This window comes from Macrotis lagotis, chromosome 3 (genome assembly GCF_037893015.1).
Source record: "Macrotis lagotis isolate mMagLag1 chromosome 3, bilby.v1.9.chrom.fasta, whole genome shotgun sequence".
NCBI lineage: Eukaryota > Metazoa > Chordata > Mammalia > Peramelemorphia > Peramelidae > Macrotis > Macrotis lagotis.
In genome coordinates this window covers 204,681,989-204,826,167 of record NC_133660.1, presented here as the reverse complement: position 1 = coordinate 204,826,167, position 144,179 = coordinate 204,681,989, and the positions used below count along the sequence as shown (strand labels likewise).

The 144,179-nt window shown below is 36.9% G+C and overlaps 1 protein-coding gene and 1 pseudogene across 1 annotated transcript; one reads left to right on the top strand and one right to left on the bottom strand.

Annotated features, from left to right (window-relative positions):
* The first annotated feature begins 25,706 nt into the window (after positions 1-25,706).
* On the top strand, positions 25,707-119,982 carry CD38 (CD38 molecule). Its single transcript, XM_074229754.1, has 8 exons — positions 25,707-26,171; positions 92,019-92,145; positions 94,527-94,662; positions 98,890-98,972; positions 110,397-110,470; positions 111,974-112,066; positions 112,258-112,344; positions 117,219-119,982. The coding sequence occupies exons 1-8, from the start codon at positions 25,942-25,944 to the stop codon at positions 117,301-117,303; spliced, it is 915 nt and encodes a 304-aa protein (XP_074085855.1). The 5' UTR covers positions 25,707-25,941; the 3' UTR covers positions 117,304-119,982.
* Positions 103,524-105,414, bottom strand: LOC141517156 (methylosome subunit pICln pseudogene; annotated as a pseudogene).
* Positions 119,983-144,179: the final 24,197 nt, after the last annotated feature.

Here is a 144,179-nt window from a genome sequence, read left to right as displayed (position 1 = left end):
AGTTAGAGTCCTTAGTTTATGAGTTTTTATCAGAGAGCTCCTAAGACTTGATCCCTTCATGTCACCATCTTGGCTCTGCCCCCGAATTGTATCAATCTTGACATTCTCAATAGAAATGAATCCCAAAGACAAAAGGAATTTGCATTTAAGTAGAAGGATGGCTTACAAGTTCTCCTTGGAGTAACTAGAGTATTTTTTTTATTTATTCATATATTCAACTCCAGTATCTGGTTTCAGACTCTGGGACAAGCAGGTACCATCTCCTTTCTCACTATTGGGTAATCAGGCATCATTTGGTCCCTGTCTTACTTGGATACTTAAGAAAAAAGTACATAAACCAATATACAACTAAAATCAATAATTTCCTCTTTTTGGTTTTTTTAAAGGGATGTCTGCTTTATTTGGAGTTATAAACAGATCATCTGTAGAAACAGGCAACTTAAAGATGATTTTTTTTTTAATTTAAGGCAATGGGGTTAAGTGGCTTGCCCACGGTCACAGAGCTAGGCAATTATTAAGTGTCTGAGGTCAGATTTGAACTCAGGTACTCCTGACTCCAGGGCTGGTGCTCTATCCACTATCAGCTTCCCCTTAAAGATGCTAATTAAAGAACAATCCACTTTTCTTCTGCTCTATGCCTTGTATTGGGTTCAAGGAGAAGAGTAGAGTTGCTGACTCTTGTTGCTGATCATTGGGCTTTCTCACAGATTCACAAGTTTCTCATTGAGAGCAATCTGTGACTGGGTCAGGTTGGCCAGATAGGTCACCATTGACAAGTCAGTGATGTCATTGTTCAGCATGGTCTCGAAGTCCTTAGGGGCGATTTTAGGAGCTTTGTTAACCAGGACCATCAGAAAACAATCCACAGAACTGTCAACTGTTATTTTTTCAGACAGCATTATATATCAACTCCTAAATCATTAGAGAAAAACCTAATAAAGTGGCAAGATTTAATGTTCATAGATAATTTAAAAATTTTTGATTTTTAAATTATCTTTTCCCCCCTTTTCAACATAGTCATTGTGAACTGCAAAGGGGACTATTCATTTTGAATTTTGAACAGTTTTTTGAGTCTCCTTGGCCAAAGACTTTGTCACCTAATAACCAGACTTGTGGTATTTTTCTCCATACTGGTTCTTTGGACAGCAGATATGTCTCTGGGAACATAACCAAAGCCCTTCTTCCTTGGTAGAACTAATATCAGTACTCCCATTTTACAAACCAAAAACATTGAGGCACCCAGAAGTTGACTTTCCCTTGGTCATTTAATTAGTAAATGTCAGTAGAGGGATTTGAACGTTTCTGAGTCTAGTATTCTTTTTGCCACACCACTCTGTCTTTCACTTTCCAGTATATCATGTAACCAAGAGGGAAAAATCAAGAAGACTTTCAGATTTTGAACCTTATTGACTTGGAGAATTGTGGACATCTACAGACATAAGGAAGCAGAGTTCAGGGTACAGATTTCAGCATAACTGAACATATATCCATTCCTCATCTCCCATCTATTCAAGTATGGCAGTGGTTACAGTTTTAATTTTTTTTTGGCATTCAATTTTTACTTATTCTCAATTATATGTAAACAATTTTTTATTTACTTAAAAAAATTTTGAGTTCTTAATTCTCTCCTTCCCTCCCCTATTTACTCCTTGAGAAGTCAAGCAGTTTGATACATATTACACATGAGCAATCATGCACAGCATTTCCACATTAACCATGTTGTCAAAAATCGCCCCTCCCCCAAATAATAGTGTTCTAAAGAAAAATATGTTTTAATCTGTTTTCAGACATCAGCAGTTCTTTCTCTGGAGGTGGAGAGTATTTTTTATTTTTATTTCTTATAAGAGGTTTTGCTTGTTTTTCCAGAAATATGCATTTTTTTTGGCAAGGCTTTGAATTTTACATTTTCCTCCCTCTCTCCCTTTCTTCCCTCTCTTCCTGACAGAAAGCAATCTAATATAGGCTCTACCTGTGTAATTATAGTAAACATAGGTGGTTAGTGTTTTTCTTCAGAAATCCTTTGGAATTGTTTTGGATCGTTGTGTTGTTGAGAATAGCCAAGTCACTCATAGCTGATCATTATACAGTATTACTATTACTGTGTATAATTTTCTTTTGGTTCCGTTCATTTCACTTTGCCTCAGTTCATGTAAACCTCCTCAGATTTTTCTAAAAGTATTCTGCTCATCGTTTCTTATAGTACAATAGTATTCTATTACAGTAATACTTCAACTTGTTCAGTTATTCCTTAATTGCTGGGCATCTCTCCAATTCTTTGACAGAAATGATTCAATTTTAAAAAGAAATGAAGATTTTTATTTGAATGTTCTCCAGTTTTCCATTTCTAGTTCATTTCAATTCACCTCTATGGGTACTTTAGCATCCATATGCAAGTGGGAAAGCAGCAAGGATCCGCCTTTTAATGGGATTAGTTTATTTGCTAGTGTCCTACTTCCTTATGATTTTATTGCAGATGCATTCAGAAAACCTGACCCCGAGGACCTAGAGGGAACATTCAAGGGGTGGTGTACACTCATGAACTAACAACTCTAAATACAGCCAGAGATGGAATATGTCCAATAGATACTTCATTGCACAGTTGGCTTTCCTATTAAAAACGGAAACTGGAAGTCCCTTAGCATTCTGTATTTTTCCAGATGTTTTAGCTTGGACTCTCATATGTTGGCTCATGCTGGTGTTGTTTAGTCAATCCAGTCATGCTGCAACCTCATTTGTGTTTTTCACAACAAGAATACTGCCATTTCCTTCCCTGTTCATTTTACAGAAGAGGGAACCAAGGCAAGCAGGATTAAGTGACTTGCCCAGGGTCACCCAGTTAATAAGTGTCTGGGGCCAGCTTTGAATTCAGGAAGATGAGTCTTCCTGATTCCAGAACCAATATTCTATTCACTATAATATCTAGCTGCCTCCATGTTTGCCTATGGCAATGAGATGGTTTATAAACAGACAACAATTATATACGTAGCTCAGATTTCCAAAGCATTATTCTCCAACATCCCCAAGTGGAAAGAAAGGCAGGATTAATATCACCATTTTTGTAAGTGGGAAGACTAAGGATCAGTGGGAGAAGGGTGTAGCAATTTGCTACATAGGATCCTCAGTGGTGATTGAGTACAACCTCCTCATTTAAAAAATGTTTTTATTTATTTGTTTTTCCAACAACTTGCAACAATACTTTCCACCAAGTTTTTTTTTTTTGACAAGGTTTTGAGTTTTACATTTTCTCCTTCATTTCCTTCCCTTCCTTCATCCCCCTGACAGAAAGTAATCTAATAGGGTCTCTACATGTGTAATTATACTAAACTTAGATTCATATTTATTTTATGAAAGAAGAATCAAATCCAAATGGAAGAAAAAATTAGAGAGAAAAACAACATAATACACAAGATAGCTTTTCTGAAATTTGGGAGGTTATATGAATTATTATAGGTAACAAAAGTAGGAAGCATCAGAGAGAAAATTTGACTCTAGATCCATTAATTCCAGATCTAGAGCTTCTTCCTAGGCTCTAGGTTCAGAGCTGAATGTCCAAGTATCTTTTTGACATTCTTAGTACTCTTTTAAATAATCCAGATTGTAAGGGAATGGTGAAGAGAAGGAAAAGAAAGATCAGTGAAGAGAATTGGGTAGTTCAATTCAATAAGGGAATAAGACCCAGATTCCTTTTCAGGTGCAAATAAAGATTCATAAAATTGTTTTTAGGGTGTTTAAATGACTAAGTTTAGAGCCTTGTAGGTAAAGGAGCTGAAATGATAGCAGCTCTAGCTGCTTTATTTTGGCCTAAGCATCTGATCTACAGTTTGTCTCACACTTAAAAACCCTGATGACGGTAGGGAAAGTAAGAAGAAATCTCTGCAGAGTTCAATAAGGTTTTATAATAAATTCCATCAATGTTTTTTGGAAAATAATCCATTAATTATAATTCTCACAGCATATTTATGAACTTTCTTAGTTTGAAGATCAAAGTGGCACACAAATTCCAATAAGCTTTTCTATTGTCTTTTTAAATAGTCCTCTGTCATCTTTTCCTCTAGGAAGATAAAGGCCAATGAATAAAACAAAGGATGTTGCTTCTGTGTTTAGTTCTTTTTATTTTATTTTATTTTTAGTTATAACATCATCTTGCAAGTTTTAAAAATAGGCTCAGATTGGTTGAACGTGATTTGAAAAATCATTAAAGATGTATCAGGGTTCCAGAAAGAAAGTTGTTATACAGCCTGCCCCCTCCTTCGGCTACTCTCCTGGGATTTATAAAGAGGAGAAACAGAGCTAGCCGGCAAGCACTGTTTCTAGGAGTCAACATCCTTGGGATGCTTGAGTTTGAGGCTGCTCTGTCCTATGTTTGGGATTAGTGTGGTATAATGGAGAGAGCTAGGGAGTCAGACCAACAACACAAATTTGTATTTCAGTTCTACTCTTTATTATGAGCAGTTTGGTGGTAGAGAATAGAGGGCCAAACCTGGAGTCAGGAAGACTCATTTCTAAAGTTCAAATCTAGCCTCAGACAATTTCTAACTGTGTATGAACCTAGGAAAGTCACTTCACCCTGTTTGCTTCAGTTTCCTCATCTGTAAAATGAACTGGAGAACAAAATGACAAACCATTCTAGTAACTTTGCCAGGAAAAACCTCAACTGGGATCATGAAGAGCTGGACATGACTGAAAAGGATTGAATAGCAAAGATCTGCCATTTATTATCTGTGTGAGTTAGGGCAATTCACTCAACCTTTCTAGGTCTCATATTCTTTATCTGAAGGGTTTTGGATTACTTACTCTTTGAGATCTTTCAGCTCGAGATCTATGATTCAATGGATATAAATACAAACATGAAGTCTTTCTGCTATATAAATGAATGAATGAAAAGATATGTAAAGAAAATATTTATTAAGTACTTAACTATTTCCTAGGTACTATACTAGAGATACAAATACAAAAAAAAAAGAGAATTTTTGTCTTCAAGGAACTTACATTCTTATGGGAGGGAGGAGCAAACTACATATATGGGGTGATATAGTCTATATCTGAAAAGTCATAAAGATAGTGTTAGTGGTATTGTGCTGTTAGGATTGTTATTGTTTAGCTGTTTTCAGTCTTGTTTTGATCCCACTGGGGTTTTCCTGGCAAAGATGATGGAGTAGTTTTCCATTCTTTCTCCAGTTCATTTTACAGATGATGAAATTAAGGCAAGCCAGATTAAGTAAATTTCCTAGCTTCACCCAGTTAACAAGTATCTGAGGCCAGATTTGAACACAGGAAATTTCTGACTCTAGGGCCAGCACTCTATCGACTAAACTAGCTGCTATCACAAAGATGGAGAGCAGGGGAGAAGGAAGAAAATTCATCAGCATGCTTTTATATATATGATAATGGTAGTGGTGATATCATTTTAATTCTCAGAAAAAGAGGTGGGAAAAGGAGTGGATATTGCATACATGTCATGGTCTGGGTGAAGATGGGGTTCCATTGGGACTTAGCTCTTCCCAGGCATAGTTTCTGGCAGTTCTGCTTGGAAGGTTGATCAGTAGCAGAATAGGGACAGGCAAAAAATGATTGAGATGAGATGTGGAGGCATGACCCCAGAGAGAGTGTGATCTTTGATAGCCCATGGAGTGAATGAAAGAATGAGTTGTGCTGAGGAAGATAAAATTACAAATAAACAAAAGAGTTTCTATCCTCAAGAACCTCATATTGAAATGGGAAGACAATATATCAAGGAAAGTTGGAAAGGGAACAAAATATCCTTGAAATGTAGAATATGGAATAACCAGAAGGTGACATGGAGTCCTGGTTCTAAGCAAATAAGCTCATTTACCAAAGCCTAGAGTTCCCCTAGTATTGGCCAGGGAATCCTTGTGGGAAGGGAATGAGAAAAATGAGAATCATGGTTTGTAAATATTCTAACAAGGCCCTTTGGGTTTGGGAATGGGAATATTCCTTCCATCAGAGAATCAAACTCTATTGAAGGTAAAGTTAGTTGAGTTATCAGGCCCTCTGGAACAGAGGACAATTTCACTGTGGGAGAAGTTGGGATGATTATCCCCAAGAATAAGGGAAAGAGGAGTCAGTCGCTAGATGAGAGAGAGTTCTGAGGGTGGTAGTTGAGGGGCTGCCCTCTGAGCTAGAGATAAAAGACTATATTGTCATATGTAGGAATGATAACAGCCCTTTGGAAGAAGCATTCCTTCCCCTTAATCTCTGGAAAGGATGTACCCTACTTATCATGTCTATATCTATGGCAAAATCCCTAGTTTATGGTTTTGCTTTCCATGAGTCCTCAGGAGGACATTCCATAGCATGATTTCATAACTAACATTCTGGGATTCAGAGTTCTGTATTTGCTTTTCCTCTCAGATACTCACAAGAAAATTTCAAGTGGTTGATAATTAGCATTTTAGTCCTACTGTAAAAGAATTTGCTTGCTATTAACTAGGATGTACAAACTCAATGCAGAAATCTGAAGTACTTCCTGTGTATTTGAAAGAATATACCATCCTTTCCCCTTTATTCTAGACTTCTAATGCTCCATCACTTTGGCTGCTGTCCATTTCACCACCCTACCTGGGATTGTTTGTTTACTTACTCTTTTTTAGGGGACAAAAGAAAATATTGCCACTGGTAAAAAGTGGTTTTGGATTAATGTTCAGACAATGAACAGTTATGCACATCATTCCCTTTTCTCCTGCAGCCATGGCCCGAAGTGAGTCCTGTTAGGACTGCAAATAGTAGTTAACACCGTTTAATAGAAAAGGTTCATTTTGTTTCATCTTATGCATTATTCCCACTGGAACTTAAATAGGCCAGAAGCAATCTGGAGGTAAGGAGGGCATAAGAAATGCTCAGATCAAAGAAATAAACATCAGTCTTCATTATTAGCTGTATACAAGTGTCTGTTGGGAGAAGATTATGTTGGATTCAAATTTCTCTGCCTGGCAAAGAAGACCCTCCATAATCTGGCCCTCACCTGCTGTTTTATTACTTCACAACAGCACTATATGGTCCAACCCAAACTAGAATACTATCCTTCACGCATATTGAATTCTCTTCGATGCCCTTGTTCTCAATGCTTGGAATGTTCTTCCTCTTAACCTTCAACTATTATGTTTCTATCCATTCTTTAAATTTCATTTCAAATGCTTCCTCTTCCTGAAGGATCCTCACAACATTCCTTTAAAGTAGATGCTATTATCATCTGATTTTTAGAGATGAGAAAACTGAGACAGACTAATACAAAGTAACCTGCCCAGAATCAAATAGCTAATAAAAAATGTTTGCAGTAGGATTTGGACTGAACTTTTTCATGGCTAGGGTCCTACACTCAATTCGGTATACCACCAAAGTTGCCCATTTTATAATTTACTGATGCTCCTATAAGATATTCTATTTAGGGCAGTTAGGTGGCAAAGTGGATGGAGCACCAGCCTTGGAGTCAGGAGGACCTGAGTTCAAATCAAACATCAGACACTTAATAATTACCTAGCTGTGTGAACTTGGGAAAATCACTTAACCCCATTGCCTTGCAAAAAGCAAGAACAACCTCCCCCCCCCCCCCGAGATATTCTATTTCACCGGTGTCAAATTCAAATAAAAAACTGATGTTTTCAGTTTGCATTTGGACTTAGCTGCAGATTAATATTACTTATACTGTATTTTGATTTCTTTTGTTAAATAACCACCACTGGCAGTCAACTCAGGAATTTGATAGCTCTGTTTTATATGATAGGCACCTATAGTTGTGTCTTTAAAATAATGAGAATTTGATTTTGTATTCTCTATCTTTCAGGCAAGGTTGTAAAGTTAGAGATGTGGTCTCCTGGGGAATATCACCTGAAAAAACTTGACTGTTTTTTTCAAATATCTTCACTGAAGAGATCCTCAATGTCAAAACACATTTTATATAGGTGGGAAAGTAAAAGTATAAGTAAATAATGACTTCTCAGTCACTTTTTAAAGAAAGTTTTTAGTTTTATTAATAAGTTTGAGATTTTTCCAAGGTCTTAGGTATCTTCTTTAGATGCCTTCCCTTCAAGAAATGAGATATTATAATCACAAAAGAATGATTAGTGCCTTTCAAATACATAGTTGGTTCCACCTATTCAATTATAGAGGTTCCTATTCATCATGTGGTTAACACACTGGAACCAATTAGAGAATATCTAACTCTACATGCCTCAAAGTCTCTCTCTAAAACTCTTCCATTTCATAACATCATAATTTTCGAGAGTAGGCTCCCCAGTTTCCTTGACATGGTGCATGAGCATGCCTATGCTCATAAGGCCTGGTCTCATGTACCATTCCCATTACATGTATAAAATACAGTTTAACCAATGCATTATTGATATTAACTGGTTGAGTGTATCCACAGCTGTTACTTTATCACTTACCCATCAATGCAGTACTTTGAAGTAGGTAAAAACAATAAATTTTTTTTGACTTGCACATAAAATGAACTTAAGTGAGGCAGAGTTACACACAGCCTTACTTTCTCTTCCAGAGTCATCCAAGTCCAGTGGAAAGACAAAAGTCAAATATGATGGAATGGCTTAGAATGGAGTGGATGACTTTGGTGTCTCTGATGTCTGATCAAGCTCTAAGCACTCTGCCTCCACAACCCATTGAAACAAGTTGTTTACGTTCTTCCATTCTTCCATGTCTTCACATACTTGGAGTAGACCCCTTAACTCACCAATGGATTTCAGGCCTGTTGGTTACTTCAACCTGGTTTAGCTTGTCTGTCAAAATAGTTTACTAGGGTGTGGCCACTGTACATGCTAAAACCTCTTGGAGTCACAGGTGAGAGTTGGGTGGCAGGTGGACACCAAAGGTCCTGTGAAGGATTCAGTAGCCCTCATACCAGTTACTAATTTTTACTGATACTCATATATCCCATAATTAGAACTTCATCAGAACTCAATTTTAATCAAAGTATTTATTACAAACTTACTATGTGTTGAGCACCATGCTATAATGACATAATTTATAATCCTTCAAATCCAAATTTAATAAATTATGTTATTAAAATATGATGAATAAAAATGGAAAACATAGAATACAGGTTAGAAGAATGACCTTGTTTTGCCAAACCATTTTTCTTATCTATAATAAGGATTCTGATCTCCATTGTCTCCAAACACATAGGGCTGGGATAAGATGTAGACTAGGAAGGAAGTAAGAAATCCTTTGCCCTAAACAGACAAGCCAGGAAAGGTAGGACAGATGTAGGCAGGAATGGATAACTGTAGGAATAACTAAATATTAGAACCCACTTTCTCTTAAGTTAGTTCATCCCATTTTGGAATATTTCTAATAGTTAGGAAGTTTTCACTGACATCAGACCTAATTTTACTCCTTCACCTCTCCCCATCCCCATTGTCAAAGGTCTGCTCTCTGAAGCCCAAGAAAACAAATATAATCTTTTCTACATAACTGCCCTTCAAATACTTGAATACCATCATGTTTCCCCTAAGTCTTCTCTTTCCAAGCTGAACACTTTGGTTTCTAAATTTATAATGGTATGTTCTCCTAAACTCTCAGAATCCTAGTCACCTCTTTTTATCCCCCTGTTCATGCTTACTAGGGCCCTTCTTAAAATGCAGTGCCCAGAACTGAACTAGAATTTCAAATATGGGGGTGGCTAGGTGGCATAGTGGATAAAGCACCGGCCTTGGAGTCAGGAGTACCTGGGTTTAAATCTGGTCTCAGACACTTAATAATTACCTAGCTGTATGGCCTTGGCCACTTAACCCCATTTGCCTTGCACAGAAAAAAACCTAAAAAAAAAGAATTTCAAATATGATTGGACTGAAGCAAAGCAGAGAAGAATTATGACTTTTCTTGTTCTGAACACTGGGTTTCTTAGCACACCCTAGCATCCTAAATGTAATAGATTTTTTTGGTTGTTGCTCTAGTAAAGTGTTGAGTCATATTGAGCTTTCATTCCTCTAAAATTTCCAGAACTTCTTCACAGAGACTATTGTGTAACCATTTCTCCCACATGCTATATTTGTGCAGTTTATTTATTTTCTTTTACTTACATTTAGTCTTTTAGATCTATAGCTATAAAATAGTAAAGCAGGTCTGCAACGTGTTTTGTCTTTGGGGATTTGAGGGGTCCTGAGCAGACAGGGAAAACTGAGCCTTTAGGACATTGAAAATAGGAGTGCAAGTTTAATAAGGTGATAGTCATACAAAAGACCAGAAGACAGGACATGAGTCTGTGCTGTTTTTCAGTGTAGTTCTTTCCCTCTATTCTTATTTATGGGTTTCAATCTGGAGAGAAATCACTTAATATTCCATCTAGGTCTTTCCATATTGATGGTTCTTCATTTTTATTTTGAGAAGATGCAACAAGGGTTAAGAGACTTGCTCAGGGTCACATGGCTATAAGTATCTAAGGTAGGATTTTAATTCAGGTTTTCCTGACTTTAGGACTGGTGCTCTAGCCACTGTGCAAACCAGGTACCCAATCATTTCATTTTTGCACATAACTGGGAGCAGAAATTGAGAGCTTTCCCTGCCTCTCTTTGGAAGATATTTGCTGTGTGTAGCTTTTGATATTGATACCAAGGTTCTGGGTGGTACAGGAAGAATTAGACAGTAGTTGTGAGCTAAGATTGAAACCCTGAAATGTAGATAGGGTTAAGATATTTCAAAATAAACTGGTAACCAGAAGCAGAAATGGAGCAGGATTTGACCAGGAGTTACTGCAAAAACTTAACCAATGATGACCTGGCAGAAGAAAATCTCTACCCCTCGTATTTCCCTCTTCCTTTCTACCCTTTTATCTAATTATCCATAGAGTCAATTCCTGCATTTTGCAAACAATTAATCCCTTCCCTCATTTTCTTCCCAGATTCACCTGTTCAGAGGAAATTGGAGAAAATCATCAGGTGAAACAGTTTCTTTTTAGGTTCACTGTGTATAGAATTGGATGTATATAGATGTGTATAGAGATGACTGGAGGTCCTCTAGATCCTTTCATATCCTATTCCAGTTAGAAATTTTCTTACCACATCCTCACTTCATCTAGTTTTTAGAGGTTTGTTGTTGTGTTTAGCTGGTAGGAAGATTGTCTTCATTAGTAGAGGAAAAAGAAGCAAAATGAGCTTAGTTGCTCTTCTTCCTCTCTATCCTTTATTATTATTATTATTCCATCTACCTTTTTTGATCTTCCGACCCCCCCAAATATGATTCAAAGGACCCTGAGATTTATAACTTTATTATTTTGCTCTTTTGGACTCTTCCTGAATCATATGGTCCTAAAGCACTTTCTAACATATATCCTTTTAAAATTAGCAAACACTGATGAATCTCCATTTTTCTTTAGCTATCTATTTTTTCTTCCTCAATGGATATATATATATATATATTTATATATATAAATATATTTATATATGCAATGGACTCATCAAGCTTTTGTCCTGAAGAACCTCACCTCTTTCTGGAACTTTCACTTCAGAGACTCAGATAAAGGGTTCTCTAAATACTTTGAACTTTCATGCCATTTTAACAAATATTCTCTGGCTTCCTCCCCTACACTTGCCCCTCAGATTTTTTTTCTTTTGGTTTTGAAGTATTGTATCTTGATTTCTCATAAAATCAGAAGCCTCCCTCAGTTCTATTCTACATCTGAAGGATTTGTTTTCCTCAGAGAGCTTTCTTATCTTCTTTTCCATCTGGCCAATTCTGCTTTTTAAAGCATTCTTCTCCTCAATCACTTTTTGAACTGTTTTATCCATTTGACTTATGCTGGTTTTTAACATGCTATTTTCTTTTTCCTTTTTTTTTTTAGTTTTTGCAAGGCAGTGGGGTTAAGTGGCTTGCCCACACAGCTAGGTAAATATTAAGTGTCTGAGACCAGATTTGAACTCAGGGACTCCTGATTCCAGGGCTGGTGCTCTATCCACTGTGCCACCTGGCTGCCCCTAACATGTTATTTTCTTCAGCATTTTTTTTTTTTTGGTTCTCCTTGACTAAGCTGCTGACTTCATTTTCATGTTTTTCCTGCATCTCTCTCATTTCTTTTCCCAATTTTTCTTCTATCTTCCTCACTTGATTTTCAAAGTCTTTTTTTGAGCTCTGTCATAGCCTGAGCCCAATTTCTGTTTTTTTTCCTTGGAGGCTTTAGATGCAGGAGCTTGTACTTCCTCATCTTCAGACTGAGTACTTTGATCCTTTTTGGGATCATAGGCAAAGTATTTCTCAATGGTAGTCCTCTTTTTTCCTGTGCTTACTCATTTCTCCAGCCTGTGCCTGGTTTTGGGGTGCTTCCTGAGCTTTTGAGCATTATTGGGACACCCCCCACAAGGATCTCAGTGTGTGAGGCTCTGTCTTCCCTCCTGGTCTGTGAATGACCACCAGAGCATCCCTCTGCCACGGGGCTGAGGTGGGAAGGCCCTGCTGTTCTATGGGGGGCCTATACTGTGATCAGGATCTGAATGTGGTCAGAGCCTCAGAGTCCTGTTCCAGGGACAGAGGACAGAGCTTGGCAGTCTCTCTCTCTCTCCACTCCCCTCTCTAGACTCAGCACTCATGCCTGGGGACTTCTTCTTACCTGCTTTGTCTGCTTCTGGTTCCTGGATCTGAGCTGCCATGGCCATGCTGCTGGCTGAGTGCCCTGAGGGCTGAGCTTCAGGTGCTTGCTCTGGCAGAGGTTCCCCCACTGATCCCCCAAGTTGTGCCCGGCGCTCCCCAGGTCAGGAAACTAACCTCTGCTGCCTTGAGCCGCAGCTCCCAGACTCCTGGGGCTGTCTCCTTTGCTCTGGTGGGCTGCCTCTCTAACCCCATGGATTCAAGCCTTTCCTTTCTTTTCCAGGTTACCTTGGGCTGGATCCCTCTGTGGATTCTGTCCCTTGAAAATTTAGTTAGTGTCCTTAGTTTATAAGTTTTGAGAGAGAGCACCTAAGAGACAATCCTCTCCTGTTGCCATCTTGGCTCTGCCCCCCTCCCCAGATTTTTTTGATACTGTGAAAGGCTAAGGTGTGTCTTTTCTTTAATACCATTGAATAAAGAGCCCAACTAATTATGTCCTCCCATTATTAAGGGTCAGTGACTACACCTTCAACTCCACTTTGCCACTTAACATCTATTAGCTTTTTACAAATTGATATGTACTTCAAAGATACAAAAAGAACAGAAGAATTGGCAAAGTATACTCTTATACAACCTTGATTTCTACCTCCTGGAGGAAGAAATTCAAATCTTAACTTAGTTCCTATGAAGCATCAGTCCCACTAAGTTCATAACTAAAGGCAGTATCATTGTTGAGTCCTGGTGTCAGAGAATGCTTGGGACAGGGTCCTGAAGTTATTCCTTGCTCCTGGGGCCATCAATACTGTGCTGACCACAAACTTGAACTCTGGAGTGTTGGAATACTCCATTACCGAACAGATCATTTGTACTCACAAACTCATAGGCTCCACTATGTTCTCTGTTTGCTATGACTAAGGGAGCCACTGAGCCCCACCAAGACCACTGTGGCCAAGGGTTTGTGAATACTTCTTTGCCAAGTAAAACAATTTACAGAATGTCCAGGCATGCTTCTTCACATTCTAACCAAATTCCTTCCTTTCTACATCATAGCTCTCCAGGAAATAAGCAATTGACCTCTATGAGCTTCAGGGAACTATGGTGCCATGTCCCATATGACCCTGAATAAGTCATTTAACCTCTGTCTCTGTTTCCTATCTCTAAAATAGAGGTAATAATAACACTATGTTCCAGGGTTGTTGTGGATATAAAATTTGTTAATATTTATTCAGCACTTTGCAAATCTTACAGATTTATATAAATGCTAGTTTACAATTATCATTATTATTACATAATAAGGGGCTTACATGGAAGCAGAACTCAATTGTTTTGTAAAAAGAAAAGACACCCATAGAAATGAAACTATCCTAATTTTCCCTTCTTTTTAACTTTCAGCTCACACTGCAAGATTCAAAGAAGTCTTTGTTTCTTAACAGTCAATGTGAAATAGAAACCATTTGTTCCTGACCTTTATATTAGTTACTGAGGGAAGTAGAACTTTGCAGGTTACTAAATGACAAAAAACAAAACAACATAGACTCATATTAATTGCAATAACCAGCCTTGGTCCCAGGGAACAGATCATAAAACACTTATCTTATCTTTACAATGACAGGACGTGATGGCCGAGATGAAATATTGTATATTCTGTTAGATGTAATCATTGTCTATTGAGGTTGACTAATTTTTGCTTTGTAACAAAGGAGGGTTCAATCATGTGTGTTGTGGGGGTGGGATGAGTCAGGAATTATTATTCAAAAACAATAAAACAAAAAATCTAGTTCTAATGACCAATTAATGAGAGAAGATCAGTAAACTTTTTCAATATTTTCACAGTTCATTAAATGCTTTCTGTATTGCTTCGCATAGTGCAAAAAACTGGAGTTTTTAAAAGTTTCACATGGTTGCCTCCTGAGTTGTGAAGAATCTGTGTTAAATTCCCCAAAAGGTGTTGACCTACATCAAAACAGGAAATTCCTCCCTAGCATCTTCCTTCATCAAAGAAGTCACAGGTCCAGTCCCCATTTCTGTATCAATGCTAGTTATTTTTCTTGCCTAATACTTCAAGGATCTTTGATTTTGTCAAAGCAGATACTTTTCCCATTGCTGTAACCTGTAACCTATTTACAATATAATAGCTTAGTCTTCAAAAGTGACTATGACATGCTAATTTATGTCTCATCGTGTGATGATTCTCTCTGAATTTAGCTAGACTAGTCTTTGAATGACACATTCAAGGCTCTCCAACTTGGTGAGATTTTGCTCCATGTTGGAAACCTCAGGGTCACATTATGGGAAAGCAATAGAGAAGAATGGATTATACAAAGTTTCCAAAACTTGAGAAGAAAATATGTAGAGAGAGTGCAGTGAGGTAAGAGGACAATGTCTTCCTTTTTTCTTTAGTGTTCATGGGAAAAATTCATTCATTCAATACATTTACCTGAAAAGTACCATAGAACGAAGTCTGCACATTTAGCATTGTTGATGTGTACATTGTTACTCAGCATCAGCTCCTGTAAGTCATTGCATGCTTCTCTAGAAGCCAATCGTTTATGGTTTCTTATAGAACAATAATATTCCACAGTATTCATGTATCATAACTTTTTTTTAGTCATTCCTCAATTGATAGCCATCCCCTCAATTTCCAGTTCTTTGCCACTACAAAAAGAGATACTATGAATATTTTGGAACAGGTAGGACTTTTTCCATTTTTTTATGATTTCTTCTGGATATATAGTCCTGGAATTGGAATTGCTGGTCAAAGGGAACTAACATTTTTATTGCATATTACTCTCCAGAATGGTTGGATCTGTTCACAACCCCAACAGCAATGCATCAATGTCCCAATCCTCCCACAACCTCTCCAACATTGATCATTTCCCCTTTTTTTCTCATCTTGGCCAATCTGATAGGTATGAAATGATAACCTCACTGTTGTTTTAATTTGCATTTCTATAATCAATAATGATTTAGAGCATAATTTCTTCATTTGAAAACTGTCTATTCATATCGTTTGACCATTTATCAATTGGGGAATGACATGTAACCTTACAAATTTGATGCAGTTCTCTATATATTTTAGAAATGAGACCTTTATCAGAACTCTTGCTTGTAAAGATTGCTTCCCAGCTTTCTGCTTTCTTTCTAATTTTGGCAGCATTGACTTTATTAGTGCAAAAGCTTATAAAATTAATATAGCCAAAATCATGCATTTTGCAGTTTATAATATACTCAAATTCTTATTTGATCACAAATTTATCCCCTTTCCATAGATCTGACAGAGAGACTATTTCTTGGTCTATTAATTTATCTATGGTATCACTCTTTATGTCTAAATCCCACACCCATTTTGACCTTATTTTGGTATAGGGTGTGAGATGTGGATCTATGCCTAGTTTTTGCCAGATTATTTTTCAGTTTTCCCAACAATTTTTGTCAAATAGTGAGTTTGTACCCTAAAAGCTATGTCTTTGAGTTTGTCAAGTAGTAAATTGCTATAGTCATTTACTGTGGTTTCTATTCAACCTATCCTAATCCACCAATCCATTACTCTGTTTCCTAACCAGTACCCTACAGTTTTGATGACTGTTGCTTTATAGTATAGTCTTAGATCTGATAGAGCTAGACCACCTTCCTTTACATTTTTTTTATCAGTTCCCTTGCTATTCTGCCCTTTTGTTGCTCCAGATGAATTTTGTTACTATTTTTTCTAGCTGGGTAAAATAGTTATTTGATAGTTTGATTGGTAGGGCACTGAATAAGTAATTATTTTGGACAGAATTGTCATTTTGTGTTACATTAGCTCGACTTAACCATGTGCAATTATCATTTTTCCAATTATTTAGATCTGACTTTATTTGGGTGAGAGGTGCTTTATAATTGTGGTCATACAGTTTCTGGGTTTGTCTTGGGAGGTAGATTCTCTCTAGTTACTTTAAATGGAATTTTTCTTTCCATTTTGATCTTGGGTTTTGTTGATATAGAAATGCTGATGATTTATATGGGTTTATTTTATATCCTGTTACATTACTGAATTTGTTAATTGTTTCAAGGAGTTTTTTAGATGATTTATTCTGGTTCTCTAAGTATGCCATCATAACATCTGCAAAGAATTAAAGCTTTGCTTCCTCATTGCAAATTCTGATTTCTTCGATTTCTTTTTCTTCTCTTATTGCTACAGTTAGCATTTTTAATTCTATATTGAATAGTAATGGTGATAATGGACATCCTTGTTTCACCCCTATGGAAATGCTCTTTAATATAAAATTTGTTGATGGTTTTATTTAGATACTATTATTTTTAGGAAAACTCCATTTATTCCTAAATTTTCTAGAGTTTTTAATAGGAATGGATGTTGTATTTTATCAAAAGTTTTTTCAGCATTTCTTGAGATAATCATATGATTTAGTTCTAGAATAAGATATCATCAGAAGGAAGATTATGAAGTTCATAAAGGAGACTTCAAGGGAAATTGTCCTTTGCATTTGTTCACTGAAGGATATTCCACTGTTCATATATATATATATATATATATATATATATATATGTATATATATGTATCTAGAATTTTAGTTATATGGTAGAAAATATGAAGTTCATTCTAGGCTTGTTTTTTAAATTTTTTTGATTTTTTACCTGGCAAATGGGGTAAAGTGGCTTGCCCAAGGCCACACAGCTAGGTAATTATTAAGTGTCTGAGGCCGGATTTGAACTCAGGCACTCCTGACTCCAGAGCCAGTGCTCTATCCACTGTGCCACCTAGCTGCCCCGAAATTGTTATTTCTTACAACACAAAACTATTTCATCACCTTTCAAGATTACCTGTTCCTCAATCAATAAGTCATGCTCTTAGTCTCCTGATGTTTTCTTTCTTTTCCTTTTGTATTTTCATATTCCTTTTGGGATTAGGAAATTCATTTGAATCTTAACTGTTCCCTCCTGGATATTCTTCTCCCTCCTAGCTGTGTCCTCACCTCTACCCTCTATTTCCTTGTTGAATTAGCTTACAGAGGCAGAGAGAGAGAAAGAGATAAAGACAGAGACAGAAAAAGACTAGACAGAGACAAAGAGACAGAGGACAGAAGAGACAGAGACACACAGATAGACACAGATAGAGATAGAGACAGAGACAGAGAGCCAAAGACAGAGAAAGACAGAGAGAGAGAGAGAGACAAAGATAGAGAAAGAGAGAGAGACAGAGAGGGAAGGGGAGAGTGACAGAGCAGAGATAAAGACAGAGAGAGAGAGAGAGAGAGAGAGAGAGAGAGAGAGAGAGAGAGAGAGAGAGAGAGACAAAGACAGAGGCAGACAGTGAAAGAGACAGAAACAGATATATATATATATATATATATATACATACATGTATCTCTCTCTCTCTCTCTCTCTCTCTCTCTCTCTCGCGTGAGAGAGAGAGAGACAGACAGACACAGAGAGACAGAGGGACATGGACAGAGAAAGAGAGATAGAAATAGAAAGTATGTGTCTGGGGATGTGGGGGGACTCACCAGACATAAATTCCCCTCACTCTTCTATTATGTTGGTATATTCTTCCCACTTACCTTAATTATGAGAAATAGTGAGTTCGACCCCTTCTTCCTCCTTCTACCCTCCCTTTTTCTTTCCTTTCTTAAAACCCTTAGAACAGAACCAGTCTATCCCATTCTCACACCCTCTTTTTCTTAACTCTCTTAACATTCAAAGAAGAGTTCCAATTTCTAAAACACTTTCCTCACAATGACTCAGTGAAGTAGGTAGTATAAGTTTTTTATTCTTTTCTTTTTTTTAATCTAGACCTACAATTTTATCAGTATAGTACAGGCTGGGTGGAGAGAAAACTGACCAGACTAACATCCAGACTGACATCCAGATTGACAGTCAGACTGAGAGCAATGTGAAGCAGCATAACCAGCTTAGGGTCACAGAGCTAGCATTGTTTCTAAAGCTGGATTTGAACCCAGGTCTTTCTTACTCCATCATTTCATGTGTCTCTCAGGTATTATTACTCCTATTTACAAAGGAATAAATTAAGTCTTTAGACACTTGCCCAGGGTCATACAGTTGGTAAATTGGAGGAGAGCTGGGATTTGAATTCAAGTTCCTCAATTCCAAGACCAGAGGTCTTTCTGCTAGATCACCCTACCCCTTCAGAAGTAATATATACCTTTCAAGAACTTTAAAACCAAATAGAGGGCAGGAGTTAGGCTACAGTGGAGTCTTAGCTTTATTTTATTTTATTTTATTTAGGGTTTTTTTGGGGAGGGCAAGGCAATGGGGTTAAGTGACTTGCCCAAGGCCACACAGCTAGGAAATTATACTTTATTTTATTTTTGAAGTATGACCCCCTTTGGCATTTTGGTGAAGCCTATTGACCCCCTTCAGAACAATGCTTTTAAAATTACATATATGTTTGTATATATGCACATGTATAAGTATATATGCATACATAAATACAGGCAACTAGGTGGGTCTGGAATCAGGAAGACTCTTATTCCTGAGTTTAAGTATGACCTCAGACATTTACTAACTATGACACCCTGGACAGATCATTTAACCTGTTTGCCTCATTTCTTCATCTGTAAATGAGTTGGAGAAGGAAATGATGAACCACTTCAGTATCTTTGCCAAGAAAACCCAAATGGGGTCACAAAGAGTACTATGCAACCTCACCAAAAATAACAACAATATTCATATATAAACAAACACTATTCCATAACATCATTTTCTAGTCTAGAGGTTATTGACATTGATTCTGTAAACTAATGTTTACATATATACACATACATATATATGTATATGTGTTCTATATATAAAACACAAATACAAATATATATATATATATATATATATATATATATATATATATATATATATATACGTATAAAAACAATTTCATGGACTCTAGGTGAAGGATCTCAAGGCAAGAGTATGATGCTTGCTATAGAATGCTACCAGATAAAGAGTTTCTAATTCTACTGGACTTTGTCTCTAAGGGTATGATAAAGATAATATATTTCAAAGGCTGGAAGAACCGAAGCCCCTGAGTTAGTGACCAAAATGTTTACTTATCATTGACTCAATTCCGTAGCTAAAGTTCAAAACATCCAAACATCTGCCCAAAGAGTGTGTGGGAAATATTCCCAGTCACTGCCAGCAACAATTTACTTCTCATTTCACAATACTGAATAAGTTGCCTGTACATCCTGAGCTCATTTTCTGCAGTCCTTTGTTGTTGTTCAGTCTTATTTTCTCAGCTGTCTCTGATTCTTTGTGACCCCATTTGGGGTTTCCTTGACAAAGATGCTGTAGTGTTTGCCATTTTTTTTTTGTCCAGCTCATTTTTCAGTTGAGGGTAAAGTGATTTGCTCAAATAAGTGTCTGAGACTAGATTTGAATTCATAAAGATAAATCTGATTCCAAGCATCAGTGTTGAAGTTCAATTTCTAGGAGTGTGGTACAGGGACCCCTCTTCTTCCACAAATTGATTAAGATTGTAGGGTTCAATCAGAGTTGGAGATCTTCCATCTTTCACATAGCATAGACACATAAATGGATTTTTTTTGTTTTTCTTTTTGCAAGGCAATGGGATTAAGTGACTTGGCCAAGGCCAAACAGCTAGGTAAGTATTAAGTATATGAGTCCAGATTTGAGCTCAGGTGCTCCTGAGTCCAGGGCTGGTACTATATCAATGCATCACCTAGCTGCTCCTAGCACCACTGAATCTTACTGGTAGAGAAAAGCACAATGAACTTTTTGTCCCCTGGGGAGCCCATCAATGAGCCTTAAAACATGGTTGGTACTTAATAGTCAAGTCAACAAACTTTTGTTGTCTGCCAGACTCTGAGGTAAATGATAGGATGATGGATTCTGGTTAGTGATGTTGCAAGAGATTCTGCCTTAGCATTTTCTATTCAGTATTCAGTAACTGGAGATGCATTAGGAAAGATCCAAGGTTATAAGTTTATAAAAACAATAGATCACATTGACATGGATAAAGTTTTTAGTTTTACAAAGTGCTTTCCCCCCCAATTTCTGAAGTAGATGGTACATTTTATTCTTGTTTTATAAATGTGTTTTGAAAGTCAAAGTAACCTGTTCACTCACCTAATAAATATCAGAGAAAGGATTCTAAGTTGGTTCTTCTGAATTCAGAAAGAGGGCTTTATCCATCATTTTTATCTTTTATCAGTTTCTTCATCAATTCTCTAGCACAATGAACTGAATTCCATCTTCTTGCCTTTTCTCATGCTGTTTACTAGATCATATGTGGAGGGGAGCCAAGTAAAAGCATGTATGAAACTTTGGAGGGAGTTAGTTTAAAATTCAGGGATCAATGATAGCAGGGGGAGGGTGATATGATTAGATCTATGCTTTAGAAATATCACTGATGCTAAGCAGAAGATAACTTGAAATATAGAGAGACTTGAACCAGGCTGACCCGACCATCTTCACCCCAGTAAAACCAGACATCTACCTCCCTTCAAGGCTTAGGTCAAGTGCCACGTATTTCAAAAAGTCTTTCCTAATTCCCCCATGTATTTAAAGTCCCTTCACCCCTATCAGTTTGTAGATAATATGTAGATAATTTTGGATAATCTGTATTTACTTTTTTTTTTTTACCTTTAGACATCAAAAGTAGCAGATAATTTCCTTGAGGACAGGGATTGTTTGTTGTATTTTTTTAATCTATATTCACATCAACCAACTCACATTATGGATAAAACCTGTGCTTTTACTAGCATAGGAAACTCCTTCACAAAGAAATTCCCTCTTTTAAGTCAAAGTGGGTATCTCATCTTCAATTTACAATCTTAGAGTATGTACTTGTCTCTCCCAATAGATTAAAAATTCCTTTTTGAATGGGGATTATTTCATTCTTTGAATTTACAGCTCCAGAGATCTGTACTTATGTACTATGGACAAGTTGACAAACATTCATTAAACACTTACTATGTGCAACAAAGTCTTCAAGCATTCATTAAGCATCTACTATGTACAAGTCATCAAGCTTTCATTAAGCAACAACTAGGTGAAGCAAGTCATCAAGTATTCATTAAGCACCTACTATGTGCAACAAATCACCAAGCCTTCATTTAGCACCAACTATATACATCAAGTTACCAATTTATTCACTAAACTATGTGTTTATTCTGGTTCTGCTAATCATTAGTTCATGAGACCTTGGACATGCCACTTCACATCTCTGGGTCTCATTTTCCTCAACTGAAAAATGAGTGATTAGATCATTGATCACTAAGATCTGTTTCTTCCATATTTAAATCTGTGATTTTATTGCTATAGAATGTTCTTTCCCCAGTTAAATTATAAAGAAATTAGTATATATATATATATATATATATATATATATGTATATGTATATATCCCCTTCTTCCCAATTCTTTCCTCTTCTTTCAAAGGATTGTGACTGGGTCAGCAGTACAGCAGTAGCCTAAACAAGTATTAACCATATCTTCTACATCATAAGCAGATGATGAGTCTCACTCTTCCTCATGCTTTAAAGCACTAGTTTGAAAAACTTCCTTCATAAATGAGCAGAATCAAGAGATATATATATATATATATGTATATATACATATACATGTATATGTTAGTTTTTGCAAGGCAATGAAGTGGCTTGCCCAAGGTCACACAGCTAGGTAATTATTAAGTGTCTGAGACTGGATTTGAACTCAGGTACTCCTGACTCCAAGGCCAGTGCTCTATCCACTGCGCCACCTAGCTGCCCCAAGAGAATATTGTAAACATTACCAGTAACATTGTGCATTGATCAATTATGATAGACTTAACTCGTCTTAGCAATTCAACAATCAAAGCCAATTCTCTTTTTTTTTGTTTCCATGTTGTATATTGATCTCAGTTGAGTATGATGAGAGAGAAATCATATCCTTAAGGAAGTAACAAAAAGTATAAGAGATAGCAAGATCAGACAATAAGATAGCTGTTTTTTTTCTTAAATGAAAGGGAATAGTCCTTGAACTTTGTTCAAACTCCACTGTCCTTTATTTTATTTTATTTATTTTATTTAGTTTTTTGCAAGGCAAATGGGGTTAAGTGGCTTGCCCAAGGCCACACAGCTAGGTAATTATTAAATGTCTGAGACCGGATTTGAACCCAGGTACTCCTGACTCCAAGGCCAGTGCTTTATCCACTACGCCACCTAGCCGCCCCTCCACTGTTCTTTAACTGGATACAGTATTCTCCATTGCAGACAGCCCCAAATTATTCCTGATTGTTGCACTGATGGAATGAGTAAGTCCATCAAGGTTGATCATCACCCCCATGTTGCTGTTATGGTGTACAGTGTTTTTTTTTGGTTCTCCTCATCTCACTCAGCATCAGTTCATGTAAATCCTTCCAGGCTTCCCTGAATTCCCATCCCTTCTGGTTTCTAATAGAACAATAGTGTTCCATGACATACATATACCACAGTTTGCTAAGCCATTCCCCAATTGAAGGACATTTACTTGATTTCTAATTCTTTGCCACCGCAAACAGGGCTGCTATGAATATTTTTGTACAAGTGATGTTTTTACCATTTTTCATCATCTCTTCAGGGTATAGACTGAGCAGTGGTATTACTGGATCAAAGGGTATGCACATTTTTGTTGCCCTTTGGGCGTAGTTCCAAATTGCTCTCCAGAAATGTTGGATGAGTTCACAGCTCCACCAACAAGGTATTAGCTTCCCAGATTTCCCACATCCCTTGCAACAATGATCATTATCCTTTCTGGTCATATTGGCCAGTCTGAGGGGTGTGAGGTGGTACCTCAGAGAAGCTTTAATTTGCATTTCTCTAATAATTAGAGATTTAGAGCAATTTTTCATATGACTATGGATTGCTTTGATCTCCTCATCTGTAAATTGCCTTATCAAAGCCAATTCTTTTTTTTTTTAGGTTTTTGCAAGGCAAAGGGGGTTAAGTGGCTTGCCCAAGGCCACACAGCTAGGTAATTATTAAGTGTCTGAGACCAGATTTGAACCCAGGTACTCCTGACTCCAGGGCCAGCGCTTTATCCACTATACCACCTAGCCACCCCTCAAAGCCAATTCTAAAAGATGTTTTGCTTGTTTTTTTTTGTGGAGAAATAGATCTAAGTGACTTGCCCAAGGTCACACAGTATCAAGTTTCTAAAGTCAAATTTGAACTAGAGGTCCTCCTGAATCCAAAGGAGGTAGTGCATCCATTGTCACCTAACTGCCCTATCAAAAAAAACTTAATGGAAAATGCCATTCACACATCCAGAGAAAAAACTTTGTAGTCTGAATGCAGAACAAAACATACTATTTTCACTTTTTAAAACTTCATGTTTTTTTCTTTTTATCATATTCCTTCCCTTTAGCTCTAATTCTTCTTTCATAATATGATTAATATGGAAATATGTTAAGCATGATTGTCCATGTATAACCTATATCAGATTCCTCACTATCATAGGAAAAGAGAGAGGTAGAAAACTGTGGAACTCAAAAGCTTACAGAAAGGTGAATGTTGAAATTATCTTTACAATTAAGTTTAAAAAGAAAATTAAAAAAAACATTTAAAAAAGAAGTAAGACTTCCTCCTACCACCTCATCACAGTGGTCATAAACTGTAGATTCTCAAAAGTTCTGTCAATGGAATATCAGCTCTGGTAGGTCCACTAAGATGGAATGGCTTGTAGTTAGCTAACCAGATGAAATATAAGTCAAGTTATGTTGAAAAGTTCATAATCAAACTGACCACAGTGGGTGGGTGGAGAAATTCTATGCTACATTGCAACTCTTCAAGACAGCCTACTCAGTCCCAGAGGGGCTGAAAAGTGTTTGGGTAAATGCATCTTCAATGATAAAATCATACTTCAATTCTCAGATGACAATCACGAAAGGTAAGTGGCGAATGTATGAAAATCCAAGTACATGTCTATGCTGGTCCTAATTTGTCCAATTGCACAAGGATCAAATATATATATATATATTTTTTGCTAAGCAATGGGGTTAAGTGACTTGCCCGAGGTAACACAGCTAGGCAATGATTAAGTATCCGAAGTCGCATTTGAACTCAGGTCCTCCTGACTCCAGGGCCGGTGCTCTATCCACTGCGCCACCTAGTGTCCCCGACCACATTTCTTTTTGAACTTTCAATTTGCTTCACTGAAGAGAACTTTCAAATGAATATGATCTAACACTAATTTAAATATTTAATTTGGTCCCATATTGTTTGAATAGCCCTAAGCAATTCAATATAAGACTTTGTTAATGACTTCTCACGTGCAGATTCTTGGCACAGTAACACACAGAATACCCAACAAATACTTATTGAATTAAAATTCGAAGGTGTTGTCTCCAGCAAGTCGAATAGTTATCATGGACCTAGGTGTCTGAAATCAAACATCATTAGTAGGCCCATATTTTTTGAAACTATCTGATAACTAAGTGGTAGTGATGAGAAATGCTACAGTAAAGGAGAAGTTACATGTGAAAAGTGAAAGACTTTAGGAATAGGAACTCAAGAAGGGAGGGAGAAACAGGACCTAGGGGTCTGAAATCAAACATCATTTTCAGAGGTGTATTTTTTGAAACTATCTGATAAGTAAGTGGTAGTGACGAGAAATGCTACAGCAAAGGAGAAGTTACATGTGGAAAATGGAAGACTTTAGGAACAGGAACTCAAAAAGGAAGGGAGAAGCAGGGTTAACTGGATAGGGAACTGAACTGGATCAGCATGAGAATTTCTTGACTTCTAATCTTACTTCTACAACCCTTTGCTTTGCCGCAGCTATAAAATGAAGATAATTTTTGCCAAGTATCCCAAGTTTCTTGGATGCAGGACTTTTTGAGCCAGTTCTCTTTTTTATTCCTGATTTATTTTGTGAGGCAATAAGGTTAAGTGATTTGGCCAAGGTCACACAGCTAGTAAATATCAAGTGTCTGAGTCAAGATTTGAACTCAGATTCTCTTGCCTCCACAGCTGGTGCTCTATCCATTGCTCCATTTAGCTGCCTCTTTCCTCTTCTTCCTAAAAGTGTCATCGGTCTGGCACTGACTGGTTAGTCATCAATATGAACTTAGGATCATTGTGCACTCTGAGTCACTTACACCATTCACTGCTGACCTTCAGTCGTGTTTTAAGAAAGAAAAAAAAGGAGGAGGCTCATTCAGTTTGCTTTTTGGTGGTGGGAATTCTTGACGTCTTATTTGTTTAGTCCAGGATATTTGGCTCAGATGCTAGATTAAAGGAAGGAGGGGAGCAGTTGAAAAGAAGGGAAGAGCAACACAGAAGAGATAAGGAGGAGGCGCAGTTTCACACTGACCAAATTGCTTAACCCTCCCTTCCCCCTTTAGTGCCAGAGCTTTGGAGACAATCAAGTTCCCTTTGCTTCACTGCCCTTTCTTTTCCTCACCATGGATAGGGACAGAAGCTCACAGAGGAACCAGAATTGGAAGTGCCTCTCGCTAGTACTGACAGTCTTCCTAATCCTTGAGACTGTGGTCTTTGTTGCTGTGATCTTTGCCCACTGGATGGATCATCCAGATAAGCAGCCACAGTGGAAGGAAGGAACCACAGAAAACTTGAAAGAATTTGTGCTGGGGAGATGCTTCTCTTACATCAAGCTGGTAAACCCTGAGCTAAAGTAAGTGGGGATACCCTGTCTTTAGACATTAGAGCAAATGGCAGGCAAAATAACTTTGGCAAAGGAACAGTGCAAACTTCTTTAAACAATCAGCTTGCTGTTTGAGATCAACTAGAAAGGAGGAAGGAAGCAGGCAGCTCAAACATTTAAAATTCTGTCCAGGACATTATAAACTCTTGTCAGTTGGCTTGAGGGTAGAGGGAGGGATGTATGCTGATGAAATGAGGCATGCCTATTAAGGGAATGACACTTTAAAAAAATTTTATTCTTGGAAACCACCACTTTAACCACTTGCTATCAACAGAAAACCTGGGTTTAAAACCTAGTTCTGCTACTTACCAACTCTATGAACTTGTGGAAGTCTTTTATCTCTGGGACTCGGTTTCCTCATCTGTAAAATGGAAATGTTGGATAAAATTATTTTAAAGGTCCTTTTTAGTATGAAAGTCAAGATTCTGATTTCTGAATCACTGACTTGGCTGTCACATAGCACCAAGAAACAAGACAAAAATGTGGACTAGGAGTGGAGACAGGAAGGAGAGTAACCGTTCATTTTGGGTTATTGTTTAACATTATGTTTGTGTTCACAGTGTACATGTATGGGTGGAGTTGAAAATAATGAACACATACTTAAGCTTGATCACTTTGTCCCATATTTTGGCAATTGTTGTTCAGTCCTTCAGTTATGTCCAAATCTTCATGACACCATGGACCATAGCATGCCAATGTTGTCCATGTGGGATTTTCTTGTGTGTGTGGTGAGGGAGAGGTTATGTTTATTCTTATTCCTTGATATGTGTGGTTTTGTTGGAAAAGATCCTAGAGTGACTTGCCACTTCTTTCTCTAGTAAATTAAAGCAAAAGTTGTGTCTTGTTTAGAATCATACAACTAGTAAGTGTCTAAAGCTGAATTTGAACTTGAATCTTCCTAATTCCAGACCTGGTGCTCTATCCACTGAGCCACCTAATTGCTGTGTGACTTCTCCAAAAAAAGTTTTTTTCCCAGTTGTGTCCAATCTTTATGACACCATGGACCATCGCATGCTAGTGTTGCCCATGTGGAGTTTGGTTTTTTTGGGGGGGAGGGGGAGGTTATCTTTATTCTTACTCCCTAGATATGTGTGGTTTTTCTTGGAAAAGATATTAGAGTGGCTTGCCATTTCTTTCTGCAGGAGATTAAAGCAAACAAAGGCTATGTGTCCTGTTCAGGCTTATATAACTAGTAAGGGTCTAAAGCTGAATTTGAGCTTGAATCTTCCCAATTCCAGATCTAGTGTTCTATCCACTGAGTCGCCTAGCTACTATGTGACTTCTCCATAAAAAAGTTTTTTCCAGTTGTGTCCAACTCTCTGGTACACTGTGGACCATAGCATGGGGTTATTTTTTGAGGGGGAGGGGTCATATTTACTCTTACAACATGATATGTGTAGTTTTCTTGGAAAAGATACAAAGGTGGTTTTACTATTTCCTTCTCCTTTAAGATTAAAGCAAACAAGGGCTAAGTGTCTTATTCAGGGTCACACAGCTAGGATTCAAAGATGGACTTAAACTTTGGTCTTCCTAACTTGCAGACCAAGTGTTCCATCTCCTGAGTTACTTGTGTGAATTCTCCCCAAATTTTTTTTCTGGCTGTGAACTACATTTGGTATATTCCTAGCAAAGATATTGGAGCAGTTTGTCATTTTCTTCTCCAACTCCTTTTCCAGATGAGGAACCTAGACAAATTAGAGATTAAGTGACTTGTCCAGGGTCAAAGAGTTAGTAAGCATTTGAGGCTAGATTTAAATTGCCATCTTCCTGACTCCAAGCCCAGTAATCTATCCACTGTGCCACTTAGATGCTCATATTTTACACAGTTAAATTGATTTACACAGTTAAAGTGCTTAGGGCATCAAGGGAGTAGAATGAGATTAGCTTGCCTTGCCAAAATGCTTCCAGGAATCAAGAAAAACAGACGTGGAAGTATCTCTAGCCATTAGCCTAAGCAGATGTCAATAATTTTTTTTTAGGATTTTGCAAGGCAAATGGTGTTAAGTGGCTTGCCCAAGGCTACACAGCTAAGTAATTATTGTCTGAGACCGGATTTGAACCCAGGTACTCCTGACTCCAGGGCCGGTGCTTTATTTACTATGCCACCTAGCTGCCCCAATAATTCTTATAGAAAGTAGATTCTTCTTTTTCCTGGTTGACTGGAGACAGGGTGGTGTAGTGGAAAGAACATTGGACTTGGAGGCAGGAAGACCTAAATTCAAACCTCACCTCCCTGAAGGCTCTTATTAACTAGTTTACTCAGAGCAAATCTCTTAATCACTCTGTGACCGAGTTTCCTGATCCATAAATTGAACTCCAAGTTCCATTCCAGCCCTAATGCTGACTGTTTATTCCATATCACTGTGTGTCCACCTCCATCCCCTTTTCTAACTTCCTATTAAGTGTTGTCTTCCTCCATTAGAATGGAAGCTCCTAGAGCAGGGACAGTTTTGCTTCTGTTTCTCCTGTTATTTTTACTGTGCACAAAGTTTAATAAATATTAAAATTAATATAAAAATAAAATAATAAATGATATAAAAAGCTATTCTATAATCCTATATAACATTGGGAAAAATATAATTGTCTGAATAAGTTAGTCCATGGTGTCAGGGCCTTGGGATATGCTCAATTACAAGTCTCCCTGGACACTGAGCCAAGTAAATGAACTGCAGAGATAAGACTGAGGGCACAGGGGAGGTTTTATCAAAACGATCTTCCTATTCTGATGGGACATTTCTTCATAAGACTTTCAAGGGTTGAGATAAACTTTAAATAGCCTATAATTTAAACCTCTCATTTTAAAGTTAAAGAAACTGAGGCCCAGAGGGGTTAAATGACTTATTTGTCTGAAGTTACATGTTGGGTCACTGCCAAAGTTAGGTTTCCTTATTTTAGACTCAGGGTTTTTGTGATCATATAATGCTGTCTCCCTAACTTATAGCAGATCTTGAGTATTTGAAAACATTACAGTGTATTTAGAGTAAATAGCTTCTGGTTTGTAATCTTGCCTGAACTATTACTATCTGGGAGATGGTGGTTAATGATTTAAGATCCAAAGGTTAATGATTTCAGAATCCTAATGATGAACTATACTCCTTAACTCCTAACAGAGAGGTAATGGATTCAAGACACAGAGGGTGACAACATAATTTTTGAAGATGAACGATGTAGAAATTTATTTTTCTTGATGTACATATTTCTTTTTTTATAGGTTAAAGAATCTTTAATTTTTATTAATTTTTTTCCCAACTAGGTGCAAAGGAATTTTTCAACATTCATCCTTTTGTAAACTTTTGAGTTCCACAACTTTTCTATCACCCTCCCCTTCCTTCACTCTTCCCATGGCAGCAAGCAATCTGATATAGGTTATATATGCACAATAATGTTTAGCATATTAGTCCTGATATAAAAGAGAATTAAAATTAAGGGAGAAAAATTATGGGAAATAAAGAAAAAACATAAAAGAAATCTTAAAAAATGAACATAATACACTTTTTAGGTTTTGGGGTTTTTTTTGCAAGGCAAATGGTGTTAAGTGGCTTGCCCAAGGCCACACAAGTAGGTAATTATTAAGTGTCTGAGGTCTGATTTGAACTCAGGTACTCCTGACTCCAGGGCTGGTGCTCTATCCACTGCACAACCTAGCTGCCCCCATAATACACTTTTTGTTCTACCTTCAGACTCCATAGTTTTTCCTCTGGATGTGAATGACATTTTCCATTATAGATTTTTTGGGATTGTCTTTGATAGGCATGCATAGATCTTATAAGGATTTTCCTTTAATTTTTTTTTAATTCAGGAGAGGAGTGAGAGAAAGAGAAAATAAATGTCAATTGAAAAAATTAAATGCAACTTAATTTAAAGAAAGAAAATGCAAGAACTGAATTAGATGGTCTCTAGGGTTCTCCCCTCTTTCATCTCCCAGCCTTAAATTATGAAACTACCCATCTTTGTACTAAATGTTCCCATGCCTAAAATGGTCTCCCTCCTCAGCTCTGCCTCTTAGAAGATCTGACATTGTTAAAATGTCAGTTTCCCATACCACCTTCTGTTGGCCTTTCCTAGTCTCTTTAGTTTCTAGTTCCTTCCTTTCTATCTACCTTATATGTATATTGACTATAACTATTTATGGACATATTATCTCTATAATTAAAATAAAAACCTTTTCACTGAAGCTTACAAAAATGAATGTTGAAAACTATCTTTGCTTATAGTTGAAAAAATAAATTTAAATTAAATTTAAAAAATAATGTAAACTTCTTTAGGTTAGAGTCTATTTTCACTTTTTCTTTGTATTCCCAGGGCTTAATACATTGCCTGACATGAACTTAATAAATACTTCTTTATTGATGGATTCATTGACAAGTCCAGAGATAAGTAGAACAGTTATAATGCTTTGGTGGAACTAGGTACCTCTAGGTCCTACTGGACCACTTTCCATTAGGTAAAGTCAAAACAAAATCTTAGGCGATTTATTTAAAGAGGCAAATCTTATTTGGATAGACCATATTGGTTATCTCTGATCTCGAGCTAGTGCCCACTTTTCTCTGCTTTTTTAGTCCTTATCTGAGGTTTGACTACCAGTGTGCTCCCCCATCCATACTCATTTCTCTCAGAAGGGTTGGTTATACAAAAAGTAATGGTTGTTGCTGACTCCTTACTGAAGGAGGTGAGGAAGTGATAAGATCCTATGGGGGAACAATCAATCAATCTATCAAGAATTTCTTACAGCAGAGCCAGTTTCTTCTTCTTCTTTTTTTTTTTTTAAGGTTTTTGCAAGGCAATGGGGTTAAGTGGCTTGCCCAAGGCCACACAGCTAGGTAATTATTAAGTGTCTGAGACCACATTTGAACTCAGGTCCTCCTGACTCCAGGGCCAGTGCTCTATCCACTGCGCCACCTAGCTGCCACTGAAGAGCCAGTTTAACAAGGTCACAACATTATAAAGAAAGACTTAGAAAACTCCGATTAAGGCAATGATCAGTTATCTCTCCAAGGGCTCAGTGTTGAAGTATGCCCACACATCTCCTGAAAGAGAGGTGATGGATTTGAGGGATATATGTTTTTGGACATGGTTATTGTGTGGATTAATTTTTCTTGACTATGATGATTTGTTAAAAGATTTTTAGTTTCCCTTTCTCTTAGTTTTTAATCGGGGGGAGGAAGAAATCTTGGTGGGAAAATATGGGGTTAGTAATAGTGAAGAAAGCTCAAATTATCAGACATTTTTGAAAGTAATTTATGATATAACTTTTCTATTTTTAAAAATTTATTTATTTATTTTGAATTTTACAAAATTCCCTCAATCTTGCTTCCCTCCTCCCACCCTCACAAAAGGCAGTCTGCTAGTCTTTTTTTTTTAGGTTTTTTTTTTTTTTTGCAAGGCAAATGAGGTTAAGTGGCTTGCCCAAGGCCACACAGCTAGGTAATTATTAAGTATCTGAGACCAGATTTGAACCCAGGTACTCCTGACTCCAGGGTCGGTGCTTTATCCACTATGCCACCTAGCCACCCTTAGTCTGCTAGTCTTTATATTATAGTTTCCATGGTATACATTGATCTAAGTTGAATGTGATGAGAGAGAAATCATTTCCTTAAGGGAAAAAAATAAATTGTAAGAGATAGCAAAATTACATAATAAGATAATGGTTTTTTTTTTTCTAAATTAGAGGTAATTCAAACTCCACAATTCTTTCTCTGGATTCAGATGGTATTCTCCATCACAGATACCCCAAAATTGTGCCTGATTATGGTACTGATGGAATAAGCAAGTCCATTAAGGTTGTTCATCACCCCCATGTTGCTGTTAAGATGTACAATGTTTTTCTGGTTCTGCTCATCTCACTCAGCATCAGTTCATACAAATCCTTCCTGCCTTCCCTGAATTTCCATCCCTCCTGGTTTCTAATAGAACAATAGCGTTCCATATGATATAATTTTTTTAGGTTTTTGCAAAGCAAATGAGGTTAAGTGGCTTGCCTAAGGCCACACAGCTAGGTAATTATTAAATGAGTGAGGCCCAGATTTGAACTCAGATACTCCTGACTCCAGGATCAGTGCTCTATCCACTGCACCATCTAACCACCCCATGACTATACATTTTTAACTTACACCAAGTAACTTGCTTCCTCAATGGGGAGAGGAAGGGAGAGAATTTGGAACTCAAAGTTTTAGAAGTAATGTTGAAATTTGTTTTTGCATGTAGCAGGGAGAAAAATTTTAAAATAAAATAATTTTTTTTTAAAAAGAGCAAAAAAAAATAATTCTATAAATAAGAGGGACCTTTTGCTTTATCTTTAACATCCTTAAGTATATGCTTAGTCATTTCCCCCCAGATATTGCTAGGTCATAGGGTATGGTATATATTTTCCTCATACTATTTCTAGAGTCTCCATTAATACATTTAAAAATTATTTTCTGGAATGGTTCAAATAGTTCATAAACTCACAAATAATACATTACCATGTTCATCTTCTCCCACATAGTTTCTTAACTTGTTATTTTTACTTTTTGTTATTTTTACTTTTCATTATTTTTATCAGTCTGATTGCTATTAAGATGAATTTTCAGAGTTACTTTTAAATTATATTGCTTTTAATAAGTGTGATTTGTAGAATCCTTACTTATTTTTTAAATACTTTGCATTTCTTTTGAATGCTGTCTGTTTATATCTTTTTTACTTTTTGCAGATTTGCTGCTCTTTTCCTCATTTCTTATCTTACTCAATGGGCACTATTTTGTCAATGCAAATAATAGCCCCAACCAAGCAGAGGGATTAGTTTGGCTCAAGAGAGAAATGAAATACATACACACAGATGGGGGTGCTATCAGGACAACTAGCAGAGCTGTTTATTCACAGTATATTCACAGTTCTTTAATAGCAGAAAACCACAAAATTAGCATACAGGATAAAACAATGATGTACCACAAACTTGCACAGGATGTAACCTAGCAGGATGTAACATATGTCAAGAAGTTTGGGTACAGGGCTGTCACACAAGTGAGATCATGGATGACTCAGTTGTGTTATCACAGCAGAGTTCTGTGAAGAGCCTTCAGCTTGAAAGCCACCTAAGTCTGGCCTTTTAGTCATAACTGACCTTTAACCCAAACTCACCCAAGCAGCGCTCAGTACGCAAGAGCTTTTAAAATCTTATTTAATCAAAGTTTTCCATTTTACTTTTTTATGATCTCCCCTATCCTTTGCACAATTAAGAATTTTTGCCCTAACTATAGATAACTCAAGGTACCTACCTACATTCTCTTCTAAACTTTTTTTGATGTGACTTTATATTAAGATCAACTAGCCATTTGGAGATGATTTTTGGTATGTAGTATGGTTAGAGTGGATAGAGCACCAGCCCTGGAGTCAGGAGTACCTGAGTTCAAATCTGGCTTCAGACACTTAATAATTACTTAGCTGTGTGGCCTTGGGCGAGCCACTTAATCCCATTTGCCTTGCAAAAACCTAAAAAAATAAGATATTGATCTTAGCCTAAATTCTGCCAAACTGTTTTTTTTCAATTTCACTTTGATAAAGGAATCCTCATCTCAGTTGTTGATGTTAGGTTTATTGAGCATTAAGATATTATGTTCAGTTGCTTCTGGGTCTTCTGCGTCTTGCTGACATCCTCAATCCCAATGACCATGATGCTGACACTATGTGATCATAAGTAGAAGAGACAGACAGGATGTGAGAGTGACAAAGGCAATGTGTGGTGCAGAGTGCTGGACTGATTACAGACTCATCCTCTCTAAGCTAAATGTTTATTCAACCAAAGTAGAGGCTCTAAGGCAAAATGAAAACTAGAAGAATTAATGTCAAGGGATTAGAGTGTCTCTCTGAGCATGAACAGTTGCTAACTTGGAGGGAGAGCTGAGCCAACACACAGTTGGCAACAGCGGAGCAGAAAAAGAGTGAACATCTTTCAGAGATCTGTTGTATAGCACTATGTTTGCTCAACTGGGCTAGAACACTTGCAAACACCAAGACTTACTTGATGAAAAAGATGGGAAAATACAGAAGCTGCTAAATGAAAAAAACAAGGACTCCACAGGGCTTACCAGCAGGATAGTTTATTCATTTCTAAGAAGACAATATTTAATTCCATCAAAAGTAAAGTATAAGTGAAGTTTAAAGAGATGTAAAACTCTTGGCTCAGGAAGAAGACAGATGAAATTCAGTTTTATGCAGATAGTAGCAATCCAATGTGCTTTTATGATGCCCTGAAGGCTATTGATGGGCCAAAGATCTATGTTGCAACCCATCTACTAATGCTGCTGGAGTCATATTGATAAACAATAGGGACATGATCCTAGAGAGATGGGCTGAACACTTCCATAGTGTTTAAAGCAGATCATTATCAATCAATGCAGAAGTTATTGACTGTTTACCTCAACTCGAAGTCCATCAGTTCCTAGCTGAAGTTCCAACTGAAAAAAAGGTTTTTGAATGCTATCAGGCTCCTTTCAAGTGGCAAAGTACTTAGCGCTGATTCTATTCCAGCTGAGATCTACAAGGTGGGAGGGGGGATCTAATGCTCATTCAAAAACTGACTGGGGAGCGGCTAGGTGGCTCAGTGGATAAAGCACCAGCCCTGGAGTCAGGAATACCTGAGTTCAAATCCAGTCTCAGACACTTAATAATTATCTAGCTGTGTGGCCTTGGGCAAGCCACTTAACCCCATTTGCCTTGCAAAAACCTAAAAAAAACAAAACAAAAACAAAACAAAAAAAAAACTGACTGGAATTTTCCAGGCTATATGGCATGAAGAGGTGATCCCCCAAGAATTCAAGGATGCCGCCATTGTCCATCTCTATAAAGACAAAGGGAATAGATTGTTCTGTGACAATCACAGGGGTATTTCTCTTTCAGTCATTGCTGGTAGGATTCTTTCCCAAGTCCTTCTCAATAGGCTTATCCTTCACCTGGAAGAAGGTCACCTCCCTGAGAGCCAGTGTGGCTTCAGAAAGGGTCAAGGGACATTCAATTTGGTGTTTACTGCTCAATAACTCCAGGAAAAATGTCAGGAACAGAACAGAGGTCTGTATATAATATTTATACATCTGACCAAGACCTTTGATACCTCATAATGCAATCTTAAGTTATATATGGAAAAGTAATTGTTTTCTGAGGGCAGGTAACTGGAATAGTGGAGAGGATCTGAGGTCTGGAGTCAGAGAGAGCAGAGTTCAAATATGGCCTCAGATAATTATCTGCTTTGTGACTCTGAGTAAGTCACTTAACCCTGTTTGCCTCAGTTTTTCATCTATAAAACGAGCTGGAGAAAGGAATGGCAAAGCGCTCTGTATCTTTGGTAACAAAATCTCTAAAAGAGTCACAGAGAGTTGGATATGAATGAAAATGACTAAATGGCAACAAAAAATGGTTTTTAGAATGAAGGCAGAAATACCCTGGTCAGGCCACATCTAGAGTTTTATGTTCAGTTTGGGATAATATGAGATGGATCATATGCAGAGAAGGGCAGTCAAGGTAATGAAAGAAGTATCTATCTATCTATCTCTATCTATCTGTCTATCTGTCTATCTGTCTATCTATCTATCTATCTATCTATCTATCTATCTATCTATCTATCTATATCTATTTAAACTTATTAAAAGACAAACAAGTAGTTAGCAGCAATGTCACATCCAAACCCAGGTCCTCTGCATCCAAATTCAGCTTGCTTCCTTCCTTCTCTCCCTCCCTCCTTCCCTCCTTTCTTCTCTCCCTCCCTCCTTCCCTCCCTCCTTCCCTCCTTTCTTCTCTCCTTCCTTCCTTCCTTCCTTCCTTCCTTCCTTCCTTCCTTCCTTCCTTCCTTCCTTCCTTCCTTCCTTCCTTCCTTCCTTCCTTCCTTCCCTCCTTCATCCCTCTCTCTCTCTATTTCTTTCTTTCTTTTCTTTCTTTTTTAAGGTTTTTGCAAGGCAATGGAGTTAAGTGGCTTGCTCAAGGCCACACAAGCTAGGTAACTATTAAGTGTCTGAAGCCGAATTTGAACTCAGGTACTCCTGACTCCAGGGCCGGTGCTCTATCCACTTTTCCACCTAGTCACCCCCTCTTTCTTTCTTTTTTAAGTTTAATTTTAATAATGTTTTATTTTGGGTGCAGCCAGGTTGCACAGTGGATAGAGCACCGACCCTGGAGCCAGGAGTACCTGAGTTCAAATCCGGCCTCAGACACTTAATAGTTACCTAGCTTGTGTGGCCTTGGACAAGTCACTTAATGCCATTTGCCTTGCAAAAACCTAAAATAATAATAATAACAACAATAATAACAATAGTATTTTATTTTTCCCAAATTGCATGTAAAGACAATTTTTAACAATCATTTAAAAAAGATTTTGAGTTCCAAATTTTCTTCCTCTTTCCCTCCATCTTAAAGGTAAGAATTTTAAATAAATCTTATATGTACAATCATGTAAAACATATTTCCCTATTAATCATTTTGTCAAATAAGAAATTGATCAAAAAGGAAAAAACGCTAAAGTTAAAAATTGTATTTATCAGTCTTTCTATTCTATCACACCACCTTCTTGGGGTCATGGAAACAAAACTTGGTCTAACACAGGGAAAGGTTGCAGTCAATAGAGGACCTTGTCATGGATGTGACATGAATATACTGTGAATATACTCTGATATAAGTGATAATGCATTTGGCAATATGTCAGCAAGGGATGAATTATAACTTTAGAGTTCTACTTTCCAGATCAATCTTTTTTTTTTTTTTTTGGCAAGGCAATGGAGTTAAGTGACTTGCCCAAGGTCTCACAGCAAACTAAATATTAAGTATCTGAAATTGGATTTGAACTCAGGTCCTCCTGATTCCAGGACCAGTGCTCTATCCACTGCACCTTTTGTCCAGTTGCCTCCTCCGATCAATCTCGATAAAACTTGATGTCTGTATCAGACCTACCATGTCATCCTTGATTGAATAATCCTACCTAACTTTTTTTTCCTACCTCACTTCCATCAGTATAAATTATATTCCAAACTTAAGCATATGTTTAATCTGGTAGAACTTTCTTTGAGATCACAATCTTTTTATAATGTGTCCAAATGAATCCTCATCAAAATCATATTATTGTTTGCTGACAAGTTCTTTTAAGTCTTGAAATTTTGCAACACATACTTAGAGCTACAGGACACTGCCAGCAGTTCTGCCTTTTCTTTTCTTTGACAAGGCAATTGGAATTAAGTGACTTGCTTAGAGTCACACAGCTAGGAATCTGAAGTCAAGGGTCTGAGGCTGTTTTTTCTTTAAACTAAGTAGTTTTTTTTCAATTAAAAATATTTTTTCTCTTTTCTCCTTGACTATTAAAAAAAGGAAAAAAAGCCCTTGTAACTAATAAGCATAGTTGAATAAAACAAATTCCCACATTGTCAAACTTTATTGTTCAATCTAGCCTCTACCTGCCATTGAAGAATCATGCCAATGCCTTGCTTCCTTTTAAACTATAACAAAATAATTTACTTTGACCCATCTTAACTTTTATAGATGCTAAATGACTTTTTAGAGTAGAAAGAGATGTGTTGGATATAGCAGGAAGGCAATAATATCCCACATTAAAACCAACCAAATGATATGTACAAACTAACTCTTAGAGAACAGAATAATACCTTATAGGATGACGTTTTAAACCTTGATGATTCAGTGTACCAGAACCTTTGTCACTATGCTGGATAATGGATAACCGCATTTTAGTGCATACTTATACTTTAGTACATACTTATAACTTTTAAAGATCATATTTGTGGGTCACTTCTGAGTTCAAGATCTAGAACATATTAGAACTCCTAGAACTTCTAGGAGACTGAGATTCTTTCCTAGAATCCCAAGTATCAGACTCAATCTGAAGTTATTCAATTCAATTATCATTTACTAGGCCCATAAAAATCTCAGACTTGAAAGGACTTCAGATGTCATTTTGTCCACTTTCATATCAGAGATTTAAACCTTACAGATAAGGAGACTGAAGAATGTTGTTATTTGACCATGGCCACACAGGTAATTAAGCATCAGAGGTGAAATTTGAACCCAGGTTGTTTGATTTTAAGACTAGTCCTTTTCCACTGTATCATAGCACCTTTCTGATATATTCCATGAACCATCGAAAAAGTTTACTCCTATTATTGGAATGAAAATGTAGAAATTATCTGACATGCACTCTAGATTTAGTGGAATTGATTTCAAAAAGTTTAGAGGAAAGATTGGCTGGATTTCATGAACTAAAATTCCAAAGGGGAAGTCACCAGCAAGGGAACAAGGGAGCAAAGGATCAAGGGATGGGAGATACTCAATAAATAAATTCTAAAGATTATCCATCTATCATCTATCTAAAATTATTCTAATGAGGAGTTTATAAGTATAATGGAGATAATTGCAAAATCCTTCCATGGCTTCTCTGGCTACTTTGAGCATTCCATAAATGCTGTGGCCAGCACTGAAGGAGTCAGAAAGATTTTTTAGCTTCCATGATGACAACAAGGGAAATGAGATTAAAACAAAGGATTAGCTACTTGTATAGGAAGAGCCACTCACTCAGTGGACTTTAAAAGGGGAAACATTTTCTGTTCTTGTTCTTTTCCTTCCCATTTACTAAGTATATAGGAATTATTATTTTTTTGTGAGGCAGGTTATAAGGGTTTTTTCTTCCAGTCACCTACAGTGGCTACTTGCACACATTCATTTAACAACCTTGTTGCCAAAGTCTCATTACTATTTCTTTTCCAGAGCATTGATATGTGCTCAGAAATCCTGAGATAGGTCTTTCTAGTTTTAGAGATTACTTGGTGATTTGAAAGATTTGGTGCTCAAGTCCTTTAGTTAAAGTTTATTGGAAACAGCAGGAGTTTTCTACAACTACCCATCGCTTAGAAAAATGACTACCCCCCCCCCACAGAAGGATGGGCCCAAGTCACACATTGGCTCACTAGAAGATTTGTATCTTTTGTGGAATTAGTTGCTCATAAACTATAGAGTCATTATAGATGAATGGTTATTTGACAGTCCCACAAAATGCTTCACATTTTGATGTAATTGCCCACCATCAGGGAAAGTATGAGAGGAGTAATGAGTTAACTATTAACACATGCTTATTCAACTTTCATGTATTATAAACTTTTGTGCAGAAGAAATAAATATCTATATCTGCTCTATATTGAATATATACATTCCTCTTGGGGATATATGTGAGAAATGTAGTTTATAGAGAAATCATCATAATTGGTAATATATTGGATATAGGAAGCAAATAAGAATGTGGAGCTATGAGTCAAAACACTTAATATTAAACTCTTCCTCCCTTCCTATTTTTCTTAACTTTAATCCTAATTCTTACTCTCTTCTACATATCATTTGATCCAGTGACATGGATGTCCTTGTTTTTCCTCATTTCTGTCTCCTAGCTTCTCTTTGGCCTTGCCTTAGCTAAAGTATCTTCTACAAGAAGTCTTTCTCAAGTCTTCTTAATCATAGTGCATTTCCTCTGAGTTTATCTCCAATTTAACCTGTATATATCTTGTCTGTTGTCTTCCTCATTAGATTGTAAGCTCCCTGAGGGCAGGAACTGTTTTTGCCTTTGCATTTCCAGTGTCTGGTACATAGCTGACAAATAATAAAGCTTGTGGACTTGACGGTTTGTGATGTTTGCTCTTGGTTCTCTTTGAAGAAGACTATGACATCAGGGAGGTGATACCATGATGTACACATGAATGAGATTTTGAGTGAGGAGATGCTGTGCTAAGTCACCAACCTCACTTTCTCCTCCAGAGTCATCTAGGTCTGGTAGCCAGATGTGAATTAGGATGATTGGAGATGGCCCTGATGTGAGACAACCAGGGTTAAGTGACTTGCTCAAGGTCACCCAGCTAGTAAATGTCCGAGGTCAAATTTGAACTCAGGTCCTCCAGACTCCAGGACTGGTGCTCTATCCATTACACTCCCTAGCTGCCCAGGTATGGTCATGGAACTTAGTGGAAAGACTAGGGCTGTCTATAGGAGTTGTTGGCATAAAAAATTTTAATTGGCCCAGTGGGAGTCTAATGAGCATTAAGTCACAACCACACTTAGTAGGTATGTTATCTTAGAGGAACAGACACTAGTAACTAGAGGTACTGAGAAAGGCTACCTGGCCTGCCTTCCTATTTCTAAGATATCCTCTTCAGTCTTTTACTCTGCTACTTAAATTATCTGCCTAATATACTGATTAGATTATTCCTCTGTAAAAAATAATTCCAATGGCTCCCTATTACCTGATGAATAAAGTATAATTTCCTTATTCTGACAAAAAAAGCCTTCCCCATTTCTTATCTCCCCAATTCAACTTTTTATTTCACATTACTGATTTCACTTATCTGAAATACCAGACAAACTGTATTAAAGCATGATCTCCACAGAGCTTATTGCCCCCTGTTCTTTTTCACTGTGTATCCTGCTTCTGGAATAGATTTCTTCCCTTTGGCATAAAACTTGGCATAGACTTGACATTACTTGATGCTTTTTTTTAAGAATAAACAATCATTTCATTATAAATAGGTGATCACATCTAACCCCTGGGTTTTTGCTCTCCTATTCCCATGTTTATGCAAGGTCAACCAAAAGACAGAATATGCCTTGCCTGGAATTTCATTATTCAGCTTGTCATCTAAAGCCCTCTAGAATTTGACTGAAGCTGACCTTTCCTGAAATGTTGTACATCATTCTCTTTCATGTCATCTCTCTTCATAGGCTATTTGGTTTCCCCCTAACTGATAACCTCTGTTAGGACTATTTCCTTTCTTTAAATATTAAATATACTTACCTATTTCCTAAAATATCTCTTTAATAGAATGTAAGTTCCTTGAAGGCAAGGATTGTTTTGCTTTGTCTTTGTGTCATTAGAACCTCACAGAGTACCTTCTTGCATATAAGAATATTTAATAAATGCTTGTTGGCTTAAAATGGATTAAGCTTGTATGTTAACCTAAAGGTAGTATGGAACCATTGAAGATCTTTGAGTTGAGAAGTGATATAGTCATACATGTGTTGCTAAGAAAATCATTTTGTGGGGTGGCTAGGTGCTGCAGCAGATAGAGCACGGGCCCTGGAGTCAGGAGTACTTGAGTTCAAATCCAGGCCTCAATCACTTAATAATTACCTAGATGTGTGGCCTTGGGCAAGCCACTTAACCTCATTGCCTTGCAAAAACCTAAAAAAAAAGGAAAATTATTTTGTGCAGATTAAACAATATATTTTTTATTTTTCTGACTTTGTTTTCTTTCACAACATAACTAACATTAAAAAAATGTGTTTAGCATGACTGCAAAAATTATTTTGTATTTGTATAAAGAATTGGAGAGGGGACAGAACATTTAGGAGGGTACACAAGAGGTGGTTATTAATGAGTTGGCACACAAGATAAGTAAGGTATTAATAAAAGGGTATCTAACTCTTTTTTAAAAGGCTTTTGCAAGGCAATGGGGTTAAGTGGCTTGCCCAAGGCTACACAGCTAGGTAATTATTAAGTGTCTGAGGCTGGATTTGAACTCAAGTACTCCTGACTCCAGGGCCCGTGCTCTATCCGCTGCACCACCTAGCCACCCCCATATACCTCTTCTTAATAAATTCATCAAGCCCAGAACTCATAGAAAATAGAATTTATAAAGGAGAGTATGTAAAATAAGTGTGGAAAGATAAGTTAGAGACTCATGATGGATTTGAATACTAAGTCATCTTTGAAAGATCATGGAGAATTGAAGGACTATTGCATCACTGGATAAAATCAAATATCCTTCTGATTTTTTCAGTCTAGAATTTAGGGAACTTGACCTAAATTCCTGAAAGCATTCTATAACACTAATAAAATGACAGTGATTTAGAGGTGTCACCATGGATAGAGTTCAAGACTTGGAGTCACAAAGACCTGGATTCAAATCCAGCCTCAGACACTTACTAGCTGTGTAAATGGGGGTAAGTCACTTAAATATGTTTGACTCAGTTTCCTCATCTGTAAAATGAACTGGAGAAGGAATAACAAATCACTCCAATATCTCTACCGAGAAAACCACAAATGGGGGTTACAGAGCAGGACATGTCTGAAAACAACTAAATAAGTGATTTAGAGAAAGCCATAGCAATCACAGAGATTCAATATGGCAGTTTCTAATCTAATCCAATCCAATCAAATCCCATCCAAACTAATGCAGCAACCCTTTCTCAAAACATCTAATACATACAAAACATTGCATTATATAAGAGACAAAAAAGACAGTTTTTGTCCAAAAGTCATATATTCTGTTGAGAAAATATAGCATGTAATTAGATACATATATACATGATAATCAACAAACATATCTTAGTTTCTTTTTCTCTGGATCAGGGGAATGAATGCTGTCAATGGAGTTTACCTAGAATTTTAGCAAAGCATTTAGAAAAGTTTTGCATATAACTGTGGAGAAAAAATGGAAAATATGGTCTGAACAATAGTACAATTAGGGGTCCAATTGGTTGAATGACTGGACCCAATGAAGTGTTTTTTTTTAAATTAATTCTTTATTTTTAACATTTCTTTTCTTTTTAAAATTTGAACTCCAGATTCTCCTTCTCCCTCCTACTTGTTCCCACATCTACTGAGAAGGCAAGCAATATGATATCAATACTACATGTGAAATCATGCAAAATAAATTTCCATATTGGTCTTATTTCAAAAAAAGTAAGAAAAATAAAGAACATTATACTTCAATTTGTACTCAGAACTCATCAACTACTTTGGAGTTAGATAGCAATTTTTCATCAAGAGTCCTTTGGGATTGTCTTGGGTCATTGTACTGATTAGAGTAGACAAGTCTTTCATAACTGATTACCATTACAACATTGCTATTACTGTACACAATGATCACCAGGTTCATTTCAGTATGCATCAGTTCATGTCTTTTTCTGAAATCATCCCCTCCAACAAATAGTTATTAATAGTTTGTTCAACTTGGCATAAGGTCTCCAATGAAGTGTTACCAGGAATCTGTATGTGATGTGCTTGTTTGATATTTTTATCAATGACTCAGATGAAAGCATAGATGGTATACACAGCCATTGTGAAGGTTATCATAAAGCTAGGAGGGAAAGCTAATGCTCTAACACTAGAATCAAGATTCAAAAAGATCTTGTCAGGCTAGAATATGGGATCGATTTACCAAAATTGAATTTAATGGGAATAACTTTTGGGGGGGGTTAAAAATCAATTTAACATTCCTGTAGTATGGCAATATAGGAACCCATCTTAAAAAGATCTGGGAATTTGAACAGATTGAAAACCCAATAAAAGTGAGAAGGGAAATTTAGCAATCAGGAAAGCTTCTTTGATCTTAGGCTCCAAAAGAGAAGGATATGAATAAGTCAATGTCTTTGCTCTGGTCAGATCACATCCAGAGTATTGTATTCATTTTGGAGCAATACATTTTAAGAAGGACACTGATAAGCTAGAGAGCATCTAGAGGAAGGTAACCATCATGGTGGAGGACCTTAAGATAGTAGTACTCTGAAGCTTATTTGAAGGAACAGATATTTGATTTAGAAGGATTAGGAGACTCAGAGGGGCCATAATAATTATCTTCAAGTATTTGAAAGACTTTCACAAGGGAGTAGGATTAGCCTTTTTGTTGTTATTGTTCTGGAGGACAGATTTAGAGCAATGGGTAGAAATTTTAAAATGTAAATTTATTTATATTGACATAATAATTTGAATTCTTTTACAACAAAAGTGGAATGAGATACTGTGAGAAGTAATGGGTTTCTCACTCTCTGAGTTGTTGGAGGCCTGTCTGGTAGATCAGATTTGATATTCTAATGGAATGAGACCACTTATGGTTCTAATAGTTAATAATAATAAGGTTTTCTAAGCCTTATCACAGAAAGTATTTTCAACAAATATTGATTCAAGTGAATTTTTGTGTTAAACTGTCTTCTGAACAGAGGGATGAGCTTCTAACTCCTCAGGAAACCTTTTGTACTTGGTCCACCAAGTAACTACATCAATGGGCCAAGGTTTAGTCCCCTTAGCTAATCAAGTCTCTCCCCTCCCCCAAGATAAACTGTATCTAGCTTTAATAAAAACACTTTTTTTTTGGGTAAAAATCATGATGATTCAGGTAGGACAAGGGCTGCAGTTCACAAAAGTATATAACTTCCAAATTTCCATTCTTGAATTACCATAGTCATTATAAAACTGAATGAAGAATCTTCATTTTATACTTTATACTTTGGGGAAGTTGAAAATGAGAGTAGACACTTTGACAATGAACATTTGTTGTTTAACAATTTTTTACAAGTATACTTTGACTTTGAGGAAATGAAACAAAAACTGCAGAATTCTTTATTGGAAACATGATCCCCAGTAGAAAAGGGGTAAAAATTGTTCTGGGGAAGTGATCTCATTTGGGGAAGCTATTATTTTTTTAATATTTATTTATTCTCTTTTTGTACAAATAATGTTTTTTATGCATTAATAAAATATTCTTGTTTAAGAGTAAAATGAATACCCCTTCCCCCGCCAAAATATAGACTCTCTTGAGCGATAAAGTAAAGGGGAGAGAAAAAATTAAAATTAAAAAATAATAGTAATAATTGTAGGTATGGCCAGGTAGTGCAATGGACAGAGCCCCAGCCCTGGAGCCAGGAGCACCGGAGCCCACATCTGGCCCCATACACCCAACAATCACCCAGCCGTGGGACATGCAAGCCACCCCAACCCCACTGCCCTGCAAAAACCAAAAAAAGAAAAAAAAGACCCAAAATAAAATAGTAATAATAGTAGGGGTGGCTGGGTGGCAGATAGAGCATTGGCCCTTGAGCCAGGAGCACCTGGGTCCAAATCTGGCCTCAGACACCCAACAATCACCCTGCTATGCGGCTCCAGGCAGGCCACCCAGCCCCATTTGTCCTGCACCCCCCAAATAATAATAATAATAATAATAATAATAATAATAATAATAATAATAATAATAATAATAATAATAAAAATAATAAATGTGCTTCAGTCTTTATTCCAACACCAACAACTCTGTCACGGGTGGATCACATTCTTTATGGTAAGTCCATCACAAAAGTTACTTCCATATTTTTCTACCATTGCCATTGCTGATCGCAACTCCCTCCTTTCGTATTTCTCCACTACCATGTACTATATTTTCTCTCTCCTTTCCCTCTGACTCTGCTGTAGGGTAGCTGAGTGGTGTAGCAGACAGATCCCTGGTCCTGGGGCCAAGAGGCCCTGTGCCCCCTACCACCCCTTAGGCCCAGCATCCATCTGGCCCTATGGTCCCGGACAGGCCTTCCAATCCCAGCCCCTTGCAAGAAGTAAAAAGGAAAATGTGTTATATATGACCACTCTCCCCCCATGGTCCATCCTCTCCTCCATCACTCACATCCCCCCTTCCCCTTGTAAACCCCTCCTTCTTACTCCAGATGTCTATACCCCATTGAGTATATATGCTGTTTCTTCTCCTAGCCACCTCTGATGAGAGCAAAGATTCCCTCATTCCCCCTTGCCTTCCCTCCTTCCATATCATTGCAATAGCTCATTGTAATAAAGAAAAATCTTATTATATGAAATATCTTGGCCTATTCCCCTTTTCTTTTTCTTTCTCCCATTACATTTCCCTTTTTTCTATTTACTCCATTTTTACACCATATTTTATCTTCAAATTCAGCTTTCTCCTGTGCTTCAACTATAAAGCTCCCTCTACCTGCTCTATTAACTGAAAAGGTTCATATGAGTATTATCAGTATCATTTTTCTATGCAGGAATAGATGCAGCTCATCATCATCAAGTCCCTCATATTTTCTCCTTCTCCTCCAATCTCTATGCTTCACCTGAGTCCTGTATCTGAAGATCAAACCTTCTGTTCAGCTCTGGTCATTCCAACAGGAACATTTGAAATTCCGGTGGTTCATTGAAAGTCCATCTTTTTCCCTGGAAGAGGACATTCAGCCTTGCTGGGTAGTGGATTCTCAGTTGCATTCTAAGATCTTTTGCCCTCCAGTATATTATATTCCAAGCCCTACGAACTTCCAATGTAGTTGATGCTAAGTCCTGTGTGATCCTGACTGCAGCTCCACAATATTTGAATTGTGTCCTTTGGGCTGCTTGTAATATTTTCTCTTTGACTTGGGAGTTCTGGAAGTTGGCTATAGTATTCCTGGGGGTTGGTTTTTTGGGATCTCTTTCTTGGGGGGATCGGTGGATTCTCTCCATTTCTATTTTGCCCTCTGCTTCTAGAATATCAGGGCAATTTTCCTGTAGTAATTCTGTGAAAATGATGGCAAGCCTCTTCCTGATCATGACTTTCAGGTATTCCAATAATTTTTAAATTATCTTTTCTAAGTCTGTTTTCCATATCAGTTGTTTTTTCAATGAGATGTTTCACATTTTCTTCTAATTTTTCATTTGTTTTGATTTTGAAGTAATGAATCCTGGTTTCTCATAAATTCATTAATCTCCTTGAGTTTTATTCTTTGTCTGAAGGATTTGTTCTCCTCAGAGAGTTTTCTTATCTCTTTTTCCATCTGGCCAATTCTGCTTTTTAAAGCATTCTTCTCCTCAATAACTTTTTGAACTGTTTTATCCATTTGACCCAAGCTGATTTTTAGCATGCTATTTTCTTCAGCATTTTTTTGGATTTCCTTGACTAGGCTGCTGACTTCATTTTCATGTTTTTCCTGCATCTCTCTCATTTCTTTTCCCAGTTTTTCTTCTAACTCCCTCATTTGATTTTCAAAGTCTTTTTTGAGCTCTGTCATAGCCTGAGCCCAATTTCTGTTTTTCTTGGAGTCTTTAGATGCAGGAGCTTGTGCTTCCTCATCTTCAGACTGAGTATTTTGATCCTTCTTGGGCTCATTTGCAAAATATTTCTCAATGGTGTTCCTCTTGTTTCTCTGCTTGCTCATTTTCCCAGACTGAGCCTGGTTTTGGGGTGCTTCCTGAGCTTTTGGGACACTCCCACAAGGGTCTTAGTATGTGAGGCTCTGTCTTCCCTCCTGGTCTGTGAATGACCATATGCTCCTCCTCTGCCATGGGGCTGAGGGGGGGGGGGCCCTGCTGTTCTATGGGGGGGCCTAGACTGCGATCAGGATCTGAATGTGGTCAGAGCCCCAGAGTCTTGTTCCAGGGGCTGAGGACAGAGCTCAGCAGTCTCTCAGCTCCCCTCCCTAGGTTCAATGGGCTCATGCCCTGGGGCTCCTGTTTACCAGCTCTGCCTGCTTCTGTTTCCTGGATCTGGACTGCTGCAGCCTTGCTGCTTGCTGTGTGCCCTGAGGGCTGGGCTTCATGTGTTCAGTGCTCGCTCTGGTAGAGGTCCCCCGCCGTTCCCCCACTTTGTGCCCGGTGCTCCCTGGGGGGGCATAGCTCAGGAGACTCCCCTGCTGCTGTGAGCCAAGGCTCCCAGCACCCTGGGACTGCCTCCAGGAGGCTGAACTTCTTTCACTCTGGTGGGCCACCCCTCTGGCGGGCCACCCCTCCAACCCTGGTGGGAGCAGAGCCTTTCTGCTCTTTTCCAGGTTACCTTAAGTAGGAGAACTGCCTCACTGGGTCCCTCTGTGGGTTCTGTCTCTTGAAAGTTTAGTTAGAGTCCATAGTTTCCAAGTTTTATGAGAGAGCTTCTTAGAGACGTTCCTCTCTAGTCACCATCTTGGCTCCACCCCTGGGAAGCTATTATTGAAAACCAGATTGTTGGAAAGACAGGGGGAGATGGGGGTCGGAAAAGGGAGAGAGATGGGGCTAGGTCCCCTGGTTTGAAGGAGTAAAGTTGATACTGATGGTAGCCAGGGAAGGAAAATTTCACCTTTTCAAAGTCACCCTTTCTTATCTCCATTGGACTAGCTGGGGGGTATCAGTGTTGACACCAATGCATCTGATATGTACTCTATATGTGTAAATGTCAGGGAACTTTCTCTTTTTATTTAAGAGGTGTCCTCTTAGAACTGAGAGGAAAAGAAATTCTATACATTTCAACCAGATTCTTAACTCTTCCCAAACAATCAAGTATTCAGTGTGCTCATGATGACACTTTAGGAAAAAAGGAAAACAAAATTCTTCATTTTTACAAAACTTGATAGAAAAAAACAATATTTCAAACTGTATAGTCATCATATATACATATATACATATATATATATATATATATAGTTATTAAAAATCCACACGATTCACTTGACATTTGTAGCACCATCAGTTTCCTGTTCTTTGTCTCTTTTGGCATCTTCATTTTCTATACAGTTTTTACAATCTCTGCCTTTTTTCTCTTTAGGCTTCTCCCTTCTTTAGGTTTGGGTTCTGAATTTAGAGGAACAAGCATGAAAAACATCTGGGTCAATATCTTCCATGGTTAATCCCTGGTCTTAGTTTTTATCTCATTTAGCAACATCTTCAGACTTTTTTTTTTACATATGGGGTGGTGATGGAAAAGAAGCGGTGCCAACAATGTTGAAAAAAAAGAATTAGAGTTAAGGGGAAAAGACACAAGAAAGAAAAAACATAAAAAAGAAGTTTTTAAAAGTTACCAGAGTATACTTTGATCTACATTCAGAATTCATATTCTTTTCCCTCTGGATGTGGATTTGCATTGTCCATAACAGGTCTCTCAGGATTCTCCTTGATCACTGAACTGCTGAGAGTAGTTGCATCAATATATGTGTGTATATATATATATATATATATAGATATATAGATATATAGATATATAGATATATAGATATATTTAGGCAAATGGGGTTAAGTGGCTTGCCCAAGGCCACACAGCTAGGTAATTATTAAGTGTCTGAGGATGGATATTTGAACTCAGGTCCTCCTGACTCCAGGGCTGGTGGTCTATCCACTGCGCCACCTAGCCACCCCCATCAATATGTTTTAAAGAAAACTAATCTAGCCTATGTGGTAGATGTTGCTTCTAGGAGAGGGGTCTTTAAACAAAAGATCCATGGTTACCAATTAGTGTAGAAAATGGCATTAAACGAGTTCTGAGGTTGCTTCCAACTATAAAATTCTACGAAGGTTAAGGTAATGATAGTCTCAATTAGGGTGGTAGCTTTTTGAGTGGTGAAAAGGAACTAGATGGGAAAGAAGATGTAGAGGAAGAATTGACAAAACCTGGCCACAGTTGCTTTTGAGGCATGAGGGAGAGTAAAGAATTGAAGTTATCTCCATTGATTAGTGGAAAAATACTAGTGCCCTCAACAGAAATAGAAACATTTGGAGGAGAATCAGGTTTATCAGGAAAGAAACAAGGTCAGTTTTGGACATGTCGACTTTGAGGAAAAATGTATCCAAGAAGAGCTATCCAGTCGCAATTCATGATATGGAATAGGCATTTAGCAGAGAGCTTAGGCTCTCTGAAAAGTCTTTGTCTGAAAGTTTTTGGTGTAGAGATGGTGCATGAAGCCATGACATTGTTGAGTTTATTCAAAGAGGGTGGGTAGAAAATGATGGAAAGTGTGTCCAAGAAGGAGCCTTGGACATCTCCATTAGAAGAGGTGAGGTATGGGTGATGACTTAGCAAAAGAAAGTGAAAAAGGAATTTGGCCAGAGAGAAAAAGGGAGAAAAACAAAGGGGGAAAAAGAGGGTAAGCTAGCATACTTTAATACAAGAGTTTATTGGTGTACCATACATGTTCATGTTCCTCTATAAATTCTCCAAAAAGCATCTTTGAAAAATGATGAAGACCTTCCTTTCATTCTTTTTAACAAATACTAGAGATACCAGAGTTACTTGTATCTCTTATCCTTCACTACCATGATATTTCTTCCCTGTCCTCATTGATAGTTTAATGCCTTTTTTTTCCTGCAAATCATCATTGACTAGGCTGAAACCCACTTACATCCATCATTTTTGTCTTTCCATTGCCCTGTGGGTCATTGTCTTTCCATTGCCCTGATCCTTTAGACTATTTGTTCTGTAATGTTGTCTCAACTCCTACTTCTCCTTCAACTGCAATCTCTCTCCTAACCCCCCAGCACTCTACGAAAACTGCTCTCTCTGAAGTTGCCAACAAAATCTTTCACCATTAAATCTATTGGCTTTTTGCCAATTCTCCTTCTAGAACTCTTGGTACGTTGTGTGCCATTTCAACTGTACCTTATCCTAGATACTTTTTCTTCTACTTTGATCTTTCATGATATTATTCTCTGCTTGTTTCCTTTATCCCTTGGATTTTCTCTCTTCTCTTCCCTTTCTGCCTCCCTCCTTTTTTCCTCCCTCTCTTCCTTTCTCTCTTTCCTTTCCTCTCTTCCTTCCTTTTTTTGTTTTTGAGGAGGGTCATGAAGGGCAAGTATAAAATTGCCTTATTTTATCCTTGGTAAAATAAATAAGATGCTATGGACTCACAGGAATCCATGAACAAAAATAGAGAAATAAAAGTAAAAATGGATGTTTGCTCATTGAAAAAATTAATTTGAAAAAATAATATTATTAAAACAGTCAAAATAAGATAATATTAGCACTATAGGCAGAAAGGGATTTTGACAAAATGCAAGATCCTTTTTGTTAAAAAAAAACACTAGAAAGCATGAACCATAAATGGGTCTTTTCTAATATTTTTCAAAATGCATTGAAACTATATTTCAATTGACCCTCTCTAAATCCTCTTGACTCCCTCTGAATAAATTTACTTTATTTTCTTTCTTGCTATGTTTACTAAAGATCCCTCCACTTTATTGTTTTTTTTATCTTGATTTTCTATAAATCACTTTTGCACATGGATATATCCATTTTTCCTCTTTATTTGGCTTTCCTTCTTCCTTTGACAGACATCTTTAATTCACATTTTAATGGTTCTCACTGCTCCAATATCTTGAAAGGAAACCCAAAGATCTCTCCTTTTGATCTCATCTTTCCTTTCTTACTTTTAAAAACTTTTTCCAATTTTGACAGGAATTTGCTCATGCTTTAAAAGTCTGCCAAATTTCACAGGTTATAAGAAGTCAACTCCCACTCTTTATCTGTGCATAATCACAAAAAGGTGATATCTTTAGTTTATAACATCACAGCTTCTATTCTATATAATAACTGAAAGACACTGAGGTAGAGTATAGAGTGATAGGTTTGGATTCAAGAAGATGTTTCAGACACTTACTAGTTGTATGATCCTAGGCAAGTCACATAAGTTAGAAATAACCTTCCTCAAATTCTTCCTACATTTATAGTTGTTCAGTCATTTTTCAGTCTTATGCAACTCTTTGTGACCCCATTTGAGGATTTTTTTTTGTGTTTTTTTGCAGCAAAAGGCAAATAGGGTTAAGTGGCTTGCCCAAGGCCATACAGCTAGGTAATGAGGATTTCTTGGTAAAGATATTGTGATGGCCATATCCTCTTCTAACTCATTTTACAGATGAGGAAACTGAGGCAAACAGGGTTAAGTGACTTGCCCAGGGTCAAAGAGCTTAAGTGTCTGAGGCCAGGATGGAACTCAGGAAGACAAATCTTCCTGATTTCAGACTATTCAAGCACTCTATCCATTGTGCCACCTAGGTACCCTTTCTGAAATTTATCCTCCCCTTCAAATTTCTTCTAGTACATCACTTCTTCTAGCACCTCTTCTTTTCCTTTAAATTTTAAGATTAACTTTTTTTTATTAAATATTTTTATTTATTTGTTTTTCAACAACATACAATGGTAGTTTTCACCAATCTTTTTCTTTTTTTCTCTTTCTTTCTTTCTTTCTTTCTTTCTTTCTTTCTTTCTTTCTTTCTTTCTTTCTTTCTGTTTTTGCAAGGCAAATGGGGTTAAGTGGCTTTGCCCAAGGCCACACAGCTAATTATTAAGTGTCTGAGGTTGAATTTGAACTCAGGGACTCCTGACTCCAGGGCTGGTGCTCTATCCACTGGCCCCACCTAGACGTCCCCTCCAATCTTTTCCTTTGCAAGGTTTTGAGTTTTCATTTTTCTCTCCTCCCCAATAGAAATCAACCTAATATAGGCCCTGAATTATGCTAAACATAGATTCATATTAATAATTTTGTGAAAAGAAGAATCAAATCCAAAAGGAAGAAAAAACTTTAGGGAAAAAACCACATAATGTATAAGATTATATTTAAAAATTGAAGATCTTAAACTTTGATCTGCCTTTAAACTCCTTAGTTTTCTCTCTGGATATGGGTATTTTCCAAAACAAGTCTTTTAGAATTGCCCAGACCTCTTTTTTATACTGAACTTATTTGATAATTGAACCAATTCTTTGAGTACCCATTCTTCCCTCCATTAGATTGACTCCTTGGCAGGGCTGATAATGAAGGGACTTTGCTCATCAAGGCTAAGGAAGCACCTTCAAAGGAGAGTGAGGGTGGGGGTTTTGTAGGCTGTGTCCGACAAATAATTATTTATCTAACATTGTGCCTTCAAATGTAAACCACCCTCATTAGAAATCTCTACTTGGAAGGGCTAGGTGGTGTAGTGGATAGAGCACCAGCCCTGGAGTCAGGAGTACCTGAGTTCAAATCCAGCCTCAGACACTTAATAATTACCTAGCTGTGTGGCCTTAGGCAAGCCACTTAACCTCATAGCCTTGCAAAAAACCTAAAAAAAAAGAAATCTCTACTCAATGTTTCCACTTCCATCTCAGCTTTTTTTGAATTTTGACTGAGAAGTTCTGTTCTGGCCTGCTCATAGGTTTATATTGTCACTCAGTTACAGATATGAACCTAACCTCTCTTTCTCTAGGAGGGAATCTTTGCTCTCACCCCAAAATTGTCCTAAGCGTCAATCAGTCAATCAATAACAATTATTTTCTACTATGTAGCAGGACTGATGACTCTAAATAACCAAAAAACTAATCAAGGTCCCATTAAAAATGATGAAATATGGGTTCTTCCTTTCTCACAGCAAAAGAGATGGGGGATTGCTACTAAAAATATTGTACACATGACAATGCAGTCACTTTATCAGATGTTTTTGATTAAATTTTTTCCTTTATTACAAAGGAGGATGATTCAAGGATTAAAAAAAAAAGCAGTTCCTGCCCTCAAAGAGCTTAGGTTTTACCAGTAAAACCATACTTTTGGGATTTTCCTCAACCTTCCCGAGGATCATTGTTTAAGGTTAGGTTGCTTTGCAGTAATAGACTGAAGCTGATTTAGGTAGCATACATGTCAGTAGCCATATGTAGACCTCCCTAATAGCTGTCCTGACCTGACATCAGATGTCCAAAGAGAGTTCTAAGACACAGATTCAAGAGAAAAGAGAGTGAGAGTAGGCATTCTAGCTTCTTTTAAAAGCGCCTGAATCAATTTTCTCATTTCAGTGACTCTTTGACAGAATAATTTTCCTTCTGCTGACCTCATAAGGAATTGCTTATGGGACTGGAGAGAATACAGATGTTCATCTCATCTCCACATGTGCTCCTGCCTGTGGTGATCACCATACCTATTACACATATAATATATATATATATATATATATATGTATGTATGTATGTATGTATGTATAGATATATATTTCTATTTTAAAGATATAAAAAGAGTAACTGGCAAACTAGAACTAAACCAAAAGAGAGAGATAAGGGTAATGAAGGATGTGAAAATTATGTCATATGAGGAAATAAAGGAAAATATTTAGTGCAACATTTATAACCTATATTCAATTGCTTGCTATCTCAATCGGGGTTGGGGTCGGATGAAAGGAAGAGGGAGAATTTGGAACTCAAAGGTTTTTTGGGGGCGGTCACACCATAATACTTTTTTATTTATTAAAGATTTTATTTATTTTGAGTTTTACAATTTTTCCCCTAATCTTACTGTCCCTCACTACAGAAGGCAATTTGTCAGTCTTTACATTGTTTCCTTGGTATACATTGATCCAAATTGAATGTGATGAGAGAGAAATCATATCCTTAAGGAAGAAACATAAAGTATAGGAGATAACAAGATCAGACAATAAGATAGTAGGTTTTTTTTTCTAAATTTAAGGTAATAGTCCTTGGTCTTTGTTCAAACTCCACAGTTGTTTCTCTGGATACAGATGGTATTTTCCATTGCAGACAGCCCCAAATTGTCCCTGGTTGTTGTACTGATGGAATGAGTGAGTCCATGAAGGTTGATCATTGCCCCAATGTTGCTGTTAGGGTGTACAGTGTTTTTTTGGCTCTGCTCATCTCACTCAGCATCAGGTCATGCAAATCCCTACAGGCTTCCCTGAATTCCCAACCCTCCTGGTTTCTAATAGAACAATAGTGTTTCATGACATACATATACCACAGTTTGCTAAGCTGTTCCGTTCCCCAGCTGAAGGACATTTATTTAATTTCCAATTCCTTGCCACCACAAATAGGGCTGCTATGAATATTTTTGTACCAGTGATGTTTTTGCCCTTTTTCATCATCTCTTCAAGGTTTAGACCCAGTAGTGGTGTTACTGGATCAAAGGGTATGCACATTTTTGTTGCCCTTGGACGCAGTGGAATTCAAAGTTTTAAAAAGAAATGTTGAAAATTGATTTTACATGTAACATGGGAAAAATAAAATACTTAAGTAAAATTTAAAAAAAAAGAAAATATTTAAGGCAAAAGGGAAGAGATGAGTTTTCTGATGTCTGAAGGCTTGTCATGGGAAAGATGGATTAGACTTGTTTATTTGGCTCCAATGTGTAAGAATTAATAACATCAAATGGAAGTTGTAGGGTAGAAGGTTCTAACTCAGTACAACAACCTCCTCATAATTGAACTATCTTCAAAAAGAGAAAAGTTTATGGGGCAGCTAGGTGGCACAATGGATAAAGCACTGGCCCTGAAGTCAGGAGTCCCTGGGTTCAAATCCAGTCTCAGACACTTAATAATTACCTAGCTGTGTGGCCTTGGTCAAGCCGCTTAACCCCATTTGCCTTTCAAAAACCTTAAAAAAAAAGAGAGAAAAGTTTGAATTTCCCATTGCAGGATGTAAACAGAAGCTGAATGCTATAGAAAAGATTCCTGGCTTAGAAATTAATAAATGAAAAAAAATCTTTTAAAGACTAACTTTGCTAATTGTTGAGGATAGAAATATAAAACAAGATAGCCCCTGACCTCTAGGAGCTTACATTCAAATGGAAGAGCCAACACATGCAGAGTAGTCTCCAGGACAGGATGCTTGGCTCTGAGAAGTCACAGGGTGAATGGAATGATTAGTTTAAATTAAATTATTAGTTTAGGTTATATAAATTATTATTATTATTATTATTATTATTATTATTATTATTATTATTATTATATTAGTTTAAATTAAATTATTCCTTCCCAATCTGAGACTTTATGATTCAGTGGATTTATAATAGTAGTAAGAGGGTTTAGAGATGGATGGAGAAGGAAGGAAGAAGGAAACAGAAGAGTTTTAGCTTTAATAGCTAAATTATTAGAGGAAGGTGGCGCAAACTGATCAAAGATAGGAATGCAGAATTCACTAGTGTCACAGGAAAAACAACAGGTAGTTTCCCCTTTTCATTCTTCTTCCAATTTCATTTAACTATCAAAACAGTTTTCTTGACTATTGGTTGATTAGAGCACCCCCTTCTGTCTCGTTGTAATATATTTTTTTAGGTTTTTGCAAGGCAAATGGGGTTAAGTAGCTTGCCCAGGGCCACACAGCTACGTAATTATTATAAGTGTCTGAGGCCAGATTTAAACTCAGGTACTCCTGACTACAGGGCCAGTGCTCTATCTACTGCGCCACCTAGTCAACCCTGTAATATTATTTTTTAATAACAGTACCAGTCTATTCAAACTGGCCACCCTTTTCTTCATGTTTACTTCAAGTATCACACAGCAACACTTGAAGTATATGCAGTCTTGGGACCCTGGATTGGCCACCTGAGTAGGAGCATGGATCTGTGAGGTCATGGTTATAGATTCAATTCCTGGATAAGTCTAGTAATCTTGTTTGATCTCTTCCATGTTTTCTCTCTCTTTTTTTAGGTTTTTTTCAAGGCAAATGGGGTTAAGTGGCTTGCCCAAGGCCACACAGCTAGGCTATTACTAAGTGTCTGAGACCGGATTTGAACTCAGGTACTCCTGACTCCAGGGCCGGTGCTTTATCCACTGCGCCACCTAGCCGCCATCTTCCATGATCTCTTGACTGATCATCTCATAAATACTGCTATTTTTTTCCAAAGTGAGATCAAGTCAGGAGAATGGGAAGGTCTCTGAGCATTCTTGCTATTGGAAATTTTTTCAAGGCACCTGTCAGAAATAAATTCTAAAGACTGCAAATTGATTTACATATTTTATTTCATTTGATATGTATGTGTGATATAAACTATATGCCTATTGTTATATCCATTTTTCAAATGAAGATTTGAGGTGACCAGGCCATGGTCACATGGCCAATCAGTGTTAGATGTGGGGTTTGAACAGGGACCTTTATAGCACCCTGTCCAGTACTGCTTCCACTGTTGCTTTTCATTCTATTATATTTCTGGCAATGGAAAGAACACTGACTTTGGAGTTGAAGGACCTAGGCTACCACTTCTGTGACTTTGGACAAGTAGTTTAACCTCTCTGGGCTTCAGTTTTCTCATCTGAAAAATGGTAGAGTAGACTAAATGGTCTTGGAGATCCCTTCCAACTTGAAATCTATTATTCTATGTTCCTCTGATAATTAAAGGCCCTGGTTTTTAGAGTTAGAAAACCTGGCTAGGTTTACTCTTCTTTCACCTGCTGCAAGGGTTGACCTAGGACTATTGTGTAGCCTCACAAAGGGTGTTAGTAATACTTTTACTCCCCACCTCACTGTCAAATAAACTAATAAATTTGAAGTATAAAACACTCTAAAAGTGTAAAACATTCATTTGTATTATTTTTGGCAAATTTCTACAAGGCAAGTCACTTAGTTCCTTCATGTAATAATTTCCCCAAACATAGGTTCATCTTAGGAATGTCTTAAATGTCACAACATAACAATCTCCTTCTCCAGAAAGAGATTTCTCTAGAAATAGTAAATCCATAGGAATATTTCCAAGGGTGAGGAATTCTTGCCATGGGCATCCTGACGGATGTATGTTTCTAAAAGAATATAAAACCTAAACTGGTGCAAAGAAGATGGACCTCCAAAAAAAAGTCTGCATGAGTGAAAATTGAATCACAGATAAAATTTCAGCTGTATCAACTATTCCAGAGTTGAAGTTTAAACTGTTTTATTAATATTTCCATCCATCACTTTCTTAAAATCTAGACAATGAACGAAGTAATAAATCAAATCTGATTTGTATCATGGCAGTTTCTAAGGCATAAATGACCACATTAACAATAACTTTTCAGGACTTACCTCCAGCACATTAATGAATATTTTTTTTCTTACTGTAGATGAGGTCTAGAGAGGAGAATAACTAACTAGTTATAATGGTTGGGCAAGGACTAGAATCTGGGATTCTTTAGCTGAAGACATTGAAAAATTGATCCATTAAAGAGTACTGAAAGAAAGTGATATATGTGGTCATCATACTAAGAAACAGGATCTGGATATTATGAAAAAGAGTTGAATTTCTCTTAAACGATATTAAATACATCTCTCTCTCTCTCTCTCTCTCTCTCTCTCTCTCTCTCTCTCTCTCTCTCTAATTTGGACTTGGAGTCAGGAAATCTGGTTCTGCCATTTACTAGTTTTGTGATCTTTAAAAGATGGAGAGGTTTTGTACTAATCTCATCCAAACTTACTCTCCTTTCATTTAGTTCTCTTCAATATTAACAAAAGTGATTTCTGTCTTTGGCCTTGAAAAAGTAGGTGAAATTCATCAGAAGTTGTTTTACTGACTAATCTAATTCCCTGGAGGAAATGTTGATTATTCAGACCTCCAATTCTCCAAGAAAAAAAAAATCTAACTTGGAAGTTAAAGGTAATTACAGTTTTGTAAGGGGACATCAATGGTAGAGCAGAGTTGAAGACTGAATTAAAATTACAAAGGAATCTTTGAGGCCTGGATCAAAGCAATTGATTATATTTTCAGTACAACTTCTTTCATGTTTTGAAACTTCAAGGTATAGTTTCCTCAGAGATATGACTGAACTGAAGGATTACAGCGTTACCAAGTTCCTACTACAAATGAGGTCTGATTTTTGTCTTCTAGTTAGGTCGTCTTCCTCCATCTTTCTCAAGTCCTTTCTTTCTTTCTTTCCTCCCTTTCTGTTCCTTATTCCTAGGGGCTTGCAATTCACATTTATTCTGTATTTTCCTGGTTTCTTATCTTAACTCCCCCCCCCTTTCCATCTAAGATCTCCTTATGAAATATTCCAATCTATCCTATCCTATGTTTCTTATTCATGTTTTTCTTAATTTTTTTTCAAGGCAAATGGGGTTAAGTGGCTTTCCAAGGCCACACAGCTAGGTAATTATTAAATGTCTAGGCCAGATTTGAACCCAGGTACTCCTGACTCCAGGGTTGGTGCTCTATCCACTACATCACCTAGCTGCCCCTATTTTTCTTAATTTTTTTTAAGAAGTCCAGTTTACCAACAGGGTAGAATCTAAAGTTGAGTATGGAATTCTTCCAGAATTGCCCAGGTCTTCTGACACTCTTATGTTTCTGTGTTTTAATTTTACTTGTTTGTTTAAGATTTTATTGATATTTTTTGTTTTTGCATCACTTAAATTTCCCTCTCTTAGAGAACCATCCATTATAACAAAGAACTTTTTTTTGGTTTTAATTAATTAATTCTTATTTTTGTATAAATGATGTTTTTATACATTCCTAAAATATTCTTGTTTAAGCATAAACATAAACCCCCCTAAAATATAGACCCACATGAGTGATAAAGTAAAGAGAAAAAAATTAAAATTTAAAATAATAATAATAGGTACAGTCAGGTGGTGCAGTGGACAGAGTGCTGGCCCTGGGGCCAGGAGCACCGGAGCCCACATCCGGCCCCAGACACTCAACAATCACCCAGATATGTGACCCTGGGCAAGCCATCCCAACCCCATTGCCCTGCAAAAACCAAAAAAGAAGACCCAAAATTAAATAAAATGATAATAATAATAATAATAGTAGGGGCAGCCAGGTGGCACAGTAGACAGAGCACTGGCCCTGGAGCCCAAATCCAGCCTCAGACACCCAACAATCACCCCACTGTGCAGCCCCAGGCAAGCTACCCAGCCCGATTTGCCCTGCAACACCCCCCCAAATAATAATAATAATAATAATAATCATAATAATCATAATAATGTGCTTCAGTCTGTGTTCCAACACCTCCAGCTCTGTCATGAGTGGATCATATTCTTTATGATAAGTCCATCACAAAAGCTACTTCCATATTTTCCCACCATTGCCATTGCTGATCACAACTCCCTCCATTCGTACTTCCCCATTACCATATACTATATTTTCTCTCTCCTTTCCCTCTGTCCCTCTTCTTAAATGTGCTGTAGAGTAGCTGAGTGGCCAGTAGACAGATCCCTGGCCCTGAGGCCAAGAGGCCTCAAGCCCACATACCACCCCTTAGGCCCAGCATCCATCTAGCCATATGGTCTCAGACAGGTCATTCAATCCCAGCCCCTTGCAAGAAGTAAAAAAGAAAATGTGTTATATCTGGCCACTCTCCCCCCATGGTCCATTCTCTCCATCACTCACACCCCCCCCTTCCCCCTGTCCCCCTTCTCTCCTTACTCTAGATGTCTATACCCCATTGAGTATCTATCTATCAAAATCTACATCTACATCTACATCATCTACATCTACATCTACATCTACATCTACATCTACATCTACATCTACATCTATCTCTATCTCTATCTCTATCTCTATCATCTCTATCTCTATCTCTATATCTATCTATATCAATCTATATGCTGTTTCCTCTCCTAGCCACCTCAGATGAGAGCAGTTTCCTCATTCCCCCTTGCCTTCCCCCTTCCATATCATTGCAATAGCTCATTTTAGTAAAAAATCTTATTATATGAAATATCTTAGCCTATTCCACCTCTCCTTTTCTTTCTCACATTATATTTCCCTTTTATCCATTGACTTCATTTTTACACTATATTATATCTTCAAATTCAGCTCTCTCCTGTGCTTCATCTATAAAAAGCTCCTTCTACCTGCTATTAAATGAGAAGGTTCATATGAGTATTATCAGTATCATTTTTCCATGCAGGAATGCATATAGTTCACCATCATTAAATCCCTCATAATTTACCTTTCTCCTCCACTCTCTATGCTTCACCTGAGTCCTGTATTTGAAGATCACACTTTCTGTTTAGCTCTGGCCATTCCAACAGGAACATTTGAAATTCCCCTAGTTCATCAAAAGTCCATCTTTTTCCCTGGAAGAGGACATTCAGTTTTTTTATAGTCTTTCTTTCTTTCTTTCTTTCTTTTTTTCTTTCTTTCTTTCTTTCTTTCTTTCTTTCTTTCTTTAAATTTAGTTTTATTAAAGATATTATTTAAGATTTACAATTTTCCCCCCCAATCTTACTCCCCCCCCACAGAAAGCAATTTGTCAGTCTTTATTTTGTTTCCATGTTGTACACTGATCCAAATTGGGTGTGATGAGAGAGAAATCATATCCTCAAAGAAGAGACAAGAAGTCTAAGAGGTAACAAGATCAGATAATAAGATATCTGTTTTTTTCCTAAATTAAAGGGAACAGTCCTTGAACTTTGTTCAAACTCCACAGCTCCTTATCTGTTTGTTTCTCTGTATACAGATGGTATTTTCCATTGCAGACAGCCCCAAATTGTCCCTGATTGTTGTACTGATGGAATGAGTGAGTCCATGAAGGTTGATCATTGCCCCAATGTTGCTGTTAGGGTGTACAGTGTTTTTCTGGTTCTGCTCATCTCACTCAGCATCAGTTCATGCAAATCCCTCCAGGCTTCCCTGAATTCCCAACCCTCCTGGTTTCTAATAGAACAATAGTGTTTCATGACATACATATACCACAGTTTGCTAAGCCACTCCCCAAGTGAAGGACATTTACTTGATTTCCAATTCTTTGCTACGACAAATAGGGTTGCTATAAATATTTTTGTACAGGTAATGTTTTTACCCTTTTTCATCATCTCTTCAGGATATAGACCCAGTAGTGGTATTGCTGGGTCAAAGGGTATGCACATTTTTGTTGCCCTTTGGGCATAGTTCCAACTAGCTCTCCAGAAGGGTTGGATGAGTTCACAGCTCCACCAACAGTGTAATAGTGTCCCAGATTTCCCACAACCCTTCCAACAATGATCATTATCTTTTCTGGTCATATTGGCCAATGTGAGAGGTGTGAGGTGGTACCTCAGGGAAGCTTTAATTTGCATTTCTCTAATAATTAATCATTTAGAGCATTTTTTCATATGGCTATGGATTGCTTTGATCTCCTCATCTGTAAATTGCCTTTGCATATCCTTTGACCATTTGTCAATTGGGGAATGGCTTTTTGTTTTACAAATATGACTCAATTCTCTGTATATTTTAGAAATGAGTCCTTTGTCAGAATCATTAGTTGTAAAGATTGTTTCCCAATTTACTACATTTCTTTTGATCTTGGTTGCAGTGGTTTTATCTGTGCAAAAGCTTTTTAATTTAATGTAATTGAAATCATCTAATTGGCTTTTGGTGATGTTCTCCAACTCTTCCTTAGTCATAAACTGCTCCCTTTCCATAGATCTGACAGGTAAACTAGTCCTTGATCTTCTAATTTGCTTATAGTATTGTTTTTTTATGTCTAAGTCCTGTAACCATTTGGATATTATCTTAGTAAAGGGTGTTAGGTGTTGGTCTAATCTAAATTTCTTCCATACTAACTTCCAATTATCCCAGCAGTTTTTTATCAAAGAGGGAGTTTTTATCCCAATGGCTGGACTCTTTGGGTTTATCAAACAGCAGATTACTATAATCATCTCCTGCTTTTACATCTAGTGGATTCCACTGGTCCACCACTCTGTTTCTTAGCCAATACCAAACAGTTTTGATGACTGATGCTTTATAATATAATTTTAGATCACGTAGGGCTAAGCCACCTTCTTTTGCATTTTTTTTTTCATTAAGCTTCTGGCAATTCTTGACTTTTTCTTTCTCCATATGAATTTACTTACTATTTTTTCTAACTCATTAAAGTAATTTTTTGGAATTTTGATTGGTAGAGCACTAAACAGATAGTTTAGTTTTGGTAGAATTGTCATTTTTATTATATTAGTTCTACCTATCCATGAGAAGTGAGGAGGTTCAGTTTTGCTGGGTAGTTGATTCTTGGTTGTATTCTGAGTTCTTTTGCCTTCCAGAATATTATATTACAAGCCCTATGAACTTTTAATGTAGTTGCTGCTAAGTGCTGTGTGATCCTGACTGAAGCTCCACAATATTTGAATTGTGTCCTTCTGAGTGCTTGTAATATTTTCTCTTTGACTTGGGAGTACTGGAATTTGGCTATAATATTCCTGGGGTTGTTTTTTGGGGGATCTCTTTCTCAGGGAGATTGGTGGATTCTCTCCATTTCTATTTTGCCCTCTGCTTCTAGAATATCAGGGCAGTTTTCCTGTAGTAATTCTTTGAAAATGATGTCAAGGCTCTTTTCCTGATCATGACTTTCAGGTATTCCAATAATTTTTAAATTATCTTTCCTGAATCTGTTTTCCATATCAGTTGTTTTTTCATTGAGATGTTTCACATTTTCTTCTAATTTTTCATTCTTTTGGTTTTGAAATATTGTGTCTTGATTTCTCTTAAAATTAGTAGCCTCCCTCAGTTCCATTCTACATCTGAAGGATTTGTTTTCCACAGAGAGCTTTCTTATCTCTTTTTTCCATCTGGCCAATTCTGCTTTTTAAAGCGTTCTTCTCCTCAATAACTTTTTGAACTGTTTTATCCATTTGACCTATGCTGGTTTTTAACATGTTATTTTCTTCCATATTTGTTTGGATCTCCTTGACTAAGCTGCTGACTTCTTTTTCCTGTTTTTCCTGCATCTCTCTCATTTCTTTTCCCAATTTTTCTTCTATCTTCCTAACTTGATTTTCAAAGTCTTTTTTGAGCTCTGTCATAGCCTGAGCCCGATTTCTATTTTTCTTGGAGTCTTTAGATACAGGAGCTTGTACTTCTTCATGTTCAGACTGACTGACTGACAGTATTTTGATCCTTTTGGGGATCATAGGCAAAGTATTTCTCAATGGTGTTGTTCTTTTTTCTCTATTTACTCATTTCTCTAGCCTGTGGCTGTTTTGGAGGTGCTTCCTGAGCTTTTGAGTATTATTGGGACACTCCTCCCCAAAAGGATCTCAGTGTGTGAGGCTCTGTCCTTTCTCCTGGTCTATGAAGGACCACAAGAACACCCCTCTGTCATGGGGCTGAGGTGGGGGGGCCCTGCTGTTCTATTGGGGGCCTAGACCGTGATTAGGATCTGAATGTGGTCAGACCCCCAGAGACCTGTTCCAGGGACAGAGGACAGAGCTCAGCAGTCTCTCTACTCTCCCCTACCTAGGCTCAGCATTCATGCCTGGGGGCTCCTGCTTACCTGCTCCGCCTGCTTCTGGTTCCTGGATCTGAACTGCCATGGCCATGCTGCTCGCTGAGTGCCCTGAGGACTGGGCTTCAGGTGTTCGCTCTGGCAGAGGTCACCCTGCTGATCCCCCAATTTGTGCCTGGTTCTTCCCGGGGTATAGATCAGGAAACTGCCCCCTTGCTGTTAATCGTAGCTCCCAGCACCCTGAGGCTGCTTCTGGGAGGCTGATGTTACTTCACTCTGGGGGCTGCTCCTCCAACCCTGTGGAGTTGAGCCTTTCCACTCTTTTCGAGGTTACCTTGGGCTAGAGGATTGCCTCACTGGATCCCTTTGTGGGTTCTGTCTCTCAAAAATTTAGAGTTCTTAGTTTATAAATTTGGAGAGAGAACACCTAAGAGACAATCCTCTCCTGTCACCATCTTGGCTCTGCCCCAACAAAAACTTCTTAAGAAATGAGGGGGTATGTAGTGGATAGAGCACCAGTCTTGTATTCAGGAGGATTTGAGTTTAAATCTGGCCTCTGATGCTTAATAATTTCCTAGTTGTATGATCTTGACCAAGTTACTTAATCCCATTGCCTTGCAAAAAAACAAAAGAAAAAGAGGATAACAAATTTCAACAAAACCAATCACTCCATTGAAAAAAGTCTGATATTCAATTGACTGACTAGCATTAGTCAGTTATAACACCTACCATATGCCAAATCCTGTGTTAAATACTGGGATACCAAGAAAGGCAAAAAAACCCAAAATCAAACCAAACCCTGTCCTTGATCTCAAGGAGCTCATCTAATGAGTTTATCATATGCAATGTTTTAGTCCCATGGACCCCACAACTGATCCTGACATTCTGAATGTAGTCCCTCTAGGTTTTAGTTCCTATTAAACTTCAAGACAGCAGCAAGGTGGCCCAGTATATAGGAAATTGGACTTGGATTCAAGAAGACTCATTATCCTGAGATCTAATCTGGTGTCAGACTTTTACTAGCTGTATGACAATGGGCAAGTCACTTAACCTTACTTGCTTCAGTTTCCTCATCTGTAAAATGAACTGGAGAACGACAAGGCAGACCACTCCAGTATCTTCACCAAGAAAACCCAAAATAGGATCTTGAAGAATCTGGCAAGACTGAAATGACTCAACAACAACTTGCAGCACAATCTTAGAGTCTTTAAATCCTCCTGAGCAGAAGGCAGAGGTTGATGTAGTCTGTATAGATGGCACTATAGTTATACTGTGGTTGATATATTTCTCAGAAGGGCAGTGGAGATTAATAGGACAGCAATTGTGTGATTAGTTGGCATGGATTCAATAAACTATACTTTATGAATTAGACACCTTCAGGGGCTCACCAATGAATCTTAGGTTAAAAAACCCTGACTAATTAAACTGGTATTTAAGACTACAATCTGACTCAATTATTCTATTCATCCCCTTTGATCATTCTTCACGGACTCCTTCCAGTCAAATCACTCTACTGGTACAGTATTATTGTTTGCCAAACTGATCTTCTCTGGTGTATTCCAGTGGGCCATGCCCAGCAAATACTCCCTCTTTTCTGTCTGCTGAAATCCTTTTCTTCCTTTCAAACTTAACTCAAGTGCCAACTTCTCCATAAAACCAACTGATTTCTCCCCTCCAGCTGAAAGTGGTCTTTTACTCCTTAAGCTTGACTGGAACATGTGCTCTTCCTGGATTGGTTCTCTTTTGAGCTCTTATCCCATTCTAGATAGTAACAATAATAAAAGCTAGTATTGATGTGGTACCTTAAGATTTGCAAAGTGCTTCATATCTATTATCTCATTCAAGCCTTACAATAACTTTGTAAGATAGGTATTATTATGTCTAAGAGAACAGTTCAGGGACTTGCTTGGGGGGATGGGGTGTCACAGGATTAGTAAGTGTCTGACACAGTATTCACACTTAGGTTCCCCTAACTCCAAGTCCAACACTTAGCCCTCTGTATCTAGCTTCCTACTTTCTACCATATTCACTCCTACTTGCCCCTATTAAGTAGTAAGCTACTTGAGGGCAGGAACTGTTTTAGTGTTTTGTTTTGTCTTTTTTTTCTTCCAGTTTCTTTTTCTCCATATATCACTAGATTTTTTTTAGTTTTTTTAAAATTTTTTGAATTAAGTGGGAAACATTCTTAAATTTAAAATATGTTTTATATATAATTAGTCAAGTAGGGAAACCTGGAATTACCTTTTCCCCATCTTTTCCCCTTTCTTCTATGTGGAAAATCTCACTGAGGTGTGGGTGGCAGAAGGGTGAGGTTGTCAAGAAGGGATTAGAAAGAAATCTATGTAGACAGGAAGAATCTAGCACCTTTTGAGAAATTTGTCAAAGAGCAGTACTAGTGAGCAAGGAACACCAAGATGACATTCCATCTTAGATCAGCAGCCATTGTATTTTTATTTTCTTTTACTTATCCTTCTATTGTGCCTTTTCTACCCATGACTCCTGTGAAACTATGCTTTCCAAGGTTACTATGAGCTCCTTATCACCAAATCCTCTAGTCCTCTTCTTATCCTCTTCTTCCTTGACCACTCGCCAGCATTTGACTCTGCTGACCACCCACTCCTTGATACTCTCTCCTCCACTGGCTTCTGTGACTCTGTTCTTAATATGGTTTTTGATACCTCCAATCTCTTTTTTCTGACTCTAATGAGTCAACCTCTCATTGAGGGCATACCTTATACTTCTTTTTTCAATTGTCCCATCATTCTCTCCCATGACAATCTCATCCATGATTTCAATTATCACTTCTGTGATGATAAAATCTCTTATCATTTATTCCTCCTAGCTTGCCGTTATATTTCATTTGTCTACTATATATCAACACCTGGATGTCTTTTAATATTTCAAACTCAACAAGTTCAAAACTGAACTTACTATTTTCCATCTTAAATCTGTCTTTTCTGCTATTCCCAATTTCAGTTGAGTCATCTTTGGCTCTTTTTTGTTATTCCAGGTATAATTGGATGTCAAATTTCATGGATTTTGCCTTTGGCATCTATTCCCTCCTTTCCAATTGGTCAATCAGCAGGTATTATGAAGTAGTTGGCATACTCCTATTACATACCATTATGTTTCTGCTCTTGTATTCTCTTGCCTAGATTACTGTCTTAAGCTCCTAATTGGGTCTTCCTGTTTCCAGTTTCTCCAGATTCCATTTCATCTTTCAGATCATTGCTGACCTGATCTTCCTAATGCTCTATGCTGGTCATGTCACTCTTTCCTCCCCATTTTACAAATCTAAAACTGAAGCCCAAAGAGGTATATATTCTTTGTGTGTGTGTGTGTGTGTGTGTGTGTGTGTGTGTGTGTGTGTGTGTGTGTGTGTTGTGTTTGTGTCTGTATATTATTCACTCCATTGTTGGAGAGTTTTTGTTGTCATGGGTATCATTCAGAGCTATCCTTGAACCCTGCCCTTTGGCAGAGTAAACCCAGAGAAAACAGCTACCTTGTGACTAAGAAAGACAGCAGGTAAAGAGTCTTAGAATGTCAGAATGGAAGGTACCTGAGGGGCTATCTTTTCCAACCCAATACAGAATTCATTTTATAATACACCCTAGAAAATGTCATTCAGCTTTTGAATGAAAGTCTCCAATAATGAGGAATCTACTAATTTCAGAAACAATTCATTCCACTTTGGTGATAGCTTGAATTGTTAGGAAATTTTTCCTTTCATCAAGTCTACAGTTGATTTATTTAGCTTCTATCAATAATATTTATTTTTAAATTTAATTTATTTATTTTTGAATTTTATAATTTCCCCCAATCTCACTTCCCTTCCCCCACCCCCACAGAAGGCAGTCTGTCTTTACACTGTTTCCATGTTATACATTAAAAATCTAAGTAGAATGTATCAATAATATTTATAAGTCATTTAGCATCATGATTGGACCAAAAAACTGGTGTTCAATAAATAATTTCCTTCTTTCCATTAATTGTTCCTACTGCTATCCTCTGGGGCCAAGAATTCCTCTTCCACATAAATACTTGTCCCCCGAGTCTTCTCTTTCTCAGTCTAAATATTTCCAACTCCTCCAACCAATCCTCATAGGCATAATAACCAAAACATGAAATTATGTTGAAAACAATAGTGATCATTTATCCAGTCTGAGATCCTCCTTTTTTTTGTATAAAGAAACAAAGTTTAGTGACTTGCCCAGTATTATGCAGGTAGCATGTGACAGGAACAGGATCAAATCCCCAAACTCTATCGTACTGCTTCCCAGCGCTCATTTTTCAGAACATATCCTCTATACTATTTCTCTTGGGCAATTATTTTTTGGTAATATTTTGTAGTCAACTCATATCTGTATTGTACTTTGGGCATCCATCACTTTAATTTTTCATGTAGTATCCTGTGTCTGATAGTTATATATCAAAACTAGAAGAAAATTGCTATTAAAATGATGGATTTTTATTTTAGGAGGAAGCTGGGCATCATTAGGAGAACTGTACAATTTTCCAAAGGCATTCTAGACTGCTCTCCTCTATTCTGGTCCCAGTTCATTGTCCATCTTTATTATTTGTTCAAGATAAATGCACTGGTAGACCAGTTCTATGGATTGTATATTCAACTGTATGTCACAGTCTAGAAAAAAGTCATTTTTCATACACTTGGTTTTTCATGATAGACATAAATTTTTTGATCAAATTTTTTCCTAGTAGTTATAGATCTCACTTAGAAAATTCTGCAATATTCTGACTTGAAGCAACCCACACAATAATATCTTTTTGCAAATCAGTATCACAATACAAGATGGCCATGTATTCCAAGAAATAATGTTTCATATTTCTTTTGTCCACATAAAACTACACCTGTCAAGACATTGTATTTATCCCTATTATATTCCATGCAATGTTCTAATTTGTAGATATGACTTTTTGTCTTCATTTTGTAATCCAGTTGTAAACTCTCTAAGATTTGTATAATCTGCAAAGTTAATAATTTTACCATCCATGTCTTTATCAAAGTCATTGAAGAAAAATTATGAATGGCTCATGACCAATCATACATCCTAGAGACACTCTATTAGACATCTTCTGAAAATTTGACATTGAACTTTTGGCAGGAATTGAAACCAATATTACTAGTCTAGACAGTGCAGATTCTATAATTTTCAGTTTTTGAACAATAGGATATTTACTGTTACACAGTTCTCTCCATTCTCCCCAGTCTTTCAAAGACCCTTGACAGCAGCTCAGTAATCACATCTGCTAGCGTCCTGGGCTATGCTCATCTGGGTCTGACGTAGGCAGGTGCTCTCCTACTATCTCCCTACTAACTTTGGGTGTCTACTCAATTCAGTCATTTTTGAGGTTTTTTCCCCAATTCCCTTGGCAGAGAAACAAGGTAAACTGTTAAATCTCTCTTTCCTTAGTTATCACCCCTTCTACCCCAGGGTTGTCCCATCCCATAGGAACTTCATTATTTGCAAGTTCAAGCACATGAATTGGACTGGAGAGCCTATTAATGTCCCTTTCAGCTCATTTTATTTTGATCCTTCTGGGTTAATAAATCCTTCTTCCTCTCTTCCCGCCCCACCCCACCCCAGTCCCCTTTATTCTAAGCTTCTCTCATTAGCTTCTGCATTTTGACTTTCCTAAATTTATCCTTACCAGATGGTACCATAATTTTAAATTAATCTTTCATTACCTGACCTTACTTCAATCTTCTGGATGTATCTTTTTATAAGCCGTTTACTTAGTGAGTTCTGTATTCATTTCCTTTACTCTCTTTAGATCATTCCCCCTTTCCTCCCCCCCCCTTCATCAGAATGGCTTATTTTTATTTATTCAAAATTTTGTTCTTGAGCTCTCCCCCAAAGAATTTTTAATCATGAGATCTTGTATGTTCTTTCTCTGCATCTTTTGAAATCTATTTGCCTCATATGGTGAATGACAGACCAGTCTTGGTTTTCTTCTTCTATATCATAAATCCTTAAAGAAGCAAAGGGCAAACCAATCTTTGCCAAGAAAACCCCAAATAAGATCACAGAGTCAGACACACTGAAATGACTGAATGACAAATTCCAAATCCCAATATGAATTGATTACTCCCCCCAAGGTAATTATTAATTAATTATTGTTAAATTATCAATCCATGCTAACATCTCTAAAAGAGAAGTTTCATTTTGTCGGTTCTTCTTCCTTTTGAAGAAACAACTTCATCAATGGATGCTAAAAAGATATTTAGAATCATAGAATTCCAGAATGGAACTTCTGTGTGAAGCATTTTTGTATGAAACTTCAGAAGTCATAGAATACACAAATACGAATCCCTTCACCAACACCTCTAACAAGTGATCATCCTCCTTCTATTTGAACTATTCCAATGACAGGGAATTCACTTATCCTTTGATTCTAATCCAATCCAGTATAGTAATAGTATCCCATAATAACAGCTTTCCTCTCCTCTACCATGTTCCAGAAGTCTCTTTATCCTGGAAACTCACACTAGCCCTGGAATTCCGCCTTTTCTAGATACCCTCTCCCTTGATTGGATGGTCTCCCAAATCTCTATTTAAGGAAGTCACTCAAGAAGTTAAATCTTTATTTTTCTCTACTTTGTACTCCAGACTTTCTCTACAATTGCCTCTTTTTTTTTAGTTTTTTTGCAAGGCAAATGGGGTTAAGTGGCTTGCCCAAGGCCACACAGCTAGGTAATTATTAAGTGTCTGAGACTGGATTTGAACCCAGGTACTCCTGACTCCAAGGCCAGTGCTTTATCCACTGCCACCTAGCCGCCCCTACAATTGCCTCTTAATGGATTGTCTCTTGACCCTAGTCCTTAACTCCCTTCTCTTCTAATTTTCCTTTTATTTGTTATCTTTCCTCATTAGAATATTTACTCCTGGATTGCCTTTTTTCCTGCCTATTTTTAACTTTGCTATTCTTGTTCTTTGTTCTTCACTATAACCATAGTGATCTGTAGTCAAGACATACATATGAATTGGATTTAAGTGGGGGGGTGGAGGGGAGAAGGGTTGTGAAAAATCACCAGCCTCTCTCCCTCCTCTAGAATCATCTGGGTACCCAGGCAAATAAGAATCAAGAGGACAGTGCTTGGTAAAGAGTAAGCATTTAATAAATATATGTTAACTGATTTGCCTTCCCCACATACTACCCTCAGTCTCACCCTTTAATATGGTCCCAAGTGTTTATTTTGGTTTGAATTCACCTGGAGACAAATTTTGAGAGTTGGAAAGAAATGTAGAAGGAACATATGATTTGCATATGCATATATATATATGTATATGGAAATTCTCTCTTCCCTATAGCCCTTTGATCAATGTGGTATAAGGGAAAGAATGCTATATATGGAGTTGAATATGCATTCAGATCCTAGCTTTGCAGTTTCCTAGCTGTGTAAACTTGGATAAGACACTTCCTTTGATCTGAATGTTAGTTTCATCATCACCATCATCATTATCATCATCCATTATCTTCATATCTAACATTTATATTTGATATATTACAAATATCTCATCTGATTCTCACAACAACTCTTGGTAGTAGGTGCATTATTATCCTCATTTTACACTGAGGAAACAGAGGCAAGCAGATATAAAGTGACTTGCCCAAGGTCACAGCTAATTACGTGTCTTAGGCAGGATTTGAAATCAGTTCTTTCTGACTTCAGCCCATGAACCATGGGGCTGGCAATGCAGTCATACTTTTTGCAATAGCAAAAACAGGAAGGAAAATGTTCATTGATTGGGTTTTGAATAGACAAAATGTGGTATCTGAATGTAAATATTACTATACTATAAGAGAAGACAAACAATTCAGAGGAAAATAGGAAACTATACAAATGGATGCAATCAAGCAAGCAGAACCAAGATGCATGCAAGGATTATAAATTGTATGGGAAAACAATACTTATGTACTCAAATTAATTTCAATAATCAATTTGTGGTCATGGAAAACAGATGATGAAACATATTTCCCTTTTTTTGGTTGAAAAATAAGGCATTCAGGGAGAAGAATATTACATATCTAGACAGAAATGGTCTTTGGGTTGTTCTCACTTAACTGTTTTTCTTTGTTGAAAGAGTTTCAATGAGATAGTATATTAAGGAATAATTGTTTTTTTTTTTTAAAAGACATCAATTAAAAAAAGAAAGAAAAAAATGAAGTTGGGCTTGAGGAGCCTTAAAGTCCTTTATGGTTCCAAGTTTCATGTCCCATTCAACAGCTTTTATGGGATGGTTGTCTTTGAAGGTAAAGTCAGCTGTCTTTGGAGTCACTCAATAAACACTGCTAGGTGTAGCAGTGGATAGAGCACTGGCCCTGGAGCCAGGAGTACCTGAGTTCAAATGTGACCTCAGACACTACATGCTTACCAGTTATGTGACCCTGGGCAAATCACTTAATCCTGATTGTCTCACATCCAGGGCCATCTCCAGTCATTCTGATTACTCTCTGGCCAATGTACTGAGATAGTTCTAGAAGAGAAGGTGAGGCTGGAGACTTAGCACAGCATGCTGTCACTTCATCAACTCCCTGATGACCACAGTCTTCTTCAAGAATGAAGGAGAAGGGTGCAGCCAGGTGGCATAGTGGATAAAGCACCGGCCCTGGAGTCAGGAGTACCTGGGTTCAAATCCGGTCTCAGACACTTAATAATTACCTAGCTGTGTGGCCTTGGGCAAGCCACTTAACCCAGTTTGCCTTGCAAAAAAAAAAAACCCTAAAGAATGAAGGAGAAGGGGGCAACTAGGCCATGCAGTAGATAGAGCACCGACCCTGAAGTCAGGAGTACCTGAGTTCAAATTCGACCTCAGACACTTACTAATTACTTAGCTGTGTGGCCTTGGGCAAGCCATTTAACCCCATTGTCTTGCAAAAAAAAAAAGAATGAAGGAGAAAGGAACAGCAAGGTGGCCAGTGGATAGAACACCAGTCCTGGAGTCAGGACCTGAGTTCAAATGTGACCTCAGGCACTTAATGTTTACCAAGCTATGTGACCTTGGGAAAGTCATGTAACCCCATTGCCTTGCAAAAATACAAAAACAACAACAAGAATAAAGGATAAACAATAAACACTGAATGGCAGCTCTGATGGTATGGATTCCCATTAACTTCTCATTAGTTCCACAAGATGGCAGTGTGCACCTAAAGTAAAGTGTTTTATAGAAGTAGAAACACAAGGAAACAAGAAATTCTTATCTTCTTGGCAAAGACTACCTGAAGGAAGCAATAATGATACCAGATGCTATCAAAAAAATGCAATGCTTGCAGGTGTTGAGAAGGGTCTGGGAACCAACAAGATGTGAAGGTCAAATTGCTTTATTGACTGAGGCCTTGGGAAAATAATTTTTTCATGTGGGGAATGAAAGGAGTAGGGCAGAGAAGAAACACACAGAGATATTTTGATTATGAATCAATTTGAATAAGTATTTCAGGTTGAATAAGTATTTCATGCGGTGCCTACTGTTATCCAGCGGAAGTATAGTTAAGGTAAACTGAGTGACTTGTTCAGGCTCACACAGTTAAGTGTCCAAGGCTGGATTTGAACTCAGGTTTTCCTCTCTCCAGGTTCAGAGTTCTATCCACTGTACCACCTAGTTGTCATTTTGTATGAACATAGATTCTTTTAGGTTCTGTAGGGTGAAGGAAGTTTAGGGTCATCTTTTGAGCAATGAATTCTCCATCCCTGGGTTTCTTCTGGCAGAGAGATTGAGTGTCCATTTATCATGAATTTCATGGAGTTGAGATTCCAACCTAGCAGTGAGGAGCTTGTCAGAGGAGTAAGGGGAATTCATTAATCCTTTAATTTTATTTCTCATGTGCAGTGGTACATTGAATAGGGTGTTATGGGAAAACTTGCTGAAAGTCAAGGAGTTGGGGGTTTCCTCCACAGAAATCCTTTGTTGGGTGTTTGGACTAAGCCTTTTGAGTTCCCTTCCAGTTCTAAGCTGATATGATTCTATGACTGATAGAAATTGTGAGATCTATAGCCTTGCTTCATCTCAGGTCAGTGCTATTTGCAGAAATGCCTGGAGACCCCAGAAATAATTATTGTGCACTTAAAATGAAGACTCAGAGGACTGAGGCTTACTTGGTTATATTTATTCACCATATGACCCTGGAAAAGTCATATATCCCTTCTGAACTCCTATTTTTCTTATCTAAAAATAAGGATGTTGTGCCAGATGATTTCTGGAATTCCTCATAAATTATATGATCATAAGACAGAATAGACCTTTCCTACCCCTTTCTACCAAAGTCATCATTGACTTACTGAGTTATCACAGCAGCTGCTGCCATATTGTCTATTGTCTTTAATTGATTATTATATTAAATTGTAGACCCAATGATGGTTAAGCCAATTGGTGACAGGGAATTCAGAAAGACTAGGATCTTTCTCACCAAAAATCCATCTTTTTCAAAATACCAGACCTAAGGAAGAAAGGGAAAAAATAGGAGAAATCTTCTATTTGGAGTTTGGAACAATTAAGAAAGGCAAATGTTGGAGCACTAGAGCACTGGGGCCAGATTTAACTAGCTCCCAAGATCTGATTGTTCAGTTTTCAGTGTGAACATTTATGATTTGTAAATCCACAAATTCTACATTTCAGTGATTTATTGTTTTACTGATTATCTAGACTTTAAAAAGTGATGGAGAAAACACTAAATAATATAGATTTAACTTTAAAATGAGGAGTGAACATTCACTTTTGAGAGTCAGTTGTCAAACCTTGAAGAAGACAACACTGCTTCAATGCTAGTGATTCATCATTGGAAGGTCCACAGCCCTTGCTGAGACTGTAGAATATTCCTTCATACCCTAAGAATTCTGACCAACAGTCAATGGACATTGTAAATAAACTCTACAGAAGCCTCATGCTCCTCTTGGTGGTGCTTAGAGTCTTATTAGAAAGTAGTAACTCTTGCTCAGATCAACCATATTACCATGGGGACAATCTCCCCTTTAGTCTCCTTACCCAACCCCATCTGCTTCACCTTCTCTTGCATGTTCTAAGCTCCCTAAGGCCAGTCAGAAAATTTCTTCTATTCTTTGCTTCCTTCTTGTGCCTCGTCTGCCTTTGTAGATGACTTATGATCCTCTGGAAATGCTTATCATTTGACTGGATCAGGCAGCCCCTCCCAGTTATACCTTCATCCTTCATAGCTTTGAGGGATTTGGATACAAAAGAGAACATGCGTCTTTGTGTGTGTGTGTGTGTGTGTGTGTGTGTGTGTGTGTGAGAGAGAGAGAGAGAGAGAGAGAGAGAGAGAGAGAGAGAGAGAGAGAGAGAGAATGGCGTAAGGGTAAATGAGAAAGTATGAGAGTAAGACTATAGGGAAAGGAGTAGAAGTGGGGATGGTGAAGGAAAAGGGATGAGAGAGGAAAGAAATGAGAAAAGGCTTTGACTGATGGGAAGGGGAATGGCCCACAGTTCCATCATGAAAATTGCTTAACCTGCTTTAATGTGATCCATAGCAACCCCTGAGGACACAGTAAGGAAGTAGGATTCAATCTGACCTTCTAATCTACAGGGGATTTGAAAGATCAAAAGTCATGATATCCTTCAGCTAGGAACTTCTCTGAAGAGCCAACAGTGCTCCAGGCCTATATGTTTCCAAATTCTTTATGGTGCTTTCATAAGTCCTTCACCATTGCTTCTTCTTATCAACTTCCAGGGTGGCCTGGGGCACTGTAGGTTCACAGTCAGACTTGTCTTGTAGGATTTCCTCAAGGTAGAGGCAGAGCATCTTTTTTCTTCCAAGGGCGGTTTGAATATTTCTAACACCATTCGTGGGCTAGATTTGTCGAGCATTTAATTAATTCATCCCTAAAAAGGTCCTAGATTTATTGAATTTCGAGTCCTGTCTATAGTTATCTTGTGACACACACACCAATACATCTTCTGCCTTTAGCAGAAGGAAAAGGGAAGGAGGACTCAGCCCTTAAATATGTCCTCCAAGCCTCAGAACTTTCAGGTCTGTCTTCGAGATGGAAATGCGGATCAAGAGGCAGGTCCTGGGTCTAGAGGATCAGATCTTAAACCAAAGTCTTGCCTCACAGGTTATAGGCACAATATTAATCTTATGTTTCCCAGGAAAGTAATCATAGTAATAATGCTGATGGCCATGTTTTGATAATACCTTAAAACTTATAAACCTTTTCCCTTATAATAAGTTTGTGTGGCATGTAGGGACTTGGGGGTTTGTTTTTGGTCCACACCTGTATTTCATCATGGATGTTTCCCAGCATAGAAATTCCAAGCTCTGATGAAGAAACAGAATGTCTTCCATAATTTATAGTCTTGGAGAATGGTCCAGTCCACTGAAAGGTACTTAACTTAGCTCACTTGCTCAGAGACACACATCTAATGCATTTCAAAAGCAGAAATCTCTGTTTTCCTGATTCTGAGGCAAGTCTTTCATCTACCATACTTCCTCTTATTTCCTCAGCATTCTACAGCTGAGGAAATCAAGACCCAGAGTAGTTAATTGATATTTCTAAAGTTAAATAAGGTAGTAAGGATGAGAGTTAAGTCTTTAGTCTAATGGTCAGTGCTCTTTTTGGTGCAAAAAGAGATGTTGAGGCAAGTTAAAAGGATGACAAGCTCAACATGAGTCATGTTTGGGAGTAGGGAGATCATAATCCCCATGTTCTCTGCCTCAGTCACTCATTTCCAAATTATTCAGTTACACAATCACATATATGGAAAAATATATAGATATGTAATTTTGAAATATATGTAAAAAGAGAACTCTTGATATCAGCTATTTTGATTTCTATCATGAATTCTTTTGACAATCTTATGAAAGCTATGAATTCCTTCCTAGAATAATGTTTTCAAATAATTGGGGGAAGTGCTAAATTTTAGTAAGAGATTAACAAAAAATAAAAATAGATTTTTTTTTCTTGGCAAAGACGCAAGCATGATTTGCCATTTCCTTTTCCAGTTCATTTTACAGATAAGAGATTTAGGCAAATTGGGTAAATTGACTTGCCCGGGGTCACAGAGCTAAGTATCTGAGGCCAGAGCTAAGTAAGTATCCTAGCCCAGTCTGAAGCCAACCAATCTATGAATCCTTTGTGAATCTGTGGATCCCATGCTAAGAACCCCGATCTAGTTAAAGCAAACTCATTGTTAGTCCTGGTTCTTAACAGACATTTTTCTTGGCATCCTATTTATATCGCCTGTTGTTCATTTGTATCCAACTCTTCATAACTCCACGAACCATAATGTCTGTGGGTCTTTTTTGGCAAAGATACTTGACTGGTTTGGCATTTCTTTCTCCAGTAGATTAAGGCAAACAGAAGTTAAGTGACTTGTACAGAGTCACATAGCTAATGAGTCTCTGAGACTAGATTTGAGCTCAGGTTTCCTAACTCCAAGCCCAGAACTCTATCCACAGAACCATCATCTAACTACTTTCATTTATGCTTCCTGATTTATAAAATTCCTAGAAAAAATAAAATGGTACCTAGCTGTGTGGCCTTGGGCAAGCCACTTAAACCCATTTGCCTTGCAAAAACCTAAAAAAAAAAGAAAAGAAAATGGGAAAATACTGGACTCCTATAAACATATAAAATTTAAATTAGTTTAGATTCTAAACTAATGGCTAAATTTTAGGCATGAAGTTAATTTCTGAGAAAACCTTTATAGATCTGAGGACATTCCTTTCGGGTTTAAATATTAATTTTTAAATAAAAATAAGTATTTTAATCAACAACTCATATCTAATAAAAATGCCCACTTTTGATATTAAATATACGAAAGATGGATAAAGAAGTGGTGCCTCAAACTCTTTTCCAATTTGGTTGTAATGGGCAACTAATACTTATGTGGTTGGAATTTTTGCTGAGTGGAACAATTTGTGCAGGCCTGCTTATAAATACATCTATGCTGTTGTCTGGTTAAGATGATACTTTAGGGGTGGCTAGGTGACGCAGTGGATAAAGCGCAGGCCCTGGAGTCAGGAGTACCTGGATTCAAATCCGGTCTCAGACACTTAATAATTACCTAGCTGTGTGGCCTTGGGCAAGCCACTTAACCCCGTTTGCCTTGCAAAAAAAAAAAAAAAGATGATACTTCAACTGGTCCATTGAGTGCCCTAATATCAATTAACTTCTTTAGGTCTCAGTTTTCCCCATTTGTAAAAAAGGGATAATAGTAATAAAACTTCTACTATGTATCTTTGAGATTTATTGTGAATATTAAATGATGTTAATAAATGTTAGGGCAAAATTCTATACAAACGTCTCATGGTTTGTCCATAATTATGATTTCCCTGGTGTAAGGAATACCCAGTGAGGAAACTACCTCCACAAGTATAAGCCAGCAACTCTTCTTCTATCAATGTTCAAACAGTGATTCTCAATAAATAGGAACCCCAGTCTTTTCAGGAGTTCTGCTTAGCCACAGCTTTTGTCATCAAAATGTTAAGATATTTTAATTTCTAATATAATTAATATGAATAAATATAATCCTCATTAAACAAAAGCTTTTGGGGAAGGGCAATCTGTTAATAATTCTTTGGAGTATCAAATAAGTCTTGAAACTAAAAAGTTTGAAAACTGCAAACACCGAGATACTAAGTGACTTTTCCAATATAGCCAACACTTGCATCCTCTTGAATCTTCAGCCTCTAATGCTTCTCTATATTGTGATAATTTTGTTACTGTACAATTACATGATAAGTGGGTGTGGGGGAAACTTAGACATCTGGGTGACCCAGCAGATAAAGCACTGATCTTGGAGTCAGGAAGGCCTGAATTCAGATCCTGCCTCAGACATTTATTACCTTTATGATTGTGAACAAGTTGTTTTTACCTATTTCTGGGTTAATAATAGGCCCTACCCCATGATGAAATCCTTTATTCTTAAAGAAGACCATGACATCACAATAATGATAAACATGAGTTGGATTTGAGTGGGGAGGGGGCTGTGCTAAGTCACCAGTCTCATTTTCTCCTCCAGAATCATCTGGGTCCAGTGGTCAGATATGAATCAGGTCAACTGGAGATGAGCCTCGATGTGAGGTAGTTAGGGTTAAATGACTTGCCCAAGGTTTTACAGCTAGTAAGTATATGAGATCCTATTTGAACTCAGGTCCTCCTGACTCCAGGGCTGGTGCTGTATCCACTGGACTGCCACTACATCATGGAGTTGTTATGAGAATAAAACATAGGAAAACTGTTTTGCAAACCCTAAAGTATAACAAAAGTACCAGCTATTATTATTGAAATACAGAAAACCATCTTCAATCTCTCAATTCTAGTGTCTTCTGTCTGTTTTTTTCCATTTATGCTGTAAATAGTTTTATATTTATTTGTTCCTTTCTAATTTCCTTAATTAGACTGCAAGCTCCTTGAAGTCAAAGAATATCTTTTGCCTCTTTTTGGTATTCCTGGTGCTTAACATAGTGCCTACAATAAGAGCTTAAGAAATGTTTATTGCTTAAATGATTAAAAAATCATGTGCATAACAAAACTCCATTAGAAGGCAACTCACTGTTTTTGCAAAAGAGATAATATTTATAATAGCTATCTTTTAAGTATCTGAAGGGTTGTCCTGGCAAGGGGTATTAGAGTTGTTTCACTTGACCCCAGAGGGCTGAACCAGAAACAACTCCAAGAAAAATAAATGAATGAATTAACACATACATTGAAGAGAGAGACAGAAAGAGACAGACAGAGAGAGAGAAAGAGAGAGAGAGAGAGACAGAGAGACAGAGAGAGACAGAGATAGATAGATAGAGAGAGAGAGAGAGAGAGAGAGAGGAGAGAGAGAGAGAGAGAGAGAGAAACACTAAACATAAAGAAAAACTTTGTAACACTCTTCCCCCACCTCAATCTGTGCTTTTATTGCCTTTGGGAATCCATAGTGAGGAATTCCATTTGCCATTGCAGATTGCTACCTTCCATTCAGTTTTTAGTTTCAGATAGCTTAGTGAGAAACTAATAGCTTTTCCCTCTCTCAATTTTTTTCCTTCCAAAAATTTATAGATAATTTATTCATGGAGATTATTATATTGGAGAGTGATTTTTCCAGTTTGATTTGGGACTCTATTCAGAATCTTCTGACTTCATGTAAAATTTTCTGGGACCTCTTAACATATCAGATCTGGTTCATGGTTTTGGTTCAGTCACTCAACTTAATAAATATTAGGCACCTACTATGTGCCAGGTTATAAAAAAAGGGGAAAAAATCACACTAAACCAAAACAAAAAAAAATCAACTCAAGGAGCTCACAAGCCTATCGGGGAGACAAAAATAAAACAAAACAAAATACAACTATGCAAAGAACTATGCATAAACAAGATATATAAAGGATAAATTGGAGATAATCAACAGAGAGAGAAGACACTGGCATTGGGAAGGAGCAAGAAAGGCTTTAGAAGGTGGGATTTCTGTTGGGAAAGGAAATCAGGGAAATAGGAGACAGAGATGAGGAGTGAGAGAATTCTAAGTATGGAGGACAATGTGGAAAAATTAAGGAGTTAAGAGATGTTTTGTCTTCTTGGGGCCTGGTTGCAAAGGACTTTAAATGCCAAAGATGATTTGATCCTAGGGGCAATAGGAAATTCTTGGAGTTTATTAAAAGGGAGGAAAGATGTAATATGCTAATAAAATTAATCTTAAGTCTCTCCACCAACATAATTATCACTAGTATTTGAGAGGCATGCATTGAAGCATTAGAAATTTTCTCATTCTCTTTTGAGATTATATCCACTCCATCTCTGCTCTGTTGCTTTTCTTCACTTACTCCCCCCGCACCCCCAAAGTGGAGTAAAAAAAGTGAGAAAAGAGTGAGAGTGCCATGAGAAGAAATACAGATGGGCATTCAAGTTTTTTGGTGCCTTTTTTATTTCTCTGCCTCCAGTCCTACAGACATCTCCAAGGGTTATAAGAATATTGGAAGGGAGTTAAGAGTCAGAACAAGAAGTCCTTTTCAATTTAATTACAGGAATTAAAACTTGATTGCCTAAGGGCAATAGCTGCCAAAAAACTTCCCCTCTATTCCACCTATCAAGATGCCTAATAAATTTTGACTGATGTAAGATTAAGTCATATATATTTTCTTCTTTCTTCTAGTTGTTTTTTTAGAGCATATAAATTTTTCATTCTTTCTTCATGTCTTCCTTATTCTTCTTTGTTTCTCTTGTCATTCTCTTTTCCCTCCCCTCTATTCCTTCTTTCCTTTTCTTCCTTCCTTGCTCTTTTTCTTCATTTCCTCTTTCTTATATCCTTCCTTTTCTTTTTCTTTCCTTTCCCTTCCTCCCTCTCCCTCTCTTTCTCCTCCCTCCCTCCTTTTCTTTCTTCCTTTTTCTGATCTCCTTTTCTTAATCTGTTTGTCTCTGACTACTAATGATTTAGAACATTTTTCATATGGCTTAGATAACGTAAATCTCTTCCTCTGAAAATAGCCTGTTCAAATCCTATCACCACTTATCCACTGGGGAACTGCTCTTATTCTTATCAGTTTAAATCTGTTTCCCATGTAGTTCAGAAATGAGACCTTTATCAGAAAGAATGGCTACTAAGATCCTCCCCATTCCCTAATTACTTGCTTATCTTCTAATTTTAGAGATTTTATTTTATGGAAATTTTTTAATTTAGTAATAAAAAATTGTTCTTACTTAAGGTGATAAGTCAGTCCATAGAATTTATTAATCATGTACTATCTGCTAGGCTTGTGCTAAGTATTGATATGCTTTATTTCTTATTTGGTCATGAACTCTTTCCTTTGTCATAAACCTGAAAGGTAATTTCTCCCTAGCTCCTCTAATTTCTTTATACTGTCACCCTTTAGGATTTGTATTCATTTGAAGTTTTTTTTTGGGGGGGTAAAAGATATGAGAGGTTGTTGTTCATTTTTCAGTAGTATCCAATTCTTGGTGATCCTTGAGGTTTCCACGGCAAAGATACTGGAGTGGTTTGTCATTTTTCTTTTCTGGTTCATTTTTATAGATGAGGAAACTGAGGTAAACACAATTAAGTGAATGGACCAGTGTCACATAGCTAGTAAATATGAGTCTGGATTTGAACTCACAAAGATGAGTCTTCCTGATTTCAAATCTAATGCTCTATATACTGTACACCAAGTTCTCCCAATTGGTTTTGTTGATCTCTGAGTTCTTGACCCAATAGCTGGGATCTTTGGGTCTATCAAACACTAGACTATTGTGCTTGTTTGTTTCTGTTTAACCGATCAATTTTTCTGTCTCTTGCCCATTACTAAACTGTTTCAATGATTACTGCTTCAGTGTAGATTGGTTTAAGATCTGGTACTACTAGGCTAGATTCCTTCCTACTTTCTTTCCTTTGATGTTCTTTACGTTTTCATTTTCAAGGTGACTTGTTTTTTATTTTTTCTAACTCTATAAAGTAATCATTTGGCAAGTTGATTGGCATGATCCGAAATAAGTTAATTTAGGTAGCATATTCATTTTTATTATATTGCCCTGGACAATTGATTTAAACCAGGTGAACTGTTTACAATAACCTTTGACTCCACCTATACCACATCTTCTTTCCCCAAAGCAGAGGAATGATGTGTGTTTGTGTGCGTGTGTGTATGTGTGTGTGTCTGTGTGAAATAACATAGGAGGGTTTTCCATTAGTGGGCCTTCTCCTCTTTTGTCTTCAGCCAGAGGATTAGAAGCTCTCCTTGTGTTCTTCCCTAACATACAGGTGACCATGTCATTTCTCTGCTCAAGAGTCTTCCTTGTCATCCTCTTGCCTCTAAGATAAATTTCAAAATCTTTATTTTGGCATGAAATGTGATTGGCAGTAAGTATTTCAATGGATGTGGTGGTGGGGTCAGAGGGGTACTTTATGAAATCAAGTATTATATATGTATTATGCTAATTAAATTTAGTGGAATTCATTCCAGACTCCTTGTGGCACTTAATATTGATTTCATTCTGATCTGAGCACTATCTATTGTGGATAAGATTAATTTTTCCCAGGGGCAGCTAGGTAGCTTAGTGGATAAAGCACCGGCCTTGGAGTCAGGCGTACCTGGGTTCAAATCCGGTCTCAGGCACTTAATAATTACCTAGCTGTGTGGCCTTGGGCAAGCCACTTAACCCCATTTGCCTTGCAACCCCCCCCCAAAAAAGATTAATTTTTTTCCCACTAGTTCTTCAAGTTGTAGATTAAAAATCTTTTTTAAAAATTTTTTTTCCAGTGGTACCCAAGAAATAATAGATCATATGTGTGTGTATGTGTGTGTGTGTGTGTGTGTGTGTGTGTATAGAAAGGATATTTGAATATTCATATCTTTATAAGGGAGGAGATTTTAGGGAGAAAGAGAAAGAGTTAGAAGGAAATTGAGACTGAATGATGACTAGAAGGAAAAATACCTTGGTCCAAGATTGGTGAGAGGCAGCTAGGTGCAGTAGATAGTGTGTTGGATTGAGTCAGGAAGACTTGAGTCCCAATTCATTCTCAGAAACTTCCTAGCTGAGTAGTCTTGGATAAGTCCTTAATCACTACCTATGAATTGGTGATCTGCCTAAAAAAGGAAAAGGCAAGCCTCTTCAGTAGCTTTGCTAAGAAAACCCCAAATGGGGTCACAAAGAGTTGAATACAACAACAACAACAGTAATATTCTATTATGGTGATTCTAAAAGCAGAATACTGTTAAGTGTTGCTCCATCCTATAGGAAGTGCCCCTTGCTTTGCTTAGCTTACATCTATAAGAAGGTAACATCATATTAGATAGGAACTGTCTTCACAGTGAATCAATGAAGTTAATGCTATGATGTTAAAAACTTGAGTTGACTGTGTATTGGTAGGAGGTTTCTGTGCCTCCAGCCATTCTCCCCTTCCATTCTCCCTTCATAGCACTGCTAGATTAAACTATTTAAAGAATTCCTGATCATTCTGCCTTCTGCTCAAACTTTTAATGGATACTCATTGCTTCTGTGATAAAAATCACTTTTTGTGTGGCATTCAAAGTCCTCTTGAATCTGACGTCACATTCTCATCCTTTCATCCTTATACTCCAGGTTTAATTTGATTTGAGATGTGAAATGTTATAGTAGAAAAGTCTGGATTTAGATTCAGAGCATCTGAATTCCAGTTTATCATGGGACCTTAGGCAAGTGATTTAATGAGAAGGTTAGGATTTCCTTTTGGTATTCTTGAGACCAGTTGATCACTCACTCTAAATCTGAAATCTTTGCTTCTGTGATTGATTTGGTTTGATTACAAAGCAGTATGACATCATGAATAGAACATCAAATGTGGAGTTGGGAAAACCTAGATTCTGATCCCACCTGAGGCACTTCCTAGCCATGTGACTCCCAGCAAGACACTGAACCCCTCAATCTCATCATCCATAAAATGAAGGTAATAATAGCACCAACTTCACAGGATTATTGTGAAGATCAAATAAGATAATGCTTGTAATGTTCTTGCAAGTCTTAAAATGCTATATGAATGATATCCATCATTATAATTAATATTTTTCCACATTACTTTCCTCCTAGCTGTTCTCTGAACTGGTATTCAATCTCCTGCCTCCAAGTCTTTATCCAGGCTGTACCTTATAAATGACATTCTCTACTCATTTCTATCTCTTAAAAATCTGTCTCTTTCATGATTCATTTCATATTCCAGTTTCTACTGGAAGACTATCCTCATCTTCCTTGTGTTCTATCCATTCTCAAAGAATTATATATCTATATATGCTTACATAAACAAATACAAATTATATAATCATATATGTATATGTGTTTGTAAACATATATTCCTTTAAATATGTCATTCCATTAGAATTTTTGTTCTTTGATGGGAGAGATTTGTTTTGTCTTTGTATTCTTGTTCCAGTAAGATTACTTCATGACTAAGGAACAGTAAAACATTGTCACGGAAAGAGACATAGATTTGGAGTGAAGATAAAACTTCATCTACATGTCAGTTTTGATACTTAACTAGTCATTTAGGCAAATCACTCAATCTCTGTTAAATTCAGTTTCTCCCATCAAATGAGGACAATTTTACTTGTGATGTTTACCTCATAGTGATATCCCAAGACCAGTCCATTGCAAACCTAAGATTTTATGTCTATTTGCAACTTTTCTTCATTTTATCTAATACACAAGGCAGCTTAAATAACTTTCCCCCCAGATATGCCTCACAATTTCCTATCTTACTGACTTTGCTTGCAATGTTCCCTTTGCCCATTATTCTGTGTCAACCTTCAAGTTCCTTCTGCTCCTGGTTTAAATGTTATTGCTTCAAGAAATTTCCCCTTCCCCCCTCCACCACGACAAAAGTGATACCTTTTTCTTTTGAAATAACAAAGCCCTTTTCCCTTCTCACTACATTTCTACATTCTTACGTCTATAATAGTCATTTGTATTTATTTGCCTCTTATGTTCCTGACCAGTTTAAAACTTTATGTGAATAGATGTCATATCTTAGTCTTTGTAGCCACCATAGCTCTTATCTAGGTCCTTATAGGGTCTTACATGTATTAGGTCTCTAAAAAAATATTACTGATGGAATTTGTGAGTGAATTATGAATTCCTGGAAAAAGAGATGAAATAATCCTTTAAAGCGTTAAATAAACTTTAAACTTGTACATAAGACAGTACTCAGCATATACTAGAAATTCAATGTGTTTGTTGAATTCAACTGAATTTCCCTGACTATTAGAGCTGAAAGAGACTTTAAAAATTATGCAGCCTTAGTAAAACATCACCTGTACAAAAATATTCATAGCAGCCTGTTTGTGGTGGCAAAGAATTGGAAATTAAGTAAATGTTCATCAATTGGGGAATGGCTTAGCAAACTGTGGTATATGTATGTCATGGAACATTATTGTTCTATTAGAAATCAAGAGGAATGGGAATTCAGGGAAGCCTGGAGGGATTTGCATGAACTGATGCTGAGTCAGATGAGCAGAACCAGAAAAACATTGTACACCCTAACAGCAACATAGGGGTGAGAATCAACCTTGATGGATTTGCTCATTCCATCAGGGCAAAAATTGGGGACAATTTGGGGCTGTCTGCGATGGAGAATACCATCTGTATCCAGAGAAAGAATTGTGGAGTTTGAACAAAGACCAAAGACTATTACTTTTGATTTAGGGGGGAAAAAAACATTATCTTATTATGTAATCTTGCTGTCTCATACTTTATTTTTCTTCTTTAAGGATATGATTTCTCTCTCATCACATTTAACTTAGATCAATGTATAGCATGGAAAAATGTAAAGACTAACAGACTGTCTTCTGTGGGGAGTGGGGGGAGGGAAGCAAGAGTAGGGGAAAAATTGTAAAACTCAAAATAAATAAAGTCTTTCTTTAAAAATCATCCAGCCTTAGACAATTGATACTTACTAGCTGTGTGACAGTGGGCAAGTCGCTTAACTCTAATTACCTGGAAAAACAAAAGAAAGTCAAGAGGCATGTCCAAGATCACACTGGAAGTAATTCAATTTCATTGTACAGATGGAAAAAACTGAGGAAGGGAAGTGACTTGTGAATTTTCCTATAGGTCCCAGGCTTTCTTTTTATCAGTACCTTTAACAATCTCTTCAATCAGTCTGTTTATTCTAGTAAGTGATAAATTTGACTGATATGGCTTTCATTTCTTTCCTATTAGCCATAATCACTTTTTAAAAAAATGCAAATATTTTTCCCATTTGTCATAAAGGTAATTTTCAATAAACTTTTTTGAATTAGATTTTTACTTCTAAATATTTCTTCCTCCCTCTCTTCCCTCTTTTCTTCCTCTTCTTTTCTTTTTCTTCCCCTTTCCTCTCTTCCCCCTCTTCAAGACAGCAAGCATGTGCCATAATGCTAAACATATTTCCATATTAGTCATGTACCACATTCATTCTTTGGTGGAAATGTGAATGGGTCTAGGAAAAATGAGAAGTTTGGCCTGAGTTTCCCATTACCCCCAATCCATCTTTTTTTTCCCCTTTTAGAGTCCCTTCTATACATTTCCTATACACCCAGTCCCCCTTCTCTTCCCAGTTCTCCTCAAAATTTGCTTTCTGGAAAAGGTCTGTTATGATTCATTTACATCTTTGTCTAAATTTAAGTCAGTGTATTATCATCTCTCTGAGTGTTTAAATTTTCTCCTAAAAGCCGACCTTTTGTTGTCTAATTGAGACTGTTTTCTTGTCCAAAGATATCACTTTTAGACTCTGTAGGTGCACAGTGAATTGGTTCCAGACACAAATAGAAGAAACATCAAAGTCACAATCAAAGAATTTCCTGACCAAAAAAGGAGATGTGGACCTTTGCTAAATCTGTTCCTTACATATGGAATGTTCTCCTTACATTTCTTTACTTATTGAATTTATACTTCTCTAAAGTCATCTCCAATATAATATTCTCCAAACAGCCTACCTTGACCCTTGTATTTATGACACTCTTTTTCCTTCACATAGCACTTTGCTTTGTAACATTTTAACAGAAAGACCATAGAATCCTAAGGTCTTAGACCCAGGACTCATAATAGTCAACCCTCTCATTTTACAGATACAGAGGGGCGACTAGGTGGCTCAGTGGATAAAGCACCGGCCCTGGAGTCAGAAGTACCTGGGTTCAAATCTGGTCTCGGACACTTAATAATTACCTAGCTGTGTGGCCTTGGGCAAGCCACTTAACTCCATTTGCCTTGCAAAAACCAAATCAAAAATACAGATACAGAAGCTGAGGCTCACAAAGGATAAATGACTAGATAAATGACTAAAAGATCATATAAGTGAATCATAATCCTGACTCTAAGGATTATCATCTATAATACATTACTATCCACTATAGTCATCATCTATCAATTATAATTTTCATAAGTCCAGGAACCATGTCTTCTCTAAACTTGTTATCTCCCTAGCATCCAGCATTGGTAGTATTTTAATAAACATTTATTTGTCAACCCATTCATTAATAAACCATAGAATATGCTTCACTGCAGAACTGGTATTGGAGTGATCAGCCACAGTCAAACACTGTATCTTGCCCCCAACATAGTGGGTGTCATTGGTCCTCTTCAAGTACGAAGGATGAGCAACAAATTCAAACAATGGTTAAGTAAGCTAAATTTAGACTTACAGATTTAGAAGTGGAAGGGACCACTGAGGTAATTTAATTCAACCTTTTTTTAATGAAGAAATTCAGGCCTGCCAAAGTTAAGAGATATGAAGCAACCAGGTGAGTACAGTGGAGAGAGTATCTGTTCTGGAGTCTGGGAGAACTGAGTTCAAATCCAGCCTTAGACAATTGACACTAACTAGCTGTGTGACATTGGACAAGTCACTTAACCCTAATTACCTGGCAAAACAAAACAAAGTCAAGAGGCATGCCCAAGGTCATATTGGTATAAAGACAGCTGGTCTTTCATCTCTAAACCTGGTATTCTTTGCTCTTTCTGATATATTCAGAGGTCAAATTAATTTTTGTGATTTACTGTTTAAGCACCCAATCAACCACTCACTCAACTACAACTTAATAAGTACTTATCATCAAAATTGAAATGGATTGGCATCAAAGGGGGGTACAAAAAGTGCACCCAAGTCTTGGCCCTTAAGAAGTTAATAATCTTGTAGGGTTTTGGCACCTGCCATTGAAATGCGTCTTCTATAACTATGCCAGAGTTTGGATGAGAGGGAGAACTTTATGAGTTGGAATCTCATGGAACTTTCCTGAAGGGAAATAGTTTTTGATCTGTTCCCCAGACATGTGAGCAAAGCATTTATTTCCACTCCTTATTATTTATCTGGACCTAACATTGATGGAACAAACCTACGCTGAAAAAACTAGCAAGTTTAGATCTACACAATCAAGTCTCTTGTTCCACAAAGGCATTAAGTCACCAACCCACCTCCGTTTTGCCTGCAACATTGCCCCTGACTACAACTGTGTTGCCAGGACTCTTCAAAGATGAAAGAAATATACCTTCTTTGGTAGTTACAGAACTTCATGCCAATAGAAGCCTTTATCAACACTTCATCAACACTCAACATTACTGATGAGTAATCTAGGAAAAGAGAGAGAAAGAGACAGAGAGAGAAAAAGCAGAGAAAGAGAATGTCTTTTCCTTCTTAATCACTGGTTTCCTAATGTCTTTTGAGATTCTAGGGAGCTTTTTAAAATTAATTAATTAATTAATTATGAATTTTACAGTTTTTCCCCTAATCTTGCTTCCCACCCCCCCATGCCCACACAGAAGGCACTCTGTTAGTATTTATATTGTTTCTATGGTATACATTGATCTAAGTTGAACATGATGAAAGAGAAATCATATCCTTAAGGAAGAAAAATAAAGTATGAGATAGCAAAATTACATAATAAGATAACAGTTTTTTTAAATTACAGGTAATAGTCTTTGGTCTTTGTTCAAACTCCACAGTTCTTTCTCTGGATACAGATGGTATTCTCCATTGCAGATACCCTAAAATTGTGCCTCATTATAGCACTGATGGAATGAGCAAGTTCATCAAGGTTGGTCATCAGCCCCATGTTGCTGTTAAGGTGTGCAATGTTCTTCTGGTTCTGCTCATCTCTCTCAACATCAGTTCATGCAAATCCTTCCAGGCTTCCTTGAATTCCCATCCCTCCTGGTTTCTAATAGAACAATAGTGTTCTATGACATGCGTATACCACAGTTTATTAAGTAATTCTTCAAATGATGGACATTTATTCAATTTCCAATTTTTTGCCACCACAAACAGGCTGCTATGAATATTTTTGTACAAGTGATATTTTTACCCTTTTTCATGAGATTCTAGGGAGTTTAATGAAATTGTCCCAAGGAATTCCTACTAATTCTCAATTTCCTTGCTTCAAAGATTGATCTATTCTCAACAAAGCAGAGTAGCAATATGAGGAGGGGTCTTTTCTGACTTGTAAAAGGACATGTACAAGGCCAGGAACTGTCAAATCACCTTCCTTTTATCAGTCTAGTTAGATTTAATTCTACTGTTGTTTTCAGTCATATCCAACTTTTGGTGACTCCATTTGGAGTTTTGTTGGTGAAGATAATGGAATAGGGGGCAGGATTTGAACTCATGAAGATGACTCTTCCCAATTCCAAGCCCAGTGCTCTATCCACTGAGTCACCTGCAAGATCGATTTAAGGATGGGGAAAATGCCAACAGATACAAACTTAAAAGGGGCCAACTGACCAGAAATCACAGTAAAGTTAGTAAAGGATGAGACAATCTTAGCCAGGCAGGAACTGAAGAGTCTTTGTCCTTAGTGATCCATTCCTTGGAGCAAAAGTAGCCCATCTCCATGATAGTCCAATTGCATAAAAATAGTCCTAAAGACAATGTAGATTGGTGGAAATACCATACTGGAATGGGAATCTGAAAACCAGGGTTTCAGTACACTAATTAATTTCTCTTTTCGGTTTTCATTTTTTTCCTAAAGTCCCTTTTTGTTTTATGATTAATAGTATTATAGTATTAGAGCTAGAAGGGATCGTAGTGGCTATCTAATCTATCTACCTTATTGTATTTTCTTTTTAAATTTAATTTTATAGGGGGTGGCTAGGTGGCACAGAGGATAAAGCACCGGCCCTGGAGTCAGGAGTACCTGGGTTCAAATCCAGTCTCAGACACTTGATAATTACCTAGCTGTGTGGCCTTGGCCAAGTCACTCACTTAACTCTATTTGCCTTGCAAAAAAAAAAAACCTAAAAAAAAATTTAAATTTATAATAATTTCCTTCATGTAACAAACATTTTTTTCTTTCCCCTTCCTCTCTCTACTCCTGCTCCTGTAAAGTACAAAGAAAAGAAAGAAAAAGGGAGCATTGTAGTAAAAGTTTATCTTCAAGGAAAGCAAATTTCTGGCCATGTTAAAAAATATATGACTCTGCCAAGAGGTGGGTAGGGTAACATGCATCATCACTGGTCCTTTGGAATTGCAATGAGTATCATTGCATTGATATTCATCTTTCAATGTTATTTTTCTTTGTTTCTCTTATTAGCTACTTTTATTCTGCCTTTCCAATCCAAAGATCATTAAAAATTATTTTTCTTTACAATAATGTTGTCATATAGATTGTTCTGGTTCTGTCCACTTCACTGCATCAGTTCATTCTGATCTTACTAATTTTCTCTGAAATCATCCATTTGCTTATTTTTTATAATATAATATTTCATTACATTTATATACTATAGTTTGTTTAGTCTCTCCCCAAAAGATGGAGAACCCTTTACTTTACAGTTTTTTAATTTATTTTGCTACTAAAGCAAGGTCTGCTGTTAATATTTTTGTACATTAGGGCCCTTTTCCTCTTTTTTTTTTTTGGTCTCATTGTGAGTTTAGGCCCAGTAGCAATATCATTGGTCAACAGTATCACAGTTTAGTGATTCTTTGTTACTACCTCATTTTACACATGTATAACTGAGTTTAAAAATAGCACACTTTTAATGAATCATGGAGATTGCTATATTACATATTCAACTATTTCTCTGATTGAAATTTTGATTAATTTATGAGGATTTTCCCCAAAAAAACTAGTTTGGATATAGGAACCAGGGGATAGAAGTTGGCAAACTTTGACTGGAGAATAAAAGGTTGAGAGAGAGATCAAAAACACAGGGAAAGCTGATATGAGTTTATTGTTGAAATTCAGTATCTGTTGATCTAGGAAATGGAGATGAAAAGATAAAAATGACTTACAGCATTTATAGTTTAGCTGGACCTGGCACAGTATTTATTTTTGATCTGGATTGGAATCCATGTTTACTGATTCCAAGGCTGATACTCTTTCCACTACATCCTGGCTCTGACACTTTCCAGCTGCATGGCTTTGAACAAGTCACCCTGACTTCTTGAGAATCAGTTTCCTTATCTGTAAAATTTTGTTATTGTTTAGTTATGATCGATGCTTCATGACCTCATTTGATGTTTCTTGGCAAAGATATTGGAATGGTTGAACATTACCTTCTCCAGCTCATTTTTACAGATGAGGAAACTGAGGCAAACAGGCTTAAGTGGACTTATCCAGGGTCACACAGCTAGTAAGTGTGTGAGGTCAGATTTGAACCAGCACTCTATCGTGCCACATGGCTGCCCCATCTATAAAATGGTAACTAATACTCATACTAATTACTTTGCAGTGTTTTTGTGAGAAAACTATTCTATGAACAACAAAATTGCCTTATAGTAAATTAATGTTATTATAAACATATATCTATAAATTAGCCATTCCCCAACAGATGTAACATTTATTTTTATAATAATATTACACCACAAAAGTTAGTATAAACCTGATTGATTTTTCTCATTGAGAAAAGCAAGCTATCCCTAAATGCTCCAATTTTTCCTAGTATTTAAGTATCCAATGAATTAGTAGTATACATTTAAACCCATTGCTGCTGGTTGATGTTGAAGAATTGAGTATTATTTCTTTTAAATATTTGGGCCCTACACAAAGACATTTTCTTTCTTTTTCTACAGAAAAGATTGTCTAAAAATATGGGAAACTTTTAAAGATGCAATTATTTTCAAGAACCCATGCAACATTACAGAACAAGATTATCAGCCACTAATGGAGTTGATTGCTCATCCTACACCTTGTAATAATGTAAGTCACCATTTGGGCTTTGTAGATACATATTTGTAGCTTGACTCACTGTAATTAGATCTACTTTTCAAGTTATTAACAAAGTCATTTTTAAATAAATTTTAATATTCAGCAACTAAAAAAGTCAACAGCACTGATGTGGGTAGGAGACATACCAAAGACCATGCTTCTCTTTGATGGGGCAGGCCATTTTGTGCTAATAGGGTTTGGGGTGCATATACTAAAGCAATAAGGACTACTGGACAAGATCTTATAAATTATGAAACAATGTCCATCTATGGGAGAGATTTTCTTCCACCAGAGAAGTCAATATGAGTTGTAGTGTAGAGAAAACCACCTTGATTTACAGTACCATTTCAGTGAGGAAGTGCAGTAGAAAAATAATATTTCATGATCTGGCAGAAGATATTATAACTAACTATATCTTACTTATCAACACACTAGAGTTTAAGCATCTTCAGAGGAGGGACAACGTCTTATTTAATAGCTCACATTTGTGTCACGCCTTAAGACTTTTAAAGTTCTCATGAGGCAAGCAGGAGAAATAATATCATTATTGTTTTCTAGATGTGGAAACTGAAGCTAAGGATTTTCTAGTTGATCTTAGTATCAAGATTTGAACCCATCTCCAAAATCCAAGGTGATTTTGTTGGACCATGCTGGCTCCCACAGAAAAAGGACAAAGCCCAGGATGAAAACACAATGCTTCTTTTTTTACCTCCCTGTTGTCTACCCTAGCATAGGGTCCTCTATATAGTAGGAGCTTAATTAATGTTGGAGGAATGACAGCTTCTCTAAATCATCAATCATCCCAATTCCTGGCCACAACATTCCCTAAAACTTCCAGATAGTAATTTTTTCTCTGCTTCAATCCTAGCTATAGCCTCTAGCCTCTTTCTTCCTCTGATGCTCCCTTTGCCTACCCTAGACCACCAGAATCTCTCCCTCCTCTGATGTCTCTTATTCAGAGAAGGTAGTCCTAATGACATTTGATTTGAGATCTGGGTCAAGACCTTCTCTAACATGCATTCAGCTGCCTGCAGTGTCTATTGGGAAGGGAAGGACTGTTTGGGGAGCATTTGGGGAGCAGCACTCTCATGAGCATAACTTTTAATCACACCTGATCCCACTCCTCATTATATAGGGGAAAAAACCTCAGACTCAGAAGGGAAACTGAGTCACCCAGGACAACATAGCCAATACTAGTACTAGCCGCTACGAGTAGCAGTGTCAATAAATAGCAGCTGCCCAATTTTACAAATAAAAAAATCACAACCTGTTTAAGAAGTTCTTGGGACCAAATGGGATAAAAGATGTGATAAAGTTTAGGAAAAAAAGGTTTGCAAATGGTAAATGTTCCTGCCCTTACAACACCATCACCACCACACATACACTTAGTATTCCTAAATATAGCCACCTCCCCCAAATCCTGCCATATCTCATATAAAAACCTACTAAAATGAATACAATTTCAATGTGTTAGGATGTTACAGTGGGCTTGGCAACATGGAGATCTAGGTTCAGATATTTAACAGCTGTATAATCCTGTGCCAATCACCCTGCCTTTCTTTGCCTCAGTTTCTTCATCAATAAGATGTTGAACTGGATGACTTCTAAGCCCTTTGCTGTGCTTACTCTAGGATCAAAGTTGTAAGGAATCTTAGATCTCATAGTAAAAATGTTCAGTCAAGGAAAGAATACCCTTTACAAGATCTCCACATGAAACTTCACTCCACATGAAAACTTCACTAATTATGTCAAATATTAACATCAATAATAATATTCAAACAATAGTTTAAGATTTGTAGAGTGTTTTACAAATAAATATTATCCTATTTGATCCTCATAACAATCCAGTAAAGTAGTGTTACAATTTTCCTTATTTTTATAGATGAGGAAACCAAGATATAGAGAGATTAAGTAACTTGCCTGGGGAGTCACATAGTTTAGAGACTAAGGTCAAATTTGAACTCAGATCTTCCAGACTCTCAGTACTGAGAAAATTTTTCCTTAAGTTGAACCCAAATCTACTTTGCTATAACTTTTACCTATTGATTATATTTCTTCCTTCTAGAGAAACCTAGAATAACTCTTTCACAAAGGCAACCCTTTGTATAGTTGAAGACCACAGTTATATACCCTTTAGTCTTCTCTAAATTCAATATTCTCAACTGCTTATACTTTTCCTCTTAAGTGATCTGGTCCCTTCATTGTCCTGATCACTCTTGGACTCAAAACAGTTGGTCTGTATTTTCCCCAAGAGATCCAGACCTAAACCAAATAATCTAAATGGGATCTGACCTGCACCTACTAAGATAGATGGGATTTGACTGGAGAAGGGGTTGTGATAGGGATAAACTCATTGCCTCCTTTTTTTTAAGACTCTCTTTTGGAGCAAAACGAAGGACCTGGCTCATCAGTACAGCAAAGTACGGAGCAATTTGCACACTCTGGAAGACATGCTGCCGGGTTACATGTTTGATGGACTCACATGGTGTGGAAACACTTCAAGTCCAGGTGAGAATTTTTAACATTTTAATTATTTTAGGAATACTCAGAGTGAATGAGGTCCAGGTTCTCTGATTTTGTTTAAGATCAGTTGGTGAAAACTGATGTTATTAGATCCATCTCTAGCTGTATTGATACTTACTGTACCTCTTTAAGGATATCAGGGCAGTTTCTTCAAAATAGCCCTGTAGGCAAATAGCATAAGAACTATTAACCCCATTGTGCAAATGAGGAAACCAAAGTTCAGAGAGTAAATTAACTTGCTCTTGAAGATTGGATCAATGTTGGGACCCGGACTCAAAACCAGGTCTTATGGTACTAAATCCAGTGTTGTATCCCCTGTAACAGAATGGTTTTTAATCTTAGATCTGTGACATCTTTTGCATAAGTCCACCTTCCCATACTCATGAAAAAAAATCAGTTTTCATCATACCCAGAACCACTCTTCCTTAAAATCCATTTTGTCATACTGCCAATAAGATTCCCCCCATGAGAAATTTTTCCACACTCTATGAATTCTACTTCCATACTCTGATTTTTAGAAAACTTCCTCCAAAAATTTAGTATTTAAATTTTAGGGTTTTTTAATGTTTTGTTTTGCTTTGACCCATTCACAAGATTTAGAATCATCTTCTCTTAGAGATAGAAAAGATCATTTAGTCCAGTCTATTTGTTTTACAGGGAAGGTATTGAATCCTCAGAAAGGCTATTATTAATACAAGGTCACAAAGCTAGGCAGTTAGAGAAGTGCAATTAGCACCCAGTCTCTTGGATTCTACTCCTGTGTGCTGCCTCCCCTTACCTGAAGAGTTGTAGATGGGGGGTGGCTAGGTGGCCTATGATTTTATTTTGGAGTAAGTAAAAGGGTAAAGTGATGGAGACTGGCCAAGCAACACGATATAGTTGATAGAGACTTAGACTTGGAATCAGGAAACCTGGGTTCCAATCCCACCTTAGACACTTATGAGCTGTGTGATCCTGACCAAGTTGTTTAACCTCCCTGTACCAAAAGATGATTTATCACAATAAGTCCATTTAACAAAATTAAGGAAAATATTTCTAAAACTTTTAAATGATTAATGTTTGATGGTTGATTAAACATTTACTTAATTACGTTTATCTGGTAAGACTTTTTTTCTGCTGTTAGGGGAAATGAAAAGAAATACTTTGAATTGTAAAATTGTTTATTTCATTACTTGAGAAATGATTGCTTTTCATTTTAAAGATATAATAATTTATTCCATTTTTCAATTGATTTTAAAATAATTTCAACTTCATTTTTTCAAAAAAATAGTTATTTTTATCTTCTAGTCTAACAAGTATAAATAGGAAATTGCAAGGGAAAAGGAAAGTGCTATATATCTGTGTTGGCAGTTCACATCCCTAAATTTCTTCATTTAAGATTTATACTCCACCACTTTCTAGCAAAGAAGGTTTTGTTGTGTATATATTTTTTTAAATAGACATCTAGGAGCAAGAGCTAATGAGTACATTGGTCACTATTTTGTCCATTTTCCTCATTTGACAAGAAGAAAACTGAGGGCCAGAGAGCAAAAGTAACTGCTTCACACACAGCTAGCAAGTGACAGAACTGGAATTTAAATCGAGATATTCTGACTCCAAATTTCTTTCCCTTACATATTAAAGTCTCTGCCTAATATGTTGTTGTTTGCCCTTCATGATCAAACAAGACCATGACTGACACCTGGGAGGTGATTCCATTATAAACAACTCAGAAATAAGTGAGGGGTGCTGTACAAAGTCACCAGCCTCACTTTCTCCTCCTGAGCTATCTGGGTCCAGTGGCCAGGCATGGATCAGGATTTCTGGAGATGGCCCTGATGCAATGAGAGACCTTGGCCTTTTTAAGCTTAGGTCTTTACCATGTCTCAGTCCAATTAAGTCAGAATGCTCATACAGCGATTAAGGCTAGGTATGAAAAAAATAAGGCACAGAATGGGCAGGAGGGGAAGACCTGCAGGGTTTTTGGTCAACACAGAAACTACTGTTATTTACATTCCCTCTGAACCAATAATCTGGGTCCAAATAATAGCTAAATGGTGTTGTCAACCATTCAAATGGGAGTCAGATTGATTTGGGGTTTAAGGCATGGTCCTTAAGAAATAAACCCCAAGATATCTTGATAGATAGGCAGAGAATGGTCTCTGCCTAATGTGAAGATGTGATTAAAGAAGGGAACAATAAAAGTAATCCACCATTCCATAATTTTTTTTAAATTAAAATTTTCCCCAGATACATGTTAGTTGCATATGCATATTTTTAAGTTGTATAATTTCCTTCCAACCCCCCTTTCCACCCCACCCCTCCCCTCAGCAGTGAAAAATCAGATGAATAGTGTACATACACATTTGTGTTAAATATGTTTATAGATTAGTCATTTTAAGCAAAAGGAATTGGAATTAAGAAAAAATATATAAGATTCTGAAGGGTTTTTTGTTTTGTTTTGATTTTCTTCCTCTGAATGGGGATAGCATTGTCCAATAGGGTAGTCCAAGCTCTTTGAGCTGTTGAGAAGGAACTGCATCCATCAAGGTTGACCAACTCACAATGTTATTGTTAATGTGTTGAATGTTCTCTTGGTTCTGCTCCCTTTGCTTGACATCAGATCCTGTAATTCATTCCATGCTTCTCTAGAGTCTAACCATTTATGGTTTGTTTCTTAAAGAACACTAGTATTCTATGACATTCATATACCATAACTTGTTCAAACATTCCCCAATTGATAAGCATCCCCTCAATTTCCAATTCCTTGCCTCTAACTTCCATAGATTTTCAAGGTTTATAAAATATATTACTCACAATGACCCTGTTCAATAGGTATCAAGTTATTTTTCTTATTTAGTCATTTTTTCAGTCACTTACAACTCTTTTTTTTAGGTTTTTGCAAGGCAAATGGGGTTAAGTGGCTTGCCCAAGGCCACACAGCTAGGTAATTATTAAATGTCTGAGACTGGATTTGAACCCAGGTACTCCTGACTCCAAGGCTGGTATTTTATCCACTAGGCCACCTAGCCACCCCCCATCTACAACTCTTCAGGAACCCTTTAGGGGTATTCCTGACAAAGGTTCTGGAGTGTTTGCCATTTACTTCTCCAGCTCATTTTATAGATGAAGACCTGAGATAAATAGGGTTAATACCCAGCTAGTATTACCAAAACTAAAAAGGATCTGAGACCAGATTTGAACTCTGATCTTTCTGACCCCAGGAGGGGCATTTATCCACTGACTTCTGGCTCCCCATCTAGCTTCACTTTAAATATGAGAAAACTTAGACACAAAATCATTAAACACTTGGACCCAGCTTCATGGCTAATAAAGTATTGTCATGGAGATCTTGGCATAAGACTTCAGAAGCCAAATCTAGAACTCCATCTACTATCCCATGCTGAAATATGTTAGGAAGGAAATTCAGTGGTAGACAATAACTGGAAAATGTCAATACTGGGTTAGCTGGAGGAACCCTGAGGATACTCTACAAAGATCAAAGAAGCAAAGCACTTTATTCCACATCCAGAGATTAGGCTTAAAATGTGAAATTCTAGAAGAGGTAACAAACTGAATTCAGTTTTGAGTTATAGACAATCGCTATCAAACTTTTCCTTAGAAAAAGATCTGGAAGAATGAGGGAGAGAAAAAACCTGGGAACCTAAAAATGGGAACTAGCATAGACCAGTGAGTCAAGGATACAGAAAGGAGAGTCTATGAGTGATGGAGATGAAGTTCAACTCCCTCAAAGTTATGCCCCTGGCCAACTCTAGTAGGAGGCTACTAAGAGGCCGCCTTTGTTCTTTTGACCCATTTAGGGGGTGGTTTAGGTGAATGATACCTCATGGCTGGTCCTTCTATTTCAAGCTTCCCTAAAGAGAACATTTACAAAGGTATTTCCCAGAATGATGAGTCAAATATTGTCACTGTGTTCCTATCTAGAACTTGGATAATAAGTTGAATGCTTGGCCAGGATTCCAGGAAGCACTTAGGTGGATTGGGTCAACATCCATTTTCAGTATTCCTTTCACATCCACTTGGCAGAAATGTGGTCTGAAGTTTCCCTGTCATTATTGCATTATAAAAGCATCATGAAACAGGTTTTAAAACCTCTCCTTTCCTCTTCATTATTCTGCCTTGTGAAAGAGACCTGTTAAAAATAATTATGTATTAACCTTCCCTTCTCAGGGACAAAAGTCCCTTTTGACTTGCATAAAATATCTTTTTCAGAAATCTATTCTCAATCTTGCCAACTTCGGAGTGAATGCCCCAAGAACCCTATGTTTATGTATTGGAAAATGGCATCCAAATTTGTAAGTACTTTATTTGTTTCTTTCTTTTAGGGTTTATGCAAGGCAGTGGGGTTAAGTGGCTTGCCCAAGGCCACACAGCTAGGTAATTATTAAGTGTCTGAGGTCAGATTTGAACTCAGGTACTCCTGACTCCAGGGCCAGTGCTCTATCCACTGAGCTCTATCCACCTAGTTGCCCCTATGTAAATACTTTATTTGAATCATAGTTTCATAGGGTAGTAAAAAGAACATTGGACTTAAAAGTTAGAAGTTTTAGTTTTGAGACTCAGATACTAACCAATTACCTTGGGCAAATCCCTTGGAGGCCTTAGTCTAATCATATTTGCCTTATCAACCCAGCAAAGTCAATGCGAGATGACATTTTTTTGTAAGTTGTAAAGTATTCTCTAATTGTGAGCATCTTAAGTTTAGAGCTGGAAAGGACTTTAGGGATTGAGTCCAGACCCCTCCTTCTGAAGATGAGACCCAAAGAAGTTAAGTGATTTGCCCAAGGTCACCCAGGCAAGTCATTTGGTGGGAGAGCTTAGATTTGAATTCTGGACTTTTGGCTTTAAATCTGACATATTATTCTGCCAATTGCTTTCTCCTTCAAATAACCACTCACAAATCACATCTGTCAGTTATGTCCATGAATTATCGTTACATTTCAATCTCCTAACTTGCTACCATTCTACCCCAAACACTCAACCATTTTTAGTCTAGTCTATCTAGTCTAAAGAGAAGTAGTCTCATCTACCTTTTGTTGTGATCATATTCTTTCTTTAATTCTTTTCTTACCCGCAACATAGCTAAAATAAACAAGACAAGCTAACAAAAATCCCATAAAAACCTAAATTCAAGCCATGTTTTTTCAGCCTCAGTTAATCCTGGGATTTTGAGTTCCTGGTGCTAACTTTTTTTTTTTTTTTTTTTTAGTTTTTGCAAGGGTTAAGTGGCTTGCCCAAGGCCACACAGCTAGATAATTATTAAGCGTCTGAGGTCAGATTTGAACTCAGGTACTCCTGACTCCAGGGCTGGTGTTCTATCCACTGTACCACCTAGCTGCCCCAGGTGCTAACTCTTAAAAGAAGTACAGTGTACTATTTTTTTTCACATTCACCCTCAGTTTCCTTCCTTTGCTTCTGTCTTCTAAGCTTATCTTTTTTACCAAATGGATTTTGATATTCTTTTATCAAGTTCTATAAAGTTTCCTTTTGGTGACTTGATTAGTTTAGCATAGTATTAAAAGTATAAACTAACTGGCAATAATGACATCTTTGATATATTGCCATGGCCCAGCTATGAGAACTAAATGTCCTTTCAAGGTATTTAAATTGCTCTTTTTATCATTAAGAAGTACTTTGCATATAAATTCATGTATTTTGTGTCTTGGTAGACTGTTTCCTGGGTATTGTAGGTATTTAGAATGGATTTTTTCTTTCTAATGTTGCTTCTTGATTTTATTTTTATTATTTAAAAATGCAGTTGATTTTTGAGGGTCTATTTTGTAATCTGAAACTTTGCTGAAGTGATTAATTGTCCCATTAGTATCTTTGCTGGCTGATTTCCTATGACTTTCCAAGTATACCATCATACCATTAGCAAACAAAAATAGCTTTATGTCTTCCATATCTATCCTTATGACTTTAATGTCTTTTTCTTCTCTTCTTATTGTTTCTAGTATTTCCAGAACTCTAAAATAACATTGAGAAGAGTAGGCATTATTGTTTTAAGCTCATTTTTTTTAGAAAAGGTTCTAATAATGAAAATGAAGTGATGGAAATTCAAGATTTCCTAAAATAATAAAAGTGATTTTATAAGGTTAAAAAAATGGTTCTAGTGTATTGTCATAGCATCTTATGGTTTTAGATCAATTTTTTCAAATGATATCAATAAAAACTTTTTTTCTATGCCTATAATTTGTTGGGTTTTTAGTGTAAATGATTGTTATGCTTTGTCAAAGGATTTTTCTGTATATATATTGAAATAATCATTTAACTTTGGATGGCTTAGGTTTTTCTTTTCTTTTTGTTTTTTTTGCAAGACAATGGGGTTAAGTGACTTGCCCAAGGTCACACAGCTGGGTAATTATTAAATGTATGAGGTCAAATTTGAACTCAGCTCCTCCTGACTCCATGGCTGGTGCTCTATCCTCTGCACCACCTAGCTGCCCTAATGTTTTAGCTTTTAATGCGCTTAATTTTGTTATTTTTCCTAACATTGAATCATTCTTGCAGGTCTGGTAGAAATCTAACAGTCATAATGAGTGATTTCTTGGATACATTGCTCTGATTTTTAAAAAATTTTTGAATTGACATTCATTAATGATACTGGCATATAGCTTTCCTTCCATGTTTTATCTTTTTCTGGTTTTGATATTAGGACTGGATTTGTCTCATAAAAGGATTCTGGTAGATGATTTATTTCCAAAATTTTGAGAAAATTTATATAGTATGAGTACAAATTATTATTTAAAAGCATGATAGAATCTATAAAATACCAGTCCCCCCACCTTTTCATAGTTAGTTCTATTTCCTTTTCTGAGATTGAATTATTTAAGAAATTTATTTGGTCTTTTGATATTTTACGATTTCATTTATTTTTAAGGAGTTCCTCTATTTCTTTTGTAGTTTCAGTTTTGTTAGTGTGTAATTGTGCTTAATAAGTTCTGGTTATTCTTTTTATTTCTTCCGCTTTTGGTATGATTTTATCTTATTTCTTGACTATTTTATTGATTTGATTTTCTGCCTTATTTGTTTATTAGATTAGCTATTAATTTTATTAGTATTTTTAAAGTTCTAGTTTTTAGTTTTATTTATCATTTCTATGGTTTTTTGTTTCCAATTTATTTATTTCTCCACCAATTTTTAATATCTTCATTTTTGCACTTGTTTTAGGTTTGTTTATTTTTTGACTTTCTAGTTTTTAAATTGTATGTTCAGTTCACTAATTCTCTCCTTTTTTATTATTACCATTTTTTGCTTATATGTTTGTAGGGATGTGATTTTTCTTCTGAGGACTGCTTTAGTTGAAGCATAGTTAAAAATGAACTGTTCAACACATTTCCTGTCTCCACATCAATTACTTTAGTTAGTTCCCCTTTCTCCTTGTCTTCAGAATGTCGCTTTTATGAACTTTCCATACCTTCTGTTTCAATGTCCCTAATAGACTATTTGGCCATTAGATCCTACATATTCTTTCTTTTTGACATTTTTCCTCACAGCTCTAGGTTTTATGCCAAACTGTAGCTAGATTTCCTCTTCTCTCCAACACAGACTCTGTGATAGTGGTCACACACATACCCTGTATCACTTCATTTCTTCTAAAGAAAGTAGTTCTTATTGATTAGAATTCAATCTAGAATAACAGTTCCCCTTGTGGTACCCTCTACCTTTTTAGGATGCAATTATCAAATTAAATTACAAATATATTAGTAGCTGAGACTGGTGCTGTACTTTTGTAATCCCAACTACTGAGGAGGCATGAGGTAGGTGAATCTTGAGCTTTGGAATTCTGAGCAGTAGTGGGTTAAACCAATCAGGGGTCTGCATTAAATTTGACACTAACTGTGGTGAGTCTCAGAAGATAGATCAGCCCCTGAGTAGCATCTACATTTCTAGTCTGGGACATATAGGGAGGGGAAAAAACCAATTTATATTGATGGTTTAACTTATGATAGTAAGATGAATGTCCACTTAATTGAAATTTCCTATTACTATTATATTCTTCTTTATAGGGCATTTTCTGAACTACTCATCTGACTCACCTTTCTATTCAAATAGTCTAATCAATACCACTTTTCCCCTCCATCTTTCTCTGAAATATTTTTTTACCATGTTTCTTCCCTTGAGTTTTACCCCTTCTTTATCTAGTCTATCTCTTTGACATCAGGTTTCTTATTCTCAAGGCATCTTTCAAGGTATGAGTTCAAATTGCCCCCTTGAATTAGAAAATTTAGTTCACCCTATTTATCATCCATTTTCCCCATATTTGTTCTTGAGTTTCTTGAAGATAGGAATTATGTTTGCCTCTCTTTTTGTCCCCCCCACACTCAGCATAGTGCCTCAGTTAGTAAGTTCTTTTTTTTAACATATAAAACCTAATTTTATTTATTTAGTTATAACAAAGGCAAAAAGATTCTCATTTGCAGTATTTTAAGGAACTTATCCCAACCTTTCTAAAACTTCAGAGGAACCTAAGAGGGAATAGCTTTTGAGGCCAATTTGTCACAACAGATTGGAATTACAAAATTCATTTTTCAGACTAAAATGAACTGTGAAAATAGTAAAAGCTTGTCAGAAGCTCCCAGCTATGTTAATGAAGGTTGGTGAGACATGTTAAGATAGTTATTAATTAGGCTACTCATAGAAGCAGGAATAAGCTAATCAGGCTTTGATATTCCCTATGGGTAGTTAGTTACCTGATTGATCCAGAGTATAAAAAGAGCAGAGACAAGGCTCTGAGACCTCTCAATCTCCTCTTCTCATGTATGTATGTGTACATGTACATATATATGCACAATGTACATATGTCTGTGCATATATGGTATTCTGGTTGCATATTCACCTATCTCCTATTCTTTTCCATGCCCCTGCATCATGTGGGCCTCTTGCCTTATGGAAGATGAATACTGAGGGAAGGAATTTTAGGCCTAGATGACTGCAACTGGGCATGGGATTCTTGAGTCAATAAGCTACAAATATCCTCTTGGGTGAACTCAGCCACTTCTGTTAATAGACTGTAAGCTTCTGCTGGTGGTGATTCATATTGCCTCAATATAAGTCTGTCTGAAGAAAGAACTGGTTTAGGTCATTTTTTGCAGAGGGTAAAAAGGTATTTCTCTTCCTGCCTCTCCACTGTGGAAAGATAGAAAGTTCCCCCCTTCAGGATTATGTGGAATCTAATCTCTGCATAAGTAATCTTCAATGATCAACATCTGCATCCTCAAACTGTCCAGCAACAGTTGGTGTGGTATCTACCTCCATTCCATCTTCATAATCCCTTAACTGAGTCTTCTGTCCTTACTCCAGCCATATTATATTGACTGCTCACAGACTGAGCAAGCATTCCTTCCAATCACTCCAGTGTAGCTTGTCCCTCTGCAGTTAAATGAGACAATCCTTCTTCATAGGTGTAAAACGTAGGAATATCCCCCTGACCTTGTTCATGTGCTTCCACATCATATTCTTCTCCATCATAATCATCTGAATCTTCATCCTCAGGATCTGGATGTAAAGGTTGGCATTCACACATTGCAGCAAACAATGTTTCCAATGCTGACTTGTCACTGGGTACAAATCTGAACTCAGCAATTGCTTCAATGTCTTCATCACTGTCCTCATCTTCTTCCCCTTCTGCCGTTGGAGTTTCTTTTAGTTCTTTTGGTTCTTCTTCTCCAAATCGAGCATCGACCATAACATACAAGTGCTCTTTTGGATAAGCATTTAAGTCCCTGGAGACAGCATGTAAACTAATGGTGGGATAGTCCAGAGAAAATCCGATTCCAGGGCCATCTAAGCAGCACAGGCGGCTCCGGGCGATGTACATACAGGGTGCCGGTGCCCAGGTCCAGCACCGCCTCGGCGTCGGGCTGCTGCTGCCGCAGTCCGTCTTCGGGGCTCGGTGGAGGGAAGCTCTTCAGACCGGGGCGGGGGGCCGAGCGGCAGGCGCAGGCTACATGCTCCCCCTGAACCCAGAAGGGAAGGGGTCTCTTAGTAAGTTCTTAATAAATGTTAATTGACTTGTCTAGTTCTATGCATTGTATGTAGAAATCTGAAGCTTTTGGTTCATTCTCATCTTCGATGCTGACTCTTGGTACTCTCTTCTACTATGCATCAAATATTGTACCTGCAGACCCCTGATTGGTTTAACCCACTACTGCTCAGAATTCCAAAGCTCAAGATTCACCTCCCTCATGCCTCCTCAGTAGTTGGGATTACAAAAGTACAGCACCAGTCTCAGCTACTAATATATTTGTAATTTAATTTGATAATTGCATCCTAAAAAGGTAGAGGGTACCACGAGGGGAACTGTTATTCTAGATTGAATTCTAATCAATAAGAACTACTTTCTTTAGAAGAAATGAAGTTAAACCACAGGGTATGTGACTACTATAACAGTCTGTGTTGGAGAGAAGAGGAAATCTAGCTACAGTTTGACATGAACCCTAGATTTGGTGAGAATGATATAAAAAAAAGAGTATGTAGGATCTAATGGAATAAAAGAATTTTGAATTGGAGGGGATTTCAGTACTATGACATCTCTGACAAATGGTGACTACTACAAATGTCTTTACTTCAAGACCTCCAGTGAAGGGGAACTCATTCTTTCCCTAGGCAACCTGTTGCATTTTTGAAGTTATTCCTTTCTCCTCAAGTCTAAATTTGTCCTTTTACAACTTCCACTAATTGTTCTTGTTTTGCCTCCTGGGAACCAAACAGAGAAAGGTCTAATACCTTTTGCATGCGGCTATTCTTCAAATGTTTGAAGACAGATATCGTAGTACCTTCCTTACTTCATTCAATTCAGCCTTATAAGACATGGACTTCAGGTCCTTCACTATCCTGGTTGTATTCCTCTGGATTTGTTCCTGCTTATCAATTCAGAATTGAACAAAGTACTTTGTATTTGGACTGATCAAGGCACATTACAATGAGGCTATCATTCATTGTACCTGGAAGAGATGACTCTCTCAAACCTAAGATTTCACTAGCTTTTAGGGACTGACTTATGACACCACTTCATCTCCCTAAAATCTTCTGATCCTTTTCAAACAAAATGCTTTCTATTCTATAGTTGTAAAGTTGAATCTTTCATCTCCATTAAGTTTCATCTTATTGGATTCAGTCCAACACTATAGACTTGTCTGTCATTTTTGATTCTTACTCTCTAATCCAGTGTTTTAGTTTTTCTTCCCAGTTTTAGGTCATTTGCCATCTTGATGAGCATATGATCTATGCCTTTATTAAAATTATTGACAAAATTCTTAATAGCACAAGGTCAAGCAAAGTTGATGACAGAGTTCAATGGAAAACCTGTCAAAGTTGACAATGAACCATGAACAACTATTCTCTAGCCAGAACTTCTTACATTATTCAAAAATCTATGTAATGTATATTGTCTCCTCAATTTCTCTTCATATTTTTTCTTTGTTTTAAAACTTTTTTTTCCATTTTGCAAGCATTTATTTTCTGTCCTTTCTCCATTTTTCATTAGAATAATATGAGAATTTGTAACATGCTTTTCTAAAATATCTACAACTCTACAACATTCCCTTAAATAGAATGGGACCTATTGCTGGTTTTGTGTGGTCATCACATCCTTTTCTAAAGGTTCATTCACTAAGCATCTTTTCCCAAAGAATTAAAATCAAACTTATTGTAATGCCAATAGTAACAGGCATGCCAAAATACCATTGCAGGCATTCCTTTCTCATCCTTTTTTTAAGTTTAGATGTTTCTTGATTGGATTAGCAATATGTTTTTTATTTGCCCTTGGATGTACTCCTTTTTGGATAAGTCATCACTCCCATATTTTATTCCATTCTTCAAAATTTTTTTCAGACGCCATTTTCTTAGTTTTTCATTTCCCATGTTAGTATTTCTATTTTCCATTCCCTTTCTTCTATTAAAAGTAGTGGTTAAAAATACCACCTGTTTCTTTGAAGACTTTACGTATTTTTATCTATGATTACATTGTTCTTAGCAAAACTTTACAGGTTCCTTTTGATGATATATAATTTTTCCTAATATATGTCACCAAAAATGGGTAACAGTCACCAGCATTTATAAGTCTTGGGAAGTTCTTTTCATTTACACTGAGATGACAACAAAACTTTTTGTTGTCTGAGTTGGGTTGACAGTAACTGCACCAGGTAACCTCAGCAAAATGTCACTAAGGACTTCTATTTACTTCTACTTCCTGAAATCACTTTTTTGGAGGACCTCTTAACTGATAAACCCTATTTTCTCTCTCTCTCTCTCTCTCTCTCTCTCTCTCTCTCTCTCTCTCTCTCTCTCTCTCTCTCTCTCATACACACGCACACACACACTCTCTCTAGGAAGAGTTTCACAACTACTACTTAGTTCCAAATATTCATTCTTTTTTCCTTCCTTCTCTATAGCTCACTCTTCTACCCTCAACTTTCTGATGCATGGGAGAATTTTTATTTTTATTTTATTTCTTCATTGAAGTAATTTTCCATTCATTCTCTCTGAAGATTCAGAGAGTAGAGATTTGATCCCTTGACCCTTTCATTTTCTCCTCAAGGATAGAGACCAATATGCATAATGTTTATACAGTGATGTAAGCATGCCAAACAATTTCCCTTTGAATTTGCTCAAAGCATGATCCAGTCCCATCACTTCATTTTGCCAACTCTCTTGACTAACTTTTGTGACTAATCATTAGGGTAAACTTTCTTTTTTTTCATGCCTATTTATTGGACTGGGATAGTTGGGACTCCCGAGCAAGGTTTAATTTATCTAGAAGGAACTCTTTGGTCTTTTCTGGCAACAGGACAAAACAACATGGCTTTCAATGGCAATTTGCACATTCTTGCAGTTCCCAAAGGCAGACAAGAAAAAACAGAAGCTAATTGACAAGTTGCGATTTCATTATCTCTTTGGATCTCCCCAACCTTGTTTTACCTTTTCCTCAATCTCCAGATATCTCCCATTCTTTCTAGGCCAGTACGTTCCCTCACATTAAAAAGCTAAACCAAACCAAACACAAAAAATTACTATCCCTCACCCCCAATGCTAAGAAACCTCTTCCATCTCAAGCACTGTGGATTGCTACCCTTGTTTCTAAATGCAAGTTAAGTTGTAATGTTCTCAAAAAGGCCATGAGAGGCTATTCCCTGCACTCCATTTGTTTACCTGCTCTAGAGAGTAGTATAAACCATAATCCAGAACTTTAATCAGTTATAAACTTAATTATGAATAGAAAATAGATGCTAGACTTGGAGTTAGGAAAGACTTAAATCTGTTTTCCAACCCCTACTGGATAGGTGACCAAGGGCATGTCTCTCAGTCCTATTTCTTTTGAGCTTCAATTTCTTCATTAGTAAAACTTTAGTGTCCAACTCACAAGGTTAACATTGATATAGATATATAACAAAGATAATAAATGTCAGATGATGATAATAACAGAAATAACAAATTCAATTTAATTACTAAGCTCTGTCCTTTGGGCAGAGTAGTCTTTCACTGAAGTCTTCCTCTGATGTATTATCATGGTGTGATGGTGACCAAGCCATCTTACAAGCTATGCCAGCAGAACATGAATACTGGCATGTCCTGGCAAGGTGGAGAGGCTTTGAGGACAGGCCCAAGGGTGGACTATATCTGTCAATCATGAATCAATTTACTTCTGCTCAGGCAGGCCCATCACAGGGTTGGCCTCTGGGGATAAAATTTTTGGCCACAGCAAATAAATTCTGTGATCTGCACTGATTGAGGAAATGAGCCACTAATGAGATCAAACATCCTTGAAAAAGTATACAGGGTATTATGTTAGGTTGATGGGGTGAGGGCAGGGAATGATTTACCTACAGGAAGCTTATAGTTTAATGGGTGGATATCACATTCAGAAATAACTTTAATACAAAATAGGATATAGTAAATGCAAGAGAATTAGTAGGTGTTAGAGGAAAGTGAGTTCTGTTGGGGGAAAGATGATTAAAAACTAAAGAGTATCATGGCTTCCTGGAAAAAGATGACATTTCAGTCCTTTCCTTTTCATGTATATTAACTCCTATCCTGGCAAAGTATCATAGAATAAAGGGTATTAGATCTTAGAGTAAGACAATGAAGGTTTAAAGCAAGGCTACTTGTTAGCCATATGGTTATCTGAAAATTGACATGCTTCAGTTTTCTTATGTGCGTATTATGGGAATTATTATGGGAATAATTCTTGTACTACCTTTAACTCAGGGCTATCATAAGCTATGGAAATGTGAGTGATATTGCCCAAATCAGTGCCTCTTTTTTACATAGAATTATTGAGTTTGATTATATCCATAAAATGTAATGGCTGGAAGGAAACTTAAGGATTATATAATCCAACTTTTCATTTTACAGAGAAGGAAACTGAGTCCAGAGAGGTTAAGCAAGTCACATACCCCAAAAGGAAGTAGAGGAAAGCAAAAAACTTTAGATTCAAGTCAGACTCTTCGTTTTTATCCACTCAAATTTATACTTTCCACGTATTTTTAGGAAAGCCAAGGTAAATATCAGCAGCTCCTACTCAAATCATTAAATAGCTATGTTATTTTCTTTGATTGGGGGGTGGGAAAAAGAGAGAGAGGGAGAGAGCCAACACATGCACCTTTTTTTTTTTTTTAACAGATAAGGAAACAGCTGAGGAAAAGCAAGATCCAGAGTTGTTAATTGATTTTTAAGTGTTAGATCACACAGTTGATAAATGGAAGAGTTAGGGTACTTGCTATCTCTTGCTCTCTCTCTCTCTCTCTCTCTCTCTCTCTCTCTCTCTCCCCTCCATTTCACTCTTTTCTCTTCTCTTTCACTGTCTTTCACTCTCTGTTTCTCTCTCTGTCTTTCTCTCTGTCTCTCTGTCTCTGTCTGCCTGTCTAACCCTCCCTCCCTCTTCTTTATTTCATTGTTTTTCTCCCTTTCCTTCTTTCTCTCTCTTCCCCCCTTCTCGTTATACATTATACTATTTTGTCTTTAAATTCTGTTTGTCAAAACTTCACCAGAACCTAGAAAGATTGGAAATATTGTTCTCCAACCAAATTAGAATGGAAAAATACATTTGCTAATCAGTTTACACATTCATTTGCTAAAATGATCACAATTTTTTCTTTGTGATATTTAGCCCATAGTAAGCATTAATATCTTTCCAATAATTTCCTCTAGGGATAGGAAAATAGAAGTAAACTCAGTTATCATCATTCAGATGGGCAATGGTAGGTTAGATTCAAGTTATCATTTCCCCAGGTCTTGTGCATGCTTGTATGTAAGCTCTAGAAAACTGAACACAGACATCTATGAACATCCCCACTCACCACAAAGATAACTAAGACAGGAGACCTAGGACCAAACATTGCAGGAACCACAGCCAGGTCTCAGCTTCCCGATTTGACCATTTGTTCTGTGCAAAATATTTCATTGACTCATCAAATACTTTCTCATTACCTTGTTCTCTCATGTACAAATACAGACTGGCATCTACATATCCTCTTCCCATCCCTTGTCCCATTTCTACTCTCTAGCATACTTGAATACCCTAAGATAAATGTTGGTACAATTAGTTGTTCTTTCCTTCAGCTCTTCCCTAAAATAGCAATGAGCTTTCCCTAAAGTCTTCTAATCTTGTAGCAACCTACCTTCCTGCTGATAAGAGGTCTTATTAATGTTTAAACCCTACAACTATTTCTAGTCAAGCTAAATATTGTCATACTGAAGAATGGTGGGCATGTTTTCAGTTTGCAGAAGCAGCCTGTGGTGTGGTCCATGTGATGCTCAATGGGTCAATCAACCAAGCCTTTCTAAAGAGCAGGTACCTGTTACTGTTGTTGCGTCTTGTGTGTATGTGTGAGAATATGTGTGTACATGCATGAGTTTTATCTTCTGGATAGTTAAATTAAAGTCTTGGAAGATTTATGATTCAGTATTTTTTGTCTCTTTAAAACTCTGTCTTTTCAAATTTTTTTTTATTTATAACAATGGAATTAAGAGAGACTTGCCCAAGATCACACAGCTAGGCAGTTATTAAATGTCTGAGGTCAGATTTAAACTCAGATCCTCCTGACTCCACTACACCACCTAGCTGCCCTAATCTATGGTTTTCTAAATAAAAATGTGACCTGCAGGGATAAATTTCAATTTCAGTTTCACACCACTACTTTAGTCCATTTTCATTATTTTATTGATAAAGAAACTGAGACCCAGAGAAAAGAAGTAACTTGTCCAAGGTCCCAGAATGAAGATGGTCATGGAAAAGATCTAACTCCAAATGTTTTTAGTTCTGTTCCCTTTCCATTAAAACTACATTGCATTCCTGTTCTTAATTGTTCTTTAATTAACCCATTTGAATGAGTTCTGTTGCATCATAAGCACCATCAATAGAGGGACCATTTCTTAAACTTTACTATTTTTTCTAGCACAATGCTGGACACAGATTAATCTTTCCCAGTACTTCTTTTTCCTGACCTCCCTTGCTCCTCTCACCAGCATGTAGCTGGAGGTTTAAGATCAATAAATATTTGTTGATTGACTGATCAAATGCTTTTCTCAATACAAAGTCAATTCTAAGGGGGGAAACTGTTTTTTCTTTTAACTCAATCCCTTTGAGCTCCTTGGGTAAAAAAAATGAACATTCCAGAGTATTATAGTCAACTTGCTAATATAAGATACAAGTTCTAGCAAGACTATCTCATTGGGGTGAGGACTAGTGCCTGTCAGTACTTAACACAGGTATTGCTTTCTAAAATGTGCAAAGAAGAATCATGGAAATGGAATGTGGAGCTAGAAATAAAGTGCATGGATATGCATATATATGTGTGTATTTGAATATATATGTATCATATATACATACATATATAAATATGTGTGTGTATATATGAGGAGACACACACACAGATGTATCTATTCCTTGATGTCACAAGATATATCTGGACCAACAAAGGGAACAAGGGAAATCCTATCAAAAGGAGGACTAATGCTGAATTGTGACAATTTATATGAGAAAGATTCACTCTGTGACTTCCACTTTTGCTTCTGAGAAGACATTTGCTGATCTTACTAGAATTCAGTCCCAATGCTTAGCCTGACATACCCATAATGGACTTAAGACAGAGGACATAGTGGTTCAGACAAGGGTCATATGGATGAATGACTAAATGCTGCACTTCAGAATAGAAATCGTGCCTTTTGTCCCAAATGGGTGGTTATTCTTGCTTGTGCTAAATGGGTAATAATTTCTAACAGCCAGTTAAGAGGTGCCAGAGTCTTGAATTTGTTATTGAAAGCTACATTCTGTCCTGTATGCTCTCTGTCTCAGCACTTTTGGAAGTGTGGAGGTTCCCCATTTGAATCCAAAGAAAGTTCATTTGATGAAGATTTGGGTGATGAGCAACATCGGGGAACAGCCAAGGTAATCTGAATGTTAAATAACAAGTTTATACAATATCATTTCATGGTGCAACAATGAGATGCTGTGGTTGACAGAATGCATTCAGAAGCAACCACTCCCAGGGACATTGAGCTTGCATGGAAACTAGTCAGGAGCCAGGAAAAATTTGGATCTTCGGCGTTTATGTTCTTCAGCTTTCTTTTTCCTTCTAGTGACTCATGCTCAGGTTCTTCCATCAAGGAATTGCAATCTATTATAGAAGGCAAGAACATTGCATTCTCCTGCGAGGATAACTACAGGTAATTGCTTCCTCTATGAATAGAAAGAAACTGCACCTTAACTTTCTGAGAAATATTTTCCCTGTTCTCCTCGCTGACCCTCAAGTATCTGTCATTGAGCCTATTACACTATGCCAAAGAATATAGAAGTAGCTTCTGGTACACCCAGTGCAAAGATGACCTTGGTGCAATGGAGAGACCACTGGGTCTTGAGTCAAGATGCTGGCTAGATAAGAATATTATTTGAAATCTTCAAAGAAAAGAAGGGTTTAGTCAAAGGCAGGTTTGAAATCAGACATTTTTGACTAATATCTTAGAAAAACATTTTGATTTTTTTTTGTTGTTGTTGGAAGGGAGCTGTGAAATGATCAAAATTTGATAAGGTCATACTGCAAAACTCTTGAAGACTGGGACTGTATCTTATTTTTCTTCATATCTACTACAGTATTTAGCACATGCCTTTGCACATGATAGATACTTAATAGATGGTGAATGAAGGAAAAATGAGATCTATAAATGTTAGGGCTTCAATAGAATTTTTTGAATGACTTCAATGAAATAAAACATTTCTCCAAATCTTTTCTTCACCTTTATAAAATTTGATTTGAACATTTTTTAAAAAAAATTTCTTTTACTGCCTTTATATATGGTAAACTGTCACTATAGTAGCCAACAAACAATCACCTTAAGAGAAAGTTGTTGCATCTTTTTTTTTTTAACTTATCTGGGTCTCCCAATCTCTTGCACAAATATATCCAAGAGAATAGAAGGTACTAGCAAGAATGCTGCTTTCTTTGACTGTGACATAATTAATTGCTTAGGACCTTTCATAAAATCCCAGCATCCCAGAGTTGCATAGTTCAATACACAAAGCTGTTTCCAAGGACACAGAATTTAGGAGAAAATAAATAAAAGCATGCTGGGAAAGCCACTTGGGTCACCAGATTCCCCAAACTGCAATACTCTGCCTCAAGGGTCTCTTTCACTCTCTCCTTTCAATATATGCAATTCTGCAGCCATTATATAAAAATCAGTGTAGGAAAAAAAATTCTAGAGGGGCTGGGTTCTTTCTTCTTTTATAAGAAACCTCACAGTGCAATGCCCTTGTTAAGTCCGATGGAAGCAACTACTGCCTTTTTGATCCACATTTATCAATCTTCTCTCCCCAGTTGTGAGAGCTAAGACTACCATTATGCTCACTGGAAATTAGAAAATGTGCTTAGGTCATTATGCTCCATATAAAGGAATGCTAAACTCAAATTCATTTTTCTCCCTTAGCTTAAAGCAGAGAGTAGTAAAAAACCTAATGAAACAGAATGATTTTTTTGAGATTTATTTATAAGCAAGGATGTCCAGGGTTAGCCAAATTCAGACAAATATTCCCATTTTATTTTGATGGGGAAGATTGATTTCAAAGCCCAACTTGGTTACCGGAGAGCCAAGAGTTTCCTCTGTTAGGCATACCCATCTTAGAGAGGAGTCTGGTTGGAAGCCAGCATCATCGCTCTCTTTCTGTTTGAAATACCCTGGAAAAAAATACAGATTCTGGCCACAATTTCCTTCTCTTTTACACAAGCTCCCTCTCCTTTACAAGCAATTACAGTTCCCAAGCAACCCTAACCTCTAATGATTGAATCTTGGACCTGGCCATCAGTACACACACTTGTACTATAGTGATAGACAAGGCCAGCAACTGTCTAGGGTGCTACTCTAAGAGAGGCCTAAGGAATACTTTTTAATAGTATTCTTTATAAATTCACATTTTTTTCCATTAGAAAATTCTGCTTTCCACAGTATGTTGGAATTTATTTTGTGATAAATCAAGACCATGTTTACAGTGAAGGGTCAACACCTTTAGAGGGTAAGAACTCAAGAATATTTTTAAGCCATGCCTACAGCACACATAAACCTTATTATTGGTTTGCTGGACTTTGATTTCAATAGTTCTTTAAGTAAACAAAAAATAGCTATTCTTTCTCCACAGGCTGGGAATATCTGATTTACCAGGTTACTCTGGCAGTATAGCTATTTTAATAATATATCATAAAAAGAGTACCAACTCTAGAGTTTAGGGACCTGGGTTCAAATGTTGCTTATAGCAATATCTTTGTGATCTTGAGTAATTCATTCAGCCCTGCTGAACCTCCTTTTCCTCACCTATAAAGTGAAGGTTTTGACCTGGACAGACCCTAAGATTCTTTTTAGCTCTATACCCCTAATTTTAAAAGAACAAATTTTTTGCATAATACTCTTCCCTCTGTAACATCATTCTAATGCTTTCTAGTATATGTCTGTGAATTTATATTTATCATAAATAAAGCTTAAATTAGACTATGTTTAAAAGTCATTTGATGAAAAGAAATTGTATTTTTCAATCAACAAACAATAAGCATCTATTATATGCAAAGCTTTAGGGTAAACACACAGAAGAATAACATGAAGAGCACATAGTCTCTAAGGCCCTCTGGTACCAATATCCTAGTATGAAATTTGTTAAAATTTATATGGTGCTTATTGTGCAGCAGTCACTGTGCTAAACAATTTACAATTATTATTTCATTTGATCTTCACAACAACTCTGGACGGAACATTCTTTTGTTCTATTTTACAGATGAGGAAACTGAGGCAAATAGGGGTAGAGTGATTTGTCCCGAGTTCAACAGTAAGCACCTGAGGTTGATTTTTACTCAGTTTTACTCCAAGTCCATACTCTATCCCCCTTGCCATCTTGCAAATGACTATGCCATTTGCACAAATAATTGTATTATGATTCTTTTTTCCCCTTTAGAGGTTATTTAATGATTATGTTTAGATAAGTATTGAGTATACTTTAATGTGTTGTTGTTGATGTTCAGTTGCTTCAATCATGTCATGGCCCCATTTAGAATTTTCTTGGCAAAGATACTGTAGAGGTTCACCATTTTCTTCTCCAGTTCATTTTATACATCAGAAACTAGGCAAGCAGAGTTAAAAAACTTGTCCAGGGCTACACAGCTAGTAAATGTCTGAGGCAGGATTTGAACTCATGAAGATGTCTTCCTCAATCCAAACTGAATTCTCCATACACCTTACCCATCTAGCTGCCAGAGGACCCCCCCCCCCACCAGAAATTTTAATGCATGTTCTTTCAAATGAGACTTAAGTGTGGTAGCGTGGTTCAGGAAAGAGACTGTGTAACAGCTTTAGGTTCAAATTACACCTCTGGTGTTTACTACTCATGCGATTTGGGACAAATCACTTGACTTGTCTGGGCCTTTTTCCTTATCTGTAAAATGAAGGAGTTGGTCTACTGGCCTACAAGATCCTTTCCAACTGAATTTATTTATTTTTCATTTATTTCTCCTGGAATTTATTTTTACTATGTGGAAATGCTGTTCATAGCTGTGGTTTTATTTAGTTTCTGAAACTATCGTCTCAATGACCTTAAGTAACAATAATACAAAATAGAATATCAGTGCTGGAATAAACAAATACAGTTATGAATTATCTGAGAAGGAAGAGATTCTTTTCTGAGTGGAGAGCTTTGGGGAAAAATTCACTGACTGGACCTGGGACTTAAAGGACAGCTAACATTTCAAGAGTTGGGAAAAGAAGTGTTAACATAATAAAAAATCCAAGGCTGTTAAGCAGATGGGGAAGAAAGGGTAGGCGTGTTCTTTCCAGAAGATTCAAGGAATGCATTAGTTTTCATGCTCTGGGACTGTTGCAGGTTGTGGATAAAAATAAGAATAAATAGAATTTATAGAATGGTGTTCTATGACTAACTTACTGTACTGTTATTGCAGAACAGATTTTTTTTTAGGAAAAAAAGGGACAGTTGATAGATACAGGGTAGAGAGGGTGAGTGTTCATCAGTGGTCTCCCTGTGGGTCAGTGTTCTTTGATGGTCTCCCTGTATATTTCTGTGCTCCCTATGTTATTTCTATCTCCAAGGAAACTTTGTGGACCCAGTCTTACTGTGAATCACTATAAATGTTTAGCATTTGGAAATATAGAAAGATTCATTGGTGAAGAATCTGTTACACCACTAAACCATGGACACAACCTTCCTTGATGAACAGTTTTGGGGTTACTTCTGGTCTAAGGCATTTATTTCTCTGATATAGATTACCAGGTCCTCATAGTCAGCAGTCATAGGAGTCCAACAACAGCTATTAAAGATAGATAGAAGTAGGGGACAGAGTGAAAGCATTAAAGGAAATGGGAAAAGATCATGGGAGATTGGGGGGGTTATTTAGAGTTTGTGATGGGAAGAAGTTTGAGATAAGACAACAACATAAAATGTTAGATCCCAGTCATGGATATCCATGCATGCCAGGCTAAAGTTTTCATTCTTTAGTACATCCCCACAAAAATAGAAAAGTTATACATTCTAAACTTCTGTTCTTAGACTTGGGGAAGCTAGCTGGCTCAATGGAGAGAGTCCTGGGCTTGGAATCAGGAAGAGTCATCTTTGTGAGTTCAAATCTAACCTTAGACACTTAGTGTCCTTAGGCAAGTCAATTAAACCTGTTTGCCTCAATTTCTTCATCTGTAAAATGAGTTGGAGAAGGAAATGAAAAACCATTCTAGTACCTTTGTCAAGAACACTCTAAATGGGATCATGAAGAAGTGGATTTGACTAAAATAACTGAACAATAGCCCTTAGATTTTGCCTGTCATGTAACAATCAAGATCTGAGTTCATATTCCACTTTGGATAAGCTGTTTAATTGTGAAGTTTACCTCTCAAAGCCTCAGTTTCCTTACTTGTAGGATAAGTCTTGTAATACTAGTATTGCCCAGTGTACAGGATTAGAGTGAGCAAAATACTTTGGAAACCTTAAAACCTTAAGAAAATCTGAGTTGTGATTGCTATTACTAGTATTAGTAAATACTTTTTTTCTTTTCTCACAGAGATGTTCAACTCATTCAGTGTGTAGGAAATCCTAATGAACCAGCCTGCAAGATCTGTGGAACTAAACCTGGGAAGTTTCTTTAAAAAAAACAACATTTTTCAGGATCAATTTGCATACATCTAAGATAACTTGTATAGAGATGGCACACAAGTTAAGGAGAGATTGTCTTTATGAGAGCAAGTTAGTTTGATTTCAGAACTGAACTACTGTTATGTCTCATAAGAACTTTATACAAATAATTTCCAACAATTATGTTCTATCTGGATATTCTAATATTTGACAATAAGTAATTATTGGATCAAGTTTAATACAAATATGATATTTGAATTAAATAACTTTTTCATTAGTATTTCCCTGTGAAGGATACTTATCCTATTTTTTTTTTAGTTTTTGCAAGGCAGTGGGGTTAAGTGGCTTGCCCAAGGCCACACGGCTAGGTAATTATTAAGTGTCTGAGGCCAGATTTGAACTCAGGTACTCCTGACTCCAAGGCCAGTGCTCTATCCCCTACGCCACCTAGCTGCCCCTCCTATTTCTACTAAGAAAAAAAAATCTAAAAAAATCCCAAGGAACTTGATTAAATGCTTTTAAGTGTCTTTTATTTGTTAAAGATCAGGTTTTCCCCAGAAAACACAAGGTTTCCATTTCTATGTCCCTGCCAGTTTAGCCTGGTAGTTTTTACACATATTCAAAACAAATAACACACTATTATTTCATCTATTGGGAAAAGTGGCTCCATTAAATTTGCAGACCCTTTTCTCAAGGGTGAATGAATGTTGAACATTCTTTGAAGAAAGTTGGTAGGAGGAGGCTTGGATAAGTTCATTGAAACCATCTTGTTTCTTTTTCTATGCTGAGGACCCTCTAATTCCTGTGAAACCCCTGTGCATGTTTGAAACAATCCACAAAATGTTCACCAGTTATTTTGATGGTGATAGAGGAGATGGGAAGGATCTGACAACTTACACAGAGACAAAGCTATGGAGAGGCTACAGGTTACCAGGTTGTGTAAGACCCTAATTCAAATTCTCAAATACTAACTGTGTGATCTTGGACAAGTCACTTAACCTCTGTTTGCCTCAGTTTTTCTCTTCTGTAAAATAGGGAGAATTGTACCTACCTGATATGGTTCCTATGAAGATGGAATGAGATAAAACATGTTAAGTGTATGATAAACTATATGGAGCTAACACAAATAGATATTACTATTGTTATTATCCTTGTAATTGTTATCTTTAAAGTACATCCAGGGCTATCTCCAGGCATCCTGATTCATATTTGACCACTGGACCGAAATGGCTCTGGAGGAGAAGGTGAGTCTGGTTACTTAGCACAGCACTCGCCCTCACTCCAGTCCAATTCATCTGCCTGTCATGACATCACCTCTCGGATGTCTTGGTCTTCTTTGAAAATTATGGACAAATTCATATATATACACACATATAGCATGGGTCTTCAATTTATTCTTTTGCATGATTTCTTTTAGACGCATTTGATTTTTCTCACACTAAGTTTTTATGGCTCATTTGGGGATTTGTCAGCCAGTATTTCTTCCCTATTTCCATTAGCTACTATACTACTTAGATACTGGCAAGTAATCCAGTCTTTGCTCGAAGACCTCCAGTGAATGGGAATGTGCTGCCTCCTTGGGCAACCTGGTCCGCTCTTGCATAGCTGCCATTGTTAGGAAGTTTTTCCTGGCTTCAAGCCTAAATGTGCCTCATGGCAACTTCCACCCTTTGCTGCTAGTTCTGTGCACTGGGGCCCCACCAAACAAGCCTAATCCCTTTGACAGTTTCTGGGCATTCCAATTTGCATACTTAAGCAATTGTTCCTAGAGCCAAATTTCTTGCATGAAAATCCCAGTCCCAGAATGCCCTCTTCCAGTTCACCACCCAGCCTCTCTTTTCTCAGTTAAAGCTCTTTTGAAATTTTGCTTCCTCCAATGAAACATTCTCTGAATACATTCTTTGAAAACTTCTTTAAGTCAGTGCTTTCTACAGAGAATAAAGCTTTTACACATATTTTTCTGGTAAATTCTTTCCCAACTATGAACCATGTGAACTTGGGATCTTCTGATCTTAGTAATTAGGAATGGAAAAACTGGTGACAGTGGATAGAACCATGAACTTGGAGTTAGGAAGAACAGAGTTCAAATATGACCTCAAGACACTTACTGGCTGGATATCTCTGGGCAAGTCACTTAACTGTTTGCCTCAGTTTCTTCATCTGTGAAAATGAGCTGGAGAAGGAAATGGCAAATCACTCCAGTATATTTACTAAGAAAATCCTATGGACAGTTGACCCATGGGGCTACTGCTACCACAGCTGAATAAACATCTAGACCCTGCCCACTTCTACATTCATAGGAAATACAACTGGAAAAATCTTCCTTATGATTTGAGACAAAAAAAGCCTCCAGTCTATGAGGAATTGGTGTTCAGAGTTTTAATGTAGTTCCTATTTATTTTTTTTTTAGTTTTTTGCAAGGCAAATGGGGTTAAGTGGCTTGCCCAAGGCCACATAGCTAGGTAATTATCAAGTGTCTGAGACTGGATTTGAACCCAGGTACTCCTGACTCCAAGGCCAATGCTTTATCCTCTGTGCCACCTAGCTGCCCCTCCTATTTACTTTCTAACCTAGTGGCCAGGTTTTGTGGTCAATATTCAAATGTGGAGAGTAACTGTTTTATCTGAATTACTTAACTTTTTAACCTTGTGAATTGTATCCTTTTAATCTTTTGTTATAAATAAATATGTATATAATAAAGTCTTTTTATAAAATTAAATGACCCATGATTGCCTCATTTCTTTCATAACCTTCCAATCCTGAACCTGAATCCCTAGACAGATTTAGCTCCAAATCAGTAAGTTAGTCAACATTTATTAAGCATCTATTATATACTAGACATAGTTAAATGCTGGGGGATACAAAAAGAGGCAAGAGACAGTCTTTTCCCTCAAGGAGCTTACTATCTAGAAAGGACAAATGAGAGATAATTAATCAAGGGAGGTACTGGACTTAAGAGGGGTTGGAGAGGGTATCCTCAAGAGATGGTTAGTTTGGTGAAGGGAGTGTATGTCATTGACTACGGGTTGGGTAATCCATTAGGCAAGGTTTCAGGCTTTGGGTTCATAAGTTGAGGAGCTATAATATACTTGATAACTGTCGGTCAGAATGCTTATCTCTTTCAGCATGCAGCTAGTTAGACTCTAAGGCTTTCTCTGAACCTTCAAACTATTCATTCTCTATCCAATTACTTTACATTTACTTATATGTATCTATGTTTTATCCACATAAAAGATCACAAATTTCTGCATAAAGTTAAATTCTTAGTAATGTTTATCGAACTGAACTGAGCTAAGTTGATCTGGCTTCTTTCTTTTTCTTCCCTCCTTCCTTCCTTCCTTCCTTCCTTCCTTCCTTCCTTCCTTCCTCTCCCTTCTTTCCTTCCATCTTTTCTTTTCTTTTTTTCTTCTTCTTCCTTTCTTTTCTTTCTCTTTCATTCTCTCTTTCTCTCTTTTTTCTTTCATCTTTCTTTTCTCCCTTCCTCTTGTCTTCCTTCCTGGTTGTCTTTTCCCTTATCTCCCCTCTTTTCTCCTCCCCTCTTCTCAAATTTTCTTTGAGGAAGCAATGCTGAAGACAGTATTAAAGAAACTAGCCACCCACGATGAAAGCTAAGCTCCAAATAGTAGACAAGTCAGAGGACTGCCCATTGAGTGAAGTTATGGTAATGCAACCAGAGCAGGTGTGATTGGTAAACTTTGGATTTTGGCTGAGTTAGGGTTGGGCAGGTCAAACCTATGAACACAAGGGAGTAGGGATGCAGACAGAGAAATGCATCTTTCACTTCTTAGAGAGGGTAGGTACAACCTGTAAACAAACACAGAGAATGGGAGAGGAGCATCTCAAAATCAGGGTAGCCTACACATACCCAACTTTGTGGACTGGGATTAGCAATGGATAGAAAGATCCTACCCAGAGAGGTAAAAAAACTCTATGTGATCCAGTAGGCTCTTCTCCCTTTACACGAGGGCACTGGACTTTTGGGCTCCTAGGAAACATTGAGGCCAAGGTTTTCTCCTTTTACTGGAATGTCTAGGGGTGCATTAAACATCAGGCTGAAGCTAACTAAGATCATGAATTGAAGGTTGGAGATGGCTTCTCCACCTGACATGACAAGGAAGTGTGTGTGATTTTTCCCTTACTAGCAAAGTTCATTTTATGAGGTCCATCCTATAAGAAGGTTGGAAGATCTTCAATCCTTAGGAGTGGGAAGGAGTTCTACCCTAACCATCTGGGAGGTCACTGGTAGAATTCGTACACTAGCAAACCCTTGGTCTGCAGTCCTCCCCAAAGTTCCCTTTGTAGTAGAACTAACCTCTCTTTCTCTTCAACTGGCAGGGGGGGCAGGAGTACTGGGGACCTCTAGCTCAGGTCAACTCCTCTAGAAGAAACTCTCAGAATTAGCAGTGGCTTATATAGAGTTTAATAAATGCATAGAGTTTTAATAAATGTTAGATGACTGATAGACTGGTCATCAGAAGCAATTTGTTGAATGAAACCTTGAACTCTTTGTGGAATCCCTCAGAAGACCCCTTGGTTAGTCAGCTTCAGTTGAGATGGACAAGGCCAAGTATTCTCTCTACAGTGATATCCAGGATCAAAAACTGGTGTTGAGATGGTGCCTAGGCCAATGGCGATGACTGTGAAGATATGTCCTCTTCAGCTGACCCTTGGACCCACCCTTCACCCCATGGAAAAAGTAACTTACTGTGGAGTCCCCCAGAGACTGAAGAGCAAACAAGGCAAGGGATGGGAAAAGTATTGAGGTTGGTTGTAGGACTGCAGAAATAACTGCTTCCTCTCCCTGAGAACTTGGTCTCTAGTCCCAGCTTTCTGAGTAGGGAGGTCACAGAAGAACGCCTTCTAAAGGAGATCACTATAATATTTTCTTCCTCTCTGTGACCACTGTACCCCTTTCTTTATTCTGCATCCCAGTATCAGCAACACAATCTGCCAGCACTGGCTTCCATTCTGAGCCCCAGATCTCCTAAGATTTCAATCTCTAGTCTCCTCAGAACTCTTTCCATTTCTGCAATTCCATTCAAGATATATCCTCTACCTTCAGGTGGCCCCCAATCACTAGGCTGCTTCTCTCTACCCTATTACCTGAATTGCTGCTTCTTCAATTTATGGTTTTCTTATTGGAGGAAATGACCCTGGTGGAGATCTATGGAGTTGGAGGTTTTTCAAATCAGATAGGTCCACATTTCCTAAATGCTGATCTGAATTCTCTTTTTTCCCCCTGCATGTTTTCTTATTAAGAGTTGAAAATAAAATATTCATCATCATAATTTAGAACACCTTCAAAATTGATGCCAAGAGGAAAAAGATTCATTTTCTCAATTCTCTTTCCTATAATTACAGAGCATTTAGTTTAGTGGGGAGCTTTTTCAGTTTTGTTTTTTGTTTTATCTTTGATTCAGGATCTTCAAAATATGGTATTTGGTTGTTGTTTTTATGTACTGGCAAATGTTCAACAACTCATTTTTTATTTTCGGAGGCATTTGGAGTTAAGTGACTTAACCAGGGTCACTCAACTAGTAAGAGTCTGAGGCTGGATTTGAGTTCAGGTTCTCCTGACTTAAGGGTCAGTGCTCTATCTACTGTGTCACCTGATTGTCCCACAATGATCCGTTTTTAAGTTTAACCTTATTATTAGCATTTTCTCCATCATTTTCTTAAGTCTAGAAATCAATAAAACAATAAATCTAAATGGCAAAAGCAATAAAAATAAAATTTATAAAATGAAAACAACAAATCAACCCCAGTTTTCTGGCATTTGCTGATTCCCAAGATGTAAATGTTTAACATTGTAAATGTAACAATCTAATGTATTACTGCTGACTACCCCTGGCCGAGATTTAATAAAAAAATTCCCATTTCAATAGCTCCTCACAGCAATTCTGCATCATTTTACAGAAGGATGACCTTATAGATGAGGAATCAGACCCAGAAAGATGTAACTACCCAGATAGTCGATGTCTACATCAGATTTTGGCTCTTTGCTTCTTGACCTCAAGTCTCTTTTACAATATCACACTTTCTAGGTTGGTCAGAAGACCACCGAAACCTTCACCTTGGGTGTTGGTCTGAATCACCATGTTTAGTTTTTCACTAGTCCTACACTCCAGTCCCAAACCAGAGAAGACTTTATCCCTGTACGAGGAAGCTGATCGACAGCAACATCCCCAAGGCTGATCTCATTTTGTATTCTGCAGCAGCTAGAGAACAGGGACAGCAAGCTCTCATGCAAATAAATCCATTCCAGAGATTAAACTAACATTAAAGAAAGCCAGAATTGGCCACAGAGGGCATAATTACACAATGAGACAATGACAAGGCAATAGCATAAATTCCCTATCATTCAAATAAATAAGCCCTTTTACTTTCTTAACCTTCCTAATATTTGCAAAACCCCAAAAGATTTGACAAAATGTCACATTTCAGAAATATAGAATTTAGGGAGTTTGCAAAATGTCACAGGTAAACCATTCCCTGATGCATCCTATCACTTGAAATTTTAATAATCTATGTAGGAGGTGACATTTAACCATGATATTATATTATTTTGTTTTTATGTGAACAGTGTGATATCTATATTTTATCCCTTCTTTTCTTTATTCTTAGTAACACATTAAGTCAACAGTTTACTAGTCAAATATGAATTCCTAAGACCTGGCTTCTTTTATGGACAGTCATCCTCTTAGAGGAGAGGTTTTTAACCTGGGATTTGTGACCCTGTGACCCCGAGGTCTATAGATAGATTTTAGAGGGTGCATGAACTTGGATGGGAAAAGGCATGCCTTTATTTTCACCAAGTTCTAATAGAATGTAGTATTTCCTACTAACTAGCAAAACTAGTGTAGTATTTCCTTCCAACTGAAATGTAATATTTCCTTTATTTATTTAAAAATATGATTCTAAAAAGAGTACTATAGGCTGAACCAGACCATGAAAGGAGTTCAGGACATCCGCAAAAATATTAAAAGCCACTATCTTATACTCTCTGACTTTCATTTTTTTCTTCCTCTTACCTCCCCCACAACCCCATGAAAAACAAACAAAACTCTTTTATCAAAAATTTATAGTCAAAGAAAACTAATTCCTACATCAGCCATGTTAAAAAGTATTCCAGTTTGAATTCACTTCATCACTTCTCTATCAGAAGGAAAGTATTATGTTTTACCAAAGATCCTCTGGAATTATGGTTGATCAAGGTTTCCAAGCCCTTCAAAGGCTTTCATATCTTTGCAATGTTGATATGATAGTGAATTGTTTTCTGGTTTCTGCTCTCTTCACTCTTCATCAAACCATCCCCTTCATGATATCTTATTAACACAATGATATTTCATCATTTTCACATTGCATAATTTATTCAAGCAATTCCCCAACTGATGAGAACCCCCTTAATTTCCAATTCTTTGCCATCACTAAAAGAACTGTTATAATTTTTTTCTGTACTTAAGGAACATTTTCCTTTTTTTCTTTGGTCTTATGGGAAAAGGCCTAGCAGTGGTATCACTGGGACAAAGGGTTTGCATAGCTTAGTAACTTTGGGGGCATAGTTCCAAATTGTCTTATTGACCAGGAGATTTTGTGGGCACTTTAATTAGTTAGTAATAAATAGTCAAGTACCCATCAATTACAAAAGCACTGTACTAGAACTTGGGGCAAGTTTCTCTATGGATCTCAGCATCCTTATCAATAAAATGGAGTTGAACTAGATGTCACCTAGGGTCCTTTAGGTGGTCTAATGGAAAGAATTCTGGGTCTGAAGTCAAATGTGGCCTCTGACCCTTACTGGTGACTCTAGGCCAGTTGCTTAATCTACCTGCCTCAGTTTTCTCAACTGAAAAAATGGATGAAATAATAGCACCTGTCTCCCAGGGTTGTTGTGAGGATTAGAAATGATAATATTTATATAAATAGGTGCTTAAAATTGACTTTTCTTTCCTTCCAAGTCTCCAATTCAATTCTATGCTCTTTAAGATTCCTTTCAGTTTCATTCCAAATTCCCATACAAAAGATGGGGAAAATGGTCTCTGTCTTCAAGTATAATTCCAGGACCTTAAATTAAGATGTTCAAAGTAGTAGATAAATTTCCTAATCCATCGTGGAAGGGGGATTAGAAATCTCTTAAATTTCTTAATTAAGAAGTCTCTTAATCTGTCTATACCTTTACAAAATAAAAGGATTGGAATTCATGATCTCTCAGTTTGGAGGGAGCACATTAATGGGAGAAGTGGGGGTGGGGTTATATAGTCCACGACAGATTCATCTGAGACTTCTGTGACTCTGTTTGGAGCAAGGGGAAGATTAGTGAGTTAAGAAATTCTTAATCTTTCTTGTGTCATAGACCCCTTGTTAGCCTGGGGAAGTCTATGTAGCCCTTCTGACAATTGTGCTTTTCAATGCATAAAATGAAAGAAACCAAATAGATTGAATACAGTTATCTATTTATCTATTTTCTTTATTTAAAGTTCACAGACACCAGGTTAAGAACTCCCAAATCTAGGAGCATTTACAAAAGCTTAAGACATAATAACATCATGGTCCTGTCCAGCTGTAGAGACAAGTCTGGAGTGAGGACAATTTGAACTCTGATACTTATTAGCTGTGAGACTGTGGGTAAGCCACTTAACCTCTCTCTCTGCCTCATCTTTCTCATTTGTAAAACAGAGGTAATAAGAAACCTACTTCCCAGGGTTATTTATTGTGAGAATAAAATGATTTAACATTTCATGGTTGCTGGAACTACTAAACACCTGATAAATATTTGTTCCCTTCTCTTTTCTTCCCTTTCCCTCTAACATTCTAACCAATTCCACTAAATAAATATTTATTAAGGCACTGTGTTAGATCCTGGGAATATAAAGACAAATAGACATCCCCAAGGGGATGGGGGAAAGAATGTGTACTCAACTATATACAGAATATGCATGAAGCACTAATTAATTTGGGGGATCTGGAGAGAGCACTTGTTAGTGGGGAGAATCAGGAATGGTCTTACATAGGAGAGAGAGAGAGAGAGAGAGAGAGAGAGAGAGAGAGAGAGAGAGAGAGAGAGAGAGAGAGAGATGGATTATTCCAGGAGGCCAAGATGAAAAGGGAGAACATTTTCAGTTTGTTACATAGCTGTGCAAAGTCACAAAGTTGGGAAATGGAATGTTGCTTGGAATGATAAAAACTGAAAGCTATGCTAAGGTCTTGGGGACCCCATAAATGGGGAATAGTGAGTACAGCAGTTGACTGGCCCAGAGGGTAAATAAGGATTAATGATGTGAAATCAGCCTAGGAACATGGATTGGAGTCAAATGTGAAAAGCTTGAACTGGCACATCAAGTATTATCAATTTCCATGATGCCTTCAAGCCAAGTCCAGATGACCATTTGTTAGGTATGTTATAGTGGGATTCCTTTCTAGTGTGGATTGCCCCATTGTGGTCCCTTTCAACTTTCAAATGCTATGATTTTCTCCATTTTTCAAATGCCAAGGCTAGTGTTAAATTGTACCAGGCCCAGGAACTGATGGAGTAGAGAACAGAACTGAGACTTCCTGAGGATCATAGAGTCAGAAATGGAAGGAAGGGACCTTAGAAGCCATCTAGTCTTGTACCATGTTGTCTCCATCCATATCTAAGCCATTCCTTCCAATCCCCATTTACATTTTCCAAAGGAAGGAATGCTTAGATATAGAGGTCTCCATGCTCTCCATAAGTGGTCTTTCAGATATGGTACTGAACTTTATTTGCTGCTTTAAAATATTAGGAGGTAGAGATTCCAATCAATTCCTTTTTCAAGTATCATCTGCCTCCTTTCCCACAAGCTTGGGGCTTGCCCTTAGTGACTTGGACCTCAAAGCAGCTGTTGAAATAATGCCAAAACACAAAAGTGGGTGACCCAAAAATGCCCTGCTCCCTTCCTTGTTGGTTGTTAATCTTGAAGATAAAGGTGAGTCACCCAGAAATTGAATCACATTTCAAGCCTGTGCAGCCCAAAGGATGAGTAGAGTACACAATGTTGAATCCATACTACCCATCAAAGCATGAAGGAGGAAAAGAAACCAGAACAGCAAAGCTGAATGCTTTTCCTCCCAAATATAAAGCCATTTTCTTTTTTAAAAAATATTTTTATTTCACTAAATATTTCCCAATTATATATAAACATTCATTTTTAAAAAACTTTGAATTCCAAAATTCTCTCCTTCACTGTCCATCCTTGAGAAGGCATACAATTTGATATCAATGATGCATGTGAAGTCATACAAAATATATTTCCATATTAGTCACATTGTAAAAGAAAACTTGCAAAAAAAGTTAAAAAAAGTTATGTATGAAGACATTGTCTAATTAAAATTATACCTGAAAAGTAACTCAGACTGGTCAACTTATGTGATTTTGAAACTTGCAATAACCTCTTCAACTGGTTCTGTCTATCAACTAATTCAGTTTAGTTCTCAGGCTTGTTTTATAAAAAAAACACATTTTCTAATCATCTCTACTAGCAATACAGTGTCTGTATTAAGTTTTCCAGTTCTTGCAAGGGAGAGTCTAAGCAGATCTGTGTCAAGGATCAAAGAATTGAGACTTTCTTTCCTCTGTATGATCTGTGATGTCTTTGGAAACTAAATGATGTGAAACTCAGTCTGACAGTCAAGGATGTGGTTCAATGACTGTATTCTCTCTCACTGCCATGTAAGGGAAAAGTGGTCCCAAGATTGGAATATAGATTTTTTTTCAATAGTTGTTCACCCTGGGTTCAAGATATCTTCAATTGTTCTGCTAATCTGGATATGTTAAAATTGTTACTCATTTTAGTTCCTTTGACCACCCCTTTCTCCCTTTTAGTGAGTATAGGAGGTGGGTTTGTAAGTAGTTAGTATAAAGAGGCAATTAGCAGGAAATGAACTTGGAAAGAGGAACCTGGAAGTCAGGTACAAATGGTTCCAAAGATCAAAGTAGCATAATTTATAAAAATATATCATATATTAATCAAAAAATCATATCCCAGTAATGTGTGCTGAATTTGCAGAAGCTACCAAGGCTCTGCTGTGAGGGTTCTGGTCCTATGAGATGTAAATTCCAGTCATATTTCAGACCACCAAAGTTCCAGGCTAGAAATATATCATAAAGGTAAAGATATTTTTGGGAAGACCATTTTGAAGTTTTAAGGATAACTTTGAGATGCTTTGGACATGTCAATAAACTAACCCAGAGGCGTTCCACAGATAGGAACTGCTCTGTTTCTACCGTCCCCACAAAAACCTATAAAAATGAGATCTTAAATACCTTCCCCCTCCCCCCTTTACCCCAGTCCTTTTCCATCTCCATTGAGGTCATACTGCCAAGTGCTCCCAACTCTAATATCTGGTTACTTTAAATTCTCTGCCTTTTCTCCCCTCCCCATCCTCTGTTTCTGTATCCCTGTTGCCATTTCTCTCTGAGCCTTATTAAAATATGATTGCAACCCTGTTTCTCATTGCTAATCATATCCTTTCCCAGAGAGTATCCAAAGAGCAAGGTGTACTGTCTCCATTTCATAATTTCATAAATTAATTATCATTCACTGGAAATGGAACATATAATTTATCTCTTTGAAAATGTTTTTTATGAGTTGCAATGGATTTTTAAAAAAATTAAATTTCTTTCAATTAACAAGCATTTACTTTCTTCTCTACTTTCTCTACTCCCCCACCTCAAAAAAAGTAGAAAAAATCTTTACAACAAATTATATATTCACCTTTGGTGAGGAAGTGAATAGTATCCTTTATCTTCAGTCTTCTAGAATCATGGTTGTTCAGAGTTGTTAAAGTCTTTCAAGGCTATATACATTTTACAATAACACCTTTATTGTATAAAAATGGCTCTCTTGGTTTTGCTCAATTTTCTCTGTATCAATTCATATAAATCTTGTCAGGCTGCCCTGAACCTATCACTTTTTATAGCAAAGTAATTTCTCATTAATTCATATGCCATAATTTGTTAGCTAATCTCTAAATGAGAGATGCCACCTTAATTTCCTAGGTGTTTTTTTGCTACTACTATAAATAGATTAGAATTCCTTTTCTTCTTTTTTAAGATCTCTTTGATATAAAAGTCTATGGATGGCCCTGGTGGGTTAAGGCATAAGTACAGTTTAGTGACTTTGGGGCAGAGGTCCAAATTGCCAATGGTAGGAAAAAAGAAGGCAAACTAAAGCCCATCACCACATACATGTTTTTTTTTGTTGTTGTTTTGTTTTTTTAGTTTTTGCTAGGCAATGCCGTTAAATAGCTTGCCCAAGGCCACACAGCTAAGTAATTATTAAATGTCTGAGGCCGGATTTGAACTCAGGTAGTCTTGACTCCAGGGCTGGTGCTCTATCCACTGTACCACCTAGCCGCCCCTCACATACATGTTAAAAGTAGAACTTGAACCCTGGTTTGTGTAGCATTGGACTGGCCCTCTATCCAATATGTTGAACTCCCTCAAAAGCCAAGTTGTTTTCCATTCTATTAAATAGTCTCTACTCAGTTTCTAGAACTGCTCTGGCTACTTTGTTTTGTTTTGTTTTGTTTTGTTTTGTTTTTTGTTTTCTTTTCTTTTCTTCTTTTCTTTTCTTTTCTCTTCTCTTCTCTTCTCCTTTTCTTTTCTTTTCTCTTCTCTTCTCTTCTCCTTTTCTTTTCTTTTCTTTTCTTCTTTTCTTTTCTCTTCTCTTCTCTTCTCTTCTCCTTTTCTTTTCTTTTCTCTTCTCTTCTTTTCTTTTCTTTTCTTTTCTTTTCTTTTCTTTTCTTTTCTTTTCTTTTCTTTTCTTTTCTTTTCTGTTTGTTGATAGGCAATCAGGTTTAAGTGACTTGCCTGGGGTCACACAGCTAGTATCTGTCTGAAGTTGGATTTGATCTCAGGTCTTCTTGACTCCAGGACCAGTGCCTATCTACTGAGCCACCTAGTTGATCTTTATATTTCTATTTATCTGACTATCCCAGGCTCCATATTACCAAGAGAATATGTCATCACCTCTAGTCCCCAAAACCATCTCCTTCTACCCTCAATCAGATAGATAGTCCACTTATTTTAGCATCTATTTCACTAATATTTGGAAACTTGTAGGGGCTATATATTTGTTTTTCATTTCTGTTTAGGGTTGTATTCATTTACCCATTCCAAGAGAGTCATCCTTTTATAATAAAATATGAAAAAGAAGTTGAATTTCCACAAAACTAAGTATATTATTTTGAAGTCTGACATTATATGCAATGTTCCATGCCCACAGGTCTAACACACTTTATTATATAAAGCTACATGTAAAGTTGTTTGTGATAAGTGCCAAATTGGGACTTAATGCTTGTTGAATGAATGGATGAACTAATTATGGATGCAAGTCCTTCTCTGAGGTCTTTATGATCCTTTTGAAATTAACAGAAAAATAATAGCTAATAATGATATGAAATGTTTTCTTTCTCTTTGTTAAAATGCCAGATATAATTATCAAATTTTATTAATTGAATCAGATTTGGAATATAAAAATCTGTTTGTTCAGGGACATCTTGTTCGGTGAGGTCAGGCAGCATCTTTCTGCACAGGATTTGGCCATGCTGTCTCATAACTCAGAGGGCAATCACTTATCTTAACATCTAATATTTGATCTAACCAGACTTGGCATTGATTCCTGAACAACCAGAAGATGTTACACAAAATACCCATGTTTCCCATCAATTAACCTCTGGATCCCCTTGTAGAAAACCCTCAAAAATTTTTCATAGTACATGTAATAAAATTAATTTCTAACCTTGGCAAAAAGTTTTGACATGGATATTGTTGATAAACAAAACAAGTCATTAATTCAGCTATCTTCTTTTACTCCTGTTCGTAACTAATGATCCCTTCCTAATCTCTGGATTACAAAGAACAATTCTCACAAATAGTTGATTCAGCTGTCTTCTTTGACTCTTGGTCTTAATGACTTCCTAGTCTCTACATTACACCAATCCTTCCCTAGATTGATAATTGCTTTATGGATTTTCACTTTAACAAACAATAGCAGTTTATATCTATATAGTATCCCTTCCAAATTGCTCTTCTTCCCCTCTCTTCACAATTGACTCACATTTGTAAGTATACTCTGCAGGTCCACATTCCTAAAACTATAGCTCAAAAGCCCCCACTTGGTACACTCACCTTTAATAGTAAGCCAGTTGATATAATTAGTTCAAAGGAAAGGTATTCACTGAAATGGCATAGTAAGAACCATAGCTATAAAACATTCCTGGACATACTGTATCCCACAAATAAAAACAATGTCAATGGGAAGAGTGGACATAAACTTAGAATATTCTAGCGAGTTATACAATAATGAATACACAACACTAAGCAACTGGCACTCCAGTATCCAACTCTCTTTTTTCTCATGGTGTCTTTGAGCTGTTATTTCCTCCTGGGTACAATGTCTATAGGGCTCAGGTCACTCATCTACTAGGTAGGACTTATGTCTATGGAAAGCTGTAGTCTTTATAGCCTTCATCTTCCAGCTCAGTTATAATCCTCAATTAGTTTACTGATGTGTGTTTTTTTTTGTTTTTGTTTATTTGTTTTTGTTTTTCCAAAAAGAAAAAGTACATTGATCTAGGTTCTTCATTTATTTTCCCAGTTCTGCTCTCTCTAATAAGATCCTTGTTAAATAATGCCCTTTGGCTTATATTTATATTTTGATAGCTAATTGCTCAGGGGAAAATCTTCCCTGATTATTAGTGACCAACCATTACGATTCCAACAGTAAAATGCTTTACTGTTATTGCTCTTCAAAAGGTTTTTGTAATAAGGATTTTATAGTTTTTAAAATTGTAAAATTTGTCCATGCAAATGAATGGGTTGGAAAAGGTACAGACTATATCAAAAGAGTAGTTTGCAAATGAGCTACTTAAAGCATTACATCCTTTCCTAAATGCCTCTTCAAAGTTTCATACTCTTTATAAGGTTAAAAAATATCCACTCAAAATCTGAATGGAGCCTGCCTGTAGGCCTATTTTTGTGATATGACTGACTTTTATATGTCCTTATAGGGAGATAGGAGAGGGGTACATAGGCAAAGGAAAACAGAAAGCAACAGAGGAAAGGGAGCAAAGACAGTCATGGTAGATAATTCTTTCAAGTCTGAGGACCAGAGGTGAAGCTTCCTCCCTCTCTACCGAGGTACCACCTCAGGTACCACCGGAAAAACTTTCAGTCAGATAGAGAAACTGAAGAACCTCTGGAATTTTACTCGGAGAATAGATCTCCTTCTCTTATCTTCTTTCATTATCAGGAACAGCAGCAGAATGATACACAGCCTCCCTCCTTCCTCTGAATCACAGAATAATAAAATGTGATATTTGGAAGGGGTCTCATGGATCATCAGTCCAATCTGTACCTGAAATAACAATAACAACAATAATAGCCAGCATTAATATAGTCATTTAAGGTTTGTGAAGCCCTTCACAAATATTATCTTGTTTCATCCTTACCACAATCCTAAGAAGTAGACAATATTATTATTTTATTACTTCCAATTTACAGATGGTTGAGAGTTTGGGTAACTAGCCACAGAGCTAATAAATATCTGAGACCAGATTTGAAGTCATTTAAGCTCTATTTGGCGCTGCTTTTAACTAAATGTATGTCTTCTGAATCAGATTTGATCACAGAAGACCTGAATTTGAACCCACATTGCTATTTATTGCTTGTGTCCTTAATAACACTCCAATTCTCAGTGTCCTCATTGCTAAAATGAAAGCGATAGATTAGAGATGATTTGAGATACCTTTAAGTTCTAAATCTGTAAACCAATGAGTCTTCATAACATTAAAATTCTAATTACTAAGTTCTGGATACTCTCTAAGTTTCTCAATTCCTTCCTAAAATAACATGCTTATGTTCTCTAAGTTACTGTACCATATCAGGAAAAAAATGAATTGCCTAAAGGCAATTCTTCTTGGCTTCAGGTTGTATAGATGAAATATATAGTCAGAAAAAGTGAAGCCGTTCACATTCAGGAGAAATAGCAACGGTCCGCTAAATCATTACTGATTAGATAAATGTAAATTAAAACAACTTTAAGATATCATCTCATACCTATTATACTGCCTAACATGATAGAAGGGGGAAATGATAAATGTTAGAGAGAGTATAGAAAAATTGGAACACCTAATATACTGTTGGTAGAACTGTGAACTAATTCAACCCTTTTGGAGAGCAATCTGGAATTATGCCCAAAGAATTATAAAGCTGTATATACCTTTTTTTAAAGGTTTTTGCAAGGCAAATGGGGTTAAGTGGCTTGCCCAAGGCCACACAGCTAGGTAATTATTATGTGTCTAAGGTCGGATTTGAACCCAGGTACTCCTGACTCTAAGGCTGGCGCTTTATCCACTGTGCCACCTAGCCACCCCTGTATATACCTTTTGACCTAGCGATATAACTATTAGATTTATTTCCTAAAGTGATCAGAAAAAATTACCTATATGTTAAAAAATATTTAGAGCAGCTCTCTGTGATGACAAGAAATTGGAAATTGAGGGAATGCCCTTTAATTAAGGAATGGCTAAACAATTTGTGGTATATGATTGTGATGAAATACTACTTTGCTATAAGAGATGATGAGTGGATTGATTTTTTTTTAAAAACATGGAAAAACTTCAGTAAAATAATGAAGAGTGATATGAGTAGGATCAAGAGAAAATTGTATATAGTAATAATGGTATTGCTTATAGAATAATTATGAACTATTATTCTGAGAATATAAATGCTCAAATTATCTACAAGGACCTGTGAAGAATGATAACCACTTCCAGAGAAAGAAGTGATAAATAGAATATAGTATGATTTAAAAAAAAATATATATATATATATATATATGTCAAGTGATGGCCTTCTCTAATGCAGGGTGGGGAGGGAGGGAGACAGTTCAGATGTTTAACAACAAAAAAGATTAACAACAAAAAATTAAATTAAAAAAAGAAGTGGAATCTAAATGTGCATAGCTAAAATCCTCATACATCCCAAATCTGGACTTTGAGTTTTATTTGACTTTTGACCTTTCCCTTGGTACACATAATACTTTGAGCCATGAAAAGAAGAAAGAATCTAGGGTATCATACAATAATCACAGTAATGCTTCACTGAAATGTTTCTTTAATATGCATTATTCTATATTGGGTATGATTATCATATAATATGAATAATTTATTTCAACTAACTGTACAATTAATTGTACAACTCCTACAGAGCTAACATCTCAGACTGCACAACATTCCTTTGAATCTCCTCAGTGGAGGCCAACATTTTGAAGTTGAACCTATTCTGATGCTTTTTGACACCACCATTGAGAGTCAAGTGTAATTTTTCAAATGGGAGAGATAAAACATGAGTAATATAATTTAGGTCAAAAATAAGGTGTGACTATAATGCAATGAAGCTTATATACTTTATCCTGGGACACAGAATTCTGCTCTGAAGGTAAACTCAAAGTAGAATTCTATTCACCATCACCACCATTTTGGGGAAAGCAACTGAACAAAGATAGGTCAAGGGTTACTATTTCTTCCTTTCTTTCATCATTATTATAATTATTCAGTTACAGCATTCTTTATAGTTTATAGAGAGAAACAGGCAAATGAAACTAGTATCTTAATGTCATCTTTTCTATACTATATAGTCTTGAGTAAATGCAGAGAAAATGACATTACATCATTCAAGAGGTCAACAGAGGGTACCTGTTTTCAATGTTATATAATAACCATTAAGCTTTCTACCAGTTTTATAGTGAGACACCCTCATTTGTTAAGGCAGCAGGGCCATGAGGTATCACCAGGTTCAGTCCACTAGAATCTGACCTGCAGTGCTGTTTCAGATCTCAAGCCACAAAACAGGGTCTAACTCCCAGCACCTACTCATCCTGCAGAGAAGTAACCAAATCAGGAAACCCAGGGATCCTTCAATTCTTTGACTTTGAAGCAACAGAATTTTCAAGACTGTTAATAGAGACTGAGTCTAGATGCAGTCTACTCTTGCACAGAACTAAAGCCAGGTCAGGAATGTGCAGAATGCAGTTTGGGGATGGAGGAGACAGCAATCAGACACTTTGGGACTACTGAAAGCTTATATTGATAACTTCTTATCTTGTCCCTGAAATCCTGGACTAACCCAATACTCAATCCTTCAAGAAAAGAACAACAGGATCAGCCTAGACCTGAAAGCCTTCAGAAGTATAACAGAACCCTGCCCTAATATAAAATCTAAAGTCAGAAATTAGATTGGAAAATGGGCAATTAAAAAAAGGACCATAAAGAGCTATTATGTTGGTAAGGCTACTCAGGATACAAACAAAGAAGAGAGTGACTCCAAAATATTTGAAAGTAATGCTTCAGAGGACAGTAAGGATGTTAGGCAAATTATGACATAGGAGTCTTTCAGTTCTCTTCATATTCTCCATTGTGTCCTGTGTACATCTTAGTGGGTCTTGCTTTAGCCCATCACAGATCGATCTCAGGGAATCCTGAAACTGGATATGAGGGAAAATTTTATATTTGATCACCTTTGTTTTCCTTTGTAATGCTAAGTATTTTATTTTATTCATTTAAAAATATTCTGAGAAGTGTCTTATATCCACCACCAAATTGTCAAAGGTTGTCCAGGGCATAAAAAAGGTTAGAGACCTTTTATTTAAATGAGGTATAAGTGTTTACCTAAAAGAATAAAGCATTAGTCTGGAAATTTCAGTAGCAGTTAGTGGGGAGAAATCTCTGACTCTGTCTCTCTTTTACTGTGTCTGTCTGTCTGTCTGTCTGTCTCTCTCTCTTCCCTGCTCCTCACCCCATCTCCTTCTCTCTCTTCTCCCTCTCTCACTGTTTTTCTTACTGATCCCCAGGGTAGAATCTTGTGTCCTTATATCAAGCTTAAATCTTCCTCTCTGAAATTTCTACTTATTGTTTCTATTTCTGCCTTCCAGGGACCTAGTAGATCTAATCCCCATAAGCTTTTCAATACATAAATTTAGCCATCAAATAAATCCCTTAAGTCTTCATTTCCCCAGGCTAAACACCTTCACTTTCTTCTTAAGCCTTCTTCTTAAGGTCCTTCAACATTCTGATTGCTCTCCTTTGAGATCTCTCCAGTTTATTTAAGTTTCCTTCCTGTGGTTCCTCAAAGTCAATATGTTTTTCCCAATATGGTCAAATTGGGACAATAGAGTGTGACAAGTATCTCCTCATTCTTATACATTGTATTCCTCAGTGCAGTTTAAGATTGCATTACTGCAGTGATCTTATGATATAGTTGTGATATAATCATCTTGTACTTGTAAAGCTGATTAAAAAAAACAATGATAGGATTCTATTATCTCTATTAAATTTTATCTTTGATTTGACCCCAAATCCTAATCAGTTGATATCATTTGGAAACTGATTCTGTCATCTGATGTGTTAGCTACTTTGCCTAGATTTGAGACACCTACAAATTTCTCAAATATATAAAAAAAACTGAGTCAATTTTATTGAAATAAGAGGCATTTCTTAATTGATAAAGGTCAAAGGATATGAATAGGCAATTTACAGATGATGTAATCAAAGCTATCTAAAGTCATATAAAATGCTATAAATCCCTACTGATGAGAGAAATAGAAATTTAAACAACTCTGAACTACCATGCCACACATAACAAATTAGTTAGAAAAGGAAAATGACAATTGTTGGAGGGGATATGGGAAAATTGAGACACTAATGCACTGTTTTTGTTTCATTTATTTCATTTATTTATTTGTTTGTTTGTTGTTTTTTGCAAGGCAATGGGGTTAAATGGCTTGCCCAAGGCCACACAGCTAGGTAATTATCAAGTGTCTGAGGCCGAATTTGAACTCAGGTACTCCTGACTCCAGAGCCAGTGCTCTATCCACTGTGACACCTAGCTGCCCCTCACCAAGGCATTGTTGATGAAGTTATGAACTGCTTCAACTATTCTGGAGAGCAATTTGGAATTATCCCCAAAATACTTACAAAGTCTTTCACCAAGCAATATCACCTTTAGGTTTGTATCCCAAAGTGATAAAAAAAAAAAGGAAAAGGACCTATATGTACAAAAATATTAGTTCTTTTTTGTGGTAATAAAGAATTGGACATTGAGAGGATGCCCATCAATTAGTTAATGAGTGAATAAGTTATTAGATATAATTGTGATGGAATTCTATTGTACTATAGGAAATGATGAGTAGAATGTTCTCAGAAAAACCTAGAAAGACACACATACACATATATATATGTGTATATATATATATATATATATATATATATATATATATACACACAAAATCAAATGAGTAGAACCAAGAGAAAATTGTATATTGTATCAGCAATATTATTAGATGATCAACTGTAAATGGCTTAACTATTCTCAGCAATATAATGATCCAAGATAATTCTGAAGGGTTTGTGATGAAAAATGCCATCCATCTTCAGAAAAAGAACTGATAGTCTGAATGCAGAGCAAAGCATACTTTTTTCTCTGCTTTATTCTTCTTGTTGTTTTAATGTGTTTTTCCCTAACATGACCAATATGGAAATATGTTTTGCATAACTGGACATGCATAATCTATATCAAATTGATTTCCTGTTCACTGAGGAGGGGAGGGAGAGAATTTGGAACTCAAAAAAATTCTAAATGAATGTTAAAAAATTATTTTACACATAGTTGGGGAAAAATAAAATATTAAATTAAAAAAATATTCTTACACCCCCAAAAAATGTGCATACCCTTTGACCTAGCAATACCACTACTGATCTATACCCTGAAGATAAGATAAAAAAAGGGTAAAAACACCACTTTGCAAAAATATTCACAGTGGCCCTGTTTGTGGCAAAGAATTGGAAATTGGGTAAATGTCCTTCAATTGGGGAATGGCTGAACAAATTGTGGTATATGTATGTCATGGAACACTATTGTTCTATTAAAAACCAGGAGGGATGGAAATTCAGGGAAGCCTGGAGGGATTTGCATGAACTAATGCTGAGTGAGATGAGCAGAACCAGAAAGACACTGTACACCCTAACAGCAACATGGGGGTGATGATCAACCTGGATGGACTCACTCATTCTATCAGTGCAACAATCAGGGACAATTTGGGGCTGTCTGCAATGGAGAATACCATTTATATCTAGAGAAAGAACTGTGGAGTTTGAACAAAGACCAAGGAGTATTACCTTTAATTTAGGAAAAAACCCCATTATCTTATTATGTAATTCTTATGCTATGCTATATTTTTCTTCCTTAAGGATATGAGTTCTCTCTCATCACATTCAACTTAGATCAATATATACTATGGAAACATTGTAAAGATTGACAGACTAGGGGTGGCTAGGTGGTGTAGTGGATAAAGCACAGGCCTTGGAGTCAGGAGTACCTGGGTTCAAATACGTTTTCAGACACTTACGTAGCTGTGTGGCCTTTGGCAAGCCACTTAACCCCATTTGCCTTGCAAAAAAAAACCAACAACAAAAAAACCTAAAAAATAAAGACTAACAGACTGCCTTCTGTGGGGGTGGGGGTGGGGGTGGGGGTGGGGGTGGGGGGTGGGGAGCGAAGGAAGATTGGGGAAAAATTGTAAAACTCAAAATAAATAAAATCTTGAAAAATAAAAATAAATATTCATAGACTAATTAATTAAATGAAGAGCCTGGAGAGGGGACAGAGATACTATTGGGAACATGAGAGAAGGAACAAAAAACCCTTTTAGTTTGTAAAGTATATAGGTACAAAACAAATATTCTATTATTTTAATGCAAAGTATCCTTTAAAAATTAATGTAGAAATCTGGGAATCAATTAATTCTTCATTGTCTCCCTAATTAACTTCCTGCTGGTAGCAAACAGCTGTAGAGAAATTAAACTGTAGTTTTGTTTTGTTTTTTCCTTAAATAGAGTTTTCATTCATCATGAAGACCAGTTTCAGGCCTCCAGGATCCAAGCTCAAAAGTAAATGTAGGTGAAGTTTGGCATCTTGAAACACTGAACAGAAATTGAACACATCCCAAGAGAAGATAAATCCCAATATCATTCCAAAACTGTACAAAGAATTTCTAAGAAAAGCATTTTGAGATTGAAAAGCAGATCTCCTCCAGTGTTCCAATTGGTAGTTAAGAGGTGAGCTGATGAAACTGAAGGAAAATGGGGAAAGGACTTAGCAAGATCTAGTTTTGGTTGCCATCAAAATAACATAGATTATTAAATGTCCAGGCATGTCTAATAGAACAAAGTTCTGGAATTTTGAGAATAAGTCCTGCTTGGAGGCAAAGATATTTGCAAGAGTTGTGCAAAGCATCTTAGCAAACAGATAGTCATCTAATTGTGTATTAGACTATAAAACATTTTTTTCTTTTAACTTAAGGGCAGTTATCCAAGAACACAAGGGGTGGCCCATGTTATGTATACAAGAGCTGTGGAAATTTCTGCTAAAATTGATTCTCCTTTAATCTGGCTAGTGCTTTCTGATTGTGTGTAATTGCCACATCTAAGGAAGATAGGATGGATGAATCAGAGCGGAGGAGGGAAAGGAAGATAGTAACTTTGGCCAATAATTCTGAGGACTTCACCAACTTCTTTCCCATTTAGAGGTTGACTACAGGCATCAAATAAAAGTATCAAAATGAAGAACTTCCCAAATGATATTTGGCTTGCCTATTTGACTACTGTCACAAAAACGTTTGCTTTAAAAGGTGGGAGATATTGATTCAGATGAGTGTTTGTAAAAGAGCTAAGGCAACTGTGGAATATGAGAGTTAGTGTCTGATGACTTGTTGCTGAATAACTTTCTTTTTGAGTCTCCTCTGTTGTGTGTGACTCTGGAGAAATGTGCGTGCTGAGCCATTGTCTGTTGCCTGAGGTGTTAGACACAAAGAGAAACAGAGAGTTTGGGCTGGATGAACCTGTATCACGATCTCATTTATATAAACTTCTGAGCTATTCCCTATTTTCTTTGAAATTCCTATATTAATGTCAGAATACAAGACCATGAAAATGTAGAAGTTGAAATGAGCACTGAAGAATGCATAGGCTTCAATTAGGTGGCAGGGAGTAGCAATGACATTGTAGAAGAGGTAATTGGTGCTTGAAGACATCTACAGATACAGGAATATCCAAGACGTCCTTGGGTGAAAGATTAATCTAGCTTGTAAAGCCAGTTATAGAGATTCCCTGTTGTCCTACATTTTATTTGCTTTTGGGGACTAAGTTCCCACTGAAGAGGGAAAGTAGACAATAATAGGAAGTGCAATGGGACTGTATTTGATGCGTTACAAAAAGGGAATGTTATAATTTACCCTAAGACTACCAAGGACATAAGGAGGGATTATTCACAAAGTAAGGCCCAATCACATTCAAGGAACCACAATTGTGAGACAAGGCTCAAGAGTTGATCTCAAGAGTTGATGGGATACATCTTAAACTCACCCAGAAGAGTAGAGTCCAGGCCTCTAGAAAAATGATCTCCAAGGCTTTGAAAGGAGAATTAAATTCAATGATACTTTAAAAATTGGGCCCAATGACTTAGTCCTAAATTAGGTTTTTGTCACTCCTTAGAGTTTGTGAAGAGAACACAGGGTCATTCCATAAGGCAAGATAACTCAGTGATGTGGAGATGAAGGTCAAGGATTCTATGAGTAGAAGTGGAAGCTCTAAAAGAGATTACTGATTATTTTTTCATCTCTAATGTCAGTAGAGAGATGAAAGTTTCTAATATGAAATATTACAAATTAACTGCTGAGATTCTGAGACTAAAGCATTTGGACTTTAAATGTACTTCTATCTCTCCATGTAACTCTGAAAATAAGAAAATATGAATCTGGCCTCTGTGAGGCAAAGAACAAACCTATGAGGTAGTTACATCAGTTATTTTACCCCTAATTTTATGAATGATGAATTCTCCATGTTTATCTGTAATAAAAAAAATAACTGGTGAACAGGACACATCTGTCCTCTTTGAAAGTTTAAGTGACTTATCTGAGGTCATACAGCAGGTAGTTAATAACCATAAGAGAGGGCCTTTGCTTCACTGAAACTACCCCAGTTTCTGACTTTAACTTCATTGTTCATTTTCTGCCTCTCTTAGAGCCTATGTCTAATAGGTTTATCTGGATCTGGAAGGAAATGCCTGGGGTGACCTACCTCTATTCAAAAAATGAAACCGCATTTTTCTAACACCTGGGGATTCCACTGTCTTCCCTGAGAATATCAAGTACCAGTTGAATGAAGGGAAGGGACAGTGGTTTAAAGTCCAAAAGAAGTCTGAAGCAAGAGAAAAAAAAGCAGAGGGAACTGTGGGCTCACCAGTAATGAGAGAAAGTGTATCTAAAGAGGAAGATGCATCTAAAGAGGATCTAACACAGTTGGAACAGTTCACTTCAGAATATACTGAAATCTAAGATGAGCTTTTCTGTGAGATATTTTTAAAAGATTATTAATTAATTAATTAATTATTCCAACTACATGCAAAGATAGTTTTTAATAATCATTTTTTGTTAGGTTTTGAGTTCCATGATTTTTCCCTCCCCTCCCCCTGACTGAGAACAATCTAATATAGATTATACATGAATAACTATGTTAAACATTTTCATATTAATTATGTGTAAAATATTCAGTAACACCTTTGTGATTTTTAACTTTCCCCTTGTTCACCATTTTAATCTCTTTCCATACATTCTTGAAGAATAAAAAAATTATAAATATTAGGTAGCCTTTATGTCTTGCTTTAAGGGTTACAGAATGAGGTATCTCATTTGATTGCCACAAAGACCTTGGGAGGTAGGTGGTGTTATTATTATTTTCTTTTATGGATGAGGAAGTTGAGGCAGAGTGAGGTTGAGAGACTTGCCCAAGGTCTCCCTGCTAAAGTCTTAGAAGCTGGTTTTGAATTTGGGTCCAATGCTCTATTCACTGTGCAACCTAACTATCTAAATTCTTAGAAATTCTCAATAGTGTTTTAGGAATTATAGATGAAGAGCTAGTTGACTCTGAATGATAGTTCTGACTGATCCATCACCCCACATGAAATGCAGTTCAGAGGGTTTTAAACTCTAAACACCTAGAATAAAGCCAGATGTGTTCTATTCACCACTTTTTTAAAATTACAAATAAGTTTTAAGGCAAGACAAAGAAGGAGATTTCTACTCAGGAGAAAATTCAGAGCTCTTTCTTTCCCATTTGTCCTCAACAGCTCCAAAGGGGATTTTGATTTAAAAAAAAGAAACATCTTGTCTCTTTTTGCTTAACTGACCAGAACAAACGACCCCCCCATAAAATACAATACAATACATACTTTATCCAATTCAGTGATAGATCAAAGGACATCAAAAGATGCTTCAAGCTTGTACAAAAGTGAATTTACTTAATTATATATTGTTTCAAAATAGGCCATAAGAAAATCAAAACAGATGATTATGTGTGGTATGGTAGAAAGAGGGTTGGATTTGGAATTAAATGAACTGGGTTGTCAATGGCTCCTCCATTTATTCCTCTCATCTGTGTGTGGGTAAATCTCTTCACTTCTTTGGGATTCAGCTATAATATGCTGGGGTTGGATTAAATATCCCTTACATTTTTGCGTTAAAATGCAAGATCTTAAATGCTTAACTATTTCCAGTTTCAAAAGATGCCCCAAATGTTGGGTAGTGCTCCCTCCTTACCTTTTTTTTTGAAAGGCAGTAGGTTTAAGTGACTTGCCCAAGGTCACACAGCTAGGCAATTATTAAGTGTCTGAGGTTGGATTTGAACTCAGGTCCATCCTGACTCCAGGGCCAATGCCCTATCCACTGTGTCCCATGCTCCCTCCTTACTTTGTGAATCCAGAAAAGATACAGCTCCAATATAACTCCAATATGATAAATTATTATATTCAATTTTCTCTTCTAATTTTGAGACAGTATATTATCTAAGGCAAGGACCTCTAAATAATCAAACTCCAAAACACAAGGAAAAACTTCTGCTCCTATGACTAATTTCATGCAGTTTGTAACAATTAATAAAAGCAAAACATTTGACAGGCATTGCTTTTCCTAGAACAACAAAATCTATTTTTGCTTCTAATGTAAACTATAATTTGAATTTAAAAATCATTAGTGGCAATATCTTGAGAGACCACAAGATGGTGACATAACTGTATGACTGGACACAGAATTTGCTAAACAAAGAATACAACAAAATTAAATTCAAAATCCTAGAGATGGAGTGGGGAACCTTTTTTCCTGCCAAGGGTAAAATTAATTCACCCCTTAAAAAGTTCTTAGATTTGTTGAATTTTGAGGCCTTTCTGTGGTTGCCTTGGTAACACCAGACCAGCTAGGTTGCGCAGTAGAGTACTGACCATGGAGTCAGGAGGACAGAAGTTTGAATCCAGACTCAGACACATGACTCATACTAGCTGTATGACCTTGGGCAAGTCAGTTAACTCTGCCTCTCATCCAGGGCCCTCTCCAGTGGTCCTGACTCATCTCTGGCCACAGTCCCCCCTCATTCAAATCCAATTCATGTGCTTGTCACATGATGTCATGATTTTCTTTGAAAACAAGCATTAAAAACATTAAACATGAAAAATAATCAGACCAAAAGATTTCACACAGGACATTCCCCATCCCTGTCATAGTAAGATAGAGAAAATCAAAGAAATTCACTGTGCAATTTTTCAGTATTAGAAAAGCAAATAAAATTTGGGCTTTTGTTAAGAAAATATTGAAAGGTAGAAGGTTTTTTAAAAGTCATTGAGCAACAAGAAATTGGGAGATTTTTAAAAACAGTATTTCAGGAGCTCTTAAGTTTTAGGTCAACAGTAGACCCCTTTAGGGTTATGGTAAATTAGCCTATGAAGCTCAGAATAGCGTTCTTCAATGATTGAAGAGAATATTAA

Excerpts from the sequence above, each read along its gene's own strand:
- CD38 (XM_074229754.1), top strand. The coding sequence starts at position 25,942 with ATGGATAGGGACAGAAGCTCACAGAGGAACCAGAATTGGAAGTGCCTC. Across the intron at positions 26,172-92,018 it reads CTGGTAAACCCTGAGCTAAA|AAAAGATTGTCTAAAAATAT; the intron begins GTAAGTGGGGAT and ends CTTTTTCTACAG. Across the intron at positions 110,471-111,973 it reads CAAGCCTTTCTAAAGAGCAG|CACTTTTGGAAGTGTGGAGG; the intron begins GTACCTGTTACT and ends TCTCTGTCTCAG.